The 144179-nt window shown below is 34.4% G+C and overlaps 2 protein-coding genes across 2 annotated transcripts; one reads left to right on the plus strand and one right to left on the minus strand.

Annotated features, from left to right (window-relative positions):
- Nucleotides 1-5130: 5130 nt before the first annotated feature.
- On the minus strand, nucleotides 5131-104477 carry Cdh9 (cadherin 9). Its single transcript, XM_057789768.1, has 12 exons — nucleotides 104063-104477; nucleotides 65319-65582; nucleotides 36028-36322; nucleotides 32437-32556; nucleotides 31433-31600; nucleotides 29492-29679; nucleotides 28129-28382; nucleotides 13271-13407; nucleotides 12689-12810; nucleotides 11387-11504; nucleotides 10822-11073; nucleotides 5131-6743 (listed from the first exon to the last, which is right to left on the minus strand). Exons 2-12 carry the CDS (start codon nucleotides 65541-65543, stop codon nucleotides 6256-6258), a joined length of 2367 nt encoding a protein of 788 aa, XP_057645751.1. The 5' UTR covers nucleotides 65544-65582; nucleotides 104063-104477; the 3' UTR covers nucleotides 5131-6255.
- Nucleotides 61239-61838, plus strand: LOC130887360 (peroxiredoxin-1-like). The gene has a single exon (XM_057789769.1). It carries the CDS (start codon nucleotides 61239-61241, stop codon nucleotides 61836-61838), a length of 600 nt encoding a protein of 199 aa, XP_057645752.1.
- Nucleotides 104478-144179: the final 39702 nt, after the last annotated feature.

Raw genomic sequence — 144179 nt, forward strand, 5'->3', positions numbered from 1 at the left:
ATTTTCTTTCTTTTTTTATTGAAAATAGATTCTTCACAAATACAATGCATCATGACCATAGTTTTCCCTCCTTTCACTCCCCCTAGTTCTCTGCCACCTCTCCTCTCCCCTGGAACTACTCCCCATGGTTCTCTTCAGAAAGAACCAGGCCTCCCAAGGACAACAATCAAACTGACAAAACATGATAAGTAAGACAAAGCAAAGGCCCTCATTAACTTTTAAGAAAACACAGACATTAACATTTAAGAAATTGCATAACCACATGCATTTTTCTGAGGCATTGTGTTACAAATTTCTATGTTTCCCCCAACACAGAGGATTTTTTTCCATTCAAGAGACAATTTACCAGGCTTTATATTCACTTCACTCTGTAAGTATGTTGTTGATCCTCTTGCTTAGCATCATGCCATAGCTAATATAGCTAAAAGAATATTTGTTGAATTATTTAATGCTTTCTATGGAGATGTATTCAGCCCATTTTGTTATTTTACAAGGCATTTTAAATATATTCTGACTGTTTATCCTGATCCATGAGCTGAGTTGCTTCACAATTTCATTCTTAGAAGCTTGGCAAGCTGGGAGTACTGTTAAAGTAACAGGTAGGGCCGGGCGGTGGTGGCGCACGCCTTTAATCCCAGCACTTGGGAGGCAGAGGCAGGCGGATCTCTGTGAGTTCGAGATCAGCCTGGTCTACAAGAGCTAGTTCCAGGACAGGCTCCAAAACCACAGAGAAACCCTGTCTCGAAAAACCAAAAAAAAAAAAAAAAAAAAAAAAAAAAAAAAAAAAAAAAAAAAAAAAAAAAAAAGAAAGAAAGAAAGAAAGAAAAAAAAAAGAAACAGGTTACTTGGGGTGACAGGAAGATAAACTGGTAGAATGATTTGTTTAGACCCTATGTTCAACCTTCTTAAATTAAGTGAGCAGGGTAACTTGTGTGATGGACAGCCAAGTCTCATTCTGAGGAGGTTTTCCTAATGGTCGAATAGACCGTCACTTCTTAAAGATTATCATTGTGCACTGTAGTAAGAGTATATGTGTTGTATATGTGAAGCAAAACCTTCAGGTACATATGCACTGCCCGCGTATCCTTCACTGTATTGTAATTCCAGAAATTTGCCTTGTCTCATTGCAATAAACTAAGCAAATATTTTATTAAGTCTTGAAATTACCCATCCCCTTTGAACTCCTATTGTGTGACAAGATTTTTTTTTCCTAAGGAGAGATACGCTGCACACAGCTACTCATCCCAGATAGGGATCTCACTACAGACCAAAGTATGGATACTACCAAAGTTCAACTTGCTGAAATAACAAGTTTGTGTGCGGGGGGAGGGGGGGAGGCGGATACTTATAGGAATATGGGTGAAGGATTACTTTCAGGGACAGAAATGCATCACTAAAAGCCCCATCCCAGCATGGGTGACAGCTCACAGACCTATAACCCTGCACAGCCTTTAGGAGGCTCTGTAAATTGGAGATTATCCTTTCCATGTGACTTAGTTGGTCCAAATCTATTTCAGGCAGCTCAGCTGGATCCCGTTTCTTCCAGGCAATTGGAACGGTCTCAGGGCCTTTTTTGAAGCTTGGCTTTTCTGAGAGCTACTCTTAGCAGCTTTATTGTATACGGTGGAGTTGAGGAGCTTAGTGAATAAGATCAGTTTCAGGGAGACTCTGAAGCTATTTTAGTTGATTTTATCCCTGTTTAAAGAGATTCCATGAAGGATGGGATGCTTCAGTCTTTGGGAAAATTATTATACAACACTCCATTTGTTGGGAAAAGAATCAGAAATTCTCAACATTCCTTGTTTTGATTCTGGTCGACAAAATCACAGAAACAGAGAAAAAAAGTCTTACAGAACCTGTCTTCAACCCAGTCATTCCTATTAACTTGACAGATTTTTTAAATATATAATTATAAAACATGTAAAGTCATTCCTATTCACTTGACAGATTTTTTAAATATATAATTATAAAACATGTGAAGTCAAATGTTTTACCATTTTAATCTTCATATTCTTTATTCCAATATATTTAGTTGCTTCTATATATCCCTTATCTTTGAAATTAACTATATGTTTTAAAAATAGATTTTAAAGATTTACTTTTTAACTTTGTTATTGCTATTTAATGAAAATGACTAAATTTATGAGCAAAAATGAGAGGATACAGTCTCTATTAAATTCCATCACCATTTTTACCATCCCAGTGACTTAGGTGAGCAACTGACCTTCACAGTAGCTAAGATATATAATATTTGTGCCTTTCGTATGCCTTTAATTTCATATTGCTGTGCATCATACACATTTATACAGTTATCACATGACCAAACTTTTACTATTATGCTCTCTCTGTCTCTATCTCTCTCTCCCTCTCTCTCTCTGTATAAGTGTGTGTGTATAAAACATGTGAGAACACACATTTAATATATACATATACACATATATAATATTTGCATATATATTTGATGTATATGCACACATACATGTGTAATAAATATGAAGGTTCTCATTAGAGTACATAATGTAGAAATCAGTTATATTAACAATAATATAGATAATAATAATTTAGAAAACATGCTTTAAAAAAGTCTCAATTGTGGGAGGGGTTTCCAAAAGAGGAAAGGACAATTTTATTTCCTTACCTGAGATTCAATAGTCTCATGGCAGAAATGGAAGAAAGCCGAACTAACATTTGAGTCTGAGAAGTTCTTTGGAATATTTTGGACTGAGGGGTTGGGAATCTCACAGGCTCTGTACATGTCCCAAAAGTCTAGTCAGCACGACGACTATGCATCATTCAGAGTTGTTTACTGTACCTAGAATGGAGGGTGAGAGTGCTCCTCCCCCAAACACACACACACTGTCTCCATTTCTGACTCTGAGTTTGTCACTGACCTTGACTGTATGGTAGCTGCAAATACAAGTGCCGGTTATACACCTTTATTCCTCAGAGTTACCCCAGCGTAGCTGTTGCGCTCTAATTATTGCCTTATGGACAGCATGATGTGGGTCTAAGAGATGCATGATTTTTGTTAGAAGTCACCCTCAATGACCAGTTAGTCTCTTATAGCTATTTGCATTTGGAGTAAGAATAAATGAAAAGACAATTATGAGTTTCTTATGTTCCTCAAGGGCATGTGAGTGTGGAAGCATCCCCTCATCACTGGTTTCTGCCCTGCTCAGAGAAGTTTCTTTTAAGTAGCTAAGGCGTACCATCAAGGCAATCACATTAACTCTGTTTACACATCTTTTAATCCAATGAGTAAAAATAAAGTGATTTCCCTATTATGTCACGTCATTGAATCATTCTTCTCTAGTCTTCATCTGATCCACTCTGGAAGATTTCTCACAATGGGGAAACATACATTCAATTAAAGTGAAAATTTCAATACTTTTTAAGAGGTCAAATACAATGTTTTCTTTGTATTTCATTAAATATTTAATTAATATTATCTCTTCTTGTTGCAGAGTCATTCTTTAAAACTTTCCAAAAATCGCATCATAATAACCCTTAGGTATTTGTTTATAATATTGCGAGTATTTGATACATAAAAACGCTTAGTCACAAACTACCCAACATTAAATTTATTCTGTATGAAACGTGACATTTGTTACTTAAATTGTGTCTATTTCAAAAAGGTGGGCAGTTTTTGTCCCAGAAAATAATCATCCTGCAATCTCCTGGGAATGGTTATTTTGGTTTGATACTCCATTGAAAGCAGACCAACAGCAAGCAGTCTGCGTGCTTTTCCTACCTGAAGAAATATCCTGATTCACCTCCTTTCTTCTTTTTCGGAAGACAATACCTATCTTCTATTTATAGACAATTCTATTCATTAGTAAATCATCATGCTGCCTATCATCTTTTCTCAAGAGACATACACTTTGGTCTCCTTGATAAAATTATTACTAGACACAAATGTTGCTTTTCATTATACATTTTAAATTATTTATAAATTTATTTTCTTTCATTTAGTATATATTTGTAAATTTGTTTTACGTCCTGGTTGCAGTTTCCCCTCTCTCCTCTCCTTTCAGCTCCTCCACCTATACTGACCTATGTTGCCACCCCTCAATCCTGCCTCCTTCATTTCTGTTTAGGAAAGGGCAGGTCTCCCATGAGTATCAAGAAAACACAGCCTAGCAAGTTGCAGAAAGACTAAGCACCTCTCTTTGTATTAAGTCTGGCCAAGGCAAACCTGTATGAGAAGCAGGATCCCAAAAGCCAGAATAAAAGCTGGAGTCAAACCTTGTTCCTACTGGTAGAAGTAGCACAAAAGGATTAAGCTACAAAGCTACATATATGCAGATTTCCTAGGTCAGTCCCTTTCAGGCCTAGAAAGTTCAGTCCCTGTAAACCACTGTGAGCACAGTTTAGTGGGTTCTTTGAGTTTTCTTGTGGGGTCCATGACCCCTCTGGCCTCTATAATCATGTATCCCTCATTTCAGCACGATTTCCCAAACGCTGTGTAATGTTTAACTGTGGGTCTCTTTGTTCCCATCAGTTGCTCTATGAAGCCTCTCTGATGAAAATTGGGCTAGGCACAAAACCGAGCGCGTCCCACAGGCAGGACAGACGGTAGATCGAGGGTTATGTGGCTCGGTTGGTTTCCCATTCCCTCTACTTAAACTCTTACCTGGTCACTGCAGATGGTTAATTCAGACTACATGTCCCACTGTTTCTAGGAGTCTTAGCTGGGGTCATCTTAGTAGATTCCTGAAATTTTCCCTTGTGACAGGTTTATTAACCTCTCCCCCAAAAGCTCCTAATTTCTTTTTAGTAATCTCTCCCTCCTTCCCTTCCTCCAAATCCTTCCAGATCATTTCTACATTCCTGTTCAGTCAACTTCCAGTTCTTTCTCATTTGCTATAAAAACAAAATTCAAAGCAAAGAAACAAACAAGAACCCTCCAAAGAAATAAGTAGAAAGAAGAGCAGCAAACCCAAGCAAAACAAAATCAAAATAAAGAGTATATAAATTACACAGAATTCTTTTTTATTGACTTACCATCTTGAACATAAAGGAGGTCTACCCTGTAATGTGGTTGATAGACTCAATGACTCTCAATTGATGAGAAAGGATTTTTCCTTTCCAAGCAGATATCAATAGCAAACATCTCCTGAGATACTGGTACTGTCTTTTTGTTCATTCCTCCTTCTCAGTACTTGGATTTTTTTCAGTTTAAAATGGTAGAAATTAATATAAATTTTTAATATGATATTAAAAACTGAGAATATATTTATTGAAGTTCAGGTTAAACTCTCTCGCTCACACACACAAACATACACATTCATAATTACCATTTCTCATTTAAAACAATTATTTGTGAAACAATTGATTTGGGGCTCCTCTTTATCTTTGCAGCATCTTTGACAGACACTGCATTTATTCAAATACAATGCATCATTTGATAAATCTTGCAAAAACTTAGTTTATTGTCCACAACTATATATATATATGTATATAATACTGTATATCCCGAGTCAATGTCATATTGTATGAGTAGACATTAATAGTCCAATAAACATTTGTCCACACTTAAACAATCGAAACAGAAGAAGAAAATTCATAGCAGAGTTCATCCCTAGAGCTATCTCAGATTACATCGGTGTCTTCTACAGTTACTTCTGAACCATTTTTCCCTGAGTAAATCGTGTTTTACACTCAGAGAGATAAAACACTTCTGCTGTGAGATCAACTGCTCCAAGGAAGTAAGTAAAATGAAATTCATCTTTATAAATATCAGTTTATTTCATAAAAATACAAAAATATAAATATACACTTATAAAAATATGAGTGAATTAACACAAAGACATCTTTCAGCTAAATAAATATGGCAGTAAGAGTCACTCCTAGATCATTAGGTATATTTCTTTCAATTAATTTACAAAGCCGTTGCACAATGTATAATTTCATAGTATATGTGACTGACAATCAGTTAAGAAAACATTTATAAATTTCCTATACTAAGACAAGGCACAAAAAGCCTTTGAAGATTTTTTTATTGATTATTAATGTGATATATTTTTCCAAGCTCAATAGGCAAAGAGGGTGAAATGTTATTACTGTTTTAAAATCTATGTCGTTCATACTCATTCACAGAAACTTACTGATTAAAGAAAGCCTTACTAATACAACACTTATGTATTGTTTGGAGTTGATTTTTAAAAATTTCCTCCAAAAAGAGACTAAAACAGGCCACTCAATCTTGTATCAAAGGGTATTTCCACTCGTTAGTGTGTTCAAGCCACGCAGGACTCAGTCGCGGTCACTGTCATCACCCCCATAGAGGTCTGCGAGTTTTTTGAACCGAGGCCCCCAGTCGCTGAGGTAATCATAATCCTGGTTACAATCAGCAGTGAGAGATTCTAAGGAGCTGAGCGAATTGGCTACAGAATCGTTCCCTTCATAGGCGTAAGTGGCCAGGGAGTCGTAAGGAGGTGCACTTGGGTCTGAGTCGTTTTCTTTTAATCTCCGGTGGATGAAATCTTGTACATCAATATTTTCCCACAGGGGTACAGTCCTTCTTATCTGAAAAATAGTTTCAGGCATGACATCTCTTCTAAGTTTGCTGTCTTCTCTTGCTTCCGGGTTCCTCAATGTGCCGATGTCAAAAGCCTGGGTGTCTTCCTCTCCACCACCTTCATCATTATAGGTCACAATATTATCCCTGACGTCATCCTTTGAAATGATCAGAGGCTCCTTTTTTCGTTGCCTCTTCAATGCAGCAAACAGCACGATTAGAGCTGTTGATGAGAGATGAAGTGATTCAATCAGTAAGATTCATGATTAGAGAGTATATACATAATTCTAGTGTATATGAAATTTAGATGAACATATGAAGACATGGGTAACTATTCAATTAGAACAATAAAGGGAAACACTACACCATTCAAAATAAAAACAGTAAAATTAAATTAAAGTAATAATTAAATAAATTAAAGCATTAATTACTTACATTTCAAAGCCTGTTGATTTTGGGTATTAAAGATATTATTTGTGAATGACTGCATTTGTTCAACTAAGAATAACTACATTCTCCTTACCGAATACACATTTATCTCAAAGTTAAGAAAATAGGCTGGGTGGTGATGGCACATGCCTTTAATTCCAGTACTCGGGAGGCAGAAGAAGGCGGAACTCTGTGAGTTCAAGACCAGCCTGGTCTACAAGAGCTAGTTCCAAGATAGGCTACAGAGAAACCCTGTCTCGAAAAAGAAAAAAAAGAAAGAAGAGAAAGGAAGAAAGAAGAAAATAATTATTTAGTCATTCCTATGAGTAAAATTTAGGGTATGTTTGTGAATAGTCTCTCATATAGATTCATATTAATGAACACTTTATATATACATATATTTATTTTACACATATGCACATATATATAATATGTGACTAATGATTTTATTTTATTAAGCAAGCATTTATTCAAATTGCTTTAGTGGAACGGTTTCGAAATTTGTGGAAAATCTGAAATGCAAGTTTTAAGACCTCACTATAATATCCAAATTTCAAGCCAAGTTTAATTTGTACTCATGCATCGAGCAGCTATAATTGGATTTTTCTTATTGAAACCATTCATAATTAATAAACTTACATTCAGATTTTGAAACTAAAATTATAATTTTGTTTTATTAATATATTATTCTATTTTTTAATTTGTGTATGTTCCCATGGATGTAATTAAGCATTTCCTCATATAGTAAAATCACAGCTTTTCTCATAGAAGTTGAATTAAATTTAATGTATATATTTGACAATCTTCTTTTCCTATTACTTATACAATAAGATTCATTCTCTATATATGAACATTTATTTATGTGTGTGGAGTCTGCAAGTTAATATCGAGATTTTCATTTGTCATTCTTTATGATGCGAATTAGGATCTCTCACTGAACTCAGAAATCACTATTTGGTTAGACTGGTTTTCCTTCATGTCTCCCTCCTAACTATTGCTCAAAGGGCAGGAGAGGTTAAAGATGTGCTCACACAACACAACATATTCCCTGTATGTTGGTTTTCATGTTCCGAGATTTGCATGAAAAACATTGTACCAAGAAAGTCATTTCCTTGACTCCTATAAAATGCTTTAAGAAAATTAAAAATATATATAATTTCTAAATTATGAAATTTATATTAAAACTCAATCATCTTATTTATGCAAGAGAAAAATAAAAAACTAAATCAGAATATAATAAAAATATATTGTAAGAAAAAAATTATGAAGAAAAATAATCAAGAAAAATAATCTGGAAATTTTCTCACAAATTTAGTTAAACAGGAAAATGAAAACTACATTTCACTTATTTTAAGAATATTTTAAGTCCAATATTTGCCAAAATTATTTCTGAGCCAGTCTTGATTATGCATGTTTATAATTCCAGCAATTTAAAACCTAAAGCAGTAAGAATATTTGGATCTGTCCTGGGCTGCCTACTGAGATCTTGGCTCAAACGGTAGAAGAAAAAGGAGGTAAGAGCATGCATATTTCACTAAAAATAACAAAACAATTTAGCTCCAAAGTTTCTGTTGCCTTTGTTGTACTCTGATTTAATTTTGCTATGTTGAATTATTTTTCATTGAGTGTTCGGCTTTGAACATGGTGGGAATACACCGTACCATTGTCCTGCATCTCCAGGTCAATTGCTAACCTCAGATAAATTCTAATGAAAAACAGATTGGGGACTTAACCTTCTTCAGGTTCATCTGAGAGCTATTGAAAATGAATAAAACATTACCGTTTTAAAACATATAAAATTATAATCTTTCTTATTAAAGAAAAATATCTTAAATAGTTGAATATTCTCTAATAATGGAGTCATGTACTAGAAATAGTGTTATTTTGTGATTTAAGATTAAATAAATGTACTTTTGTTTTCTAAATGTTGTAAATAGATAATAGATCAGTAAACGTATCTTATCTTCCCTAGACATGAATGAATTTTATCTTACAGGAATGACTCTTTGAGTCATTAATATCTATTTTCCTTCCTGTTCTGATAGATAAAAAATGTCTGCTTCATTTACTGGATAGAAATAAACATTTGATGTACACTAATGTAATCAGGCTATTACATAGAAAATTGCATCAATATTTTCACTAATGTATAACTAGAATGTAGTATTTATTTATATTATGAATATTATATTCCTAAGTACAGGGTTATGTGAGTAGTAAATCAAAAGAAATCATAGACCCTTTTTATAGCGTTATCATTTTGACGGGTATTTTTAAACTTTATACGATTTCATTAATTTTCTAGACATCCTTTTACTACTATGCATTTTATTCATACAGATTTTATTAGTTATTTTTGGTTTGTTTTACATATACTGATGTTAACCCTAGGGCCTTGCAATGCTAAAATGCGTTACCTCTGAGCTATACTCACAACATTCTTCTAAATTAAGATGGTACGGTAATTAAATCTCTAAGATTCATCATAGTGCCAGAGGGTCTCTAAGGCCAAAATTTACAAAATTCTTGCTGTAGGTTTCATTTCCACAATCAAGTTTCAAGCATCCCTAGACTGGACAAAATTTGTATTTTAAGTGCAAAACCACTCTCATTTTTTTTCTAAATAGCAGGACGATGCTAAATGAAATAAATGTTCCATTCACTTTTGTCAAAGCCTTAGTGAAGTTCTACAAAGATGTCTGGCCAGAGGGATTTTATCCACAGAGCTTGGAAAGATTTATGGTGAAAATAAGCCAGTACTCATGAACATTAGCATGTCAGCTTGGCAAAGTCTCCTGCCCTTAGTGCAAAATTTTTGGATGAATATTTTATAGAAATAATTTTTGGAGTGGTTTTCAGTGAAACAACCATTTGATTCAATTAAATATTGTATTGGTGAATGCTTAGATAAAATATATTATTTCAGAAACATGATTTAATTTGAAAAATATTGAGTGGGGCATTTGTGATTACCCTCTCATAGTGACATTATAAAAGCTGAGGTTGTGTGTGTGTGATTGTATATGTATATATATGTATTTACATACATATATATATGTATCTTATAAAATTTCTTTGATAAAAATATCTTAATGTGCTTTCATCAATGCCTGATATATTTCTACATATTTTATATTGTTAGTAAAAACATTTTTAAGGGTGAAAAACTCGTATCAAGATTAGAATAGAGAGTTTTAAGGTAGAAAATTTGCATTAATGCATCAATAAATACATTTTAGAAATTCCATTTGGAGGTGGGGAGACAGCTCAATAAATAACCAGTTTGCTTGACAAGAATGACACTAATAGTCCCGATTCCCACCAGACATGTGCAATGCCAGATATGATGATAAAGTCCTGGAATTCTAATTATAAGAGTTTGAGGAGGGACCCAGAGCATCTCTAACCAGTGATGCAGTGTATCAGTGAGCTTTAGGTCTTGTAATCTATCTTGTGTCAAAAACAAGGTGGAAATCAATAGAAAAAGTCACCCAATGCTGATGTCAAGGCTCCACACATAACTATGTTTAGGTATGACCTGGACAAGAACACAAAGCCATGCAAACACACAAGGAAAGGGATGCACCTGTTTTCTAGCCATTGCCTAGTTGAACAGATGTGATGGGATTAAATTAAGCCCTTAGACCTGTGGTCATATTACCTTCATGCTATAATTGTAACTCTTCTGTTATTATACCTTTGTTTTACAGTTAGACAACTAGTCCTTTCTCTAAAAAACAAACTAGGGGAATATTCTTTTTACATTGAGAATAATTTTGTATAATGTTAAATATGTACAATTTCATATAAAATGTCTGGGGAATGGAGAAGAAGACCTTAGGGAGAGGAGATTTGAGAGATGTGTATCTTACTGAGGAGGATGACGACACAAAGCAAAATTGCAATGAGCGCTCCTGTGCTCAGGCCAGCAGCAAGCATCAGGGCCTCTGCATTACAGGACTGCATGTTTCCTTGGTTATCACATGCACACACACGGATAGTGAGTGTGCCGGTGCTGCTTTGAATAGGGTAATCATTGTCAAAGATTAAAACTGGCAGTAAATAGGTGTTCATCTTGGAGCGGCTGTACCCATCTTTTTGAGTTATGATTCCTGCTGTATTATCTGAAAAGGAAAAAAAAAAGAATATTAGAAAAAAATCATTGTACTCATTTCTTTCTCCCATTCATTTCTCTTTTCCTCTTTTTCTGATTCCTCCCCCACATTTTTCCACTCTGTAGTCTTGAGATGTGTTTTCGCATAGTCAAGGCTAGTCTCAACTACCCTATCTAGAAAATGACTTTGAGATACTTGATGTTCCTGTGATCACTTCCAAGGTGTTGGAATGACAGAAGAGGATGCAACACCTTGCTTCATGTTCAATTTCAATTCTTCCCCTTAATAATTGACACTTTAGAGTTTTATAGATATATTTTACCTTTATTGTCTACAATGGTAAAGTTTGGGTTAAGTGGAAATTCTGGCACTGCCTCAAAGAAGAATTTGTGTCCTCTGGGAGGGTCATCTTTGTCCATGACACTTATTGTCTGAATCAACTGAAATCAAAACATAATCATTAATTTTGTTCTGCAAAAAAAAAAACGGAGCTTAGTTTATCCAAGATCTTTTCAGTTGCTATAATTTGCTAAGGCAACTTTCTTATTTTTATATAATTAAAAATTTGACATATATATCATTTTCAGGAAAACATACCAGAGGTGTTGTTTTTATGGATTTATTGCTTTCATCTTCGATAGCATCTAATCAATAATGGAAATTATCTCTGACGTCAAATTTATTAGGTACTTCAGGGATTGTTTTTACTTCCTGGTGACTTGAACATTGGAAATTGATCAATTCAATTAATAATCTGTTATGTCATTTTTCTAAAGTCCTAATATCTTGTATTTTTTTATTTGCATGATTATGATATTATTCCCTAATTAGAATTTTTTTAAACAAGCCCCTCAAAAAACAAAATTAGGTATTAAAATATAGTAGAATTGAAATTTTGCAATTACAGAAAAGTTAGATTAAGTCATACATTTCTGTTGGGAGCAGTGAGACCCCAGATCCTGAATTTCTTGTAATCCCCTGATCTGAGTGCCTACAGCTGCTCTGAGCACAAGCCCTTCAGGAGTTCCTGATGGCAGGAGAGTGGTTTCTGGTGGGTTTGGCTGGGGCGTGGCTCTCTCGATATAATCTGCCCCTGAACACAAAAAAAGGGGCATCCTTGGGGAATTCAAGGATGACCCGTGTTGCTGTCTCTCTGTCTGTGTGCGTTTGTGTATTTTAACCTCCAGCCCCTTGCCCGAAGCTTGGTAACTGGGTGTCAGCGCACAGAGCGTAGATATGGGGGCGCGGTGCGCGGCACATTTCTAAGGTACTTAATGCAACAAAACATAAACAAGGAAACAATTTACAACTGAATATTAAAATATTAATATTTAATACATATCAATGTTTATTTAAAATGTATACTTAAGACATTAGCATATATAACTCACAATCAGTCTATTTATAACTCTATGTGAAAACATTTGGACATGCTATAAATGCATTTATTTTCTTATAGTCACTTTAAAAAGAGTTTTTGAAAGTCATATTTTAAATATCATTGTGAGTGCTTTCGTAAGTATACATAAAAGAAATATAGTATCAGTATGACAAAATTTCATACAAGCAAAGCATTGACTCCTGTCTTGCCAAAGATATGTTTATAAATAATAGCTTTATTTACCTGCCCAGATTTTGCATTTTCACAAACAAATGTTTCATAGTACATGGCAAATTCCGGAGCATGATCATTTATATCAAGAATTCTGATGAAGACAGGAATTTGGCTACTTTGTTTTGGGTTATCTGCAACAAAAACTTTGTGTAAATTTTCAATGCCATTTATAAAGGAAGCTTTAAAGCCACAATCAGCATCAGTAATCAAGTGACCGATCAATCCCTGTATTCTTTAGCTCATTTGGATGGATGGCAAATATCTTTATTACTTGGCCCAAAAATAAAGCATAATAAAAAAGAAATTATAATTGTGTTTAATAAGGTAAATTTGACAATGTCTATAAGCTCATGTATAATTTTCATGAGGCTAGATGCAATTGAAATCCATTATTACTTGTAAATAAATATAAAATTTATTTTTAATAATTTCTTATCTTTAAATAAAATTTCACATAAAGTACTAACATCATCTGATTAATTATTTCATAGATATTATTGCTATTATAATAATGTCACAAAAGAGTCTATTTTCTGTCTTTTATTTGCTACTATGGTGAAATAGGTTTAGAAGGATATACCTTCAACTTACTTATCTCTGTGGCTGTAATTGTGATGTTGTGCCAAGGGGATGATTCCCTGTCCAGTGGCTTCAGAGTGAAGATAGAGCCATTTTCTGAGTGAATACTGAAAACCCGTTCCATATCAGTATGTCGGTCAACAGAGTATCTGACGGAAAAGAGACTTGTAAATTCAGACCTATCTGAAATTACTTACATCGTTCTCTATTTCATCAATTTATAGGAGGAAATTCTCATATGATATGGCAAAAATGTGAGTTGTAAAATGATGGCATCTTTTCGGCTCTTTCATCCCTATGAAAAAGTTTGAGGCTCTGACTGTTCCATTATGACCACCTTGTTGGGTAGTGTGTTTGGAGTCCTTACTTATACTCCTGGGTAGTTGTGTAAACATTAAGCAAAATATTAATTGCTTTTTGATTGACTTATTTTATCATAATCCAGTATTAAATTTGTTATAGAAAAATGACTATAGTGAGGACAGGAAAATAAACAAGAACAACAAAGAAAGAACTATCTAGCCATCACTGGGTGCATTGCTCACTTTTCTACGTGTCTCCTCAAAGGCACTTAAAAGAACTTTTTGATCTGCGTTGGAAGTGCTGTATATTTTAGTATTGTTACTTTTTGTTTGTTTGGTTGGTTTCACTTTGTAGTTTTGTTCTCTTGTTTGTGTATTTGTTTTCAGACAGGGTTTTAAGCAGCTGGGAATGGCCGCGCATCATGTAGCTCAGACTTTCCCTTAACTAGTCTTCCGGCCTTCCTCTTAAAATTAATGGTATTATTTTTTTAGGCATGTTTGTTGATATAACCCAGGTTGATGTCCAATTTGGAGTTCTCCTACCTTATCCTCAGCAACCTTGGCACTGACGACATAGAAAGGCATCCGAGCAGTAGTTCCTTCCTTTTTTTTTTTTTTTTTTGTCGTACGTAATGCATATGTGTCCATCAATATTGTTATAGGAAGTACACAATTTTATAGAAACAGAAAATTCAGTTTTTAAGGACTATTTGTTTTTATTTCACGCACATGTTAATATGCTGCGTGCCTGCTAGGCAATTGTGGAGGCAAGAAGTGGGGTTTAGATGCTCTGGAACAGGATTAACGAAGATTGAGAACAACCTCGTTGATGCTGGGAACGAAACCCAGGTTCTCTAGAGGAGCACTGTTTTTAATCATTAAAACATTTCTTTAACACTGTAAATTCAATCTTAATCTTGAATTTAATTTTGCCAGTTTAATTCAACGTATGAAAGTACTTGTTAAATTTACTTTGACTATATCTTATAATTATCTCAGTGTTTTTTGATATTGTCTCATTATAGTTTTTGCATCCCTTAGAAAGTTGAACAGTTTCATCTGAGAGGAGAAAAGGTTACAAAAAAGTGGCCTATTTGTTTGTTTACTTTATTCATTTTGTTTTGTTTTAGCGTGATTTTGAGACAGTCTCACGGAGCCTGGGTTTCTTTTGAACTCCTTGCTTAGCTAAGGACAACCTTGAAATTCCTATTCTCCTTACTCTTATCTCCAAGTTCTAGAATTACAAGGGTTCCTCTGGACATAGCAGATGCTCACTTCTCATAAATACACTGATTATCTCAGTCACCAGTATTATGACGTTCCGAAGGATGGGTGATAACATTATCTAAAACTGGTTGTTACTTTTTTTTTTCAAATTTTCTCTGACTTCCTTAATTTTACCAAGTGTTGTTACAATTACTTGAAAGATAAAAACAAGGCAAAAACATTTATATGAAGAATGACATATATATTACAATATATTCATGTTGAGTAAAGTGCAATCCACAACATTGTCTTGCAAATTTGTCTCTTCCTTGCTGGGAAAGTTCGGTAGTTAATCAATATTTGATCATGTTACAAAAGATCTTATAACTTCTTTCACTGCCTGTAATGAAGGTCACAAAAGAAAAAAAAACAGCTCTTTTGTTCCCAATAGCTTTTTCCTAGATATTGATATAAGGATTCTCTGGTGAAAGAAATAATAAATAATAATTTTAATATTATAAAAGTCACTAATTGACTCTCTTGTAGTTTATGGAAGATCTGAGTAGTTCTGATCACATGCCACACTGCTAATTCAGTTAAATTTCAATTGGCAATGCTTTACAGGTTATGAATTCATGGAGACTCACTTTGACAATGTAGAAATATGCTCACACTTTTTATCATCAACAGTGCAAACTTTCTGGTCTATATTTCAACATTGCCTTCAGTGAAAATGGTGTCTCATGATTTATTAAAGTTCAGAGATATTATTCATTTACATACCATCTATATTCTACTTTCAACACAGAATTAGGACATTTTGAGTAACCAATTATTAAAAATAGAAGGAATTAATGCTAATGATCAGGGAAAATATGTTAAACACTTAGCACAGAAATCATTTCTGTGTCCCTGAAATTGGTTTATAAAATCAATAGTGTTTTATTGATTTTCCTTCATTGAATTTTGAACAGTTATCTGAAACATACCACTGGCATAAACTTTCTCTGGGAATCCTTCCATCAGAGAAAGGAACCACTTATATGGGTGACATAAAATCAGGAACATTACACAATAACTCATCTGTTGAATCTGAGCTCAAATATGGTTTTCATTTTGTATAATAAAGCATTAAACACATTTAAATACCTGTGGTTTTCCCCTAAGACATGCTAGATAGAGACTGCAGTCATACATAAGGTGGCTAGTGGTTGTTTTGATGTGTAAAGTTCTTAGTTATATTATCATTAACTAACTCAATGTAGTCAGCTACAGACTTACTTTCTTCTTCCTTTGTGATTCTTTCAAGAAATATGTTTTTCAGAACTGTATAGTGAGAAAATTTTAATTGTTAGAATGGTTGCTTACTATATAATGAAGATACTAATAATTTCAGAAGAATATAATAAAAGTAATTTACAGAAATTAATAGTTTTGATTTCAGACCAGTGTTATTATTTGTAGATAGATAGTGTCTATCCTAATGATTGCTATATAGACCCCAAATAATCTTATAGTGGTGACCCTCATGCTGTAACCATCTGTGTCTTAGAATTAAAGTCTCTACCACCACATCTGGATAGATCTTTTTTTCACAACAGAAAAATAAAGAAGCCACATGGATGCTCTGCACCTCAGTTTGGACGATGTATCCTTTACTAAACTTTAATTCAATCTCTTGCCAATAAATTTGTTTTGCTACTTACATTTAAGTTGAAGGCAACTGAATTTCTTCTAAAAAAAAAATCTTTGAACTTTAAAAATGCTGAACGTAAAATAGGTGTGAATTGAGGCAAGATGTTCTTTCAAAATGCACAAAATTGTGAAATTATGAGTAACCTTTTAATTTGAGAGATTTATAATAACTGATGGGGTGAAGCAGCGGTGGCAACAGCTGTTAACTGTGACAGTAAATTCATATGGCCAGTAGCATTTATATTGAAGCCAACAGGTTTGATAAACAGATTTTCTGGGTGGTAGATGAAAAATAGTGCTTATTTCATCCTCTCTCTGGTGCTTCAACCATACTTCTTTAATCCTTGTTGACTTATTGCTGATTTTTCTTCCCACTTTCAAGGGGTGTCTAAAGATGGTCTTATTGCATTTCATATTGTAATGGATTTTGCTGTATTCTCATCCTATTGCCAGGTACAGCTTTATTTGTTAGCAAGTTTGGTGATGTAATTAATAGAATCATTATTCTTGAGGAATTAAGTGAAACTGCAGCTCATCCCCTATACCCAAACATGAAGTTTGACAAGAACTGGAAACTTACAAGTATACCAGACATCATCCTATATAATGAAGAAAGGGTGAATCTTTTAAACCAAAAACATCTCCTTGAAACTGAATCCTCAGGATGTTACCATATTTAGGAACGATATATCTATATCTATCTATCTATATATATATTCAAAAATTATGAATATTCATGAATAATGTATTACATATGTTGTAGTAAATTTTTTTTCTTATTTTCTGTGTAGCCCAGGTAGTTCTCATACTCATAGAGATCCACCTTCCTATGCCTCCATAAAGTGTATTTTAATACAGAAAAAATTATGAAAGTATTCAGAGATTAGAAATCATAATGAACAATGTAAATGAACTAATAATTAATTAATTGTTTTAGAATATAGCAGAAATCTAGGTTATTTTATTGAAAACATAATTTAATAGAAAGGTAAAAATAACACTGATAACTACTAGGTGGAGAATAATATATTTTTATTTACTATAAAGCTTATTTAATCCAAAGAAATGTTTCTTAACTTCCTAATGCTGCAACTCTTTAATGCAGTTCCTTATGTTGTGTTGACCTCAACTAACAAATCATTTTCATTGCTACTTCATAAATGTAATTTTGCTACTGTTATGTATTGTAATGTAAATATGTGTTTGGATGATCTTAGGCGAGTCCTGTGAAAGAATGGTTCAAATCCAGAGGTTGAGAATCTCTGATCAAAGTAAATCTTTCAACTCAGAAAGTAAGGAATATAATCAAGTTTAACTTTCCCTGGCTTCTCTCGGGTAGATGTAAGGTTTCAATTTACTGTACTTTTCTAATTCTTAATACCCACCAAAATAAATAAAAGAATGCAATTCAAACAACATCTAAACCAACAAACTTTGATTAAAAGTGCAGGTAAGGTTTACATAATTTAATGTTTAAGAATGAAAATATCTTAAGATGCCTAATCATAAATGAATAAATATGCAAATTGTGATATTTTGAAATGGGAATACTACTCAGAAATACTACTCAGAAAACTTTCTTAGGCTTCTACTATATTTCCCCAAGAGAAACAGTGTTTAAGCTCATCATAATTTTGTATATAATAAAAATTTATTTTGTAATGAATTCATTTTTATATAAATGAATGCACAATAGCTATATATTTTCCAAGAAATAGTTGCAATTTATATCCACTAATAAAAGGGAAGTAAATTTTGCTTAGTATTTGGCTATGCTCAGATAAAGTATAAAAGGGGTGTTAAAAACCTATATCTTTGTAGGTCACAAGAAAATAAAGGAGATCACGAAGATGCTTCCTTTCCAAAAAAAAAAAAAAAAAAGTAAAGTAATCCCAAAAGGTTGTTTAACTTCTCATCTGTTGAAGTAGCCTTTTATTGAGCATTTTTATAGACCCAAGGATCGTCACATCTTTCACCCATTTGGAGAGATCTATCCTCATATTTTTTTTACCCAGTTGTCTTTCTCACCAACTTTCCAATCAAGCATTTTCTCAAAGTATCTGACCAGCCAACCTATCCATTGGCTACAGCCCATGAATCATTGAACAATCACACATTTCTGGTTATTTCTTCATTCAAACAAAATATATGAGCATGTCTGCTCCCAGAAGTTCTGCGTACTGTAAAATTTCCCTTTGCCAGTGTCTTTCAGAGTTGTTCCAGGAAAGAACTCTAGCTGTACATGTACAGGCTTAACATGCAGAAGCATCAGTAAACGTCTGTGGTCAACCAATCATAGGCCACATCCCATGAGGCTCTAGGTGCATTCTTGGCAGCAGACGCCATTGTTATGGGAGTAAAAAGCAAAGGCATTCGCACAATTTCCCCATGTAACTTGCCTCTGCCTTTCGGAACTGCTCAGGTATTTAGCATTTCCGTTTGATAATGGATTGCAGCTGAGTACATACTACATCACAGCTTGGTGGATCCAACAATAGCTAGCTCATCAAGGGAAGCTGAGATTGCATCGTAAATTAGTGACCCATTGTCAAATGTGTAATGTCCAGTGAAGCCCAGTATCAGGCCATGAGGTCTCTCTCAAAGGGAAAACAGCCATTTACAGATCAAGGTGGAACCTTATTTCAAAATTCCAATGGTCTCATTTATGATTCACATATAGGAGCCTGCCAAAGGCTCTAAACAACATCCTTATCTGTAAATGACACTTCAAATTCCATCAAGTATGCTGGATAATATGATCTAAGTCATAGAGTAGCCTTCACAGAAGCCTGGACCTGTTGAAGAGCCTTTGCCTGTTCCAAGCTAACTTAAGGATCGTTAGTGGCTTTCTGTGTTATTTGGTACATTGGAAACAGTAACATACCCAAGTGAGGAATGTGTTATCTACAGAATTTGAAAAGGCCTCCTTAACATTGTGCATCTTTCTTGATGGTTGGAAAAGCTAGGTACTATAGCCTATCCACGTTAGAAAAAATATTTACTGTATATTCCACACCACTGAATTCCTAAGAGTTTCACTGTCAAAGCATGACTCATGTGGGCTCATAGATTCTGAAGAGGCAAGCATAGGACCTACATGAAATTATACAAGGTTCTCCAAGCATATGTTATGGCTGATACTATACTGGGGAGCGGCAGGCCGCTTCCCGCCACCCGGCTAGCTTTACACCTGAAATAATTACATGGAAACTGTATTCTTTTAAACACTGCCTGGCCCATCAGTTCCAGCCTCTTATTGGCTAGCTCTTACATATTGATCTAACCCATTTCTAATAATGTGTGTAGCCCACGAGGTGGCTTACCAGGGAAGATCTTAACCTGCGTCTATCTGGAGTGGGAGAATCATGGCGACTCCTTGACTCAGCTTTCTTTCTCCCAGAATTTTGTCTGTCTACTCCACCCACCTAATTTTCTGTCCTATGAAAGGCCAAGCAGTTTCTTTATTAATTAACCAATAAAAGCAACAGATAGAAAGATGACCCTCCTCCATCATGATACCTTGGTGTTTTTGTGAGACTCTCAACAGTGAGATTGGCTGAATCTCTGACTCTTTTGCCTTCTCTATGGACTCTTTCTCTATTGAATTACCTTGTTCAGTCTCAATATGAGAGCTTTTGCCTTGTTTTATCGTATCTTATATTATAGTGTTTACCGTAGTCTCTTGGAAGAGTGGATCTTGGGAAGAAGGAAGGTATGAGGAGGAACTGGTAGAAGTAGGAGCAAGGGAAACAGTCACTGGGTCTTGAGGAAGACAAAATCTTTCTTATCTCTATTGCGGAGAAGGAATCTACTTTCGTGTTGCAGGAGCTCCTTCCTTTCCTTCAGCCAATAGCTGCTGAGACACCATGCCCCAATGTGGTCTCCTGTGAATGAATTTTCAGACTGGAGGCACTTTACAGACACAGGATCCTTTGAATTAAGGGATGGCCAGAATCTCATGGCAAAGGATCTAGATAAAATACCTGCAGTTTTGCTGTTAGCCTTTCTCCAGTCCTTCCTTAGAGAGATCTTTCACAAAGATAATTGTAGACTGGATAAAAGGAAATAGTCAGAATGTATGGTATGGGACAAGAATCTATTTTCTATAACAAAAAAAAAGCATTTGAACTTGGTTGGTTAGTTACTCAGCCTCTGATATATGTGTTACCAACTCCAAAGTGGTTGCTACTCTCTGTCCACTCAGTCAGTCAGCTATACAGTGGATCAGTGTTCTATTTTATTGAAGAGACAGATTATCAAAATTTCTTCAAACTATCTTATGATACACAGGGAGATAGCTAATATATCCTTGAGGAAAAACTCTAAAGGTATATACTGGGCCCTGCCAATTGAAAGCAATTGCTTCTGGTGGTCTTTATGGCCAGGAGCAGAGAGTAAAGCATTTGCTAAATCAATAGTTGTATATCATGTACCAGAAGATGTGTGAATCTGCTTAAGTTATAACACTACTTCTGGTACAGCAGCGACAATTGAAGTCACTACTTGCCTGAGACTTTTATAGTCAACTGTCACTCTTCAAGATTAGTCTGTTTAATTCAGTGGCCAGACAGGAGAGGAAAAAGGAGATATGGTAAGAACAAGCACCTTGCATCTTCCAAATCCCTGACCGAGGTGTGGTTTCTGCTGTTCCTCCAGGGATGTGGTTGTCTTTGATTCACTATTTTTCCTGGCATGGGCAATTCAAAATGCTTCCATTTAGTCTTTTGAAATACAATATTTCTCAGCTCACAGGTCAGGTTCAAATATGGAAATTCTGCAGCTTCTAAATATACCCATCCCAACTATACATTATGGAACTGGCGAAATAATTACAGTATTTGCGTAGATTCCCTTTGGATCAACTGTGAATCAGACGTCACACGAAACGTCCATTAATTACCTTAACTCCAAGAGGCTTTGCAATTATTCTATGTGGCTCTAGGAATCAGCATTACTTCAAAACCAGTATCCAAAAAACCCTCAGCAAATCTGACTATTTCCTTTTATCCAGTCTACAATTATCTTTGTGAAAGGTCTCTCTAAGGAAGGACTGGAGAAAGGCTAACAGCAAAACTGCAGGTATTTTATCTAGATCCTTTGCCATGAGATTCTGGCCATCCCTTAATTCAAAGGATCCTGTGTCTGTAAAGTGCCTCCAGTCTGAAAATTCATTCACAGGAGACCACATTGGGGCATGGTGTCTCAGCAGCTATTGGCTGAAGGAAAGGAAGGAGCTCCTGCAACACGAAAGTAGATTCCTTCTCCGCAATAGAGATAAGAAAGATTTTGTCTTCCTCAAGACCCAATAATAACACTTTGGGGTATATATACAAAGGATGCTCAATTGTGCCACAAGGACATGTGCTCAACTATGCTCATAGCAGCATTGTTTGTCATAGCCAGAACCTGGAAACAACCTAAATGTCCCTTGATTGAAGAATGGATAAGGAAAATGTGGCACATTCACACAATGGAGTAGTACACAACACAAAAAAAAACATCTTGAATTTTGAGGAAAATGGATGGAGCTAGAAAACATCATTTTGAGTGAGGTAACACAGACACAGAAAGACAATTATCACATGTACTCACTCATAGGTGGTTTTTAAACATAAAGCAAAGAAAACCAGCCTACAAGTCACAATCCCAGAGAACCTAGACAACAATGAGGACACTAAGAAAAATTTACATAGATCTAATGTAGATGGGTAGTAGAAAAATACAAGATCTCCTGAGTAAATTGGGCGCATGGGGACCTTGGGGGAGGGTTGAGTGGGATGAGAAAGGCAGGGAGGATGAGCAGAGAAAAATGTAGAGCTCAATAAAAATCAGTTTTAAAAAAGAAAGATTTTTTCCTGGAGCACAGGAGATCATTGGGGGTATCTCTTAGTGATACCATGTCTTGTAATTATAGTCAATGGGTTACTACAGCAACTAATCCAATCAGGATCACAAAGAGCACAGATGCTTCAGCACTGAAGGTATGGGTCACCTGTCAAAATAGATTCAAGACTTCCTGAGGTGTTGAGAAGGAAGGAAATACAGAATGGGTACTAGGGGAAGAGAGAAATACATACAAGCTAAGATTACATGACCAATTACAGAAACAAGGATTACAACTGACATTACTGTCTATGTCACATTTTATTAAGAATGTGTTAATGGAGATTTTTCAGCAATATTTTGTTTTCTATAATGTAGCATCAATTTAAAGAAATGTAAGCGGTTATCACATGATATTGTGACACTAAAAGAGAGTCCTTCAAGAGACATTTCCAACTATTATAAATCTATAATGCATTTGTGGGTGTACATGGAATAGTTACATCATGTTAGAAATAATTGTGACCCTATTAAATATAGAATGTTTTTGAAGTTGTACATGGCATATTTATATAATAATAAATTATGACCTGGTTTTTATTAAGTTTGAAGTAATACAATATGATTTTGTGTCAATTAGACAAGGGGTGGATTGGGATGGCTAAAATAGGTTGTCACCTTGACTATATCTGATATTAACTAACACTGAAAGTAGTTGCATACACCCATGAGGGATTTTTCTTAATTAGATCATTTGAATTGAAAAGTTGCCCCTCTAATTTGGGCCACACTTTCTGGTGGCTGCCTAACTAAACGAGGTGGAAAAAGAAAGCTTTAATTCTTTGTCTGATTTCCCTCCCTCTTCACTGCCAAATCAATTTCCTCAGTAGAATTAGAGCCTCCTTCTTCGGAATTCCCATGTATACAGAAGAACAGCTGAGACATCTAGCCTTGTGGACTGAGCAGCTATTGGATTCTTGGACCTTTCTTTAATTTGAAGTAATCGTTGGCTTAGCTGATCCACAGCCTATAAGTAAACCTCTCAAGTAAATTGACCCTCCATCTATCTATCTATCTATCTATCTATCTATCTATCTATCTATCTGTCTGTCTGTCTGTCTGTCTGTCTGTCTGTCTGTCTGTCTGTCTGTCTGTCTGTCTGTCTATCTGTCTCCCTGCCTGCCTGTCTCTCTATCTATTTATCTATATACTTAACTATGTATGTATTTATTCTGCTAGTTCTCATTCTCTGATGACCCTGAGTAATACAGAAGATAAACACATATACAGTAAATTAATATACATGAATAAAGAATTTCAATAACTAGTTAGAAAGGTACTTATATGTATCTCATATCATCATATTTTCTATATCATCCTACACATATCAGCCCTTATTACCCATCTGCATAAATCATTAACTCACATTCAAGTATATTTACACATTAGGCCTTTTAATCATAGTAAATATTTCTGAATTTTTATTCTGAATCATATACTGTTGGGAGCAGTGAGACCCCAGATCCTGAATTTCTTGTAAGCAACTTGTTTTCCCCTGATCTGAGTGACTACAGCTGCTCTGAACACGACACCTTCAGGAGTTCCTGATGGCAGGAGAGTGGTTTCTGGTGGGTTTGACTGGGCGTGGCTATCTCTATATAAGCTGCCCCTGGACACAATAAAGGGGGCATTCTTGAGGAATTCCAGGATGACCCATGTCTCTGTCTCTCTGTCTGTGTGTGTTTGTGTATTTTAACCTCCAGACACTTGCCCGAAGCTCGCGAACTGGTGAGTAATAGCGCACCGAACGCAGACACAGGGGCGTGGTGCGCGGCAATATACACACACAAAAAAAACCTTTTAAAAGAAGTTTAAAAATACTTTGATGCATAAGCATGTATTATATAGGATACCTTATACAGCATACTGTACAAATATGTGCTAAAGGGACAAAAGGCATTAAGTCAAATATCTGCATAATGGACTAGGGAGGAAACACAGTGGGTAAAGTGTTGATAGGAGAAAGATGGTGACTTGAACTCAGTCACTAGCATCGACATATAGGCATGACACAGTGCCACATACGAAAATTCTGGTACTAAGAGGGTAGGAACAGAGTTGACCCCCTATTACTTGCTGGCCAGCTAGTCTAGACAAATAGGTGAGCTCCTCATTCTCTGAAAGATCACATCGTTTTTTTAAAAGAAATATTTATTTATTTATTATGTATACAATGTACTGTCTGTGTGTATGCCTGAAGGCCAGAAGAGGGCAGCAGACCCCATTACGGATGGTTGTGAGCCACCATGTGGTTGCTGGGAATTGAACTCAGGACCTTTGGAAGAGCAGGTAATGCTCTTAACCTCTGAGCCATCTCTCCAGCCCAAAGATCACATCTTAAATAAAAAAGTGGAGACAAATTGAGATGTCAGACATATATGGTCTTCACATGCACTTATATGCATATATATATATATATATATATATATATATATATACACTTTTAATCGAATGCATGAGCACAATCTCTCTCTTCCCCCTCCAAAAATTGAAACTGGTTATGAGTATTTCTTTAGCTGAATTATCACATCATTTCTGTGATTGTTGAGAGTCTATTAATATTTTATATAGATGATATGTTGGAAATTACACAAATACTTAAAACATATTGAAATTACATGCTTTATTTTTTAAGCAGCTTAGAAAAATAAAAATTCCACATTCAAAATGTCAGAGATTCAGAAATATTCAAAGCCACTTCTATAGGGTTAAAGTCATTGAGAATTTGAACCATAAAAAAGTTTGATAACATTTAATTTTAGACAAAGTATCTATATCTTATGTAATTTTCTACTATTTTTCATATTAAGGAAATCTGAAACACTATTTAAATAACATTTAAACTTTAAATTTAAGTTTTTTTGAAGATTTCTTTCTTAAATTTATGAAAAATAGATCAATTTGCATCTATTCTGTACCTGTAGATTGTAGGAGCCAGAGGGGTCAAGAACCCCACAAAGAAACCTACAGAATCACCTAAAGTGGGCTCATAGGGATCCACAGAGATCGAATTGACAATCAGAAAGCCTGCATGGTACTCACCTAGGTCTTGTGCATGTAAGTATTGGTTATATAGCTTGGTCTTCTTATGAGACGTCTAACAGTAAAAGCAGGGGCTCTCTAGCTAGTTCACTTGTTTTTCAAACCCCTTTCCTTCTACTGGGTTGCATTTTCCAGTCAATATGAGGGGAGGTACGTACTTATTGCAACTTGACATGACAACTTCAGGCCTGCCTTTTCTGAAGGGAAATGGAAGAGGAGTAGATCATGGGAGAGGGGTAATAAGCGGAGCTGCACGTAAAGGAGTGGGGAGGAAAACTGCAGCCAGGATGTGATACATGAGAAATAAAAATAGATTCTTTTCTAGTCCATTATATCCTGACTGTAGCCTGGCATCCATCTTGCCCTCCCAGCTTCTTCACCATAACTCCCTTCAGATCTACTCCATTTGTGTCTCTCACTAGAAAAGAACAGGCTTCTCAGAGTTAACAACTGAACATGAAAAAATAAAACACAATAAAAAAACCATCTTATCAAGGTTGGCCATGGCAAACCAATAATTGATTCTTTTCAAATTATATTACCAGGCACAAGAATCAGGGACTCACTATTATCACACTCAGAGGTCCCCTTAAATTAATCAGCTAAAATCTCTATTTAGGCAAAGAGGCTTGCACATACCAGTATATGTACTGTGCTTGCTGCTCAGCAATAGAATAGAATATGTAGTACATTTATGCAATGGAGTTTTACTTAGCTGTCAAAATGACATCATGAAATTTGCAAGCAAATGACTGCTCTAGAAAAAAATCATATTGAGTGACACAATCCTGACCTAGAAAGATATATGGTATGTCTTCATTTATGAGTGTGTATTAGCTATTAACTAATTGATAACCAATATATAAACCGAGATGTTAGTTATAAAAGGAGGATCAAGTGGGGATTTACTCATCTTTGTGGGAGTGGGAAATAGAATAAATTTCTTGTGTGGACTTGGGGTGAGAATCAGGTGGGGAGGGAGAAGAGAGATGGGATCTGGGGGAGAATGTGGGAGAAATGGCTGGAACTGAAGGACATTTGAGGGATGATATGAAAACTCGGTGTAGTAGAAACTTTCTAAAATAAATGGTGATCCTTCATTTCCTAATATTGGCTGACAGAGTCTTAACTGGCCATCCTTTATCAATAAATGAGGATTCTGGAAATGGGTCTGGATTTCATGCCATTGTTGAAAAAAGGGGTCCTATGGAAATACCCAAACATCCAGGATGGATATTGCTAAGACAGTGGGTTGCTCTCTGCAAAGAGGGGCTCTACTATGAAGAATAATAACCACACAACTCATTGTACATGGAGAAAAAGTAGAGCTGGAGCCTACATGGAGACTTAACCCCTATGTTCTAGTGTCTTTAGTAGAAGAACTTACTCTCCACGCTACCACAAGAGAAATGTCAACAGCAACATAGTCACAACAACTTTTGAAATAAAATCTCTCCTGCCTAAGAAAACATGCTAGGGATAAGGGAACAGAGCTCAAGCGAGTAGCTAAACAATGTCTCGTTTTACTTATCTTTTAGATGGAACCCATACATGACATTGCTAAAGAAAGTAATTAGATCGTGGAAAGCCTGGAAACTTAGAATAAAGCCAAATAATACTGATCTAAAATATAGTATCAATAAAATGACTCCCATTGATATTATGCTGCACTGATAGAGCGGTTCATTATTCAGTCATCATCAGAGAAGGCTCATCAACAGCAAATGGAAACAGATGCAGAGACCCAGAACATTACACACAAACAGAGTGTAAATGAGATGTCTTCATCAAATCCTTCCGTTCAGAGTTTAGGGAGCCCTGTTGAAAAGGAGGCAGAAAGAACGGAGGTGCCTGAAGGACACCAAAAGAAAGAGGCCTTCAGAGTCAACTAAGCAAGATACATCTGAGCTCATAGACCGAAATAAATCTCTTTACATATTTCTTAGTGGATAGTTCATAAGAATTATTTTAATTTCATAACACTCCTCTTTAAGATGTGAAAATACTAGTCAAATTTGGAAAATATTATACTTACTAATTGCTAATACTTTTATCTCTCCTCTTGCTTTACAATTATCTTTTTTAAAGGAGACTTTATGTGGATATGTGAACATAATTAATAAAACTGTCCCTCAAAATTTCCATATGTAGTAGTTTTATTGTCTATTTTAACAGAGTATATTTATAGAAATATCTACAAACAGTTACTATAGGGCTTTTATTCTGGATATTTACTTCTATATTTTATATATATGTATATATATTTATGTGTATATATTCGTATATATGTAGTAGATTGTTAGATATTCAGCTACTATTTTAAACCGTTGTATTTTAAATGATTTTAATAATTTAAATATATACAGTTATTTGATTTAATATAGACAGGCAATGGGCTTATCACAATAACAGTTAAAAGATTAAAATCTGTGGTTTAGTCTGAAATTGACATCCTGTCTATATTTTTAGAAATTGTTTTTTCTGCCATGGTGTAATTATTCACAATGCTCAGACACTCAGCATTGTTACTCTTGGTAAGGTATTTAATATAATGGCATCTACCTTGTAAGACTCAGTTTTTTCCCATGCCTGGAGCAAGCAGAAGAGGGCAAAAGTTAGACTTGATCTTTGGCATGTGTGTATTGCAGTGATTTCCCCATACACAATTATACAGCTCAAGTTTTTATGTAACTCTCAAGGTGGATTGCATGTTTAACAAATACATATTTTTCAGGTACTTACTTTATTATGTTGTTCATAGAGTCTGGGTCATAGGCGGTGACTTGTCCAATGATGCTTCCCTCCTTCACGTCTTCATCCACCTCCATTAAGTAAGAGAGCTTACTGAATACAGGGGGTTCATCTACGTCTTCCACAGATATCTTCACCATAACCGAGTCCTTGAAGGGTCCGAGGTGTAAGAAGCGAGGATCTGGGTGGGTATTACTTGCATCCACTCTTATAGTGTATAACATTTTCTTTTCAAAATCTAAATTCTGAGTTTAAAAGAGTAAGAAATGTTAGGATATATTGGAAGACATAGTAATCATTGAATGAATGAATGTTTAATAACATTTTAAAATACTAAAGTCCACTACGGCTAAGTAAGTAACCCAATTTTATCTTTTTTTTTTTTTTTTTTTTTTTTGATTTTTCGAGACAGGGTTTCTCTGTAGCTTTTGGTTCCTGTCCTGGAACTAGCTCTTGTAGACCAGGCTGGGCTCGAACTCACAGAGATCTGCCTGCCTCTGCCTCCCAAGTGCTGGGATTAAAGGCGTGCGCCACCACTGCCCGGCCCCAATTTTATCTTAATAGTTTTATCCAGTCAAATAGCATATTTATACATACAGCTATCATGGAATGAGTAGTAGAATTGACAACCACTGGATAATTCATTTTAATTTTCGTAGGCATAGCTAAATAAAGTATTATTTAACTAAATCCTGATTAAATATCATCACTACAAAAGTTAAATATCAGAAGATTAACTAAAATTAAGTATAGAATAAGTTTTATATTTATCAATTTGAATATTTGTGGAAATATATAAAGGAAAGAGTGAAAAGTAGAAATGATTAATATTGGCTGTATTAGTCTTTACATGGTTTGATGTAATTCTCAAATATTCCATCAAAACTCAATAAATACATATAAATCAGAACAACTTGCATAGTACTCTCTGATACTTTGACTGCTAATTCTCAGGTAGGAAGGAGTCTTCAAGGTCAATTTTAGCTCTTAGCTCTTCTTCTTGTTCCACTCATTTTAATAGGCCATCACTTACAAAAGATACAAGAAATGCATGAAGTAACAGTGATGGATCTGTTTTACTGCTCATCTCATAGAGAAATACAAAGCAAATGCCCTGTGTTTACTCTGCATCAGATTCTTGTCTAACACAACAGAACCGTTTGATAATGAGTAGTAATACAACTATCAGGGATGTTGTATCTCTGACTTGAAGTAAAATTAGTTTTCCTACTTTCTACAAATGATGGACAAGACATAAAAGATGATGGTAGATCCATGGTTGTTTTCTTGGTACTGAAAAGTAAAAATAAACTGAAAAGCACTTAGTGAAAATAGGAAGACAGCCAAAAGAAACCTGTTTGACAGTTATGATCCCTTCCTGTGTATCCTTGTCAGTGATCACGTCAAACATGTCTGATCCTTCTCCTTCTGAAATGCTGTATTCCAGCTCAGCATTCTCCCCAGTGTCCGGGTCATTGGCTTTGATCCTTCCAAGATGAGTTCCAAGGGGTGCAGACTCCAGAGAATTAAATTGATAAGTACCTGTAAATTGAATCACAGCTGCCTTGACTTTCACCTTCAGATGACACAAATTTTCTGTTTCCATCTAAGTAAAGTGATTCAAATTGAGAGATATTTCTATGTTTTGATTTGGTTTGATTTTGAATCTGTCAAACATTAAAGATTTGTGGAGTGCAACAATAGCGTGTAGAAGCTAAAATTTCTTGGTTTATATGTGAGAAATATAATATCCAGAATGATTAAAACAATGTTCAGTGTTACTTAAACAGTACACGGATACTTGATTTAATAACCTAGAACATCTGACTTAACAGTCATGAAAAATAATTGCTTGTTATTTGATTATGATTCCAAATATTGTCACTCACATTTTGTGCACACAGAATAAAAGAATGAATGTTCAGTCTTTTGAATAGTCCATATTTTCCCAGTAATTTTTGAGCAGCAATGATTTTTATTGTGGTTATTGTGCTTATATATTTAAATTTAATGTCTTTAGGTAGCACATGTTTAATGTTTACAGACACAACTACACATCACATTTGATCTTCTGTTTTGGCAAGTATCTTCTTTACAGACTGTCTATAAATGTGTAAATATGGAAATTGAAAATAATTAAAGAAATATACTTAAATATGGGTGCAAGGCATTTTATAAACTCAAAGGTTACATACTGTAACCTATTTAGTCCTTTCAAAGAAGTAAGTTGGATAAATTATTTCCAGTGGACAGCCAAATGAAATTATCTTGCTGAGCTATGAAAAGGATAATATGGAACTCAGACTCTCTGAATTGAATATTAATACCATTCCACGGATTTTGTGATTAGGATGAGAAGGTTTAATCTCACTGTTGGATTCTATATTCACTTCTCTAAACTTTAATATCAAGTCCAAGAGAGTAAAACAAGGAAAAGTGTGATGATAATGAATTCAGAAATTTATTGTGAAGAATTTGTGCTACTGTGCCACTATGTCTGCTGTCTATGTCAATTCATGACCCAATCCTCACCATTTTATCATACTTATAGTGGACACAGACCTTCTGTTATTATCCCAACAGATGACAAAACTGCATTGTGGTAATTTATCCAATTATACACTATGTTTATATTTAAAAATTGAGAATGAAATGTTACAAATGGAAAGGAATTTACAGCTCTTTAAGTTTCAGTGAATTAAATAACACTAAAGTTTAACAAGTTACATACTAGATGATCTCAATAGTAGTAAGATATTAGCATAACCTAGTTTTCATGACTTTTTAAGTAAACCAAAAGAATATCAAAATGCTGCCAATTTAACCCACATACATTGCTTTAAATATAGATCCTGTTTTTAGAGATGATAAAACATCCAATCTGTGTTTTGAAATTCATTTAATAAAGGCTCATAATGCTTGTTTATAAATTAGCTAAGAGTTGTGAACAGTGTATACTTTGAATGTAAACAGGCAGACTTTTACGCCCACATTTGTACCCAGGCTCCTCAGAAGGGTGGGATAGCAATAGTGACTGTAAGAACATGAGCCTGCAAAGTCAGCTCACTCCTAAAACGCTAACAAATATTAACTTCACAAGAAGTCTTGGTTTTGTTATGTTTTCTTCCATACCAACTTGGGGATACATATCATCACTTTTTATTTTTAGGGAATTTTAACTTTTTTTTTCTTTTTAAGAGGTATGCATTGATTTGCTCCCGCCAAAGGGAAAAGCAATGCGGACATTTAGTTCTGCTGTGATGGGGTGTTTAAGAACATTTCCAGCCTGCCTTACTCTGTGGAAACCGAGGAGGGTTGTTGTTGACGTCCGTGAGGGTGATGTTCACTGTGGTTGTTCCAGAAAGGCCTCCCATCTGGCCGCCCATGTCCTTGGCCTGAATAACCACCTGATATTGCTCTCTGTTTTCTCTGCTCATGTCTGGTAAAGCAGTTTTTATTATGCCTTTTAAAAAAGTGGAAAATTAAAACATAGACTTTTAAAATCAAGTTATACTATTCAATATCTATTTTACCAAAGAGAAAATGGGAGTGTCCACAATTAATTTAATTCACAAAACAGAAAACATTCCATTTTGTGCATTTTCTATTTTAAATAGTCGACTTTGCTTAATTTTTATCATAACAGTCTTTAAGTTTTGAGTATTTCCTTATTCTACAAAGTAATCTCTGTGAAATCTTGTAGTCTCATACATTTAAACCCAATGAATAGTAGATAAAAGAGCTAAACAATCAAATAAAGAGCTAAGCAATCAAATAGATTGTGTTAATATAAGTATATTTTATTTCATTTCCATAAAATAACTGTAAAAGGCAGCTATACAAAACTGTGTGGATAGGTTTCAAAAGCGAAAAGAGTAGCACAACTAATAAAAACGCAGAGACAGATCCTGGTGTTCACCCTGAAGATCAGAGAAGCTAACAGTCAGGCGCTGGTTCTTACCTCCACTTCAGTCCAAAACAGCGATTCTGTCTGCAGGAATCTCAGAGTGAGACTGTGTCTGAGAACTGTCTCATCCCATCTTATATTTATCTCTAGAGCTGGGATTAAAGGTGTGCACCATGACCACCTGGATTCTATGGCAATCTAGTCTAGTTACTGGAATTAAAGGCATGTGTTACCACTGCCTGGTTTATAAGGCTGACTAGTAGGGCTTTTATACTCTCTGATCTTCAGGCAAGCTTTATTTATTAAAATACAAAAACAATGCAGAAAACACCCCCAAAGAAATTGTGTTTCTATCCATAAGATGGAATTGACTAAGACTTGAATGTATTTACCTGACTCCGGGTCCACTGAAAAATATGGCTGCCCTTGCAGTATGCTGTAGACCACTTTAGCACTGTTCCCGTAGTTGGCATCGTCCGCATCAGTGGCAGTCACTTGTATGACAGATGTGCCTGCACCCAACCCCAACCCGAGCAGAGGTAGGTCAATTCTTCTCAATTTTATACTATTTTATAAGCCATTTTCTCACTCACTATTTTCTTCAGTAAAAAGAAATTCTGGATCTATTCTTCACCATACAAGTTTTGAAAATATATGTTGTATTTTTATCACAGAGATTAATAAATTCTAAAGAATTGAAACAAATGCTTAATTGAATATTGTGATGAGGAAAATTCTCACTAAATTCAATGAACATTTAATTTTCTCTTAGCATATGTATTGGTAAATGATAAGGCACAAAGAAAAATTTGAGATGTTTTTAAAGCTCCTGTCTATGTTAATTGTGATTATAAACATATCAAAATATAGAGAAGTCTTGCTATGAAAAAGGAAGCAAACAAACAAGGTGTATTGCAAAATGTAGATGTATCAGGTCAGAAAGCTTGAGAACAAGTATCAGAAATAATCCCGTACATCAGTTAAAAAAAAGAAAGGAAAAGAAAAGAAAAAATGAAGTGAACTATAATTTTTCTTTGTAGAAGATAATTACTAAACAAATATTTACTGTCCATAGTATCAAATATTTACTGGGACTTGTAAATACATAAAATAGTAGGCAATGTATTATTAAACTTGCTCAAAAGTAATCTTATTTCTTGTGTTACCAATTTTATTTCCTACTACAATGAAAATAAGTAAGTCTTTAAATTATAAAACTAAAGACAATCTCCAATCTAATTTTTACACATTTCAAATTTTTTTGTGAAATTATTTGTTTTATTTCCTTTGTTCTTCTTTTGGAAACCATAGGAAATAGACCAAGTGTATTTAGGTTTGGTTACATATGTGGATTATTGAAAGGACACATGCCTGTATAGACTCTTTAACAAGGAATGCTCACCTGTTCTCTTCCATGCTCCTCCACAATAATTAACTTGCAAATCAATGGGACTAATACTCTTTTTTCTAAGCATTTATTTTGGGGGAATCAAAAGGGAGCACGATGATTTCATACAGTGCAGTGTGAACAAAAAGAGTCTTTTAATTAGATGTGGGAATAGTAAAGTCTTTATATGTTAGACTTAAGTTCTGTTTTTTTTTCTCCTTTGAATTCGAATGAGATTGAAAATCCAGTATGCTGTTCAAATATTAAGGCAGTATCCCAAGAAAAATGTCTGTAAACAATCCATAATCTTTCCATAGGATGATTAAAGCAAATTTAGCAGATTGCCAGCAAGTCATTTGTATTAAAAGTTAATCCTCATGGCAAATGGAGGCCATATGCCTTTGGGCCATATATCACAGACACAGTAAGAGAAAAGATGGAAATTAAAACTAGCTAGTCCAAACAAATATTACTAATTGTAAGTGATTTTCCCAACAGGCTACGTAGGGGTACTTGTTGAATCCGTAGACACTGAGCATTTTAAAAATGGCCTAAATTTTTAGCAAAAAATGAAAATTTGCGTTAGTTTCAAAACTAACTACCAAGGAATGCTAGGTTGGATAGGTCTTTTAGACTATAAATTAGACCATATCTAAGATTTATAAAAGATATATTATTTGAAAAAATAATCTATTTTGAATAAATGGAAAAGTACAATTTTTTTACACTAAACCTAAAAATATTTGGTAGAGGAGTATTCTCTTTTTATTTTATTTATTTTTATGTTTATGTGTATGAGAGTTTTGCATGTATATTTTATTTGTCTGATTTCCTGGGAAAGCAGGAAAGAGCATTCAATGTCCTGGGACTGGAGTTACCGACAGTGACAAGCCACTGTATAAGTTCTGAGGATCAAACCTGCTCTCCCCAGACCCAAAACGAGTCCATGCCCTCTATCCATGAGCCATTCTTCCTTTGTTTTAAATGGAAATAAAGACTGAACACATGGTACTAATGTGTTTAGGACTCTGTGTGTGTGTGTGTTTAAAAACAATTAATAGAAAAGAGAACCATGAATTCAAAAAACATCAAAGAGGGTATTTTATGGGACTTTTTAAATAAGAAACTAGAAGCAGAAAGTTACGTAATTATACTATAATCTTAAAAGATAAAAGACTAAAAAAAGAAGTAATGCTACAAGAATTTAAAGTAAACAAAATTATATATAGTTCTGATCAAATTTTCTAGTTATCAAATATTTATCAATCTAATCATATTTATTACATTTTGAATATGAAAGACCTATGAAATTATAAGTAAGATTTAAAATTATTTACAAAATAACATATCAAAAATAACAATTTTTCTAAGAGCTGAAGGATATAACCATAAATCACTTTAATTCAAAATTTATAATTTATTCAGAGATTGTAACTTTAAATACAATTTCATATCCTATGTAAGTTCATAAAAATGCTATTATGTACATTCAAATTAACTTAAAAGCCAGGGAATTATAGATCAATCCAGGAAATTTTAACAGGCTAACATAATAAAACAACATTGAAGAAAATCCATCTACTCATACATTATGTAAGTGCCTTATGATTCAAAAGACTCCTGTCTTTCTGGATAAATCTCTTTAACATTATAAGAATGCAAAGTAGGAGAGATGTTAGAATATCAGTTTCTTCAAATAGGTGAGCTACACAAAATAAAACTTCTTCCCAAACTCTTGATTTCTCTACATACATTAACTATATCATTAAAAAGCACTCAGACTACACTCTCAGTAAAGAGGTAAACTATTTTTGCTAATGGGAGTTTGTTTCATTAAAACATAAATTATTATGATATTATATAAGTGGAGAAAATACTCAAATAATTAATGCTAAATATAAAAACTTTTCTTACATATTTAATCAGTATTACTTCAGCAATATTTCAAGACAATATTCAGCTCTTTTTATAGAATGTAGCTATTATACATTGGTAGAATTAAATGTATTGACACACATAGGAGTAGGAATTAATGAGTGGTGTTGAAAATTGGGGCAACCGTAGAACTGAGGGAATTACTGTCTCCAAATGGCTTATAAAAGGCAAATAGATGAAAATACACACAGACAGCAAACACTGTGACTCTTAACATGTTTATACAGGTTATTTGATCTTCATTCAGTTGTTAAATTCTTCTGAATTCCTAATTAACAGATGGATCTCAAAGTTCTATTTCTCATATTTATAGAATGAGGCTGCTTTGGTGATTCACTGAGACAGTTACGTGGAAGCAGTTTGTCAAATGCAACCGTTCTCTAAGAACTGGTGACACAGAGAATCGTCCCCCTTCAGGCAGCAATGCATTCTGCAGGACAGCTAGTCTAAACAACAGAGCAGGTATTGATTCCTGTGGACTCAAACATCTGCACTCAGTAAATTATAATCAGAGGAGACATTGCTATATTAACAATTGGAACGGAGTTGTTTGACTAAGTTTCAAGATATAGCTCTAATTTTGATAGGACACAATAACCACGTGGCTGTAAATTTCATAGTAAAAATATACAAGAGCAAACATGGGTTAGTAGTTACCTACCTACTCCAGACATCTCAGGAACAGTGGCAGTGTACAAATCTTTTGTGAATTTTGGCTCATTGTCATTGATATCATGGATTTTAATGATAAATTCAGATTCCGGCTCCACTTGCCGCCCAGTCTTCCTGTCTATAGCCTTGGCACGAAGAATGTACAGGGATTTTTCTTCTCTGTCTAACTTCTTTGCAGCATGAATGTCTCCTGTGTTTTCATCTATAACGAACAGATTGCCAGCCCCATCGCCTGTCAAGATGTATTTTAAATTTCCATCTCCTTTATCTTGGTCAGTGTGAAGCTTCAAAGAGTAGAGAAGAAAAATTCCATAAATATATGGGTGGTCATTACAGTGAAAACAATGTGATATGCACTAATTTCTCCCCATATCATATTATGTCAATCGTGATCTGAATAAGTATCTCATATCAAAGGGAAAGTAAACATCTCAGATTTTGTTATTCTTAAAATATTACACAATATAGTCACCATGATTGGATGAACTTTTACTATAAATAGTACTTAAATTCTTTCAAAACATAGTAGTTAAAATATACTTTTGAGAAGAATATTACCAAAATGTGAACCTCTATTTACTACAAGAGAGAAAAATATATTCTTGTCCATTTTGTGCTTCAAATATCAATCTGAGTTATATTTTAAGCAAATAAACTAAAAAATATGCCATGAAGCACTTATAATTTATTCTGCTGATCACTGTATAATTAATTCTTTAGTTTTTAGCTAGTGTTATCCTTTGGTGGCATAAGCCTGTGTATGTCTCTATATTTATGGAATTCAGTCAGAAAAATGAACAACTTTAAATGTTAAATCATTTGCAGTATGACTTTAAAAAGGTGCTTTTCCACTATCACGTTCTCATATGTGAGAAAAGATCTTCATTTTAAATTGTATAAACTTCAAGCAATACAAAACAAGTAGTGATATCTTTTTTGCTAAGTCATATCTTAAAGAAAAAAAAAGATTGGTTCTAACTAATGTTTATTGGGTAAAGATAACTTCTTAGTAAAAGCAATCTCATGGCTGAAGTTGAAAATTACCTGTAAAACAATGCCTATTTGAACCTTGGATGAATCCAAGATACCACAATAATGTGGATAGATTAAAAATAACAATTATGAATATATAGATAATCAACTTCTGAGAATTTAAATTAAGTGGACTGAATAATAACACCCTTTCTGAATTGAATGAAACCTTAGTTTAGGCAACAATTTTGGTTAATATGTTAGATGGAAATAATTTTATCTTTCTATATTGGTATAACATCATGATTTAACAAGTTTTTGGTGTTGAATGATTAAATAAAAATATTTTATGAATTGACCCCTCACAATTTATTTTTCAGCGGTGAAACATAGAGAAGAGAGTGGATGTAAGATTATATGATATTGACCCCAGGGTACAACTTCAGTTTGGCAGAGGCATAAGCAGTGATATGCTATACATAATGAGAACAATAAATCTAAATATGGTTTGTTTAAATTGCAAAGGAGCACATTTCAAATATAATGGGAGTCTGAACTGGCCCCACCCCTCCATGTTATTTTCCCACATAGAGCTCAGAAGCCTTCCTCTACCCTGACTAACATCTTCTGAGTCTAATTCTTTGTATTTTCCATTTAAATTCTTTCTTACTAAAACTATGCATAGATCCATATTTGATCTTTTTCTTCGCTTTTTCTTTAACCCCCATCAAAATAATCACCACATGTGACAACTTATTTCTTCTTTGAAATCTCTTATATCATCCATCTCTGCTCTTTGACTAATACCAGATTTTGTTTCTTCCATCATATTTTGTCTCGTATAGATCAGCAACTCAAGATGATATTGCTTCCACTCTTGTCCCACAGCAAATATTATTTTTCATACTAGAGAAAATTATTTTCCTCCCTTATGAATACAGTCATGTGAGAAATGTCCAAACAGACAGTATTTAAGGTAAATAACATAGCCCAAAAACCAGAGTTAGTCACATAAAAATTTCTGTGTTAAAATGGGTGAGTGCATATTTTTCATTTTTAATTAGTTTAATAATGTAACTTTATTATATTAAATTGCATAGTATTAATTTTAAAAGAAATATTTACTTCTGCTCTCCTACTAAGTGCCTGATGGGTTTACTTTTTCACATATAACATTAATAATCCATCCTTCACTTGTAAGTGTTTCATTATTACTTTTGACTTTCTTAAGCATATGCACAAAGTGGGTTGTTTTCCCTGAACACTTCTACCTACTTTCATATGGAATTTTGCATGCTTCTTTTCCTGTTTAATATTCCTGCATCTCTTCTGGGTTGTCCTCTTCTTAATAGCTGTCCTTTTTATATTTTTCCCTAAGAGCACTTTTGAAATTGAGTAGGTTAGGACTGATGAAGAGGCATAGTAACTATAACACAAGACACTTTCTATCACTGTACGAACCATGTCTAGTAACTTTTTAATGCTCCAAACTATCTAACATGTGTTCAGGAAAGACTGATATATGTTTATGATTACTCAAAATACATTTATTGAAGTACTGATACTCTTTACTTTTAAAAGTGCATTTTTCAAATACATACAGGAATTTCATCTATTAGTACTTATTAGTAAAATTAGATCAATAAATAAAGCTACTTTTAAATTTAAATATCATTTCAGAAATAGTTGCATATATTTAATTACTTAAATGAAAATATTTTGAAAATATTGATGATAAGTACGTCTAATCATATAATCATTACATCCAATGATCTTGTAAAAAACTTTTGTAAACAGAAATATTACAGAAAGGGTGAGAAGGCCAGATAAAGGAAAATATAGGTCAATCATTCTTTAATGTGCTAAAAATTGTATAATTAACTTAAGTTCACTTTGTTTATTTGATTATGTTATTATGTTGATTCAGTACTCTGTCATAATTAGGATTTAGATTTTTAGACTTAGATGTAAATCATCAATCAATTATTTTAATAGGATATATAGTATAAAATGTACATATATTATACATTTATATACAATATATGTATACAATATAATATATAGTATAATATATGATATAAAATAATATAATATATTAATCACCTCTCATAAAATACTGCTAAGAGGTACATACTCCAGTAGCAATCCTTTAAGTTATATTTTTTTCTCCTTTTTCAGCAATCTAAATTTTCACGAATAAATAATAAATTTACTCATTTCTATAATAGAGGAAAAAAGTAATGAGGAAACATGCAATGTAAATAAGATATTTTCCTGCATATTTTCTCAACTATTCTCTCTGTCTCTGTCTCTCTCTCTATTTCTCCCTTTTTGAGACAGGATTTCTCAATGTAGCATATGCTGTCATGATACTTGTTCTGGTCTCAAACTCACAAAGATCTGCCTGCTGTGTCTCTTGAGTGCTGGGATTAATGTCAGAATAAAAGACCCAGAAAGACAATTATCACATTTACTCACTCATAAGTGGTTTATAAATATTAAGCAAAGAAAACCAACCCACAAATCACAATCCCAGAGAACCTAGACAACAATGAGGACCCTAAGAGAGAAATACATAGATCTAATCTACATGGGTAATAGAAAAAGACAAAATCTCCTGAGTAAATTGGGAGCATGGGGACCTTGGGAGAGGGTTGAATGTGAGGGGAAAGGCAGGGAGAGGAGCAGAAAAATAATTTCCTGATGACAATAAATCAACCTTGTCAACCTAGGATAACAAATCTTGAACATAGAGCAGAATTTCTATATGCTACTTTTCAGTGCCTTGCTAAGTTCTTTTCACGTTTATGTTTGTATTATATTTTTTATTCTGTGATGCTTTTATTATTTTGAGTATCTTGTTATAAGATTGGGGAAATGTTCTCTATATTTGAAAGTGATTTTGTAGGATTTATATAACAATTTTGTTATGTATTGTAGAATTTTATAAGAACATGTTAACAATTCACAGCTTTTCTATGTGATTAAGTTACAGCTGGATATTCTATTTTTCAGTTAGAGTTTTTATTTGTGTCGATCTAGCAGCATATCCATTTTATCTAACTTGTTAACAAACAGTTGTTGATAAAAAATATATGCACCACCTCTGCCCAGTGATTTTTTACTTTTATAATGTGTTTTCCCTAAGAAAAGAAACAAACATAAAATCAGTGGAAACATGTTCAACAAAAACAATCAGTTTAAAATCCTCTTGAATAATTTTTTTTATCTATTCTTCCCCATGATGTCCACCTTGCTTAAAACAATTATACAAAGAAAATACACGCAGACATTTCTAAAGTTAAAAAAGAGGCTTTTATAGTAAAAATAGCTATTATTTTAACACTGGAATCTGAGGCAGGAGATTCATGTGTTTAAGATCATTTTAGAGTAACTAGTGAAAACTTTTCAATGAGATCACACAACTTAAATGAAATTTTAAATATTATTTAATAAACATCTTAAATTTTAATATTTCTTAGTTAATTTTATTAATTAACCATGCAAAATACTATACATAATTATTTTTCCCCCGAGACAAGGTTTCTCTGTAGCTTTGGAGCTTGTCTTGGAACTAGCTCTTGTAGACCAGGCTGGCCTCAAACTCACAAAGATCTACCTGCCTCTGCCTCCTGAGTGCTGTAATCAAAGGCGTGTACCACCACCACCTGGCAACATAAAATTTAGAACATGCAGATTAATGAAGCAAACTGTGTTGTACCCAGATAACAAACCTCAGAGAAACCACCAGGAACCAGGGAAGACCAGACTGCAAAAGCAAGGTTTAATCTCAAGCCAGCTCAGAACCCTGTCTCCAATAGTTTATATGAACATATATCATATACATCACTATTGGAAAGGGTGATTAGACATCTGCCTACCAAGAATGAGTCCTTTTGTTAGACGTTTTCCTTACATTCAAACATATAACAAAACTTCTCTTTTGAACGTACAATAAAGCCTTCAACAGAACTCAAACACAGTTATTCTTGATCAAATAGTTCATTACTCAATAACAGAAACAGCTATTGATTCCTGTCCACAAAATGCATTTATCTAATATTTTTCATCATCCTGAAGCATATATTTCATGCCATAACAACTTGCCCACGTCCTACAAGATATTAACCAATAGGCATTATTTTTTGAAGAAGAAAACATTCCAATTTTTTCTTAAATCCATCTACTTTATAAAAATTAATGGTAGATCTATTGTGAAAATATCAATATATAAATGAACTCACATACAGGGAAATGGTTAAAAAATAATTATGTAACATAAATACTGTAATAAATTTTATGAAAATAATTATCTCAATTATAAACTGATTAACCTCTTTTAATCGAAGAGGAGATTCCAAAATAAAATACACATAAAAATGAACAATATTAGAACCATAAACTACAGCTTCATTCCTGTCATAACATATGAGATAGAAATACAGAAAATTATTATCCAAACCATACAAATTAGTTCCTAGTCATATGTCGCCCTTGGCAGATGATCCACAAAACCGTGGAACTAATAAAAACTATTCATAGTACAGAAAACTAAGTCCAAGGAGTGTGTTGAAAAAAGTACATGGGAACTCTCTCTCTTTTCAGTTCTTTTCTCTTGAAAATCTTAAACTGTTCTAAAATTAACGTATACTAATTACAGACAAATTATAAAACATTACAAAAACCATCTGTCTAGAGAAAGTGAAAAATAAGCCACAAGGTGAAATTGTTTTGAAATTTTTAAATAGTTTATACTAACAGTTTTTGAAATCATTCTGTAAGTAATTCAACCAGTCCAAAATCAGGAGCAAATAATAAGGTATTTTACAGTAGAAGCTTGGAGAATCAATACGTAATCAAGGAGTACTCAACTGCTTGATCCTTTAGCAAAATGTATGTGGAAAGATTTCTGGATAAGACTGCACTGTAGAGCAGGGAATTTGGACTGCTCTTCAGTATCGAGAGGGAGGGGGAGTGGACTAGTGGGGATAGGGGGAGGGGAGCGGGGGGAGGGGGCAATATGTGGGAGGAGGGGGAGGGAAATGGGAAACGGGGAGCAGTTGGAAATTTTAAGTAAAAAAGAATAAAAAAAAAGACTACACATATTGTTTCAAATAGATTAAGTTAAAAGGAATAATATAAGCAAATAGAAGTATGAAATATAGTAATTTAAATTATTACTTTTTCACATATTTGAAAAACATTTGGGCAACAAAAGAGGGCCCTAAGAGACATACATGGATCTTATCTTCATGGGATGTAGAAAAAGAAAAGATCTCCTGAGTAAATTGAAAGCATGAGGACCTTGGGAGACGGTTGAAGGGGAGGGGAGTGAAGAAAAATATATAGCTTAATAAAAAAAATTAAAAAAGAAAATCATTTTGGAAAAAATAATAGCAACTTTTATATATGGAGGTTTATCACAGAGCCATAATAGCAAATTATATATGATTAGAGCAGAAAAACAGATATGTTAACCACTAGAATAAAGCAAAGATCCTTGAAAAGTTCCAATATTGTATAGCCACTTTTTTATATTTAAAAATGTAAAAAACCCACACAACACAATTTGGAGATTAAAAAGATTCTTCAACAAGTGGTGCCCTGAAAGATTTCCTCATGCGGAAGAATGATGTTATATCTGTATTTCTCGCACTGTGTAGTAATCAATTAAAAATTAATGAAAGACCTTAATTTAAAACTTGAATATCCGAGATAGCTAGAAGAAAACAGAACACTAATATCTATCATAATACAGGAAATATATTTTATCTTAAATAAATCCTATAGTTATTTAAATATATATTCATATATATATGTATATATATATATTGCCTGTGTTTAAATATATAAATATAGTATTATATAGCAGTTGGGCCAATCAACAATAGAAACGGAGGGAAAAATAAACAGAAAAAAATAATTTTCACAGCCATGAAGGTGGTGAGAAGGCATATATATGTATGTACACATATATTCTTATATTCCATATAAGAATAAAGGAACTTTAATACAACCCACTAAATATCCAAAATTGCAATTCATAATGGGACTTGTAAAGAGAAAGTGTTCTAATTCAAACAAGCCATCAAAGATTAAAAATTGTCAAGTTTTTATTTTTACTTCCAAAAGTGCAGTGAAAAATGAATATTAATAGTCTTGGAATGCATGATAGAGAGGTGAATCCTGGTGAATGTATGAATTTGTTTTTAAATTGTACCAAACATATTTCATATTTAATCAAACACATTTCTGACAAGATTGGGAGAATGGTGTGGGTTGAGTAGGGAGAGCAGAAGGGGAAGACAAGGGGGAAGGGAAGGGAGAAGGAGAACTTGAGGGAATGGAATAGTCGAGATGCAGGAAGGACAGAGATGAGAGCAAAGAAAGAGATATATTTATTAAGGGAGACATTATGGGGCTAGCAAGAAACCTGGCACTAGATAAATTCCCAGGAATCCTCAAGAATGGCCCCAGATAAGACCCTAAGCAATAGAGGAGAGGGTTCCCGAACTGGCCTTGCCCTGTAGCATATCTTAAATGCCACTATATAACCTTCATCAAGCAGCTGGTGGAAACAGAGCTAAAGACTCACATCGGAGCACTGGACCGAGCTTTCAACATCCTGTAGAAGAGTGGGACGAGTGAGACCGTGATCAAAGAGGTCAACACCATGATGGGTACATCAATGGAAACAGTTTACCTGAGCTAATGGGAGCTCATCAACTCCAGCCACAGAGGGAAGGTTAGGGAAGATAATTGTCTGTGTTGGACCCATATGGGCTTCAACAGCCCCACTATCACACTGATGATTATCTCGAATATCACCATAGAATCTTCATCCAGCGAGGGATGGAGATAAAGACAGAGACCCTCATCAGAAGAACAGACTGAGCTCCCAAGGTCCAGTTGAAAAGCAGAAGGAGGGAGAAGACAAGCAAAGAAGTCAGGACCGTGAGGGGTTGGTCCACCAACTGAGGCAGTGTGCCTGTTCTAATGGGAGCTCACCAAATCCAGCTGGACCGGATCTGAATGAGTACGTGATCAAACCGGACTCTCTGATTGTGGCTGACAATGGGGGCTGACTGAGAAGCCATTGATAAGGGCACTGGGACGTGTTTTTACGGCATGTTCTGGCTTTTTGGGACCCTAGTCTATATGGATGCACAGCTTCTTAGGCCTGGATGTAGGGGGAAGGGCCTTGGACTTCCCACAGGGCAGGATTCCCTGTCCTCTCTCAAGCAGGGTGGGAGAGGGAGGAGGGAATGTGGAGGAGTGGGTGGCGATTGGGAGGAGGGAAGGAAGTGTAAATAGTTGAATTGAAAAATTAAAAAAAAAAGAAACTGTGGTATTCATGCAAAAATACTTGTGGCATTCCTGTAAAATAGGTATTTTATAAATATATTTCTTAATTTTTAGTCATTTGTATTTTGAGGAAAATGTATTTCACCTTCATTTCTAATACTTCAAAATGAATTGTCATGTAAAGCACTTTGGCCCTTAATCAAACACTGGTCATATACTAAGAATGAAAAAATATAGAGTAGCCGGGCGGTGGTGGCGCACGCCTTTAATCCCAGCACTTGGGAGGCAGAGGCAGGCGGATCTCTGTGAGTTCGAGACCAGCCTGGTCTACAAGAGCTAGTTCCAGGACAGGCTCCAAAACCACAGAGAAACCCTGTCTCGAAAAAGAAAAAAAAAAAAAAAAAAAAAAAAAAAAAAAAAAAAAAGAAAGAAAGAAAAAAGAAAAAAATATAGAGTTAACCAATGAGTATGTTTACTGGGGTTACACACAGCAGCATCGAAAGATGGTTGCTTAAGAAACACATGTGATTCAAGCACCTACCTTGCAAAAGCTTATACTATCATGAGTGACATTTTATCTCTGGAGCTACACGTACACTGTTTCTGTTAATGTAATCTTGGGTAGGAATTTTGTGACTCCTTTTTTCAGAAGCTTCTCCAACCCTTTAAGTTTCCTTTACCTTTGAGTATTAGGTGCTCTATCCCTTTCTTCGGGAAGGAGCATTTCAATTAAGAAGACTCTAAGAAAGACATACATAGATGTAATATACTTGGGAAGGAGAAAAAGACAGGTTCTACTGAGTAATTTGGAAGCATGAAGACCATTGGAGAGGGTATAAGGGAAGAGGATGGGGGAAGATAAAAATATATAGCTCAATAAAAACAATTTTTAAAAAAGATACAAAGACTTTTATTTATACTTGTGCCAGAGAGAATTCTCAGCACAGCAAGGAATGTCTGAAATCCTTCATTGAATTTCAAACCCCTCTCTTATTCACTTTATTCAGGATTGTTTGAGTAACTAAAGTTAAGCATGATCTTAATACTTCATAAGCTGTCAGATTAATTCATATCTTGTTTATAAAAATGCAATTAGTTTAATTTATTACTATTGGGAATGGTTGTAGATTTTTTTTTCATAAAAATTTTTTGGGAGATTAAAAACTGACACTTAGAGATGGCAACAAATTACTTATTTATTTGATTGTTTGTTTATTTTCTGCCAAATAAGATTCTCCATATCAACACTCCTCAAAGAGGAGTTTATAGCAAAATTTCCCCTCATTCTTTAGCCTCATTAAACAATGAGTTCCTTTGTACTCACAGAGCAGGTTGAGGATGGGAGGAGGGGAGGAAGTGGAAACAGGGATAGAAATGCAAAATTTATAAAAGATAGGTTTTTAAAAATAAGGTAAAAAAGAAATAAGAAAACTAATAATTAAAAAATGTGTGCTGTTTGGCTGAAATGGATATTGTAACTGAAAGTCAAGAGCAAATGTCTCCTGAAGCCTAAGGTGTTTAGTTAATGAGTTTACACATTCCAAGAAATAACAGCTAGGATACAGCCTTTAGTTAATAATTGGGAAAGTTGAGGTTTGTTCTGACTTAAAAAATGTGATTAATGATAATTTGTTGGTTATATGACTTTTATATCATGCATAATTTAGATAATTATTATATATGAACAGGGTACGATATTTACCCATTGCACAGGGGTATTTTGTTATATTTTACACTCAAACATATTTAAAAAGGTTTTGAAATCTGCTAGTCCTGTGTGATGGAGAAGACAATGAATTACAGAATGCCAGGAATTAAGCAGTATATCACAGCTAAGCTTAAACAAATTACAACGGTGGCAGATTTGTCTAAAACTAGCTCCCTTTTAGACGGTCTTCTGAGTCAGCAAACCCAATTCCTCTTAGCAGACTGAAATATGAATTCGAGTGAAATAGAGCAGGAGAAACCAATAAAATATTTAAAGAGGTGGTGGTGTAAGCAGTCCAAGAAACCTCTCAACACAGCTGCTCGGTGACATCCGAATTAGCGATGACAAAAGCCAACACAGACTGTAACTTTGTCGCTAATCTATCTTTGTGCCTTAGCAGGGACCACTGGATTCTTCTATACCAGCAGGTTTCAAAGGCTTTTTATTTATTTTTTATTACAGATTACTAAAAAGGCAATTGCTAAGACTAGTAGAATTTCTAATCACCTTATAGCATTTGATATATACTGACAATATAGATTGTGCCTTGACTAATGAAAGGGAAACCCTTGAATGAGGGAAAGCAATACAGGGAGGGTGACTATAATTTACCACTCTAAAAACCAGTATTCTGGACATCATTATGAGTCTTCTGTCAAACACATATCCATTAGCAGGTTATTTCTTGTTTCAGTTTTCAAAAACTTAAGGTAAACCATTTTATTATTTCTTGCTTTATCATTTTGTGGCACAAACTCATTTTAGCCTGGCCTAGATCCTCAAAGACTTCTTGATCTTTGATGTGAACCCCAGATGGGAAATATGTTAATATTTGGTCATCAAAATAAACATTTGGAGATTTAAGGCTGTGTAATTAAGGAAATGATAATTGAAGTAGATAAGAGATATTTATGTAATCATGAAAGTGACGTTATCACCATGGAAAGAGAGAAATGTTTGCATGTTTGTACATTCTGGTAGAATATCTTTTCTCTCAGTAAGGTAAATTTCGCATAATAAAAAGTAATGTATAATATTCTAATTAGATGCCATAAAAACTAACAAGCAAACAATAAGTAAAAACCAGTTCCTATTGGAAATGAAAATTTAAAATGTCTTTCAGTGTCACTACATAGAGGCTCCAGAAAAAAATCAAAAGCAAAAAGTCTAAAATCTGATAATTTATCAAATGTTTCTAGAAATCCCTATAATGATAGGGAAAATTATTTGCAAATTTATTTGCTAAACGTCTCCAAAAGTGAATCAGGACATCATACTCTCTGAGCTCTACTGGTACTCTTCAGGTTCTAAATCCACTGTTGGTACTACTCACAATTTTCCATCAACATTGTAAAATACAAAATAGATACAATTGGAAAAATACATTAATTTTCAGAAGACGAAGGGACAGTAGAAATTGTGCACTTATGCTATTGATAAATGATGACTGCTTGGTGAGCAAGAGTCAGTGTACTTTGGTGGCATGTTTCCCGAAGGGCTACTCACATTCTAGCATGTGGTCCTGCACGTCTGCAATACTGGAAGTACTAAGCATACTGAGTTAAAAGACAGAGTGCTTGTGTTCCCGCTGCTTTGTCCTGCTGCTTTTTAAAGTATAAGAGACCACTCCCCAGTGGGCTGGTATCTTAAAGGCTATTGGCTGAAGGAGCAGAAGTAGCTACCGCAGCAATTAGGAAAACACTTGCAGAAGTGTCTCTCACTTGGTGTAATAGAAACCACACTAATGTATCTTGGAAATGTATGCCAGTGATCTTTCAGTCCAGAAGCGAGACGGGGAGATTAGACAACCAATGAAAAACATTTATGAACTCTTCTAGGTAAGAACAGATATATCATAACAATCTTAATGCATACGAGGCAAGTATGCTTATATTTCTGGTACTTTAATCAAATATCACATATTTTGGATTGCTTTTACTAAACTTTTACTAAAAAATTTTTAAGAATATTGATTGCTTTGGGCATTTTTTAAAAAGTGACTGCTCTTTTGCTTGAATAGTATGGTTTTCAATGTTGTATTTGTATGCTTGTTTTTCTGTGTTTATGCGGGTTTCCTGTGCTTTTTCTTCCTTTAATTCTGTACTTTTTGATTTTTGTTTTTAATTATTTGTTTTTTTTTATTTAAAGAAAGATTGGGGCAAGTTGAATGTGTGTAGCGAAGGAAAGGATTTCAAGGAGATATGGGATGTGAAATCTTGACTATAATAATAAATTGTGTGGAAAATTTATTTTCAATTAAAAAATGAAGACCTGTTTATCTCAATATTCATTAACACATCTACAACAGAATTCTTGCATTCTCTCATCATTCCTTTATAACACACTTCTCTCATATATGTTGTACTATATTTGTGAATTTATCATGTCAAAAATATTTGTTTCTGCCATATTCTTTATTCTGCTTGTAATGCTGTTAATTCTACTACATTTTTACTTTCTTATGCAGTGATCACATTTGCCCACCTAGATTCGTACAATAAATTATTACTTAGAACTCATGATTCTTTTTGTTTTCTAGAAATACAGTAACAAAACCCCAATCTTCAATATATAAGTGAATTTTTAAAATCACATTCTTAAAATATGGCCATGGCTTTAGACTGTATTAAATAAACACAAAGATGTGCACAAACCAAAAGAATGTCCCACTACTTTGATTGTTTTCATGAACTTCTATTCCTCACGAATGTTGTGTATATTGTGATGTATGTACTTGTGCAGTGTATGAACTTCTATGTATTAGTGTGTGCACATGTTCTGTCAATAGATATCAGAAGTTGACTTCTGATGTCCGATTCTATCATTCTCTCTGTTTACTTTTTACAGCATGGTCTCTCACTGATTCTTATTTACCTATCTCCTCACCCTCTCAAACCCTTCTCTTGCTAACAGGTGGACATTAGCATTCCTGAATCTGTGTCCATTTATCCCTAAAAGTCCATTATTTTCCCCCAATCATTGCCTACTAATTAATTCAACAGAATTTTTAAAAAGAAATAACATTCATTTAAATCTCAATAGTTACACTGTCTGTAAACATGTTCAAATTATATTGATGAAAGATTTTCTGACTGTATATAAATTTTCTTTGTTTCTTTCTATAAATACAAAAATCCCAAATACTGTGTTATATGCTTACTTTTACTTAAGAATAATAAAATGCCATATTGAGTTTTAACTCAATTTAGAATATACTGGGAGTCATCCTTGTTGCTGTTTTCATTTTTGTTTTTCCTGTCTTGAAACTGGACCATCAGTCTTTGGATTTTTTGCACTGCCCTCCTGTGGTGACCGTAATGAGTAAAATCACTCTGTTTGAAAGAAAGATAAATAAAATTTATAATTATAGTAATTCAGATAAAATTTCACTGTGTCATGTAAGTTTTCATAAAATACAATCTGCATAATTTATAGTGGACTGTTATGGTCTCAACATAATAAGCAATTATCTACTGTAAGTGAAAACAAAACATCTCTAAACAAACTTCCTCCATTATTCTGTTTTAAATGGTTGTCTTGCTCTATGTAAAATAATTAAACTTACTCTATGAAATACTTCCAATTACTGTGATGTGTTAATCTTTTAGTTTTATAAATTCACTGAAATTGAAAAATTGTAAGTTGCTCTATTTTTACCGTGTATCGGTCACCTGTTTCTTTTTATAATATATTTTCACAATCTTACCCTTAATATAACACAAATGTTATATATTTTCTTACTTTGTTAATATTACATAAAGTTTCATATATTCTAGTAGGATTAAACAAAAAAAACAGTGATTCTGAAGTCTATTATGGATGATCTAAGGATAACTTCTTCACTTGCTTTCTGAATATTTTATGAGGAATTAGAGAAATTATACTGCATTTAAAAACTCTTGCAATCCAAACTCAAGTCAAAATGGATCAAAGACCTCAACATAAAGCTAACCACACTAAAGATTACAGAAGAGAAAATGGGAAATGCACATTGGCACAGGAAAGCACTTCCTAAATATAACTGCAGCAGCACAGACACTTAGAGAAACAATTAATAAATGGGACCTCTAAAACTGAAAAGCTTCTGTAATGCAAAGGACACGATCAACAAGACAAAATGACATCCTACAGAATGGGAAACGATCTTCACTAACCCCACATTAGAGAGTGGTCTGATCTCCAAAATATGCAATGAACTCAAGAAATTGGTCATCAAAAGAACGAATAATCCAATAAAAATATAGTACACACCTAAACAGAGAACTCTCAACACAGGAATCTAAAGAGGATGAAAGACACTTAAGGAAATATTCAACATCCTTAGTAATCAGATAAATTCAAATCGAAACAACCCTGAGATTCTACCTTATACCTGTAAAAATGACCAAGTTCAAAAACACTAATGACAACTTATGCTGGAGAGGTTGTGGGGTAAAGGGAACACTTCTGCATTGCTGGTGGGAGTGCAAGCCGGTAAAGCCCTTTTGGATGTCAGTGTGGCAATTTCTCAGAAAATTAGTAAACAACCTTCCTTAAGACACAGTAATACCACTTTTGGGTATATATCCAAAGGATGCTCAATCATGCCATAAGGACATGTGCTCAATCATATTCATAGCAGCATGGTTTGTCATAGCCAGAACCTGGAAAGAGTCTAAAGGCCCCTCAACCAAAGAATGGATAGGGAAAATGTGGTATATTTACACAATGGAGTACTACAGAGCAGAAAAAAAAATAATGACATACTGAATGGATGGAGCTAGAAAACATTATTTTAAGTGAGGTAACACAGACACAGAAAGACAGTTATCACATGTACTCACTCATACGTGGTTTCTTAAACATAAAGCAAAGAAAACCAACACAAAACACAATCCCAGAGAATTTAGATAACAACTAGGATCCTAAGAGAGACATGCATAGATCTAATCTAAATGGGAAGTAGAAAAAGACAAGATCTCCTGAGTAATTTGGGAGCATGTGGACCTTGGGGGAGGGTTGAATGGAAGGGAAGATGCAGGGAGGGGAGCAGAGAAAAATGTAGAGCTCAATAAAAATCAATAAAAAAATAAAAACTCTTGCAACACTTGTAAGGATGCCTATTAAGTTTTCATCACACACATGTGGCAAAAGACAACCACCTAAAATCCACAATAACTGGAGTTATGATAATGTAATCCTTTCTTATGACATTTGCAGATATCTCCATAATACACATGCACATACACACACACACACACACACACACAAAGAACATTGAGTTACATCTGAATGTAGGAGAGAGCTGCTTCTTGGTTATTGGCCGCTTAGCCCTGAAATAATCAAACAAAAACTGTATTAATTAAATCACTGCTTGACCCATTAGTTCTAGCTTCTTATTGGGTAACTCTTACATATTAATTTAACCCATTTCTATTAAACTATGAATCGCCATGTGACTGTGACTTACTGGCTAAAGTTTCAGTGTCTGTCTCTGGTGGAGTTGCATGGCTTTTCTCAGACTCCATCTTTCTATCTCCCAGCATTCAGTTTGGTTTTCCTCACCTACCTAAGTTCTGCCCTACTATAGGTCCAAAGAAGTTTCTCTATTTATTAATGGCAATCACAGCATACAGAAGGAAATCCCACACACATCATCCGAACAGAGATTTTGCCCTGGAGTGTGATTGATATATCCAGTGTCACTCTATTGAAGTAAAGCAATTGTCCTTCTTTTGTTAGAAATCAGATACAAATAGTATTTTGGTGAGAAGTGGGGCTTTGTTCCCATTTCCTTTTATCAGTCTAGGTATTCTTTTCAAACTAAACATTGTACAAGGCTTGTGCATTCTCTCACAGTCTCTGTGAATTGAATCTATATGTTTTTTATACCAGTTTTGTAGAGAAGATGCTTTATCTTTGGTGTCACCTGCTATCTCTGGCTTTAACAATCTTTCTTCCTTCTTTTCCACATAGAACCCTGATCCACTTTCCAGGTGCATTCACACAAGTAGACTGATTATGAAAACACCTAAAGCAGCAGAGTTAACTAGCTATCCCTGAGTCCAGTGAATTAGAAGCCACATCTTTCATTTCATTGCTTTAATTAGACTTTGGAACATATACCTAAATTCCACCTAAGTAACATGAAAATAATTATAAAACACGATTTCAAAAATTGACCTTTATACATCTCTATAAATGTATATGATTTATTTTTCTCTCATAACTTACATGCCCGACAGTGACTGAAATGTATGCAAAAGAGTACATTAAGAATGGCTGTTGATACTCACATAGAATTCACACTGAATGCCCACAGAAAATTTCATTTCCTCTAACTTTTGTGAGCCAAGGAAGGGGAAAGAATGCTACAACAAAAGCATTAGCAAAGCTCCTGACATATTCGAGGCCACTCTTATCACAATTCACACATTTCAGCTTCCTTTCATCCTTCTGAGTTCATAAATGCTAACTCTGCTCCTTTCAACCTTGTTCTGGCCTTACGAAAGCTAAAATAGGCACCTCTATTTCCATCCTTGACCAGAAAGTCAGAAAAGAATATGTGTTCTCTCTGATTCAAGCATTACTCACTGTGAACATGGTCAAGATGAAGCATACATTACCAGGGGAGAATGAAAAGAAAGGAAATTAGGAATCACTCATTGCTCTTATTATATCTCCTAGAATACAGACAAAGGTTGCAGCCTTGAACATATTTCAAGAGGCAATTTTTACACTCTAGAGCATGTTATCTATAACAATGTATTTCCACTCCCACTCTTTCCTTCCAACTTTAAAGAAATATATGTTAAATAGAGCTAGTAATATCTGTTGTGTTCTCAGTGCATATAATTCATTAAACATACTATTCACAGTCAGAGCACAATGTTTATAATGAATTACTGATGTGATATTATGGATGCAGGTAAATCAAACCTTATAAAGGAAGTACATTATTTACGATGGAATTTATTTCAGGATATTTACATCTAAAGTTTATTTCTTTAAATTGCATATTGTTGTATTGATATGCACAACTCTTTGGTCTTTTTCTTTTGTGTGGTTTGATTGTGTATGTTTTCACTGTGCTATGAGCACTGTAAAACAAGCAAAACAAAAACAAAAACAGAAAAAAAAACAAAAACAAAAAAACAAAACGAAAAATCTAGAGAGATTATTTTTTTTCTTTTCATGCACTGAATATAAGTACCATTAGATATCATTTGATATAAACAAACAAACACACATACACATGTGCGCATGCACGTCTTATACTCTGAGCAGTGCTAAGACAAACACTAATTCACTATTGTAGTATATGTACAATGTGAGTACATAGAGAAAGCACCAACACGTGCTCATATACTGCAACACTGCATGGAGATACTTTTAATATCAACAATATTTTACCCTTATGAAACAAAATGGAAGACATATACAAACTTCGTATGTGTGGGAATTTAATGGTAAACATGGTGCAGTATAGTGAAAACATCTTTATAGTTTGAGAAGAATGAAAGAGATAGGTAACCAAGCAGTTTCCCATCAAAGGTGTTACAAGGGAACAAAGCTATGATGCCTTCCAAAGAAGAAAGTCATGAAGCAGTAGAGCAGAAAGCCAATCAGAGAAGGTGAGAAGAAAGTCCAGGTCACCTGCAGCTATTAGGAATCAGACATACAGGTCCAGACATAATGTTTACTTAGAGAAACAACATATATCAAGCCACACAGAATTTAGGGATAGTAATAAGGAGGTCAAGATCAACAACACAGGAGAAACAAAAAAATGGAGAGACATCAATAATTAATTTTCTCTGGAATTATATTTTCTTTTATGTTTGAGTGCATTCTTATGTGTGTGTGTTTGTGCGCGCACACACACAGGAGATCGGTCTCTGATATTGATCACTGGCTTCTGTCCATGTTGGTGTTTAGGAGAGTTTTCTAATGACCCAGAAAAAAGTAATTTAGTTAGGACGGTTGACACACCTATCTATGACTATCTAATACTACATGCAAATTCAATTGCAGCTGCCTCTTTAATAATGTTTCTTGGGGATGAAGTTTATATCTTCACGGTTACAAGGAAATCACATTATCAACAATGATGTGTTAGCCATATTCTGTTTAGTATTTTATTGGGTGATGTTCAGTAACCATTTGAGATGACAGCAAAATAATGCTTCTCTGGACTCAGAAGCTAATGCTAAACATTGAAAAAAAAGTATCCCGCTCTTCACTTTATTTGAAGAAGGGGACGACAGTTACTAAATGCAGTTGAAGTGAGACTCTTAATTTTAAGATGTATTCCTAGACAATGGTATCAGATAAATCAGATCTTTGTCTAATTTTAAGGTAATAACTGAACCCTAAATATTAATGGGCTTTTAAAATTTATTGCTAAGGCTTTGAAATGTATTTCTTTTCAGTTTTCAAGAGTTTTAAAAAAATATTGTCAAATGTTCTTGGCCTCGGAACTTCAATTATAGACACAATTGGAATACCTGATCTGAAAAACAGTTTAATCATATAAAAATATTGAAGTACTTGAGTTCAAAGTACCATCATTTTCTTTAGTAATCTGCCTTTTTTTATACTCCCATACTCATTTATATTTTTACACACTATTATTTAAAATATTCTTCATTAGAAGAATAAGCCATATTAATAACTAGTACAGAGTTGGCATTATGAATTTAATCACAGACATTTACTTATAAATGTTGTCCATTAATACTATCCCTTCCAGTTGTAAAGCTTTCAAATTATTTCAACCAGAAGGAACACTACTCCTCATATCTGTTTCTATGAGAGCATGTGTTAACTATTTCTTAGAATGGATTCTTCCCTTTTGTGTTGGTGTTTTGTTTTTGACTTTAATATGTGAATAAATCTGAGGGTTTTAAACAGTGTTTCCAATAAATTTTTGTCTGTTTAAACAAAGCTAAAATACCAGCAATAAGAATGCAGTATCGGAGTTAAAATGCTTCAGGTTTTGTTTCTTTGTAATTTGGAGAGAAGTTTTCATAGCAAACGTTCCTCAAGTGCTAACTATGTAACCATGCCTGAAAGGGACTGAACAAGTTTTATGTTTCTTCATCCTGAATGCTGGAGTTACATGGATGTGCCTCCAAGTGCTGTGATTCCTTTGTTTGCTTTAGTTTTTCTTTTCTTTTCTTTTTTTTTAGTTTGTTTCATTTTTAAGTTTAGTTCAGGCAGTGGTAAAGTCATTATCCTCCTACCTCAACCTCTTCCCCTGGTTTAATCTGAGGCACACTATGTTGTGATGACATTAAGCTGAATATCTTACACAGTACTTTCCAAAACATTTTTCTGTCATTCTCTCTGTCACCTTGATAAGATCATAACTGAATGTGAAGAAAGCTCTATCTTTAATGGAACCAAGTGATGAGTTTCTACTTTGGGAAATAAGCAAGCCTTGATCACATTTTATGTTCCCACTCCTCCTCCTATATTGCAAAGATGCAGGAAATCATCTTACCCTTTAGGAGGATGTCTGCCTCTTCATTTTCGACAGTGATTGGCTTTACTCATATAACTACTGACTATTGAAACCACTTTAATTCTTTTGTGTCACAAGTGATCTCCAGTTTTATTTTTTCCTCGTGTAGGAGGGCGTATTTCACAAAGAGCAGGCATAGATGAAGAGAGTACAGATGGTACATAGACGTTTACTCTATGTAAAAATGAAAAGGATACTGAGAGCATTTCTACTAGTGACTGAAATTACAGTGCAACACTGTGGGAAAGCACATGAGCAGCAAGACACTGTAAGACCTGTGAACACTTGCAAGCACCCTAAATCATCGCTTGTAAAATGAAGCATTTTGCACCCTTTCTCTGATGTTCTCTGCTTGCAAATGTATATGAACGCCTTATTAAATGATATACAAAATTAGCTTTACAACTGGAAAGGATAGTATTAATGGACAACATTATGTAAATAAATGCTTGTGATTAAATTTATAATGCCCACTCTGTATTAGTTATTAAATGTGTTATTTGTATATTTGTATTATTTGTATAATTTAAATAAGTATTAATAAAATATTTGCTTATTTCAAAAAATTGATGCTAGGAAAAAAACCAAATTCCCTGGAACACAGGTAGATATAAAGAAAAATTAAATCCATATATATTTATTTTGTCTATTCCATACCTTATTTCTCATATAATATGAGGAATATCATGTAATAATTAAAATGTTGTCCTTAAACATTTGCTTGTTTTAAACATTAATCCTAAATTATAGAGATTATGATTAGCAAGTAATCTTAAAAGGAAATCTACAGGAGAGATTTCAAACTTATGCTGTATTATTCTTAGTACTCTTTACCAAAGATGTGAAGAATTAAAAATAGCAGATATAAATTCATTTTTAATATATAAAGTAATTTACATGAAATATTCAATAAAATTATACCTAAATGATGATGCTAATTGCATTCTAGCTATGTTGACCACTACTTACAATCTTGATATCAGAAAGGAAAATTTTCTATAAAAATATGAGAATAATTATTATAGGTATTCTCTGAAGCATATTTAAATCACTAATTCCACTCCATAAAACATAATTTTAAGAATTCACAGGGTAATTCAATGCTCATTTGCAGTAAAAATAAATTTTAATAGGAAAAAACTGCATCAGTGATGTTCCACATAATGCAAAACTCTTCTGCTCCAGTGGTAATATGCTATTAACAGGTTATTGGGTTCCAAGTAGAATGAACACAAAACCAATGTGCATATCAAGGTCAGATGGTTCAAAAGAATACTTTTGGGCAATACTTATGAGCAGCTATAGAAATATGGACAGCAACAATAAGCATCAGAGTTAACTTATATTAGCATAGAGTCAATAGTAATATGCAGAGGTAATTAAAAACTCTAATGAGAAAAGAAAACTATCACGTTAAGGTATGTTGAAATATTATTTAAATTGAAAGTGACATAAAAGTGTTTTCAGATAATCAAAACCAAATAAACATCATGAGTGTATGGATAAAATTATATCAAGTGTATGCCAAAGACTTATAGACTTCAAAAATGCATAAATCAATAAAACATATTAATATTTAAAATATAACACCAGGTAAGCTTTAAATTTAAATCATTGTATCAACATTTCAGAAATAAGTAAACTGAAATGCTGAATGCGAAATTATAACAAAGATAAATCATACAAGAATCATTTTCAGACATACGTATGTAAATTAGAATGAGGCAAAGTGACTCATGTAAGATCTTTCTTGATGAACTATGTTTAAAACTAGGCCTGCTCTGGTGGAAATGCCAATAATCGGTTTGTTAAAGAGTATGTGATGTGGAAATAATAATCTTGAGGTAGTATATTTTTCAACTTTGGAGAGAGTACATAGACAGCTACTTAATATGTGCATACATTGGATTCACAACCTTCCATAGAAATTATGTTAACTATTATTTCATTAATGATAAAGATTTTTTAAACACAACAACCAAACATAGATGTAAATCCCAAATAGCTAAAAAAAAAAGGATAAATAAGTAAATGATTCTTACAAATATCTTATTTCCATTAACAATTGGAATCAAATTGTACATCCAGAAAGTACAACCATAGAATTTTGAACTACTATAAGATACATTTTCTGAGATGGCAGAACATTATGCCAACAACAAGTATGGCACAGAAATTATATTCAGGCATATATGAAAAACATCCTGAAATAAATTTTGACAGGATACTACTAGTACTGTATTATTATTATAGGATGAAGTCAATGAAATCAAAGTCCTGTAAGAATAGTTTTTAAAGAAATGAATATATTGTAAACTATAAAGCTGTCTCAACTATGTTCATAGCAGCATTATTTGTAATAGCCAGAACCTGGAAACAACCTAGATGCCCCTCAGCCAAAGAATGGATAAAGAAAGCATGGTACATTTGCAAAATGGAAATGTACATTTAAAAATGTACATTTGTACATTTGCAGTAAAAATAATGACATCTTGAAATTTGTAGGCAAGTGAATAGAAGTAGAAAAAAATCATCCTGAGTTAGGGACCCAGACCCAGTATGACAAACACAGTATATACACACTCAAAAGTGGCTACTATATAGAAAGTGAGGGATAAGCAGACTATAGTCCACGGCCCCAGAGTAGCTAAGTAAGAAAGAGAATCCTCAGAGAGACACACATGGTTCCCCTGAGGAAAGAAATTAGACAAGATCTCCTGAGAAAATTAAAAAGGGAGTGAAAAAGGAGGGTGGAAGGGAAGGAGGGAGGAAAGAAAAGGGGGAAGAGAACATGGGGGAATAGGTTGGCCGAAATGGGGGTGTACAGTAAGGGAGAGCAAGAAAAGAGATATCTTGATTGAAGGCACCATTATGGGGCTAGCAAGAAATCTGACACTAGGGAAATACCCAGGATTTCACAAGGATGTCTCAAACTGAGACCCTAAGCAATAGTGGGGAAGGTGCTTGTACTGGCCTTGCTCTGTAATCATATTGATGACTATGTTAATTGTCATCATAGAAGCCTCATCTAGCAACTGAAGGATGCAGATACAGAGATCCACACCTAGCACTGTGCCAAGCTTCCAGAGTTCAGCTGAAGAGAGGAAAGAGCAATAATTTCATCAAAGGGATCATGACCATAATGGGGATACATGCCCACAGAAACAGCTGTCCTGAGCTAGTGGAAGCTCACTGACTACTGATTGACATCAGGAGAATCTTCATAAACCAAACTAAGCCCTATAAATGTGGGTGACATTGTGTGGCTGGGATAGTCTATGGGACTACTGGAAATAGGACCAGGATTTATCCCTAGTGTTTGAACTCACAGTGATGTATCAGACTTTGTTGACTCCCCATGGGAAGCCTTAACCTCTCTGAGGAGTGGATGGGGGTGGGTGGATGGAAGGTGGGGAGTAGAAGTGGAGGGAGCAGGAACTGGGATTAGTATGTAAAATGAGAAAAGATTATTTTAAAAAATAATTTTTAAAAAGTACTGAGCTAGCATTTTCTCTACTAGGGAAAAGGAAAACATTTCTCATATTTTGCTAACTTGGTCAACTATTATTCATTCACTAATTTATTTATTATTAATTACATCATTCATTCTTAAATATGCATCTGTGTCTCTACTTTTAATAAGAAAAATATTTCTCTGAGTAAAAATTTATTATAATCACATTCTCATAAATGTTAGCTGTGAAGTTAATTTAGCATGCAATACATGTATCTCACTATGTACTTAGCTATTGCGTATCTACTCTGACTTCAGTTACCTCATGAGCTCGACGTAAAGCATGGTGAGAGCTTTTGTAACCTTTTTCTAGCTTTGTTTCCGTGGACACCAACACAGCAAACCTGTGATACTTAATACAGGTCAATACATTTTCCTCTGTGCAGTTTACAAAATATTTGCACAAGAGAAAATCAAATATTTGTGGCTATCTCCGGTAAATACCTTTGTTCCAGAAAACACAAAGTGCCATCGTTCTTAAATAAACAGACATGCATCATTCATTTATAGAACAGCACTAATGCCGGGCGATGGTGGCGCATGCCTTTAATCCCAGCACTCGGGAGGCAGAGGCAGGCGGATCTCTGTGAGTTCGAGACCAGCTTGGTCTACAGAGCTAGTTCCAGGGCAGGCTCCAAAGCCACAGAGAAACCCTGTCTCGAAAAACAAAAACAAAAAAAAAAAAACAAAAAAAAAAAAAACAAAGAAAAAAAAACACCACTAATGTTTCACGGGGCAATGCAGGGCTAATTAAACTCCCAGTTTCTTATGTCTCCTTCACCCTGAAATAGCATTTTGGCAGGTAGCTGTCATAGCCTGGAAGTGAAAATAGCCTTGAGCTTATTGTAGTCACAAATATCATTTAGGATACAGATGACTTCATCTATTCTCTTCTTTTGCCAAGAGTTAACAGAGTTCTGCTAACTCTGTTCAAAGGAATTTTTAGCATTCATTGAATAGAGATGCTATGAAGTACAAAAATTCCTACCAAAACTTAGTAACAAACTTATAAATAGATATCTACCATATCTAACCATTTCCTACATGAATAAAAGATTGCTTTATTTTGTAGAAGTTACAAATTTTCAGAGATGTAGTTGATCGATACACACATAGAATCTAGAAACTGTTGTTGCTTAACACTGAGAATTCTCCCTAGCATAAAAATAATATTTGCTTTACAGAAGCTACTCAGTTTCAGGAGGTCCCATTTATTCAATGTTGCCCTTAATGTCTGTGCTGCTGGGGATAAACGTAGGAAGTGATCTCCTGTACCCATATGTTGTAGAGTACTTCCAACTTTTTCTTCTATCAGGTTCAGTGTGTTCAGACTAATATTGAGGTCTTTAATCCATTTGGACTTGAGTTTTGTGCATGGTGATAGATATGGATCTATTTTCATTCTTCTACACGTTGACAACCAGTTCTGCCAGCACCATTTGTTGAAGATGCTCTCTTTTTTCCATTGAATACTTTTAGCTCCTTTATCAAAAATTAGGTGTTCATAAGTTTGTGGGTTAAAATCAGGGTCTTCTACTCGGTTCCATTGATCGACTTCTCTGTTTTTATGCCAATACCAAGCTGTTTTCAATACTGAGGCTCTGTAATAGAGTTTGAGGTCAGGGATGGTAATGCCTCCAGACGATCCTTTATTATATAAGATTGTTTTGGCTATCCTGGGTTTTTTGTTTCTCCATATAAAGTTGATTATTGTCCTCTCAAGATCTGTGAAGAATTTTGATGGGATTTTAATGGGGATTGCATTGAATCTATAAATTGCCCTTGGTAGAATTGCCATTTTTACTATGTTGATCCTCTGCCCATTGCACTATATATTCTTCGGGGATAATCATTCCTCAGCACATATATGAGCTTCTGTAAATATGCAGAGGATAAATTTCCATAGTTTGAAAATAAGTATAAACAAAATTCTCATCGTTTTTATATCTGCATCTGTATCCCCTCTGTTATCCAAAATATTGCTGTAACCAATCAGAAAGTTCACAGTGAAGGTCAAATATTGTTTATGATCACTGTGACTATAATCATGCTGATATGAATAATAGGGTACACAACTAGGTGTGAAAACTATAAAAATTCAACAACTAACTTTAGAACAAAGATCTGGTCGTCTTCCTTCCTTTGCGTAGCTGTTTCTTTCTCTGAGACCTGTGACTCGGCCCAGCTGATAGCAGGATGTCTTCAAGAAATGCAAAATTTGGGCATCCTGCCCCCAACTTCAAAGAAAGAGTTGTTATGCCAGATGGACAATTCAAAGATATCAGCCTGAGTGATTACAAAGGAAAATATGTCGTATTCTTCTTTTACCCTCTGGATTTTACTTCTGTGTGCCCCACTGAGATCATTGCTTTCAGTGATAGGGCAGAAGAATTTAAGAATCTAAACTGCCAAGTGATTGGAGCTTCTGTGGATTCTCACTTCTGTCATTGGGCATGGGTTAATACACCCAAGAAACAAGGAGGATTGGGACCTATGAACATTCCTTTGGTATCAGATCCCAAGCTCAGTATTGCTCAGGATTATGGAGTCTTAAAGGCTGATGAAAGTATCTCTTTCAGGGGCCTCTTTATTATTGATGATAAAGGTATCCTTCGACAGATCACTGTAAATGATCTTCCTGTTGGCCGCTCCGTGGATGAGACTCTGAGACTAGTTCAGGCCTTCCATTTCACTGACAAACATGGTGAAGTGTGCCCAGCTGGCTGGAAACCTGGCAGTGATACCATGAAGCCTGATGTCCAAAAGAGCAAAGAATATTTCTCTAAGCAGAAGTGAGTACTGGACCATTTTTCTGCCAGGCTCCATTGGACAGCCAGAAGAAAATCTCTTGTACTCTATTCGTGCTTAAAAACAAAACTTGGTGTCATCCAAGACAAGCCTTTCCTACAGTGCTGGGGGTGGGGGTGGTCTTTCTTCCACTGTTGGGAATGGCCTGAGCTGTGTTGTGGGTAGACTATATGATACACCTGCTGCAGAAATCAGCCTGCTCTTATTGTAGTATCTATTAAACTTGAAAATGTGAAAAAAAATAAAAACAAAGATCTTCTCATAGTCTGAATATCAATAACATAGAGGAAGTGAGTTAACAATTTCTTCTGAAATTTTGCTTCCCGGAGGATGAAGGTGCCATACATGAAACAAATAGATAGAAAATATAAACAAAACAAAACAAAAAAAAAGACAAGTTTTCAGAAGTGCTAGAAAGGTACAAGATTTGAAAGACTCTTTCCCAAGAGTTGAGTCAGTCTTCTCTCTCTCTCTCTCTCTCTCTCTCTCTCTCTCTCTCTCTCTCTCTCTCTCTCTCTCTCTCTCTCTCTCTCTCTCTCTCCATTTTTCTCTCATTTTTGACTTCTTCTACAAGTTGTCATTAATATGTCTACTCATACAAGTTTTACTAGTCCTTCCTGGTCGTATTATCAAGTAAGAAAATATTCCAACAGTTTTAGAATTAAACAAATTTAACAACAATATAATTTAAGCTGGAAAAAATGTGAGAATTAGAAATGTCATGTGAGTCATGAGTTTTGCAGTTATTGAAGAACATAGGATTCAATTCCAGAAAGCACATGGTTAATTGTGTGGATATGCATTGTACTAATTATTGTTGCTCTTATTTGGTTCACCATTAAACCATTTCTTCAAAGTCTAGTTGAAATCTTAACTTTATTTTGAGGTTCATATGTATTTCTAACTTTATAATTTTATATTATCTGTAAATTAATATTTTGTTGTTTCCTGTAATATCTATTTAGCAAAACTAAGATAAAACTATGAAAATCTCTTGCTGTTAGAAGTTACTGGCCCCTTTCCCATTTTAGTGTGTGAGGAAGTTGCCCAGTGATTAATTCACCAGGTTTAATTTATCAATGCAGTGGCTCTGGAAAGAAAATGTGCAGATTTAATTGGGGAAATGATAGTACTTTAGTCATAAATCTGTGTCCATTTTGCATTCAAAGTATAAATTTTTATGGAGTTTAAGCATATAACAAAGCTTAAAACTTAGGATATGATTGGTCTTTGCATATGCCAATAGTTGCTTATATAAACATTCAGGAAGCAGCTAAAGTAATAATAAATGAGAACTTGATAAATAAATAATTCTAAAAACTGTTGGAAGGACCACATAATATTAAAACATATGATCAATAATTACTCGTGCGAGATAAGAGTACTAATAAAGTAAAGAACTCTCATATTTTGAGAAGGAAATTAGGTGTTTTATGTTGTTTTAATATTTTTTGTATTTTCATATTGTTTCCAGGAGAAAACTAAAAATTATTGAAAACCAGTTTTTCATCTTCTCTGGACAAAAATATGATTATTATCATTTTCCACATTGCCTTTTAGTCTACTGTTTAAGATAAGTAGACAAAGGAAACAGAGAGTAAATTCAGCTAATGTTTTAAGTTGTTCACTGCAACAATTGGAAAAATGTGTCATTTAGAAATGAATTAATAAACAGTACTTAGGAAACATTTTAATCTTAAGTTAAATCACAAATACAGGGAAAGGGACTTCAACAGTCATAGGATTATAAGTATCTCCCTTTTCTGTGACCATTTTCCTGCAACTGTGAAACTATAAGGCAGAACCATTTCAGTGGCCTGTGACCCACAGTGAATTCTTTATATATTGACCCCCCACAAAAAAAGAATCACAAAGCAATTTCAAGTCCTTAGACGCAAACGTTTGCTTGTTGAACTTGAAATGTCCCGATGATACCTATTAACTAGACTGTGAAAGTGAAGTTAAATGAAGGATATACAGGGGTGCCATATGACTAATCTCAAGAGAAATGGGATGGAAGGAAAGAATCATTAGGTGAACTGCACTGTACAAAAGTATATGACCCAGGTATCCATGAAAGAGATCTCAAGAAAGAGGAAATAATAGGCTTCAGTTAACGGAGACTATATTTGAAAAAGTATTTGGCCCACACAAATTGAAATAGAACAAGATTTTGACAATTTCTCAGGATAAATGTCCTTCTGGTTTGAAAGATATAGATTTATTTTTTCTATCAGTTATATATTTTATCTCCTTTTCTGCCTATTCTAATGTATATTCTGCTTTCAGTGAACCAATTCTCAGACTCTCAGTGTATAGTTATAGGCCAAGAATAAAGAAAAATAAATGTATGGCAAGTGGGTTTTTATCAGAATGTAAAATCATTCATGATGTTACATCAGGGTCTCATCACACCTGAGAATTGTGCTTATGTTGTGAACAATAAGAGGGATCAGGAGAATGCTGTAAGGATAAGAAGAAATTGGATATGAAAATAAACAGTAATAAATGTAAAAAGTTGTCATTATAAAAATTATAGAAGGCCTTGAACTAAAATAATAAAAGGATTAAACAGGGAAAGAAAGAGGAAACAGTCAATGAGACAAACTCAAATCCAGGACCCCAAGAGTGAGTTGTTTTATCATTCTATTTCCCTTCCTGGTGGCTGGTGGGAACCTGTCAAGGAGGCTGAAATGGATGTTACAGTGTACCATCCTAAAGGTAGTATCTTCTCTTTCTTCAGGGTTTTGCTCCATTGTTTACTAGATGGCAGTCACGCAGGAACCCAGCTCGCTGGATTTAAGAAGCAGAATGTTAAGAAGTTATCTCTCATACAAGTCATTCTATTATAAACAGCATGAACTAGTCACTAAGAAACATTGATAAATTTTATTATATATCATTACTACATTTTATTTTTAGTCATATGGAGCATGAAGCATTCATTCACGATTTTTAAATAATAATCTAAGACAGTCATTTGTTTAGCAGATGAAAATCTTTTATATGTAAATATAAAAATATAAACCTATATATATTTATATATACTTATTTTACATCCTGGCTGCAATTTCCTGTCTCTCCTCACCCCAGGAACCCTCCCTACTTGGCTCTTTTATTTTCTTCTCCTTTCCTTTTCTTATTTTCTTTCATGGATGGTCTAGCAACATAGTTCAAGTTGACCTTCAATTTGTGATCCTCATGGCTCATCTTCCCCAGTGTTGCAATGGGAGGTGTGGGTCAACCTACCAGATTTCTCATTCTGATATCTATAACAAATGTTTATTTATATCATGCACGTGAACGGTACATTTCATACAAGTTTCTTTGGAAGAATTTATGGTAATACCATAGGATAATAAAACTCATCAAATATTTTAGGATAATTGTTAGTAATGTAGAGTTGTTGTAAAGGATAATGAGTATCACATTCAAATTTTGTTTTTTTCTAGGAAAAAAAAATCTTACCTTTCCTACATACTGAGTGTCTGTACCTGTGTACTCTTCTAATAAGAAGAACTGATTCCACATCCAGCCACGCTTGGTTCGATGGAGCATTTTCCCATCATCTTTTGTCAAATTCGCCATCTTCCTAAATAAGTGACTGTTAGACTTTGCTTGTAATGGGCTGTTATCAACTGTATGGAGAATGCAAGTCCAGATGATCAGTGGAAGACAATGGTAAGTCCTCATTATCTTCAACTTCGGAAGGATAAAATTTTAAGGTGTGAACTGTAGAATAAAAATGATTTTATTAGGATGTGTATCTTTTATACTGGAATAATTTTATATACTATTTAAAGTTATAAATATATAAATTTAAGTTTTAAAAATATATCAAATAACAGTCTTTAAAATCATAAATATTGAAATATACACACAATTGGTAAGATTACATAAATATGCATAAGTACATTGCAAATATATATTTCAAAAATCTTATTTAACATCTTTCTAAGATGATAATATTAAAGTAAAAAATAAGCACAAAAATTCAAACCACTAATAATTCTCCCAACTAAACTTTTAATACAGCAGCTATATTATTAATTCTTTAAAGTTGTAAGTGTTAATAGTGAAGAAATAAGTACATGTCAATGAACATATACACTGCAAATGACATTATATTTCCTCTTATCTAACATTTTTCAGAATGTGTTCTCCCTCTCCACAGTCTACTATAAAAATGAATTGAATTAAAGCAAGGGAGTATGGAATAAAGTAGTTTTTCAGTAATAGTAAAAACTAGATTCCATAAAGGCAAAATAGGTTGAAAGTCTTAAATTTAATTAGAGAAAAAAAGTAGGCTTTCTTAACTCTGATTTTTCCTACTGTGAGAATTTTATTTTGACATTGACTTTGCTGATCAGTCTTTCAGAGAATTTTGAGATATACTGTTCATTTCTAAACAGTGTTTTAAAGTAGATGTGCATTTGGCTTTTTTGTTGTTGTTTCTTGTTTGTTTGTTGCTATTTTGCAATGTAGACATTTGAGTGAGAAAATCTAGCTTTACTGGCTTTATCAGATGTTAGAGAATAAAGAACACTATGAAACTGTGTAACTTCAAAATATAAAATAACTTTCTTTTTCAGTGCAATCAAATCCATGGGAAATATTCCAACAAACCCTTCAGAACTCAATCTGGCTAACTAGAAAATTGTTGGAGGGCAGAAAAGAGATTGGGTAGGGAGGGTGTCAATGAAATTTGTCATGTCATTTCAGTAAGGGATCATGATGCTTCAAGAATTATAATGAAATAAATATAGATTACTAAAATTCTCTTATAAGAATGTGTATGATTCTTAATAGAAACAGACACACACACACACACTCTTCTGTTTCTATATCCCATTTCTTTAATTTGACTACTGCAGTGACTTCTTATACTCTTATAACTTTGCAAAGGCCCCTATGAAATTTCTGAGAAATATTTGAAGTGAAGTATGAAATATCACTAAGTTTCATGCAAATTCCTGCTAAAGCTGTATTGGGTATGAACCGTGTATGTGTGTGTTTCTTTTGCAATACCAATATACGAGGCTGTGCACTTTATGTTGTATACTGTAAAGTTGGAAGAGATGTTTGGAGATTAGGGTACTTAATTTTACAAATAAGACATTTATTTAGGGATTAGAATTTGACAGTCTGGCCTGGGTGTTTGCACTATTCCCAAATCCCTGTGCTGATAACCTATATCCCCAGCAAATGTTAATTGGGAGATGACTAAGGCAGAGAACAGAGTCACTCATGGAAAAATCAGTTCCTCATAAGAGCATGGTGGGAATTGAGTTCTATTTAACTGTAGCTTCAGGAAAGCACGTGGAAGATAGACAGCTGTCAAACTGCACCAGTAAGAGGTCACTTTGATCTTGCACATATCAGTACCCAACTTAAAAAAAAAATGATTGCTGCCAACTTGTATATTTTGTTGAAGTAGTAGCCAGAATCAAGAAGGAGAAAGAAAAATATTCCATATGTATATATTTGAAGGCTTTATCTAAAATTTGCCCAATTAATAATTTTAACGTATATTCCTTCTCTGATCTGCACAGATCTTACCTGGTTCATTCAAAGACCTATTATTTGCATTTTTGATGTGTCTCTATTATATACTTTTATAAATTTCCAAGTATTTATTTCTAAAGTGTCACATCTCACCTCAGATATCTATGCTTTCTCTCTCACTGTACATTTATGACCTTCTTATGATGAACATAGCATTTATGTTCATTCATTCAGTATTCAGCACAGTGACCACCTTCATTTAGATATAATGCAGTTTCTATGCATGATGTGAGAAATTTGTAGTTCTCTGTGCCTTGCACACAACCTACCAAGCACTTATTATTAGAGTCAAACTATCTGGCTAATGGATTAGTGGTTAGTACTTTTGCAGCTTATTTTCAACCCTGGGTCACCTTTTGAATGCCTATCAATCTAATGTATAAAGATTACCAGAGACAGATGCAAAAATTGAAAGTATAAAGTTTATTGCTTTTGGTCAGAGTCAGAGATTATTTTTGCTTCTTAACATCAGTCATGAAATTTGTGGTGCTCTCACTAAAGTTCACAGAAGTTTGCATTAAATATGATTAAATGTTAACAACACAGCATGTCTGCTATAAATTATAGAATGCTTTTTTATAAACTTTGCCACTCTCTGATTTAATACCTTTATTTTAGTCAACTCTTGTATTTGTATATTTGTTTTACATTTAGGAAACATTACTGTAAACCTCTTGTGGCTAATTTAGCACCTGCACATTCTTTGGCTCTAAGATAAAAGTGCACACTTTAAAAAGGTTTTCTGCTATATTTGGTTTTAAAGTTAGCATCTCGTGTCCCATGGGGTTTATTAAAAATTCTTCACAACCTTTATTTATTCAATAGCAACAAACTGATTACTAAATTTTCTATGCCTAATTAGCTCTATCAGCCTTAAATGCTCTGCATTTTAATCTCACTTTCGTTGATAAATAACTACCATCAAATGTATTACAGATTACAGCATTTTAAAGTTTGGTTAAAATTGATTTTGCAATCAAGCAATTCATTTGAACCTTATTAGTTTTAAAAACTAAACTTCGTTTGATTATTATATCCTTATTCACTTAATTATATATCAATCCTATTTCATTTCTATTTTAGAATTAAGAAAAGCTTGTACTTGGTTGTACTTAAGTTAGAAGCTTACCAGTTAAATGCCTAACTGAAAATGAATATATTTCTGCCTCTAAATACTTATATAATTACAATCAAAATGAATATTTCTAATCTTTATTATTAACCATGCCCATGAGAGTGCAGCTGCATGTGAGTATATGTCCATTTGAGTTCAGTTGCCCTGGAGTCCAGAAGAGGGAATTGGAACCACAGACACCTGAGTTATAAAGCAGTTATGATCACATGATATGGGTGCTAGGAAATAAACTATGATCCTAGGGTAGAGCAATATACATTCTCAACTCCAAAACCATCCTTACAGTCTCTTCAGAGAAATCATTTAATACTATTTGTCATGAAAGTTTCTAACAAGAAATGCACTTATAGCACAAGTGTTCGCAATTAAATTTGCTACTTTATCATTATGAAATTTCTAGTCAGCAAAGAATTTTGGCAAATATTACAATTGTAGTCTTAATTGACTCATAATTTATAGTTTTCTCAGTGCCAAATCTGAGTTCTTGAGAAAGAAAGCAAGACATTACTCATATGTATTACTTTTCTATTGGCATGACAAAATGCTATGGCCAAAAGAACATTATAAAAGGATTTAATTTGCTATTTTCCATTAGAATCCATGGTGTACATTGTCAGGAGAATGGCATTAGAACTGTACATTAGATCATATATCTTGGTCCACAATAACAAGGCTGAGAGAGATAACTGGGAATGACTATGTTTGTTTGTTTGTTTTATTATTGTTGCTTTAAGTCTCATACCACTTCTTATTAGACCAGACCACCGAATCCTTCTTAAAAGTTTCACAAACTGATTCTGAAATATTTAAATATATCTACCTGTGAGGGTCATTCTCATTTAAACCATTTCTGGAGCAATGTAAAAACCTTGTACAATGGAAACTCCCTGGAATCCACACGTTCACCCTAGCAAAAATTCCTAATAATGGGAAATAGGAAGTTTGAACTGGCCATCTTCTCTAACCAAGCAAAACTTGCTTAGAGGGATTGGAACACCATTCCATCCAAAAAACCTTTGACCTACCACTTACTCTCCATGCAAGATTTGCTGGATAAAATTAGTGCAGGGCTTCTTGCATGGACAACCAATGACAGGTCCATCCTGAGACCCATGCCATGCCTGACATTTCCTGGAGGGCCAGGAATAAAGTATGGATATCCCACAGACCTAGAATAGAAACAAAGACGAGCAGGCCTGCCCTCCCCCCAAAATATAAATAAGTCAATGAAATGACTCCTAATAGTATTCTGCTATACTCCTGTACTGGAGCCTAGTGTAATGGATCATGGTCATCAGATATGCTGAACCCAGCCGCTGATGGGAGCAGATCTACAGTCAAGCGTTAGGCAGAGTTTTGGGAATCCATCTGAAGATGGAAACAAAAGATTGTAAGAACCAGCATGGTCGATGGTGCCACCAGAAAATGTCCCACAGAATCAACTAACCATGGCTCATATGGCTTCTTAGAGACTGGAGCGAAAATCAGAAAACCTGTATGGGTCTGACTTAAATTCTTTGAATATATGTTATGGTTGTTTATCTTGGTGTTCCTGTGGGAATTCTTATAGTGGACCCTAGGGTCTGTGACTGATCTTTTGCCTTATTTTGGTTTCCTTTTTCTCCTACTGAATTGCCTTGTCTAGGCTTATTATGAGAGGTGTGCCTATTCTTATCGTTAACTTGCTGTGCCATGGCTGGTTGATATTTCTGAGACTTGCCCTTTTCTGAGGAAAGGAGAAGTGGATATGGCGAAGAAGGGAGGTATGGGTGAAGGGCATGGATGGCAGGAAGGAGAGAAGGAAACTGCAGTTGTGGTGTAATATATAATAGAAGAATAAATAGAAAAGGAAAAAGAAAATATTGGAGACAATACAGATATAAAACATTCTGCAAGTGTTAGCAATTAATAAATTTCATATCAGCATGAAGTTTCACCACACCCCAGTAGAAAGGTTAAAACAAAACTCTAAAAATCTTTGCTAGGATGATGAAGAACAACAGGAATTCTTCATTGCTGTTATACCACCCACAACAAAGACGTCCTTTGCAATATTTAAAAGGAATAAAAGTTTTATTCTCTAGCATAGCAATTATTTCTATTTATCGTACTTTAAAATATTTTGCTAAGAAAATGCATAGTCAATTTTACATGTTGTTTATTCACATTCATAATTTTAAATATTTATTCACTTTTATTCCATGTGTATGATTCCGTGCTTGAGTTTGGGTTTATGCATCACATACATACATAAACACACAGTAGTCTGCATAGGGTATTCAATTCTGTAGAGCTAGAAACACAGGCATTTGTGAATCAATTGACTTGGCTTCTGGAAGTTTAATTTGAGGCTTCTGAAGAGCAATGAACAACCTTAAATACTGAGTCATCTCTCCAGACCCCCAAATGTCTTTTAGAAAATGAACACATACATAATTTTCTGAACACTCAGGAAGCGGATTATAACTTAATGATAAAAATTAAACGGGGCTTTAAGACACTAAAAAGCTCAAAGAAATGTAAATTCAAATTTCTACATAATTGACTCTCTTATGAGAAGTCTCTGTGTGTAATTACTCAGGTTATATAGCATTCGGAACTAGGTAAATTTGTGAAGCTCCAAAATATCAAAACTTTCCAGTGGTTGCTGAGAAGGGAAGATGAGAGAAAGGAGGGGGGAGGCAGAGAGAGGCAAGTCACAGTAGGTTTACTTATGAACACTGTCCTGTATAATAATACAATGGTAGGTCATAAAACTTTCAATTTTCAAAACCTATTACATTTTACAATAGGAGTTTCAGGACTGTACCTTATTATATTCAAATTAAAAGAAAAGAAAATCTTTCAGAGCTGAGGTCTAGTAGACTAATTCCTAGGGGACTTAAAGCGTAACAAAAGAATTGGTCTCTGCTCCAAATGATGAAAGAATTTTAGTGATGAGGGTGGTAAGAAAGAAGATACTCATGCATCTTTCAAATGGGTGCTGCTTCTGACAGCAATGGAAAAACAATTGCACAGACAATCTCTACTGCAGTGAATAAAGACATTCCCCCTGGGGGTGGGTTGACAAAATTCATCATGATGTTTTTATACCCTACAATTAAACAGTGAAGTAAATTGGCTAAATATTATTTTATAAAATTCAGAGGTAAGAAATCCAGTGTTAATGCAATGTCAAACCAGTGCAAACTCGCTTACTATAATACAGATCACAAGACTAGCTATTAGAAAACGTAGAGATGTATGGACACATTCTATGGGCAAAATGCAAATTATTAGATATGTCAAAGAGAAATCCTAAAATAATATCAACAATCACCAATGAACTGACTTGCAACCCAAAACATGCATTGGAATACATATCATGATCCAACAAAATAAAACAGTGTTATTGGAGAAAAATTACCAGTTCTCGGACTAAAGGAAGAAACAGATATGTGATGAGTTTGAAACAGCTTGTACTGCTGTACAGTAAAGCAGTGTTATAAAACACATACACAAGTGAAGCAAAACTCCTATATTAATGTGAGTTAATAAAAGTTATGAATGGATTTCTAATTGCCCACACTAAAATAACTTTTACAACATAATTGGTAATGTTGCATTATAGTCTAATAAATAACATAAGAATCATCAACTTTATAGTTATAAACACGAGTGATTGATTTAATTAATAATTATGTAAAGAAATTTAGGGAAAAATGTATAGCAAGTAATTTATGTTTATATTTTGCCATTATGAGGAAGAACCTGTACTCAAGTTTCTTAACAATGGGACAGAGCGAGTTTCCTTGCACAACAAGTCAAATAATGATTTGGTGAAATCCATAATACTGCACTGGGAAAGGCACAACACCACAGGATATTGAGATCATTATCAACAATGTTATAGCGTGTACCCTTCAAATAATGAAAAGACAATGGAATTCTTTCCTTTGTGATGTTCCTCTACCATCTCACAAGCACAGTACTGCTTTAACTACCATCACATAACTTGGTATGACAGAGTATCCACTAATCAGTGGGTACAGCTCTTCAAAACAGCCACCGTCTCTATTAATAAAGAATGTCCAGGGTACATCCCTTGCCAAGAGGAACTTCATAAGAGAAGAATAATAAGTAAAATATGGTAGCCTGTACAGAATCCTAGGTGAGAAAATTATACAAGACATGATCTATAGAAGTTCTAATAAACCAGGGACTTGATAATAATTTTCAATATCGTTTTAAATACGTGGAATGTGCTGGGGTATTTTTTTCAGCAGTTAGTAATATAGAAAATGGGTGAAATGTTTTAGACAATTATGACTTAAATTTTCATTTTTTGTAAAATTTAAACTATATTATTGATTAGTCTGATCTAGGAAAATAAAATTAAATTTTATAATATTAAATTATGTGTGAATGAAAGTTTTTTATTTTTAGTATTTTTAAAAGAGAGAAATTCTCTATTAGGGTGACATTTTAACAGAATCATGGAAGAAGTCAGAAAGGTACCAAAGTTTAAATGTTTAAATCCCCAGGGAGATGAAGCAAACAGAATTCTGTGGTAGGAAACTGGAGAGAAGTGTGTCTTATGGAAAAAGCCTTTGAAGACAAACAGTTGCAGCTAAGGATAAGTGAATGGGGCTAAGGCAGTGAAGCCAAACCGGTAAAGGATTCTGAAATTTTTGAAGTCAGTAAGTTTTCACCTTCATAATTTTCTTTGTTTCCTTTTCTGTTGTAATTAAATTTCCTAGCAAAAGCAGTTCTGGAAAGTAGGGCTTAGTTTCATCCACAGTTAATATTCTAGCCCACCATGGCAGGGACACAGAATCATCAGGAACCTGAAGCAACTGGCCACATTGTGTCCACAATCAGAAAGCAGTGAATGAATGGGCTCGGCTTGCTTTCTTTTACACAGTCCAGTATCCTAATCCAATTAAGTAGATTTACAAACTGTAGAATGGACTTCTTACATCCATTATCTAAATAGATGTACCAATAGATGTACCCAGAGGCTATTACAACCTACACAAGAACACAGCAGTCCCCTACTCCTATCCCATTCCATATCAATCTCCTGTGTGATTCTACAACCTTTCCTTACTGAGAATTAACACTAACCATCTCAATGGTGAACCAAATCAGGCAGAGGCTTTGTTCCATCAATGTATTGAATAATTCATCATTAAACATGTGGGCATAACTAAAATCATACACTCAATAATAATACAAGTCCAGTTCAAGGGAAGTTGAGAAAACACAGATATTAAATTTCAACTGGAGTTTACAGTATATTATTAGTGAGAAATTATTTCAGATACAATCATCAGCCAGTCTAGTTTTAAAAAATCACTTTCAAGGAAATACTCAATGTTATTAGAGAAGTAACATAATGGGAATAGCTTGACATAAAACCATAAGCAAATTGATTATTTGAGTGATTTAGAATGGCGTCTGTGAGGGTTTTGTTCTTGTTTTGTTTTCAATGTAATTTAACAATGAACATGAATGTCCCTAAAACTTGAAGACAGCAGAAGCACTAGGGAGAAGAATTGGAAGTAGATTAAATCTTTCTAAGTGGAAAGTTGAAGGACCCATGCTAACTCTTTGGAATACATTATTTTACAAAACCATGAGGGATGTGTGGATAGTTATTTTTTTGACAAATGAAGGTGAAATGTTGCTTTATAGGCATTTTTGGACATCTATGGGAAATTAATTCTAGCAGAATCACATATAGCCATACAGAGGCAATCCATGCATCATATCTGAAGACAATGTTAGTATTAGAAGTCATTTACTCAATGATATTTCATCTGCTGGGCAAATGTAAGCAGAACTTGCATTTGTGTGTCAAAGTTTTAATCAGCAGAGAAAAGCTATAAATATATTTTCAGTCTGTGATTTCATGTCAGCTTTCTGTGTCAGAAATGAACATCAGAGTCTGTCAGAGGCAAGTTAATGACTGTGCCATATGAGTCATTCTCCCGTATCTGCTTCTCACTGAGCTCTCACCAGACAGAAGATGGGGGATGACAGCCACGTGACAAGAGTAAGAATCTTCAGAGACTAAAGCGTGAGAAGTTGGAGAAGAGCTGTCCTGAGGGGGGTGATGGTGGAAAAACACTAATTTCAGTAGCTAAGAAAGAAAGAAACCTTTAGAAAAAGAAATAGGTTTTTTTTTTCTTCATATCCAGTAAAGCTCAATCCCAATTAAGGATTCTTTCCCCCTAGAACGGCAACGACTGAGGATTGCGGCTATTGCTTTAGACATAAAAGAGTCAGAGTCATCAGACGAGGTATAACTCATAGTTAGAAAAAAACTAGGGGTCAGAAGACCAGCACAACTACAGGTTTTTACAGTGGGAGATGGAGGACAAAAGAAAAACAAAGCAAAGAGCAACAACAAAAATCCAGAGATTCTAGGAAGACACCCAATACTGGATATGCCAGCAAGCAGATTTACAGTACAATTAGGAAGGCAAAATGTAGTCCAGATACTGGACATGGCAAGTTAAAGTCATCTATACTCTGATTTTTGACAATTGCGACAGCAAGAGATTATTTTATTTACTTTTAATATGTATGTAAGTATGTATGTATGTTTACATCATCGTGTAGCTCTGTCTGGTCTGGAACTCACTAAATATGTGCACCAGACTGGCCTTAAATTTAGACAGAGGCCATTTTCAAAGTTCTCTTACTAACATTGTGGAGTTTCTTTTGTACTCAGACCTGGCTGATAGTCCTAAACACATTTCTCTGAGTCTCGGCCTGCAGAAGACCTCTTGCTAGAGCAGATAAAATCTGATTCAGTGGCCCTTGAAACTTTTTATTTTTAGTTTTTAAAGAAATATTATTCATTTTTTCGCTGAAAGTGGATGTTTTTAAATACATTATAGTCTTATTATGGTTTGTCAATCTTCTTCCTATATCTTCCCACCTCCTCTTCCATCCTTTTCCCATTTCTATCTCTTCTTAGCAGACAAAAACGTACCTAATGAATAATAACAAAATAAAGAAAATACAATACGATAAAATAGAAACAAACAAATTGGCACACAGGAAGTGCCTTACATAATGGGGAACTGCTCTGTGTCATAGAAAACAATAAAATTTACTGGACTTTCAGAAGAGAGAAAGACTGTGGCATTTTCTTAAAATTGTTGGGTTCCAAGACACAACAGTGGAGTGCTTATCGATGACTCTTTCCAGCCTACTCAGTCTGAAATCATCTCCAGTCACATACACACTGTCTAGGCATTCACAGCACCCACCAATTGCAGGATAATCACCACAGAGAACAACACAGAAAACTAAATAACACGAATGTCCTGCTCTTATAGGTAGATTCCCAAAGAATGGAATGAAATGTAGCTTAGAAACAGTTTTCTCAATACTCTGGAAAGCGGTGGGATATGAAGAGAGAGTGAATCTGCTAAGGGGAGACACAAAAAAAGACAGTGTTCACCTGCATACAGGCAGATTGTCACTTAAAGTTCAGAATGATCACACAGGTAATTATGATTCTTTAGACTATGGTGTACTATCCTTCATACTCTCTTGTTCCTTAGATGTCCATTTTCAGAAAGGATTTTACAAATGGCACAGGGTGGGGTTGGGATAGGGTGAAGTTTTCTAAAGCCATTGTTTTTTTCTCATTTCTATTTTCATTATCCCTCCATAGAGCTACTATGTCTGCTCTCATCTTTTCTGCCTTCTAATCATTTCCCTTTTCTACTTCTTCTCTATTGTTTTAATGCTAATTAACTGTCTTTAATAATCTAATTTTATCTCCATTCCTACATTTATCACCTGTAACACCACCTTAGAGCTATTAAAAGTACTTTCATATATCAAGCACTGTTATTGTTCTTTTGTTCTCACAAAAAAATAGTTAAGAATTATGTTAATTGGCTATTATTAATTTTTGTACATATGACTTTTTTGAAATACAGTAAATGGTCAACTGTATAAAACATACATGAGAATGAAATCAAAGTATACACAATTTACAAATCTAGGGAAAAGATAATGGTCATTTTGATGCAGGAATCATGCATAATGACAAAGCAAAAGGGACAAAGAATCTCTGCAAATCTGAATACGGATAAAACAGAGTCCACTCACACCTGTGTGAGCACACACTCACACAAGCACATATACATAAGAAATATTGAAAACTGAAAGAAAGCAAGACTGGATGAATTTAATAATAATGTGTTGCAAGGAGTTGCTTGTTCCACCTGCCCGCCCAGAACTGAAATAATCACACAGAAAATGTATTATTTAAATCACTGCTAGGCCCACTAGATCTAGCTTCTTATTGGCTAACTTTTACATCTTAATTTAACCCATTTCTATTAATCTGTATATCACCACAAGGTCGTGGCCTCCCAGCAAAGTTTCAGCACATCTATTTCTTTTGGCAAAAGCCCCATGGGCATCCCCTGACTCTGCCCTTCTTTCTATCAGCATTCAGTCCAGTATGCCCCGCCTACCTAAGTTCTGCCCCATCAACAGGCCAAGGCAGTTTCTTTATTCATTAATGGTAATCACAGCACACAGAGGGACTCCCAATCAATAGTTGATATCTCAACAGAAACTCTCAAAACCAGTGTGAAGTGAAACTCTGTATTTCAAGCTCTTAAAGACAGAGAGTTCTAACAAAATGTTACAATAATCAGCAAGCTATCCTTTACACCGAAGAAAATTTATGAGATGAACACAAGTTAAAGAATTCAAGAACAGCGCATGCCTTTAATCCCAGCACTTGGGAGGCAGAGGCAGGCAGATCTCTGTGAGTTCGAGGCCAGCCTGGTCTAGAAGAGGTAGTTTCAGGACAGGAACCAAAAGCCACGGAGAAACCCTGTCTTGTAAAATCGAAAAAAAAAAAAAAAACTAATCCAGTATTACAAGATAATGTTAAAGAAATTCCATTTCCTGAAGAAATATACATAACATGTATGATGTTACAGAATACCAGAGAAACATTTTATCTATTTAGGGTTCAGAAAGTACAAAACATGATAAAATTCGAAATACTATAGAATCAACAGGCACCATTCAATAATAATACTGAATGTTAATGGTATTTGTTCTCCAATCAAAGGATACAGAGAAGACTATTGAATTACAAAAGAGGATCAATGTATTTTACCTCCAACAAATACCTCTCACTTCCAAAGACAATCATTTTCATAACTGGAAAAGCTGGAAGAAAAAGATTATCATATATAAATACAGCTAGAAATATAGCAGGCATGTCTATGAGTTTCTGATCAAGTAGATTTCAAACTGTTGGTTAATACTGATAAAGAAAATAAGCCAATCAGCAAAACTCTAACTATATCATCATCATAAGGACAATTTCTAAAAGCCAGTACTATTTGAAACAGAAATACAGATAGACTTCAAAACAGTAGCAATGGGTGATTGCAATATTGCATTCTCACCTACATGTAGATTAATTAGATGCCAACAACGAATCTTTAGATATAAAATTCACTGTGGATCGAGAGGCTAAATACCCTCTACAAAATAGTCTACCTAAGCAATGTAGAGTGCAACATGTCCATGTTTACGAGACCACAACTCACAATGTTCATGTTAAGAATTAGCCTAGGTAAAATCAACAGATGGACAGATAAATAAAATCTGGTGTTGTAGAATATTATTTTAACTGGGCAAAGATGTGTTACATTTGTTTATGCAGTGGAATATTACTTTAACTGTCTGCAGGTGTGTTACATTTGTTTCTAACTGCCTTTATTTAGGATGTAAATATGTTACATTTGTTTATGCTGTATTTGTTAACTATGTAAAGATGTGTTGTATTCACTTTAATTAAGTAAAATTAACCAGCCTAGCAACTTGTTGACAGGAAGTAAAATGGAGGAGTCAGGTAGCTTAGCCTGGAAATAATCTCACAGAAACTCTATTAATTAAATCACTGCCTGGCCCACTATCTCTAACTTCTTAGTGGCTAACTCTTTCATCTTAACTTAACCCATTTTTATTAATCTGTATATCACCACAAGGTTGGGCCTATCAGCAAAGTTTTGGCATATCTGACTTTGGTGGCAGCTCCATAGCATCTTCCTAACTCTGCCCTTCTTTCTCTCAGCATTTAGTTCTGTTTTTCCCGGCCTACCTAAGTTCTGCCCTATCAACAGGCCAACGCAGTTTTTTTTATTCATTAAGGTAATCACAGCACAAAGAGGGGACTCACACATTAAGAGAGCATGGAACAATATATGAGAGGACCTGAAAGTGCAAAAAGAGGAATCATGTCTTCATATTTTAGTCTCAAAAAAAGTTAGTTTATTTTAATGACACATAAAAATGTAGAGTTTGTATTAATTTAAGTACCATTATGTAGTATTCCCAGTACATGTTACATATTGTTATATTCTTTATGTTAAACAATTCTGTGTACACAAACATTCATGGTGAAAAGATGCTATATGCACTTTTATACTTTGTAAAAATTTGCAGAATGTGATTACTACCAATCAATTTATGTGTAATAATGCACAAGATATTATTATTCCTATTTAGATATAACTTGTTTATTTATATGTGTGTGTGTTTGTGTGTGTGTGCGCACACGCACACACATGTTTGGGTATATGACTTGTACACACATTTACATCAGATTTATTTTTAATCGTTATGGCCTATTTTATGAACTAGGGTCTCTATGTACACCCGAAAAGACACTTTTTAAAAAAAAATATTTATTTATTTATTTATTATGTATACAATATTCTGTCTGTGTGTATGCCTGCAGGCCAGAAGAGGGCACCAGACCTCATTACAGATGGTTGTGAGCCACCATGTAGTTGCTGGGAATTGAACTCAGGACCTTTGGATGAGCAGGTGATGCTCTTAACCACTGAGCCATCTCTCCAGCCCCCCTAAAAGACACTTATCCAGACTCCCTGTACACCAAGTCCCAGGGACCCTCATATCTCTACTTCCACAATGCAGGGAAACTACTTGCATGCTACCTTGACTGGATTTTCAGAGAGTTCTAGGAACTCAAACTTATGTTTTGTGGTTGCATTTCAAGCCCTTTATTATGTGAGTTGTTTCCCATATTAAAACTATAATTTGCTAACCAGTGATCAAACTATGCCTAACTTTCCCATGGCTACAGTAAGTTTGAACTTTTGTCAGTCCATTAAATATATTTCTGACCCGAAACAACATTTAACCCATAGATTGAGTGTCCTGAGATGGACTCCCTGTTATTTGTTGTCTATGTTTCTTGAAGTTTTGTAAATAATCTCTATTCAATCACTTATTGGACTTACCTGAAGGCAGAGGATGGAAAGCCCACATCGTTTGAGAGCTTAAATGTTCCCTTTGAAAGCTCATTAACTGCAAATGTTGTTGTTCCAGAATATTTGCCACCTCAAGGAGATTCGCTATTCTGATTTATTTTGAAAGGAAACTCTCTTAAAACCCCAAAGATTCTCCTTTGAGCACCTGTCAATTTTATGTGTCAAGAGGCATCACAGATATGTGATCCGTTAACACACACTTAAGTTTTCTATATTTTTTTCATACTCTCAGTCTTCAGTCATTGATAGTTCTATTATGTGTTCTTTTACAGAGTATCCCACATCTGAGACATTTCCAGGACAATCAATAATGTTGAAGTCATAGAAAAAATATTAATTGAACAGTGGTGGGCTTGGGGTGGGTGTGGGGGTTGTTTTGTTCTACTTTGGGGGTGAGGAAAGAGTTTTTCTTTTTAAAAAATATTGATTCTTTGACGATTTCACATCATCCATCCCAATCTCACTCATCTCCCTGTCCCTTAATATTACAGTGTTTTTAAAAGAGATTTTTATTTTCTCTTCAGTTCATAAGAGCAATAATTATGAAGGAATGCTTAGAACAAAATCCTTTTTTGTTCTTTAATATTATTTACCCAATGTATAGAAAAGTTTAAATCAGGTAATCGATATTGGACTTGCTTAGTAGTTGTAGGAAATTTTATCATAATGAATCTGAGGTTTTTAAAAAAGTGTTTTCTCAACCAGATCTCATGATTTTCAAGGGAAGTCTCGGGAACATAGAGAATTTCTGGCTCTTTAACACTCCACTCAGAAGAGACACATTTGCACTCACCCCAGAGGACAAAGAATACACCATGAGTATTCACAATCCTGTCCTGTAATATTTTCAGATAACATTTTTATGTAGTGCTGGGTTTTTAAGCCAAGTCTTTCTGTGTGAGCTAAGCTACCACTGTCTCAACTTTTTAAGATTGAAGTAAGCAAAAGTATTTTCACAACAGCTCTGGAAACTGATTCAAGAACATGTGAATTGGATTCCCAAAGGTCACAATTGAGGCCAACTTTGACACCTGTGCTTCTGACGTTACTGGAAAGTAAAATATTTATAAACATAATCCTATTGAAGTGAGGTGACTTTCCATTGAAGTGAGACCTACTGCAATGTTACTGGTCTTTTTGAAAGTGGGCCCACACAAAAGGAGGAGTAATTGTGTGAAAGTAGACAGAGAATCTACCATGAGGCAAATAACCAGGAACTAAATATAGCAAGTTCTACATTTTGTAAATAAGGACAGCAAACCCAAAAAATCCTGGAAATCAGACTTTAGTGTTCACTTGTATGAGTGAATAATAGTTTTATTGTTTAAAACCATATAAATCATAAAGCTTTACTAAGGTCATTCCAGGAAGCCAAGAGACTATTAATTAAGTGTCCTTACTTATTGTCCATTGGAATATCCCCTTAGTTTTATCAAGGAAAGAGGAGACATGCTTCAGCTAGGAGACAGTATCGGAGTTCACAATATGCTGACAGAACACATTGGTATTGTTAATATGTAAGAGTAGTGGTGGTTACAAATAACTATGTTATTTGGTAAATCAATATGTTTTTATAAAAATATTAATTTCTCTGTTGCCTAAGTCTCTTATTGTCTCTCATTTATAAAGTAGAATATTCTTAATCTTAAATACATGAGTTAACAGTTAATTCGCTGATAAATTGAGAAAACTGCTCAGTTAAAGAAAGCTATTTTAAAAGTTAATGTGGCTCTTTTCCAGAACAAATTTCACAAACAGTACATAAAATTTTCAGATTCATAGAAGGCATCTTGAGAAGGATAAAACACTTTCTCTAAAATGTATTTTAAGAGAAAAATGGTTTATCAAATCAAAAAGGGATTCAGTATATTGATTTACACATAATAATATTAACAATTGCATTATGATTTTAAAATAAAATATAACGTGACATGTAAAAGTACTATGTGAGGTAATTCATATTGCTAAAATTGTCAGGATTAATTATAAATAGGTTTCAAATATTTTGTCTCATGGTATTAAGTTATATACACATATGTATTATGTAGCTATTAAAATATGATTTGCCTTCTCTTCAGTCTCACACATATGAAAATATCAACAAAATTCCATTTGTGTTCTATAGTTCTACTTTTTAATAAGCCTTAGTAGATCAATAACACATATTTCTTGGCATCAATGTCAATCTTAATATTACTATAGCAACTGCCATGGAAATATTTTCAAATACTTTGCACATTCCACAGCATAATAATTATCTCATATGCCATTTGGCAATTTCATAAAGATGTACATATTATTTAATTGTAATTCTTAATCAACCAATAAATCATGTAGAAAAAATTAGAAAGTAACTTAAAATAGTCTAAATAAATTTGAAAGCAATTATGTAAAAACAAAACAATAATAATAACAAAATATCCAGTATTTCTTAGCAAATCCTTTATTAGAAAACAGGTTAGCCAAATTTCATCTTTTTAATGTCTCAATAGCAACACAAAAATATAAATACAGTGTTTATTTCAGCTGGAAAGATTTTCTAAAAATGAACCAAATCACTGGTGACATAGGGACTGTCCTTATTAAAATCTCAGGGAGAAAAAAGAGGAAATCATTGTCAATAGTAGTAACTAAAGTGTTTATTATGATGATAACTAACACTAATTAAGCATTGATAGCCATTAATCTACTAAGCAACACATGAATGTCACCATTATTCTTTGTTCATATAATTAATTGTAGACTAGAATTCATGATTGTTGTAGCAACTGTGGCACCGAGGTTGAACAGTCTTATCCTAGAGAAATGAAACATAAGTAACTGATATTTAATTTCTCTGTAACTTCAAATGGAAGTGCTATCTTTATTTCTTAAATAGTCAAAAGTATCTTCTACCTTCGTATACATATTTAAAATGCATCCCTTACTGGAAAACAAATAGTTGCAGAATGATGATGCCTAGTACATAAATCACTGTCTGATTAAATAAACATTTTAAAAAATTTTAATATGCTGAAGTATATTTTATACCACTTTTTTTCATAAGCTCATTTTAACTGAATTTTAGTAACCAAGCACTGTACATGTAAATGAACATCTAAGTGTATTCATTTGATTTGTATCGATTTTGTAATGCACAAATCAGTATAAACACAGTTAGCTTCTCAAACATTTATCATTTATTTTACTTCAACCCTATGCAAATCTCTTCCTACCTCCAAGGATTGCACTCTATTACAATTGTGATTCAATATGTGGCTTTCAGCCATAACAAAATACTTAACGTTGGGAATTTACAATGAAAAATGACTGATACAGCTCACAAGCCCAAGATCACATCTATTCCTATTTTTAGATTATAAATTGTCCTCTTAAGGACACCTACCAACTGCTGAATACCCCAACTATTATCATAGAGCCTTTATCCAGTAATTGTTGGAACCAGATGCAGAGATCCACAACCAGGCACCAGGCTGAGCTCTGGGAATCCAATCAACGAAAAGGAGGAGGGAATATAAGAGCAAGGGAGGTCAAGATCATAATGGTGAAATCTACAGAGACAGCTGAACCAAGCTTATGGAAACTCATGAACTCTAGACTGACAGCCGTTGATTCTTCATGGGGCCGAACTACGCCCTCAATCTATGGAGACAATAGTGAAGCATAGACTATCTGAGGGAGGGGGCCCTGGCATTCAGTCCAGGATCTAACCCTAGTACATAAGCTAGTCTATTGTAGTCCGTAATCTAAGGACTATAATTATGGGGAGGGGGGAAGAGGGAATCTTTGTCCTACCCTAATGTAATGTGTCAGACTTTGTTGACTTCGGTTGGGAGCCCTTACTTTTTGGGAGGAGTGGATGATGGGCAGGGCTGAACAGAGGCAGAGGGTGATGGGGGGGGAGGGAAAAACCTTGAATTGAATGTAAAGGGAAATTTAAAAATAAGACAAGAAAATTGAAACCCTTCCATTTCCAATTATAAATACTCATGTACCTAAAAATAATAACACTGAAATGGTATTCATGCTGTAATGAAATAATGCATTGCTAGTTTGGAGAGTGATCATATTATTTGAATAAGCTATTTCCTTTCATGTACATTTGCATGTGAGTATATGTGTTTGTTTACAATAAACTGTCTAAAGTAATATGAAAGGAACATATTCAATGCAGGATAGTAACAGCTGCATTGGGACTGCATATGATATATATGGGTGTACAGGTATAGATTTATAAAATTTTAGATATAGATAATAAAATAAAGAGGTTTATTTTCATAAGAAAGATTACTCAGTAATGCATTTTGCAGAGACTATACCAATTCAAACTAATTTCATAGATTATAAATAGTGTTGTCTCATACAAAAACTTTCTCTTGCTTCACTGTTTTAGCTTTATTCCTTTTTGACTTCAAACACCCCTGAGGATTTTTTAATTAATAAGAATCTGTGAATCTAATATATATTTTGAGTTATTAAAGTAGAAAAATGATGTGTTTTGTAATAGGGATAATGGACCAAAATTCTGAAAGGCTTAGTATGTTGACTTTGTGAATACTCAATGAGGAGCCATGAAACACAGTTATCATGGAGCTTTTCAACAATTAAACATGTTATCTTTCACTTCGTATATACTGAACATAAATGGATTTTATTTAAAGGATATTTTAAAATCTATAATAAGAGCTACTACAAAACCCAAAGATATTTTAAAAGAATTGCCATAATTTGCTGTAAGTTTTCTTTGATTTATAATGAGAGTGATTCCTCTGTTAGAAGGAAACTAAGTAGTGGAAACACAGCAAACCTAATCTAAAACCATGCCTCTCTGAAACCCCTTACCTCTCTTGCTCCATCTGTATCTTTCCATGTGGGAGGCCACCTGACATGAAGAGTGCATATTTACACAAACAACAGTTTATGCTGCTAAAGAAACTTCATTAGGCATTAGAGTCAAATGATGAAATACATGAAGATAAAATAAATGACAGTTTGAAATATTTTCCTCTTAGGAAGTTGTCTATTAGCAAATACAAATTCTAAAATATAAGCTGCAGAATCATGAGCATTAATAAGGATTCCCAGGATTATTTCAGGGTGCTTCTCCATTGGAATATTCTAAGCACATATTCAGCCAAGCACTTGACACAAAAGCATTTGCAAATGAGTCATAACCTTGTACAGCAATCTTTTCAGAGTATGCTTACTAAGCACACACAGTTAATGTGTTAACAGTACTACCCAGAACACTCACTTGCCATTATCCTCTGATCTACTGGTAATAACATCAGTGCAAAAACAATTTCTAGATAATGATTTTGTCATCGTAATCCAATAAGACTTCATCATCAACATCCCCATCACAGCTTAAGAAGGTAGGAGAAATGCCTGAGTACATGAAACACTCTTGAGTGTGTTCTGACATCTAAAGAAAAAATTAGTGATGTAACTTGCACTTTAACACTTCCACAGACTTTAATATGGGCAACAACAATGATTTTGAATTATAGGTTGTTTTTGTGATTATAAGCCTCCTCAGAGATGAATACTATGATGTCGCAAAACAACCACTACTACAACAAATTATCTGTAACAGAACACATATATCACTAAGTAACTCCTATGAATAAAGATTGCTTTCTAAACTGTGAAAGATAGACTGGAGGATTTGGGCGATGAATTCATGGTTATTTTAATGAATTAACAATATTAATTGTTAGGATTTAAGAAAATTAATATCCAAATAAATAGTTTTCTATTACTATAAATGTGATTGAGAGTTTACCCTATGCCTAGTAGGTAAATATCAAATTACTATCTTATGAAAATTTTAAAATTGATCTATTATTCATTCCCAGTATTAGCAGTAATAAGTGAAACAGAAGGAAATTAATTTGTGTTAAGCCTGGAGGGCCACTGAGAAATATGAACAGGCATCCTGTGAAAATATAACAGGTAAAATTAAAACTTTTAGGAATATTTCTAGAAATTTTAAGGTAATAATTGATTAGGTCACTGGGTTCAGGTTCCGTAAGTGTGAGAAAGGAAAACTAACCTGCAAAGTATAGTCTTATACCTGTTATTATAAATGAGACCAGAGATATGAAAATGGATAATTTCAGAGATGAAACAGAAATCTGTGATGTATATACTCATGGGTTCTCTACCCTCACTCTGGGGTCTTCACATTTGTACAAATACTAGGCTCCTTAGTTGTATAAAGTTTTCAATTAATCATACACATTTTCTTCAACATTAAAAACAATGTGACCTCCGGGCGGTGGTGGCGCATGTCTTTAATCCCAGCACTCGGGAGGCAGAGGCAGGCGGATCTCTGGGAGTTCGAGGCCAGCCTGGTCTACAAGAGCTAGTGCCAGGACAGGCTCCAAAGCTACAGAGAAACCCTATCTCGAAAAACTTAAAAAAAAAAATGTGACCTTCAACACATTTTACAACTACAATGAATCCTGCAGCTGAGCATGTATTATTGACAGTCCCATTAAATATTATTAATACAATTTTGAAATTGGTCTAGTGCTTAAGTATGTAAGCCAGAAATATTTGAACTGGGGACTTGTTTTTACTTTTTTCTTTCAATTTTTACTTTATTTTGAGATATTAGTAACCATTACAATTCAATCTAAAATAATTTATATCTTAAAATTATTTACCAAATAAAGGAAAAGCAAAAACTTCACCTATGTGAAAAGGGCAATAAAATTTAGCCTTTCATGCATACACATACACAAACATTTATGTTAATATATGCATGCAAGAGTTTGCATATATGGAGATGAATACATGTTTGCAGATATGTGGACGAGTGTGTGTGCATTGTATGAATATATGTGCATACATGTGGAGACCTCAGGATGTCACAGGATGTGCTCCTGATCACATCCCCCCTATATGATCAGAGTCTCCCCATGAACCTAGAGGGAGACTTACTGGTAGGCTGAGTAGCTAGCTTCTTCCAGGGATTTGTGTCTCTGCTTTCAGTGTACTGAATGACAGGTGGTCCTCCTGTCTACCAGCTGTCAGACTGTGAAAGTGTTCATGCAGCAGGCATTTTCCCCACAGAGTCATCTCCAAGGCCCTGATTCATACTTTTGAGATTTAAAATAATAGGCAAAATTTATTTTTTGATAATGATGCCCACAACTGCAATGATTTTTTCACAACTTATACTTATCACCATTAAATATTAAACATTTAATAGTTTAGTGAGTATAGTTCAATTACAAAAAATTATAAATGTTTAAAACAAAAATGATATTATGATCTTTTGGGAATTGCATGATCTCATTGCTAGTATAGCACTATATTGTGGTAGTTCTACAGGAGAAGAAAATACACTTTTAAAGAATATATACAAGAACATATCTAAGAATTCTTTAGAGTTTTTGCATTTAAATATGCTATCTTCTATGTCATTACAGAAATAAGAAGAATAGTTGGTATTTTGGTATTTTAAAATATGTATTCTACTAATGTATAGTATATGACAACATAAATACGTAACTTTCTTTATTATTGAATTTTTTGGGATAAGTGGTAATTAATTAAGTATATATGAAAGCTCAGATACTTGTACTGAAGCAATAGTGCTCACAAATAATCATACATTTATTTCAAAGAATAAATATTAAAATATCTAAATCACGCATAGACAGCTGTAAAATAAAATGTTTTTTTTATTTTACATAACATTCAGAATGTAAAACTTAAGCCCAGTGTTTATGCTGATTCAAGCTTCACTAAAACATTGTTTGTTAATTGTGATAATAGAAAACATTTTTATACTTTGTGATATATGTATAGAAAGAAAAGTGCAGGAAAGCATCTTCTATCGTCATAATGTCTTCTGAGCCATCCAATAGAGGGCTTTATGCCAAGCAACCTAGCTGTGTAAATCCAGATGCTCAAATGTCTTCACAAGTGAATGAATATTGTATTTAACTTCACATTTAGAGACTCAAATACCCAATTATTATTCTTGAAATATTAATGGATAGTACTTAAATTAAGGTTCTAAAAATTTTTACTCCACTAGCAAGAAATGGCATCTCATGAAATAGTAATAATTACAATCTCATAAAATGTAAACAAATTACAAGTGTTGGAAAGAATGTGAAGGAAAATTATTAAGTCTTATATAAGGAGTAAGAACATAAATTGTAAATTTAATCAATCACATTATTTCTGTACATTTACAAGAAGTAATATCAGTGAGGTCGTTTCTATGCCATGTGTGCTTTTAAAAACACAAAATTTTCCAAACATATAAAACATGGAATAAAAATAATTAATGCACCATGTATGTAAAAAAATGAATTAAAAAGAGATCTTAACATGGGTGCTAAGTTTTTCCCCCATAGACTCAGTCAAGATAAACTTACAGAAAAAAATTCCATTTATAATAAAACTGAATTTTTAGTGCTTTATTACAAAATGGCATCATACAATTGAATTAATTTTATTAGTGAATAGATTAATTTTCCTCTTTAGACCATCAGAAAGATATCTTTAATTCCAGGAGGAAATCTCAAGGACAGGAGATAATTTGCCTGTAAATAATTAATTTTCATGTAAGTAGTCTGTGGAGACAAAATGTTAATTGACTATCAGGTACTTCAATTGTTATGTTTCCTGAAGATATCTTGAAGAAGAAGGATATGGCTACTGTGAGATTTGGAGAAGCTTATCTTCCACATTCTTGTTTTCCTTGCTCCCAAAATGCACGAGATAACACAGGGTCAAGAACAACATCCTGTTTTACCAGGTGAGTCTGTTTCATACACTCAGGACATAAACTTATGCAAAAACAAGCAGTCAAATAAAAATAGGCCAATATTTTAAATAAGAGACGCCATACAAATTTTTACAGTTAAAAACTGAGGGATCATTACTTAATCACTGGAAACTAGAATTGCTTAGTTTTAATGATGCAAATATTAACATTTAACATTAAAATGAGTTTTGACATTTTAGGAAAAATTGAACATTTCTTTTAATAAATTCATTGTATTATTAAATATCCTGATATTCTTATGTAAATTTGATTATATCATAGGAACAAGGAAAATTTTATAGCTCCAGAAACCTATAAAAAGCTCAATCAAATAAGTTTATCATGCACATTTAAGTGGTTATTATCAAAAAACAATTTAAAATAAATGCTGAAAACTGTATCATATTAAAATGAGTGATATTTGATTTTTTTTAACCAAGTTAGAATAGATAAAATTTTGCTGATAGAATACTCAAGAAAGTATGCTACTTCCATTGAGAATAATTTAATAATTTTTTGATCATGTGTTACTGTAACGGAAATCCAAGTCATGTTGGTTTTCTATAAAGCAATGGTGGGAAACGTCGGCTGTCTAGGAGTCAGCAAATCGAAAGAGTGGACCTGGACTTCAGTGAATTGCAATATGGAAACCTTCATCTCTGTAAGACCTTTTCTGGGTTTGGTGTGCACGTCTAGTAAAGACTATCAGGGGTTTTCAGGCATTGTTGGAATCTAATTTTCTTGTTTAACATCTTTTCCCCTAGGAAACAGATGTTACGTAAAGAACTAATTGAATATTTAGGATACATTTTATAAACATTGAAATGGATTTTAAACTATGCAATTCTTGAGAAATATTTATTCTTTGGGTCATTCTACAATGAAGAAATTAAACAATGGTGTGGGGATAGGAAGCGGCTTCTGTTCGGATTTTATTCTCTCAAATTCGACTCTCTTTAATGAGCTACCGTGGAGCTGTAGTGCTCTCTGCTCAATTCAGCAACCTGTTAGTTAACAAACATTCTCACAAACAACAGGAAAGCTCTCAGCTAATCAGGCCCTCCTGTTACAAATGGAAGGGTGTTAGCCATCTTATTATCTCAGGAACGTTTTCAAAGAAAGTCTGTCCAATAGCAGTAGTGATTAAAAGAGAAGGAATTTGTTTAATTGAATTATTCATGATTGATATTTTCCTGCATTGCATGCATACATAGTTATGAATTAAAATAATTCCATATGAATATACAGAGTCATATTGATACGGTATAATTAATCACATGAACTATTCTAAAGAAACTTTTATTCACTCTTGCTGTATTAGAATGAGGATCATTTCAAGCTATTTGTCATGGTTTTAAGATAAGGCAATTAAATTAAATGCCAGGTTTTTCTTGCTCTAATAATCCCTGACTTATTGAATCATTCTTCCTGCTTAAAACCATTCTTCTAATAAAAAAAAAATCTGGTTTTATAGGGCTGACTTCTTTTTTTTTATTTTAAAATTGCACGTATCATTATAAAACTATAATGTGAACCTATTTTCTTGAATCCAGAAAGTTATCTTTATGAGTCTTCAGTTATGCTTCACAATATAATAGGGGATGATGTTTTGTCTTTGAAAACAATTTTGTGCAAAATTTTGTCAAATTTTCAAGTGTGCTGTCATGATTTCCCCCATTCTAAGCATCCGTTATTGATGCTGCAGTATTTACTAGCCTGAATCATTTTAGAACACACACTATCCTAACAAACAAAGTCTAAGCATAAACTCAGTTATTTAGAGAAGGAATCACATTTAATTTTCTTCCTTCATTTGACAGTCTAGACCAGTGGTTCTCAACCTTCCTAACACTGAAACTCTTTAATACAGTTCCTCATGTGAAGGTGATCCCTAACTACAATATTATTTACATTTATACTTCAAACTAACAGAAGATATCAAAGGGGAATGCTGCAGAATAATTTCTTTGTACACTATGAAAATTTGTCACTGTGACTGGTTTAATAAAAAAGCTGACTGGCCAACAGACTATATTAGGCAGGAGAGCCTGACTAGGAGAATACTGGAAGAAAGAAGGGTAGAGTCTTGAGTCACCAGCTAGAAGCAGAGGAAGCAGAAGATGAAATTGGTAATAAAGGCACCACCATGTGGTAGAACATAAATAAGGGAAATGGGTTAACTTAAAATATAAGAACTAGTTAGTATTAAACCTGAGCTATTGGCTGAACATTTATAATCAACATTGGCTTTGCATTGTTATTTGGGAAGAGACTACTGAAAAAGGAAAACTCTGCAAAAGGAAAAGCTAGTGAAAAGTATGAAAAACCAAGTGGAACCGAAAAAGGTAAACAAGAAGAAGAGTATGTGTCAGAGGCTGTGAAAGGAGTGTACATTTTCAGATTCGATTCTGTGAAGTAGAGAATAACCGCAATTACGTATTTCAATTTTCCTTATGGGAACTACAAGAAATATTAAACTGATATTCAAAGTGAAAATTGTGTATTTGAAAGATAATTTTCAGTAAGAGACATTTGAGAGACTTTTAGAAAAAAAATCCATCATTACATTGTGCTTTGAAGAAAGTCACACCTTATGCAGAGTTCAACTTTGAGAGGACTGATCTTTTACCAACTTCTGTATTTTAGAGAAGGGCGAGTTTCCTGTATGTTAGCACTATACATAAGGACCTGGATATAGACACAGATCCAGGCACACATATGAGTCCTTAGGTAATTGTCTCTCTTTCTCTTAGCTAAAACGAGCCTTTGATTAAAGGAAGAAACCTGATTGTACAATTGTTAGTACATTCAGATATTATGCTATCTGTGGAATGACCATTTCTGAATGAAAAAACATTTAGTAAAAAATCTAACATTCTATTCACAAAGGATGATCCTTTCAGGTGAGCCACTTATTTGAGGAAAGGATATTATAAGTATTAATAAATCATGTCTATACAATGGATAATACACAGCCACACAGTCTGATTGAATAAGTATTAGGCACTAATCCTTCTTTATAAATTTAATTCTTAATATAATTTGAATACTTCATTTTAAAAATTATGTCAGTATACAGTATTTTACAAAATTTAGAGATACCCATACTAGCAAATATATTTAAGCCAATTTTATTGAAGGTTATATGTGTATAACTATGATTTCATCTTTTGCTTATAAGACCAGTAAAATATTAATTAAACAAACCCCATTAATAGAAAACTCCTTACTTTCATGTCAAGAATACAACTTATTTTAGTCATAACAAAACTCAATGAACAAAAGAGTAAAATCATAAAAATGACGAAAAATGAGTTAATATTCTGACATTGAAGTTTATGATATGAAACATGGATATTTTCCACCATTAACTTCAATGGCTTTCTAAGCTCACCTGTGTCTCTGGATGCGCTTGTTTAAACAATTAACTTAATACACTGTAGTCTAAAATATTTTGAATTAGTTTCCAAGTTGCAGGATCTTACAAAACAAATACTACTAAAATTGAAAGTAAATGTTTTCATCATTTTAATTGTCATCCTCAGATATGATAAAATGTAAAAATGTTGAGATTAATAATATAAAAATCTCTCTTGAACAAAGTTTCAAGAACCATAGATTTATTCCTAGATATAAGTTATGGCTCTTTATTTTATTTGTGGATGTTCCAAAATAGGTTATCCAGTTCTTATTAAAACTTAATAAAACATTCTTTATCACCATGTTAATAGTGTTGGCTACCTTGTTCCTCCTTAAGATATCCTAAAATATGATTGTAATGTTTGAAATTTCACTCAGGAGTTTCATGGAACATCAAAATATTAAAAAACTATCTAAAATTCATCCTTAAAATATATAGCAAATTTCTCATACCTTTGTTTTGACTCTGATATTCTTTGTGTCCTTACTACCAGAAAATAGTGCTTACCAGTATAAATTCTTGATTATTGTATTTTACAAATGAAATAACATGTGATCAGGATGGAAAATCACCTGCCAATTAAATGGAACAAAAGTTACAAGACCATTATGAGACTATCAGTAAGTTAATATTGTTCTCCAATACTTTGTTACTACTGTAATGCATATTAGGAAACACAAACTAAGGAAATTAGAAGCACTATAAAATGTTTTCTAATTTGTTTATTTTTCTCAGATTATAACATAATCCTATGCCATTCTCTCCACTTGCTACTTCCCCCAAATCTTTCCTTTAACCTTACTGTTTTTCAAATTCATGCTCCTTTCATTCATTATTGTTACACATGCATATGTGTCAAAAATCATAAGGAACCATACTGGTAATTAATGACCTAAAACTACCTATGATAAATGTAATTTGGCAGAAAAATACATGTATGTAGTTTAAACATAAATTTTCCATCTGAGCTAACAACTCTCCCTCCAAAGGCCAAAAACATCTATTAAAACCCCAAATGTCATAAGAAATGCTCTTTTCAGTTCTTGGTCAGAGTTGTCCAGGAGACTACCAAAATATTACATAGTACCCAGGGACCTGCTAGAAAAGATTTGAAAGCCTCCTCTCTGAGGGTTAACTTCAAGTGCCAAGCAAGTAACCAAAATGAAAAACACAAACAAACAAACAAGTAAATAAAACAAACAACAACAAAAAAGTAAAAACTAACAGTCCTATCCAACTAATAAAACTCATGAAACACGGATCTCTGTGAGTTCGAGACCAGCCTGGTCTACAAGAGCTAGTTCCAGGACAGGCTCCAAAACCACAGAGAAACCCTGTCTCGAAAAACCAAAAAAAAAAAAAAAAAAAAAAAAAAAAAAAAAAAAAAAACTCATGAAACACAACAAAGATTAACATGACAAATAAACCTAAAAAGGCAGTATTAGCATCCATATCTTAGCTACAACCAACATTGCTCTAATTGGACATAAGACCTGCTCAACAAGAGGGAAATCCTAATTATTTACACAGGATTAGTGTAGTCATAGATTTTGGAGAACCTATGACCACCATTTTATTATATCAGCATAGCACTTAAATGCATTCAAAATGTTTGTCCTTCTAGCAGCAGATAAGATAGTCCTACCTCTGCATCAAGGAGCCTTCTATTTTCAACAGAAGAAGACCATTATGGAAAACCAAAACCAATCAGAATGCAGAGTTGGGAAGTTCAGTTCCAGTGACTGCATCTACAATAAAACTCCCTCACCCATGACTTGGGAGCACTGCAGAAGAGGGTGCAGAAAGATTCTAAGAGCTGGAGGATCAGAGATTGTTGTGAGGTTGATCTTTTCGGAATGTTAGCAGCTACACCCATCAACAGGATGGATTAAATGCAAGCTCATCAAGGATAACAACAGCAGACATGCTAATGTGAGTGGTGGAATGCTTTGGAGGCCTAAACCCTACACAAAGAGCTACAAGCAGCAGAAGAATGCTGAGTATGAGAAAAATAGCCTTCCTAAGGGAAGAACACACTAATTGGTTATCCAATATTAAGCAGTCAACCTAAGAACATGCAGTCAAGTAACGTTATACAAACTGAGCAGGCTTGGGAAATGGCCTACAGATTTTAAAAACAGTAACGAAGGGTGAAGCAGGAAACTTCTGGAGGAAGGAAGAATAAAGGGAAATGAATGCTATTATATTAAAACCAGCAATTTAAAGAAAAATTTAAAATAAGAATCACTATCCATATGAGCACATGAAAGTCAAGTAATTAATGCATTTATTTTCAATATAAGAAAGTGATCCAAGAATTAATAGGTACATAAAAAATATGTAACAGGTTTTTTTCGTATCATTTGCAACATCTAGCCAATAAGAAATGTCTACCTATAGCCGGGTGGTGGTGGCGCACGCCTTTAATCCCAGCACTCGGGAGGCAGAGGCAGGCGGATCTCTGTGAGTTCGAGGCCAGCCTGGTCTACAAGAGCTAGTTCCAGGACAGGCACCTACAGAGAAACCCTGTCTCGAAAAACCAAAAAAAAAAAAATAGAAATGTCTACCTATAATCATTATTTTTATTATAACTTTTTAATATTTGTGAATTATCATATAGTAGAGTATCAACAAAAGTTAAAATGCAGTTTTTAGCAGATATTTAAATATTTTTGTCTGTATTACAAAATAAGATGACTTACTTCACTTTTAGGGGCAATAAGAGAATGAGAAACGCTTTCATGAAAGCAAGAAAGAAAAAACTGAACGATCTGACAGAATACTTTATCTGAGATATGAACACACCCCTAATACAAGAATGTGTTTGGTGACCTTACCTTAGCCTGTGCACCTAGCAACTCATCAGCAACCTAAGACCCCACCTGCAATGTGTCTCATTCATACTGAACAATGTAGTAAGTTTCTCCTCCCACTGAGGGCCATTAATTTGGATAACAAACACCAACTATGTAAGGACATTAACAATGAATTGTAGATCTTGCCCCTTCCTGCTCAGGTTTTGTATACAAGCAACAGTGGAACCTGTTTAGGACCAAACTAGGCCCTCTGAATGTGTGTGATAGTTGTGTGACTGGAGCGGTCTGTGGGGCCCTGGCAGTGGAACCAGGACTTTTCCCTAGTGCTTGAACTGACTTTTTTTTTTAAGCCCATTCTCTTTGGAGGGATACCTTGCTCAGCCTAGCTATAAAGGGGAGGGTCTTGGTCCTGCTTCCAAGTGATGTGTCAGACTTTGTTGACTCCCCATGGGAAGCCTTACACTTTCTGATGAGTGAATGGAGTGATGCGGGGGATGTTGTGGGGAGTGGAAGGAGGGGAGGGAATGGAAACTGGGGTTGGTATGTAAAATAAGAAAAGATTGGTTTTTTAAAACAGGAATTAATGAAGTGTGATTTTGAGGCAAAGAACAAACAGAAGACCATGTTGAAAATTAATTTCTCCCAGTCCATCTCCCTTAAGAGCATTAAGTTTTTAAGGGTGACTTTAATTCCTTGATTTACTTTTTTTTTATATTTAGCTTTATAATTTTTAGTCCATAGGTTGCTGTTTTTTGTGTTAGACTTTTTGCCTGCACTTGTTCTTGTCACTCAAAGTGGCAACTTGTTCTGCAATCTCCTCTCATATCCTCTGGCTTTGGTAACTCACCTCCCTCCCAAACCCTTTTCCAGTCAGGCAGTAAAAGCAGGGGAGGTGGAGAGAGCAAAGGAGTTTCTAAAATTGGTGATGGACCATATTGACAAAATCACATTAGTTCCCGGCATGTAATGAATTCTCATGTTGGAAATGGCACTTCCTGTTACCAATTGAATCATCTCCCAGAATGAAAGCCAAGTTAAAAAGCATAGATGCTTACCCTTAAATGCACTGTGTCTGTGTCTTTGAAGTAAAAGAAGTCAGGGGTGGGAATAAAGATAATGGAAAGATACCACACAATTGGTATGGAGAGAAAACATCTGTACCCATACACGTGGAGGAAAGAAAGCCCAAGCAATCAGAGGAGGAACTCAAAGAGCATTTCAAAGCACAGTACTCAATTCTGAACTTACTAATGTGTTACTGATATATCTTAATGGTGTGTGTGTGTGTGTTATGAAACAAATGTTAACACCTACAAAATAAGCTGTAATTTTTACATGCTTTCTACACTATTTGTTTTAATTGCTTAAAAATAATTTTTGTAAAATTGATTTTTTTTCTCATAAAGTACGTAAAGATCTTTTTTCTTAAGAATTCTGCCTTAGGTAATCCTAGTATTTAAAAACACTACAAAAACTTTTACATGGACAAAAGAAGTTTTAAGGTAAACAACAAAAAACTAAAATTTAATTACAATGACATCACAAATATTCCACACTTTTTGAAAGCAATCTATTCTATAGATATATGTACATAGAGAGATCACAGATAGATATAGATAGATGATAGACAGATAAATAGAAATATAGATGATAGCAATAGAAAGATAGAGATAGATGATAGATACATAGATCCATATAAATAGGTGAATAGATGAATAGATAAATAGATGACAGATAGAGATAGATGATAGATATAGACAAACAGCTGGTAGATAAATATAAATAGATAGTAGGTAGATACATAAGTAAATGATAGAGGACAGAAAGAGATAGATACATAGGTACAGATGATAGATGTTTAGATAGATAGATAGATGATATATAGATGACAGGTGATAGATAGATAGATAGATAGATAGATAGATAGATAGATAGATACATACATACATACATACATACATACATAGATAGATACATAGATACATAGATAGATACATAGATAGATAGATACATAGATGATAGATACATAGATAGATAGATACATACATACATATGTACATAATACATACATATGCACTTAGATAAATAGTTAAAATTTCAACTTACCAGTATTATTTCTCAAAGTTAGTTTTTTAAGCTGTATTTTAAGGTGCAATATGTTATTCATACACCATTAGGGAGAGCTCTCTCTCTGAAACTATTACCTGAAAATAATTTTAAACCTAGGATAGGGTTCCCACAAATTCTGTTTGACTATTTTATCTTTAAATTCTTTCTAATTTTTGAAAATGAATTTGTAGAGCCAATGAAAGAACATCCAAAACAAATATCTGCGATATATTTCATGATGGAACATCTCAGATTGCTGCCTCACAGTGGGCAGAAGTGCACTTGTCTGCCTCAGTCCCAGTTACATTTGTAACTTTGCATCACTCTTATTTTGCATCCACTATGGAAAGATACATCTTCGTTGTTCTAATCACTTTTTCTCTGTAGCTTTCAATATTTATTCTTAAATATGAACTTATGTAAACTTGAAGTAGCTGTCTGACATGTAAAAAGTTCAAGAGAATAACATCATAATCAAGCTTTTCTTTATTCTTAATGTCCTATAATCATGACTTTTCCAGTCTTATAAATTTCTCATTTGAATAAAATTATATTATATAGCTGCTGTAAGAAATCAGGTTTAACAGATACTGTGAAATCAGAACAGTGAATTTAAGATGTATCGTTTATATTTATATGTCTAATCTTTAGATATAGGATAAATATAGAAATAGGTATTACTGATAAAAAATATTTTACCCTACAAATATATAAATGTATACATGTTACTCTGACACTCAAATGCAATTTTTCTTTAATGGTTGACACTAACAAAACCCATGAATATTTATAAGCAACACTTCATTACAGGGATTCACTATTTGCATCTTCTATAGCTCATTACAAAGCAAAGTGATGCTGATTTGAAAATATAATAACTCTTCATTGTCAAAAATTACAGCAAAGAGCTGACTTCTGAATAAAATAATGCAAGATAGATGAATACGCTTTTATAAATAATTATCTATATAAGTATGTTAGAGAGTTATTTATTTATTTAATTCCTAAAATGGGGGCTTACTATCAAAAATATAAACTCAAATCTGGATATTTTGAACTGTCATTGAACTGTTTTGAACTCTTGTGTAAGAAAAGGCAATAAGTTCAAAGCCTTATTTAAAAAGTCCTCCAGGGTTAGGGATGCATGTTAAAATAACACAAAAGTTTTATTTTAAAATAAAAAGACAGACACATATGAATAGAGAGACATAGATACAGGTGCAGAGGAGGACAAAAAGATTTTAAATTTACCAATTTTGACACAAATGATCAAGATTTGAAAGAGACAAAATTATCGTCTATCCTTTCAAATAGATATTTGTTTTCCAATACATGTTCATCCAATATGCTTTTAAAATTAAATAAGCTGTTACTGTCAAGAAATAATATCACTAAGATAATCATCCTTGGCTGTTTTATTACTACTGGTGTATGGATGCTTACATAAAACAAAGCTTTTTCAATGTTTGTACAACATTTTTACTATAAAACTAATCTGCTCTTAAGAATATTATCAATTCCCTCTACTAATAAAAAAAACTCAAGTGTCTTTTGAGATGACCCTGAATTAAATAAAGATGTCAGATAATTAATTGGAAATCCACAGTGTAATATGAAGGCTTTGTACTGACAAATGTAAAATTATTAAGGTATTTTTGCTAAGTCTCTAATATTATATAAATAGGATTTCTGATTTTATTATAATCCATATTTTATGTAATAGTTTCCCCACCCACCATATGTGTGGGCAAAGAGATTATATTTTGTTCAGTCCTCAAACCTGTGAAGATTAAGTGGAAACAATTATTTCTAGGCACAGCTTTTCAAAGAGCCTAATTCACCCTTTTCACTAAATTACCTAAAACTATGACAACTCACAGTTTAACTTTTTGCGAAAGAAAAAACTCTAATGTTAACTTTCTCATTTTACATGATATATTACCTATAACCACCGGATACAAGGTTAAGTTGCCTTATATGTCATCATACAATAATTATTACAGATTCACTTTTATGTACACATAAAAATAATTATTTTATTTCCTTCAAACTTAGTAAACACATTGAGTTTGTACAAACATGCTCACATAACAGGTAGCAATAAGTGCAAATCTATACTCTTACATTAAAAACAGAGCTGTATATGTAGCTGAGCATTTGAAGACAATGGTTTTACTGTGTAATTTGAACTAGATGGCTTATCTCCCTTTTAAAATATGATTTGATGTCTTAAAGACTGTTATAATAAAACACATGAATGTGAATATTTGGTGACCCACTTCTGGAACTTACATGAAATTCTACCACATCCCGGATGTGGAGGATAGACACAGGCCTGACAATGGGGTCTAGAAAAAAATACCCCTTAAAGAATGACCCTGATAGATAATGCAGTTCTACAAAAGCAGTATATATGGTCATTACTTTGTAAAACTGATGCTTATTTTTTATTTGACAGCAGAAGAGGTGAAACACATGTTTATCACTGTGTGTGTGTGTGTGTGTGTCGGACAGAGGGCAAGTTGTATGAATAGCACTTTTACCTCCAATGTATGGGTGATGAGTACCAAGTTCCAGAAAGAACGTCTACAGGCTGAAGTAGCTCCGCATTTGTCATTAGACCAAGGAGTGAATTACCGGTGTTCATTTGCTCTGAGAACATCATGTAACATGCAATGGATCTCTCTTTGGTTAAAACACCTTCCCAAGAACTTTGTTTTTTGGTTAATATGATTTTCCCGAGGTACTGTCAAAAATGGGAAGAAAGTTTCCAACTGTATTCGAAGTTATAACAATCATATAGAGAACCTATAGAGGCTTCACATTTTAATATAAATTCTGTAGGACATAGTTCTTTCTTTAAGTGTAGCTAAAGACATATGAATCAAATAAGTGAATCAAATAACAGTGCTTAGTTACTTATATTTCCATTACAAGTTATACGTGTTTGAAGTAAAACAGAAAATAAGACAAAATTAAGTCACCCATGCTCTTCATACTTGTAGAACCAGTCCCTAAATTGTATGGGGAAGGATTTTAAACCATATTTATGAAACAGCTCAAGCTCTGTAACTAAAAGTACCAAGAAATTTCTGATTGAGACAAATAGAAGATACGAGAGTACTCATTAACGTATGACTGTTTTGTAAATTTCTGAATTAATAAGATAGAGGTACAAAGTGATATTATTCAAATATTGGGCACTTCTACTATTTCACATTTGCTTCTCTAAATGTGAAATAAAATAAAAATAAACACACCCATAACCACGCCCCCCCCCCGCTAAACAGAAAAACCATGAGACTTCCATTGTTGGTTCTCATCCAATACATAAATTTTCACAAAACAAGTACTTTAATATTCTACACAAGGCCCATACATGTATATGCAGCACAGGGAAATTTAATGGGGAAAAAAAAAGACATGAAGTTGGGAATTGAATAAGTTGGGAGGATATGAGAAGTGTTGGAGGATGGAAATGGAGGCAGAAATGAGTGAAGATACAATCATATTTCTTTATATATATTCTGAAGAATAAACAAGATTATACGAAGAATCCAGATTGTGACATTGACACAGGCGTAGGCGGTTTATGACAGTCCTCCTATACAAAAGCTCCAGAGAATCAATGTAGTCCACCACTTTGCATTTGGAATGTGGCTAGAACACCTGCTCTCTGAGTGCTAAATTTAGGGATAAGCACATTAGCCTGTTAGAGCCGCAATGGAAATGCTTAAGAGTGAAAGGAGACTCCCCTCACTGCCCTTCCTTGCCACGCTTTAATGATGAGCGTAATAAGGGTTCCGGGAAGAGAACTAAAGTAACTGTGAAAGTCAAATCTCTGTCAGGATGTTCAAAACCACAAAAGAGTTACTGCATTCCATTTGTTCTCTGTCTCTGATCTGTCGTCTATTACACATCTGCTTATCATACTTCTAGTAACATCCATCTACATACCATTACCTGATCCAGCAATATCTATCATGAATCTATTTATCTTTAATCAGTCAACTGCTACCTACCATCAATTTATCTACTTACATATCTACATATCTATAGCTATCTAGCTTGCTAACCAAATTTTCATTATTAACATTTTTTACAGATAGCTTACCAGTTTTTGTAGGTAAAACCCCTTTCTATATGTAACCCAATACTCATAACGTTTTGTTTTCTCCTGGATACAACTAAAATATCAGCTCTATATCTAAAGCTCTAAAGTTTTATATAAACTTCTACTGAGGCAGCATTGTTATTTGTAAGAAATTTGGGATGTATTTAAAAGAATAAACACTTTTTCAACAAATTTGCACACGCAGAAAAGAAACATTTTCAATCCTAAGCAATATCTCATGTTCCACAATTTAGAATGACCCTGTTTAGAAACATCAGGAAATTAAGAATTAAAAGCATAAACATAAACTTTGTTGTGTAAACATCCAAAATATTCTAGATCTTTAAAAAAAATCACCATTTTTTCAAGTGCAGATTTAAATCTAAAATATACCTAAATAAGTGTTTGTGTGAACAGAAAAAGGATCAAACCAAGAGATAGTTACACTGAAGCATCTACTTGAAATCCAATAACGATCCGGGAATATTTCCAGAGAGAACAAGTCTCAGTCACCATTGCTGATGACACACTTGTATGTATTCTTCAAGTTAACTTTGATTTCAATTTATTCTTTCTTCTTACAAGCCCTAAACTGCCATTTTACACACATAACTTGTATTATGTAACTTTTAGCATTATCTAAAACATAGTGGCTGACTTCTTTCATGCATCTAGAACCTTTGAAGAAAGTAATGTATGTCCCATAGGCCACCAGAGGGAAAGGCTGATATACAGCAAAAAGCATCAATGTATTCTCTCTTGCATGGTGCTCGAAAGCATGTTGTATTGAATAGGCTGTGTATGTAAAAGAACAGAAGAAAATGCAAAGGTTAACCCACCCCATGCAAGGTGACATTCAGAAGAGGTTCTGATCCATTTTAATTTTATCAAGTCAAGCAAAGCTGCACACTATTTAGAAACATAATTTCTTATTAACTTGAATTAGTATCTGGCTACACACAGCTATCACAATAGGTTTTTATTTTAATTATGCACATAAGCCTAATAATGGTGATCCAGTTACATAAACCAGTTGAAATACTGTTTCGGGTACTTACATGGTGTGATCCAAGAAAACAGCATTTCTACCTCAGAAAACTGTGTAATCTTATAGAACTATTTCCTTATTAGTATTACTAGTTCTGTTTACCTTGAAGTTTTCTTTATTACTTTCAAATTGGTTATACCATCTGCTTTTTCTAAATCATTACTTCATTCATTATTGCTGGCTGGAGTTTGCTTATCACTTATACCTTAAATGTTCTCACTTTTGAAAATGTGTAATCATACGAGACATTGTTTTAGCATTTCAAACATTTTCTATTAAATACATATGGTATTGTATATACATGCAGAAAACTTCAGTTGATCTGGTGATAAATTTGAGGACAGAATGTTAACACAAGCTGCTCAGTTCTGTCCAGGTTCTCTCCTGACATGCGACGGAGCAGCCTGCTATTTGATCTTCCGTATCTTTCATAATATCTGCTGAAACTGGCACTCGCTATTCTCATAGTCCCACCTTTTCCTTCCTCACCTGACACAGCACTGCCTAGGCAATAGATCACTTTGAGAATCCGAGACTATAAATCATCTCTTACCAAATGCAGGAGACTGTTTTAATCATATTAAGAACATGGAAGATAGCTAATTCTTGTGACTTCACAGAAATCATGAAAAGAAGCCAAATGAAGATTCTCTCCTACTTCACAAAAGTTAGCTCTTTTTCTTGATATCATAAAATTCCTATTTTTTTCAGACTACATGATTTGGGTGTATCATGAAAAATATGCTTAGAAACTTCTTGTGTTTATAATACAGCCTAAGAAATGACAAGAAATCTCCAGAAAATAAACAAGTTTTACAAATCTATAATTCATTACATTTTCATCAAAACATTCATCAGACAAATTATTATCAACTTATTTGGTACAGTGTGTGCCTTTCGTTATACTATTTTAATGTATAACAGTCTCTGAGAAGTTCATGCAATCTATAGTGGCTAAATTTTACATCACTCTAGAGACATTATAAACAACATTATAAAAAACAAGCTTATTTTTAATATCATGGTGCTTATAAGAAATTGCTTAATCTGAATTGTGATATTGATTCTGCAATGAAAGGCAGAACAAAAATTATTCTAGTAAGTCAATGCATTTTCTTATGATTTCAAACTCAAAAATGCCAAATGCTGCTCTTGGCAGACTTTCTCATTTTCATTAGGCTTCAACATTATTTTATGTTGTCCAATTATAGCCAACAGGTATGTATACATATAGGATGTTTCTATTAGTGAGAACCATATGCATTTGCAGGAATGTTTGTTATCAGGCAAAAATTATTATATTAATCCTAACGCATGAAACCAATTGACAAGTAAGACATATTTCAGGTCTACTATCACATTTCTTATAACTGTAAAAAGAAATTCACATTAAATTATGAATGCTGGTGCTTTTACATTTTCATAATTCTGACTCAAAGTAGTTAACAAAAGTTATGAGAAAACCAGAGAACCATTTCAGGTTCATAGACGTGAAAGTATTAATGACCACATTAAAACAGAAACAAAAAGCAAACAAAACCAAAGAAAAAGAGAATTCCAAGCCAGTACAGTGAATCAATATAGTTTGAACTTTGCTTTTATTTTTACAGTAATAATCCAGAAGCAAATGTAAGGACTATAAAAAATAGCTTGATGGGGATCAGGAATTTTAAAAAGTAAAATGAGAATAAAGCACTAAATGTTTTCATTTGAACATGTATTTTTTAATTATATAAACCGTATTACCTGCTTCCAAATATTGGCAGAGAGCAGAAGAGCCCAGATAAAATACTTGCGAGGAGAGAAGCAGTATCTATACTACATTCTAAGAAAGGAAAAACTGCTTTGCTTCTGTTTTCCGGCAAATAATTAACGCTTACCTTGTTCAGCAATGGAACTGAGTTAGCCTCGCTCAGCAGGCGATTCAATTCTGCTGTGGCTTCTGTCTCATTCCTCCCCTTTTCATACTGTCTTCCCAGACGAATCTTCATGCGTCTCACTGTGCCTCTCTTTCAGCACCACTTTTAACTCAGACAGGCAGGAATCTGAAACCAAAGGAACTCTCTGATTGGCTTCCATTCCGCGTTTCTGATTAATAAGAAACGTCGCTCATATAAGAAGATATTGCAGCTGATGGCGCTGCAGGGCTCCAGGTTTGAGGATGGGCTGTGGCAGACCCCTCTGAGCAGGGCGATTTGCAAGTGAAAAAATGGGAGGGCTGAGGGAGGATTTGTCAAAGACCCTCATAAGAGAACACAACCCAGGGTTTCTAGTCTCGGTTAATCAGCTCTGTTTAATCTGTTTGCAGTTGGGAAAGAAAGGTCTCAGCATGTCTGTAACCCGTAAATCATCTGCCGAATATGTACATCACGTGGAGCTTACTGCTGTTCAAGAAAGATTCTGCGAGTACTCTTTGCACAATGCCCTGCTCCCTACTTCAAGGCAATGCCAAAATCCGGTCTGAGAAACGAAAGAGAAAGAATGTGGAATTTATTCAACGTTGATAATCATGAAATTTCATCAGCCTCTTGAGCTTATTATATAAAATCTGCTCTCAAAAATGGTAATTTTAAATTGCCTAATAATTGCCTTCTTGGCATGTTCTTTTTCTTTAAAAGGAACAATTTCACATCGTTTGAAATTTCTAGAATACTCATTGTTTTACTTAATTACACAATTGATAGTGTTTGTACTTCCTGGGAAATGTTCAAGAAATAACTGAACCCTAGTCACCTCACAAAACTGCAAGAGCTATCTGTGGGAGTCCTTGAGATATGTTGCAGGGCTCTGAGAGAAGGTAAGCCATCAGAGGAAACCTGTGTCTGAAGGGAAATCCCTTTACTGCTGCTGGAAATGGCACAATGAGAACAATATTGATGAGTAGATAAATCCTTCTACAAAGAAGTTCTGGGAATAGTTGTATGAAGTGCGCAGTGGGAGCGTGTCTCCCTTTCTCACAGCTCGTTAAACCACAGTAAGTAAATAGCTTAAGTGCCAAAAAAATATCAATATCGCATTTGATGCTTCACGGAGAAACAGACAACAGCAACAAAAACTTTCCACAGTTTTCTTCCAATAATGAAGCTCATCTCATCAGTGGAGTGTCGACGATGAAGCTGCCTTTCTATGACTTGTACCACATGAAAATGTATATCTCAAAAACCAACACTAATTCTTGGAAAAAGGGTAACTCTACAAGTCCCCAGTTACTGCAAATGTGTGGTGGATGATAACAAATAAATATGCCGAAGTTATGGAACAAAGTAAGGTTTAGCATCTTTTGTCTGAAATCGAAAGCAGGTAAAAATGATACAGATTTCCAGAGTTCAATGGATCTGTATGTTTATGACAGCTTAACGAATTCTTCATGGACGTCCCCGACCTTCTGGAGAAAAAATAAATAAATAAAAGATTTAAAACTCAGAAATTTCTTCAGAATAATTTCAGCCAATCTTCATGCTACTCTAAATAAAATCAGTTTACAGAGAACAGTTTCCTAATACAGAAATAAACTATTGTGTGTAAGTAAAGAAAAACACATTAAACGAAATATTTCATCATAGTTTACACTAAATATTCACAGGTAAAAGCTTTAAATCCTTTATGTTGTGCACATTTAATTCCCTACTGAAACGTTGCTGTAAGGGAAAAACTGTTCTGTGAGAAATGTACAATCCAGCAGAGTGTTCTATAACCTAATTTGAAGCTATTTTTACTAATCCAAAAAAATATAGAAAGAATGTGTTACCAGGTTAAAAAAAATTGGCAACTGCCTCAGGAGGTTTCTGGCTTTTACTCCTTAGTGGGAATACCCTGGAAAAAGAGTATAACTTAAAATTATCCAAACACTTAGGAAATATGTTTCAAATGTATAACTATTTATGTCTCTTCAAATATTATTAGTAATCTATTTCATATTGAGGAGATTGAGCAAATGCCTACATTTCCCAAACATGGCAAAGAACAAAGAAACGGTTCTTGGCAAGTCTAGTTCAGAAAGCCAATATATTTTAATGAAGTTGCTTATAGGGCCCTGGGCAACCTGTGGGTAACTTCACCACTGAAGGAAAACAAACAACAAAACAAATGAAAAACCGCTTAGAAATGGTTAAACGTCTGTTTACGCGTAAAGAGATGTGAAATCTTAAGCCACTCCACTAACAACTTTAAACTTTTTATAAATCTTGGGATGGGGCAAAGTTCCATCATTATTCTCTTCTGGTAACTAACTGTCCATTAATCCTTAAAAAGGGGTAGTGGTTAGTGAGCCCTTCTCTAGCACCTAAGATTGTTACTTTGGCCCAGGCTTGTGCAATCCTTCTTTTGGTAATCATCGTTGTAAACAGTTCAAGAAAGTAATGGGCACACCTGCAACATAGAAAACATCGCAAAGCATCTTGTATAGTACATACTAAACTTTTCTACTTGCTTTTCTCATTTAGGTTACTGAGAATCAAATAAATCCTGGGTCTTATAATTGTTAAGGATATACTTAGCATCTAAGCTACAAGCACACTTCTAGATTGCCTTTTTTTCATTTTCTTTTCTTTCTTTCTTTCTTTCTTTCTTTCTTTCTTTCTTTCTTTCTTTCTTCCTTCCTTCCTTCCTTCCTTCCTTCCTTCCTTCCTTCCTTCCTTCCTTCCTTCCTTTCTTTCTTTCTTTCTTTCTTTCTTTCTTTCTTTCTTTCTTTTAAAAGACAGGATTTCTATGTAGCTCTAGTTGTCCTGAAACTCTGTAGATGAGGCTTGTCTGCAATCATAGATCTGCCTGGCTATGCATCCCCAAGACTTGTGCCACAAAGCCCTGTCAGACCTACTTTTAATGCTTGAAGAAATTAATGTAAATATGAATCAGGTTTGCACAGAGGTGTTATTATTTTCACCACAATTTGTGTCTGCAGAAATTATATTTCTTCTGGGTATTTACAATTCAAAATTCTTTAGTAGAAATGCAAAATACTTAACTCTGGGTTAAGCTTTCTTTCTTTTTGATTTTATTTATTTATTTATTAACCTTTTACTCTTCAAGACCAGCATTAATTGGATGCTTATTGGGCAATCATTACAAGACTTCTGGCTTCTCTGGAGAAAATTCCACAGATGAAACCGTCATTGGTACAAATAGCACACAACACCCTTTGCATTTTCTCCTTCATATCCTGCCTCTGTTTCCTTTTCCTTCACTTTCACAGGCTTGAAACTACAAGCTAAAGTGAAAATACTCATAAATGAACTTTTGTTAAAGTCAAGTTTGTGACAGCCCAGAAGAAAGTCTACAGTTAATGGTATCAAGATGATAATTGTCTATGTTTTCTTTTGTTAGCTAGTCAATTGTTTTTTTTTTAAGGTCAACTTCATAAATCAATAGAAATTTTATTCTTTTTTCCTTTATTGAAAATAGATTCTTTTCTCACACAGTATATCCTGGTTCTAGTTTCCCCTCCCTCTACTCCCAGTTTCTCTCCACTTGCCCTCCCCTCCAGATCTATTTGCTTTCTGTCTCTCATTTGAAAAGAACAGGCATCTAAGGGACAACAACCAAACATAACAAAATATAAATTAGGGCTTTATCCAATCATCATCAGAGAAGCTTCATTGGAAACAGTAAGGGACAGAGAACATTATTCAGAGAGAGAGTCTAAATTGGAGCACTCCATCAAATTCCTTCCCTCAGAGCTCAGGCAATTTGATGGAATATGGGGCAAAAGAGTCTATGACTCGAAGATACTATGAGGACACGGCCCTCTGCTCAACTAAGCAAGGCACTTGAGTTCAGAGAGACTGAAGTAGCAAGTACAGGGCCTACATAGGTCTGAATAGATCTTCTGTGTACATAGTATAGCTATAAGTTTAGCAGGGAAAACCGACTGTGAGAATGAAGACTAAGAAACATAGTTCAGGTAGCAGGAGGCTCTAGTTTCTATCCTCAGTATTTTAACAATACTTTAGAATATTATCAATATAATGACTATCTGTGTTCAAACTAAATTGAGCCTTACCATCAATTATTAAGTTTTGCTCATAATATATAGCTTCTTGGTTATTTAAAAGTCATTTGTTAAAGAAATAGCAATTCATTATTGTCTCCTCTAACTCAAATTCATTATCCATTTTCCTTGATACAACACTTTCTAATTTGCTTTTGCTGTTTGTTTGTTTGTTTGTTTGTTTTTTCTGGTAGAAAAATTTAGTTGTAAAGAATGAGAAAATTCACTGTTTTGATTTAATCTACTGATTGATTCATGTTGCATTTATTGGTTGCATTTCAAGAGTAAGTTTGTAAATTTAACAATTAAGTTCTTAAAATAGGTAAGGACATTAACTCACAGCCTCCATAGAAACCTCCCATGCCCACTAGGAACACAGGTAGAAAAGTGAGAATTGATGCCCTTCAAATAAGTTAGTATTTACTTTTGTGTTAGTGTGGTGATTTGATTTATTCAATGGCACTGGATAGTATAATATTCTGAAGTAGTACATTACATTTTTTTGAACCTCACATTGCAAATATTTCAGCCAAAGATCCTCTTGGATTTTAGCTTTCCGTGTCTTTCAAAGAAATTTGTCTTATTTGTCCATTACTTTTACTCTTTGAGTTTAAATAAATGTGTTTGTTTTGTTTTAGATAGAGGCACAATACATAGTCCAAACTGATCTCAAGTTCATATCAATCTTCCTGCCTCAATCTCTGAATTTCTGGCATAAGAAACAAGAGCCACACTATTGATTTTCAAAAGTTTTCATATTTTAACTTTATTTTAATTTGTTAAATATATGAAATATATTAAGGCATTGTATCATAGCTATGACAAATATATTTTAAAAGATGCATAGACATACAGCTAGATATTTGTGGGAGGTAAACATATCTGAGTTCTGACTTAAATATTGGCTAATATTATAGGACATACAAATATTAGCTTTATGCATACAGAACACAGTGAAAATCACTGACAGAGAGGACTAGATAGGTTGAGTGTGTTTCTTTAAGACACCAAAAGTGTAATTTGTAGCCTTAGGCTGTAAGTAGAAGTGACCCTGAGGATTTTATTTCAAACTAACTAACAGAACAAACTATTGGATCATGTTGCCTGTCTAGTTCACATATCAAAACAAGCCATTCTGCAAATGACAAGGTCAGTGGTTCTTGGCCTCCTAGTCTTGATGACACATTAAAATGCGGCCTGAGTCTAGTTATTCAGAAGCTTTAAATCTGATTTTTATGGTAAGTCACAGATTGTGGGAAATTGTGTCTTTCAAAGTATTTATAACATATCTGTAACCAGCAAACAAGAAGATTAAAATTAATTTACACAAATAACAACCATAGGTAGGTGATAGGCTTAATCTAATGGGTCACAATTTCAGCTCTTCTTGGGTCAGGAGAGACGGACCATGTGATCTAGGCATTTCATAGTTCCACTCTTTACATGTATTTTTCACAGTTTTCATAATTTTGTGATTATTGTTACTTTTTCTGGCATCATACATTTTACAAACTTTTTTTGATCAAAAATTGCAGTTCACTACTTTTTTTGTTTATTTGATTTTGTTTTGTTTTGTATTTTCATTCTTCAGGGCAAACTAATTGTCTCTATCATCTTTACCTCCCAAGAGCCAACTTTGCTTATTTTGGGCATGCTGAATATTCTATACTTTGTATCTTGTTGTTGAATGGTCCACGGCACCCATTATAATATAAGCAGGACAAAAATTACATACACGTTATACACCAGGGCTCAGACATCAGAGATTTCTAATTTTCAATAAGTCCTGTGGTTTATAAAAATTGTTGCAAGCTGTTTCATTCTAAAAGATTGGCTATTTATAACCATCTAATTATCTGTTAATTAAAAACTAACTGTATCTGTGCAGCGTCAAAGATTAGCAGGAAAGTTAATGTAACAAATATCACCAACACATTTAACAAGGAAATATATTACTGGTCAAAACTTTGTTTCACAGATTCAGGTATGTGTTTATTACATCAAAATGCTAATATGTGCATATTAATTTCAGATCCTAAAAATGCAGAACGGAATTCAAACAGACTTAAGTTGTAATATTTTAAATACAATTCATGTACTCTTTTTAAGTAAGATAATACTAATTTTGGAGACTAGGAAAAAGAATCCAGATTAGAATTAAAGTTCAGGTCCCATCACCCATCTAAAAACTGGGAACATGTTTGGCCCTCCTGTAAAGCCAGTGTAAGCATACTTAATTGCTATTATAGTAATATAGTTTCTTACGTGCATTGAGAATGTCGAGTAATGTATTTTTATTGTATTCACTCCAGAATTATTCTCCCAACTTTTCTCTGATCAACCCCCACATCTCTACCACACTGCAAGTTCTATATAGAACATACTGGCCTATAACTCCCCACATCTCTACTTCACTGCATACACAGAGAAATACATTCATATACATCTGCATCTAACAACAAACACACACACACACACACAGACACACATACGACCCTAACAACTTTTAATACCCAAGCATGATATTAACTACATTATATATAAATTTAACATTGATTAGACCTACAATAAACATAATGCTATAGACAAATTTTCTGGCCCTACAGGTCAAGAATTAGATTTCGAATGGCATTTTGATGTAATAAATATACTTACGATTTGTCCCCTCTCCAGGATTAGGGGCTGCTCACATCAAATTAAAATACCATGTTTATAGTTCATTTAAATTTAGGATTGCATAAAACAGTGTATTGTTTTTTGTTTGTTTGTTTGTTTTTTGTTTTTTGTTTTTTTCCTTTTGCTGTGATAAATATCCTGTCTAAAAGCAAACTGAGGGAGGAGAGGGTTTATTTTAGCTTGAACTTGCCTAAGTCATAATCCATCACTAAGGGAAGTCTGGCATGAATTGAAACAGAAACTATAGAGGAATGCTTCTCACGGGCTTGCTCTTTCTAGCTCATGCTAGCCAGCTATCTTATATAGACAAGATACACCTGACAAATCCCTCTTATATCAGTTAGCAAACAAAGAAATATCCAATGGATCTGATCGTAGGCCATTATTCTATAGGCAATGTGACTCTTGGTTGTATCAATTCAACAATAAAATTAACCAGGACAAATGCCAATGTTAGTTAATACTTTGCATGATATATGAATTCAGTAACATAATATGAATGAAGGTATGTATAATTCAGAAAATCATTAGTCTGCATTGAGGGAACAGGTTCTTAGAAAATTGTTTTCCTAGAAACCAAGAGAAGTAATTCAGATTTCATTTGCTCAGACTCTGAACAGAACAACATGAAAGCATTGTGTCTTGCTTGTATAGAATTAAGATTCAGAAAGAAAGCCTGACAGCAATGTCATCTACCAGCATTAGTTTTGCATTTTATTTCATTCATATTATTTTAGCTTAAACTGTATTAATCATTCAAGACCCTTATATGTTATATAGTTTTACAATGGAATGTAATTCTTGGTGTTTTCGACTTTAAACATGGTTATGTTCAATTTATCTATTGTGTCTATATTTAGAATAACTGAAACTATCAATCTTATTCCAAGAATTACTGTGGAAATTAATCTAAAAGGTTAAATAATAGCTTTAAGTCTTTAAAATCCCCATATATTTATTTAATGTATATTATATGCTTATCATACCCCAAAACCTTACCCTCAAACTTCTCTTAGCACCCCTGGCCCCAATTGTTCCCCAGATTCATGTCCTCTTTTTTTTTTTTTTTTGGTTTTCTATCAAGAACAATCACCTGAGTCCAATTAGTACTACCAGTGTGCATATGGCTGTGTAGTCATTCACTGGAATATGATCAAGTTGCCTGCTGCTGCAATCTGAAAGGAGAGTGACTTGCCCTCCCTCAGACGCCCACAACTGCAATGGCTTTCTCCAAAGCAGTGTGGCCTCAGTCTCTAATCCATGCTGGGATTTTTTTTAACTAGTTTGATTTTGTGCAGGACTTGCTCAGATTAATGTCAGCTGGTGTGAGCTGATGTGTGCAATAACCACACCAGTTCCAGAAGCCAACATTTCACAGATGAACTTTCCACGCCATATTTCTTTTATGCTTTCTGGTCCCTAAAGTACCAAGTTCTCTGAGGTTTGAATGGTGCAGGTATACTGCCAAGACATGCTCACTAGTGAAAAATGGCGTGAGGTTTATGGGGGTTTTAGTTAGATAAGATGCTGTTCATGTTTCCATTACCTGGGCTAGATCTTACGGCTGGAGGGGCAATAGGCATTAGAGGAGAAGCTACTGCATTTTTGCTAAGAAGTAGTACTCTTAGTGTCTACATTCTAAATGTTTACATTGAAATCAGCAGACTTGTGTTGCCTTCTGCTTTGATCAGAGGTGATTCTTGTTTCAGTGAGTAGTGAGTGGTCTCTGCTGAGACTCAGGACTCCTCAAATCACTAAGAAGAATAAATATGAGGTGTCGGCTAGAGATAGGTCATCAAGCCGCCACTATCTAAGAATGATTGTGTTGAATTGCAATAATTAGACCATTTAGTTTTAACCCAATTGCTGATCTAGCTGGTTTTAAAACTTCTTTCTCACGCTTTAGTTTTCTATGCCATTTTCTCTTTTATAAATCATGTAATATATGATTTACATCCATCTATCCTTTTTAACTTCACTTAATAAAATTACTACACATAGAATAACATGTATTACATAATATAGTAAATATATAAATTTTACATAGTATAAATAGATATTAAATATATACATATATTAATATAAATATATGATATAGTAAATTTGTATATATACATTGTTTTGATTTTGACAGTTTTACCTTCAGCTTGTCATCTTTGAGGTTTATTTCTCAACATGCCCAAATAATTTTATTTTATACTATACATATACTAGATATGTGAAGAACATTTTTCTCAATTTAGACTATTTATAAATAGTGCTGATATGTGTCTTGTTTGTTTGCACTTATTTCTTGACTTTGTGGATACTTGGTTTTAAGGTCTTGAGGGAGATCCCAAGTCTTTGTTCTCTTTCTACTGTCTTCCAGAAGCTCAGTGAACAATTAAAATTTTTGCTGTATTTTCATTGTGAGTGTGTGTTATCAGTTAGATCTATCTACATACAACAAAAAATGTTCTATGCCATGCACCCTAGAAAATGTGACTGTCAACTTCATGGCTGAATCTCTGCTCTTAGTTACCGCAAATTTTGCCTTTGAAAAAACACATGCTATTTAACAGGAAATGTAAGTATTTTGTCCTCAGAGACGCTACTTTGCTGATGTTTAGAATTTACAACCTGCATACCCCATTGTTTTGGTTTCCAAATTGTGTTTCATCTATACTGCAAATTGAGGGTTTTTTTTTTTGTATGTTTCTTTAGCAAATGATACAGAGGCAAAAATTAGAACATGAGGAGCTTAGTTTTAAAACCTAAATTTTAAATGTATGGTAAACTACCATTTGCAGTGTGAATAACCAGAATATAATAATCACATTACATGGGTAATGTTAAGTATTTTTTGACCGACAAACCTTTTTGCCAACACAATAATCCAGATCAAACCAGATCAGATTGAATTAGAAGAGGTTCAGGTTTAATGGATGGCAACAATCCTGGATGGCCCCCAGGAAAACACGGATAGGGGAACAGAGAACTGAAACACCACGGAAAACTGGGACACATGTTTATTTTCTGGAGGGCAGTTTAAATAGCCTAGAAGTGGTCTTGACCCTGGAGAGGGGTCACCAACTGCTGGACTTTCTTGGAGGTGGAGTTTGGACTGAGGCAACTCCCAGGGGAGGGGGCTTATGCCAGGAGCTGGGGTGAAGCCTCTAGCCGAACAATTAGGTATGTACATACACACAAACACAAATATATTCATAATCATACACAGACACACACACGCAAAAGCACACACATAACCATACACAACACCCTGCCATGTACACGCAAACACATCTTACATATATGATCCACAAGATGGAGGCCTGAAAGAGAATGTGTGTGCATGGAATTTTGAATCACAAAATCCAGCCACACTGACACACATAAAAAAGGCACAGCTCTCAATCATTCTGAATGCAGTTTCACCAACTAGGGATTAGGCATTCAAATATGAGCCTACAAGGATATTTTCATTCAAATTTGCAAATCTTGATTATTCTACTATTTCAATTCTTTATGGATAGCCTCTGTGATTCATTACGCTAGAGAATTCCCTTGATTCTGCATATGGCTGAGTCTGAGTCATTTGATCTAACTTTCATGTAACTAAATATGTCTCTTTCTGTTTTACCTTATAATTTGTTCACTTTATCCAGAAACTTTCCTAGTCATTTGCATTTCTCCTTGTGTAACATTTCCCCTCTAGATTCATCTCATGGAATAATACATATTCAACTACTAAGATTTAGCTCTCAACCTATTCTCTTTAATCAAGAAAAATAGAAATGTCTACTTCTTCCTCCAATAAATCTTTAAGCAAAATTCAGTTAGTATTTTTAAATTTAACATTGTTTTCAAGATTCTATTCTCTTTACTTTAGTAGGCATATCTTCTCTACTCTTATACAGATTTGTAGGAATGATTTATATATTTATTTGGGAGAAGTGAGTATATGAAAAAAAATCACTGCATTTCTGATAACTATTATGAGACTATTAATGTGTTAAATGAAGAAATTCTGATTATCCTAATAACTTTCAGTGACTGTAAGATTGAAAGCTACAAAATCAAGCAGCACCTGATTTTAAACAGTTCCTGCACTACCTACGCTCTGTTTATGCACAAGAATCCCAATTTACTATTCTTGAATTCACGACATAAATTGGTTTTCTAAAATTCGTACCCTTTCCACTGCCAGGTAGACTGGCAGTGTAATTGTCAGTGTGGTAGCACAAGGTATTGTTTTAAATTGTGAAGACGACACTTTAAGAGAAAAGGAAACTAAGTATTTTAAGTAGATGTGATAACCATAGACCAAGAGAAACTAATTATCAAAATCAGTTGCACAAGAGGACTCAGTTTAACATCTTCGTGCATCTGTCCTTGCTATGCAAGTCCTCTCCTGTCAACTTTACTCTCTCTTAAATTAATTAGTACTTTTAAAGTTATTACTTTTGTACACATATATGAATATTTAAAACTTGCTAAGTTGATTCAGTGCTATATTTAAAAACATGTGTTTATGGCTGACAATTTGGAATTTAATGATGTGTCACGGGGTTTGTGGTGGTTTGAATAGGAATGGACCTCATAGACTCCTGAGTTTGAATGTTTGGGGCACAGGAAGAGACACTATTAGCAAGTGTGGCCTTGTTGGAGTAGGAGTTGCTTTGTTGGAAGAAATGTGTTACTAGGGATTGGGCTTTGAGGTCTAAGAATCTCAAACCACATATAGTGACTCACAGTTTACTTCCTGCTGTCTACCAATCCAGATGTGGAACTCTCAACTTCTTTTCCAGCACTAAGTTTGGGTGTATGCCGCCATGCTTGCAGCTGTGAAAGCATGGATTAGTCTCGAAAACTGTAAGGCAATCCCATAAATGTTCTGCCTTATGAAAAATGCTATGGTCATGATGTCTCTTCACAGCAATAGAAACACAAATTAAGGCAGGCCTCAACCCTAGGAGATAATAATGATCCTATTCTCAGTGGATATTTGACAGGTTGCACTTCATCTAGGGATAAGAATTTGCTAATTTTCCTGATCTGCATTGGCATGTCAACCAGTGTCCTTGTGTTGGTCTTGTTTAAGAAAGGATATTTTTGAGATTTCATGAGTGTAGACTACCTGTTTATTTATAACTCTGTGGTTGCTGGTATCACTGTTTACTCTTTTCTCTTTTGGGGGGCCTGCCACCCACTCCCAAATAAACCACACACATAGAGTCTTATTATTACTTATAGAAAGCCAGCATTAGATCGACTTGTTTCTAGTCCTCTTTTCTTAAATTATATTATCCCATCTATTGTTTGCCTCTTGGATTTATCCTTTCCTTACTTCTCTATAACTTACTTTTGCTCTTTCTTGGTAGAAGGCTGGGTGGCTGAATGGCCAGACCCTGACTCCCTCCGTTCCTTGTCCTATTTTGCTCCCTCTTTATACTCTCTGACTGTCTATTCTTCCTTATGCCTTGCCTTTGGCTGCTCCACTCTTTATTAGACTAATAGGTGTTTTATACATGCAAAGAATCACAGCTTCACAGAGCCACATGAACAAAAGCAACACATCTTACATCACTAAGCAAATGTTTCCCAGCAAAACAAAAGTAAGACAACTAAAAATAATATTCGAAACCATAAGTTACTCTTTTGTAGCAGATGTTTTGAGTATATGGCTCATATAATTGTTCAGCTCACTCTTCCACTTTGTCTGTGTGTGTGTGTGGGGGGGGGGTCTTTGTAAACAGCACAATCAGCAGAATTAATCTGTGTAAGGTTAGAACAAAGTCTAGTGCAACACAACTCAGTAATCAATGTTGGTAGAAGCTTCTGAGCTTCTGGTCGGATATCAGGTAGTTTTAAGTATCCTGACAATTTTTAAAAATCTTTCTGGTGGTGATTAACTCAATCTTGTGTATACCATGAAGCTTTAAAACATAATTACCTTGAAACACTTTGTAAAGTACATATAACATCTTCCATAAAGATGGTTTCTAAAGATTGACTGATACTAATGTTCAAGATAAGGGATTGTGTGGAATGACTGAGATAAACATGAGAATCTATTAGAACTAGTTGTGACATGACCATACAGATAACACTAGGTCACCAGGCTATCAATCACATCCATTCTAGCCTGCTGGGTAGAAATCAGGATGTACATCTCTCTCGTGTTTTGAAGAGGCAACACTGAGTGTTTAATATCCCTGTTTTCCCTAGGACTTCTGGCTGAGCAGAGATACCTCATGATTGCTACACTCCATAATGCTAGCTTTACAGTACAAGGCATAGATTCCCTCCTATATAGTGAGCCTTAGTACAATTACACAGCCGTGGTTTCCCCCCAAGATAAAAGTACCAGTTACTATTACACCCTTGGGTATATTGTTCAATAGTAGTCATTGTCATGTGTTGTTGGCTTTACAGTTGTAATTGTGATATTATATTTTTTAAGAATAGTAGGAAAACTTAAGAGAGTAGTATAATACTATGAAAATATAAATACAATAATGTGGTCTCAGTTTTTTTTAAATTTTTTAATATATAATATATATATATAATACTTTGCATAAAAGTAAATTATGGCTGGCAGGAATAGCTTAATTCATAAAGTAATTAATCCCCAAGCCTGAACCTATGTAAAATGCCAGTCATGGAAGTAGATATCTATAATTTCCACACTAGGGAGACAGAGACAGGATGGTTCTTAGAGATCATTTACCAGCAGGCCAAGCCAAATCAACTTCAAATTCATGCATAGATCTTGTCTCTCTCAGAAAATAGAGGGTAGAGTTATTGAGGAAAATGCCTGACATTTATTTCTCCACTTCAAATGTACATACACACACACACACACACAGCACAGACATACATATAATCACACAAACAAACATGAACAAGTACATACACCACCCTTATTACACATCATTACCTTCACAAACACACAAATGCAATGTAGCAAGAAACTAGTTTAAATATTATCCTCTATGAAGTTTTAAAACCATAAACTTCTTATTGTAACAAATGTCATCAATATGTACAAAGACACAGATAATTTTAATCTAAGTTTCGATGGAAAGTCAAGTATTAATGATATATGCAAAGATACAAGAAATTTGTCTGAATAGCAATTTCTGTCATCTAGAAATAGTCATTTTTCATTATTCTTTAATCTAAAAGCATAAAAGCCACCTGTGTCAATGCACTTAATAATGAAGCATACAGTGAGACAAACATGCAGAATAAGATATCTTCTAATATTCTACCATGGAAATAGTCAAGGCTCCTCATAGATATCCTACACTTGACAATAGAATTAAGTTTCTGTTACAAGCAGGTTCTATCAATCATCCAATCATTAAGTCAAATTGTTTTCTGATTTTCTGGTAACTGAGACGTTTTTGTGGCCATGACCAAATTCCACTGGAGGATTTGACTAGAGGGGCATAGAGGCTGTCTGGCAATGGCTATCCACATTTCACTCAGCAAGCACATAGAAGTTAGTTTCTGCCAAATTGGTTTTTAAAAGTAATTGACACTGTACCAAATTTCTTTGAGCAGATGTGTCATTCACATCTCTTTGCCCTTTTTCTCTTTGTCATATTTCTCTATCCCCTATCTCCATGTTTGCCCCTGGTACTTTTGTGCTTTTTCACTTGAATTGATTCTTAGTAAGGAAAACATTATTTGTAATGAAAACATAACCATGAAATCATTGCCTCTATTGTGGTGACTTCATTTCACATAAAATATTTAAATGCATGTTTTCTATACTCAGGTAAAATAATAACAAGATTATATTACACAATCATCAACAATTGATATGCCTAGAAAATAAAATTGTTCTTATATTGCCAAAACATTGGTCTACATAAAATACAATAGAATCCAATTCTAAGAAAACACAAAGAGAGAACAAAAGTGGATACACGCAAAAATGTTGCATCGACTCTACTTAGTACCCAGTGTCTTCTCTACAGTACAAAAGAATTTTTTGTTCATCTGCCTATCTGTGTGCTCTGCCTCCTAAAAACTGAACAAAGTATTAAACTATTTATATTTTAAATTAAACTCATGTAACATGAGGTCAGATTCTTTGAACAAGTGTGTTTGTAGAAGATGGCATACTTTAAGTCATTACAAAATCGTTATGAACTATATTGCTTTTATTCTCTAGATGGGGATTGAGATGGAGCCCAGGAACTGTAACACTGAGCTATACTTAAAACTCTCTCTCTTTCTCTCTCTCTCTCTCTCTCTCTCTCTCTCTCTCTCTCTTTCTTTCTCTCCCTTTTGAAACCAAACCTTGCAATGGAAAATTTACTTGCCTTTGTCTCTCAAATGCAAGCATTACAGACATATACCACCACCATGCTGGTTTCTTTCTTTCCAACAACGAAGCAATTTGATTTCAATTTCAAGTAGTTTATTTCATAAATTATCTCAAGTGTATGTGTTAGAATTCAGGACTAGAGAGAAAAGTATTTTATACTAGCTTGATATCAGTCATGTTACCTCTGCAAACCCCTGAAAAATATTAACATAAGTTATATTCATAAGCTAAATAAATGTGCATTTACCAAGGACTTGTTCAAAATAAAGTAAGAAACTATCTCAATCATCTATAACATTTGTTCTTCAGTTGTTGGTCAATGTTAATGTTTTCTGCAAATTCCCTGTTAATTTTTTAATTTCATAGCACTTTTTAATAGTGAGTAGATAGCAAATTGGGTTCAAAGAGAACACTCAGGCAGCAATAGAAAGACTGTACATTACAATGGCCAATATTTAATATGAATTGTATAGTCACATTTATTAAAGACTAGAAAACACAGAGATTTAATATTCTACAACCCTATATCATTACTTAGTTTCACACTGACCGAAGTGTTTGCTGAGACGTCTCCTAACACTAATGTCGTACTACACCTGGAATTCCAAAACAATAAAAAAATAAATTACCCAGAGATTCTTTATAGCTTAGGAAAAGCTGAGCTATTATTTACAAAATTATTAGGATACAATAACAATGCAATCTATAAGACTATATGATTTTACTCAAACTGGAGCTAAAGGCAAAGAAGTATCTATGGTATTCTGTAAAAAATAAATAAGCTTTACTAAAAGAAATTTGGCAAAATTCAGTGATTCATTTGATTGTTCTGCTTAGTAGAAAACAAAACTGAGACCATGTACTCCAATGTTCACTTGGGTTTCATCTTTCCATGCGTAGGGAGATTAGACACATGTGAATCCTTTTATATAGACAGAAAATGACTTGTATTTAGTGAAAACACGTTTATTTTCCTAAGCATGTTTCTTTTTCTTTTTTTTCAAGTAGTAAAGAATTATTTCATTTTATTCTAGATTTTGACCATCTTAATGTTAATTTTTATTTATTTTTCAATTTTTTTAATTTATTTAAAATTTCCACCTGGGTGATTGCCCAGGTAGTCAGTTGCCTCTGTCATTTGTTGCACATTTTGGATATTTCTCGTTTGTTAAGTAATATTAATTCCCTTCTCAGATCTTTGACGGAGTTGAAGATTAGATAATTGTAGTTACTCTCTACATTATTTAGACTCCTTGAAATAGAATGTTTAGTATATTTATTATTTGTTCTTATTGTATATAGTTGTATTTGGTTTGGCTCTATTTTATTTAGACAAAAGGGGGAGATGTAGGGGAAGCCCCAACCAATCACCTTGCTTGTAGGGCGGGGTCGCCTGAGGATATTTTCTACTAATAAAAATTGCTGGTGTGCTCCCCCCTTCTGCTTTCCTGTTCTCCGCTGGAATCTCAGGTTCTGTAAGTCTTTCCTAATTAAAGCTGAATATTTTATTATAATTTCTGTCTGCCTTCATTTACGCTGCTACAGCTTAGCATCAGAGAAATTGCAGAGATACTTAAATATGCCTTGGGCTAAAGCATTTCTCTAGAAAGGATAATTTGTTGTTAGTTCAGGTATGATGCAGGAGGGTTTGACAGCTCGAACAGTTTTTTTTTTGTTTTGTTTTTTTTGTTTTTTTGTTTTTTTGTTTTTTGTTTTTCGAGACAGGGTTTCTCTGTGGTTTTTGGAGCCTGTCCTGGAACTAGCTCTTGTAGACCATGCTGGTCTCGAACTCACAGAGATCCACCTGCCTCTGCCTCCCGAGTGCTGGGATTAAAGGCGTGCGCCACCATCGCCCGGCCAGCTCGAACAGTTGAAGTGCCATTCGGGAAAGGAGTATGTGCTGTTTACCAGTGAGAAAGTAAATTCTTTAGGTCCTGGTGCTAGAGAGGGAGGGTATCAGGACCAGGGAAAGGTGGGGAAGCTTAGGTTCTTAGGGCCTAATTGAGAGAGGGTGCATCTGACCTGTTTGAGGTAAATCCTCCAACTCGACTACCTGGAGCTTATAAGAATTCCTTGAGTTTGTCAAACATAAGTTTTAAACACATTAGCATTTTCATTGTTTATAATTTGTACTGAAAGTTGCATTGTATAAACGGCAGTATATTTATGTCAGATGTGACAGATTGTTTTTTTCACAATGAAAAGTATCTTTGAGGTCTATAGTTAGGAAACCACCTAAGGGAATTTAAAATTTTGAGGTTGTGGCTTTTATGATAGTGGTATAGTATGATGGTCAGTAGTCTGACAGAGTTGAATTAATAGCTTATTAGGAATTTATTGATTAATGGTAAGACTAAGAACAGTAGAAAAATGAGAGAGATATTTGATAATTTTCATTTGTACACCTTAAAACACTTTCTGCTTTCTTATACCAAGGAACATTCTTAGATTCTCACATTTTAAGCTCTCCTGTCTTTACTTAAGTGACCCTTAAAGCACCTGTTGCTTTCCCATCTGCTTTGTGAGTTTATTTATTGTCTGAGCTTGGTAATGAGGTAAATTGTGTCCTAACTTAGCATTGGCTCTAGGTGAGTGAGGCCTGTGACCTGAATTTTACAGCCAACTGAGAAGGCAGTTGTCAAACCTACCAGTCACTAAACTGCATCAGAGATTTTGAGAAGAGTTAAATTTTACCTGAGTTATTGATTTAAAACAATTACAGAGACGTACTTGATTGATTGGCTACCTAGAATCTACGCTAGGGTCCTCCATGGTTATTGAGGCCAGGTCTTAGGGCAACGTCTGCCTTATAGCTGGCAAAATAGGCTTTGGAAGATCTTGTGTATTAGGAGTTTGTAAGAGAACCAGTCTACCTTTCCTGGGCAATGAGGCAGTCAAATCCAGGGTCCCGTCATCAACGGTTTGAAGAGGTCTTTGCAGTAGTTGAGGTGAAAGGCAGTTTTTGGTCTGTGGCTCGTGCTGCCATTTCTGACGCAAACTCTGGGTGGAATTTCCACGGTGCCTATCCATCTTCTTTGGAGGGAATGGGGGTGGTGCCAGGAGTTAACCTGTCTTTCTGTTACGAAAAGCCTTTTTTAATAATTTAACATTTACCAGGCAGTGGTGGCGCACGCCTTTAATCCCAAGGCAGAGGCAGGCGGATCTCTGTGAGTTCGAGGCCAGCCTGGTCTACAAGAGCTAGTTCCAGAACAGGCACCAAAAACTACAGAGAAACCCTGTCTCGAAAATCCACAAAAAATAATAATTAAACATTTAAATAACATGTTCTCTAGATCTCTGAGAATTTGATGAATTTCTATTAGGTATATCTGAGTTATGACTGCAGTATAGAATCTGCTTGGGAGAGGTTGTGGACGAATGTTTTACCCAGAGTCCTCCAGCTTGACTGTAACTGGTTTTAATGTAACAGGCCAGATTTATGTTTGCCAAGAACAAAGAAGTAAAGATTTTTTTTTTAACAATGGAAGCTTAACAGTAAAAACTGACAATTTCCTATAAGCAAAACAGCTTATAGGAAATCTCTAGGTTAGATTTATGTTTGAGAATGTTAGCTTTTGTTTACCTGAAATAGATGTTTATAACCTTAAATTTAAAAGTACATACCAATTTAAAGTATTTGAGACTTATTGTGTCCTTAGTCTAGAAGGACTATTTAAAACATTTTTTAAGATCGAAACCTAGTGCCATTGTCCTTGGCTTCTCATCAGCCTTCATTGTCCGCCATGTTCAGAAAGTCCAGTTTCAAGCCATGCTTATTCAGTCCCAGCCAGCTGGCCTTGGTGGGCTCCCAATAGATCAGTTCCACTGTCACAGTGGGTGGGTGCACCCCTCGTGGTCCTGACTTCCTTGCTCATGTTCTCCCTCCTTCTGCTCCTCATTTGGACCTTAAGAGCTCAGTCTGTTGCTCCAAATTGGGTCTCTGTCTCTATCTCGATCCATCGCCAGATGAAGGTTCTAAGGTGATATGCAAGATATTCATCAGTATAGGATAGAGTCATTTCAGGTTCCCTCTCCTCAGTTGCCAAAGGTACCAGCTGGGAGCATCTCCCTGGACACCTGCGAGCCCCTCTAGAGTCAAGTCTCTTGCCAACCCTAAGATGGCTCCCTTAATTAGGATATATATTTCGCTGCTCCCGTATCCACCCTTCCTATATCCCAACCATCCCATTCCCCCAAGCTCCTCCCATCCTCCCCTTCTCATGTTTCTCACCCCATTTCCCCTTAGTCCCATGCCACCTCACCCGTAAGTTCCAGTTTTTGCCCGGCAATCTTGTCTACTTCCCCTATCCAGGAGGATGACTATATACGTTTTTCTTTGGGTTCACTTTCTTATTTAGTTTCTCTAGGATCACAAATTATATGCTCAATGTCCTTTATTTATGGCTAGAAACTAATTATGAGTGAGTACATCCCATGTTCCTCTTTTTGGGTCTGGGATACCTCACTCAGGATAGTGTTTTCTATTTCCATCCATTTGCATGCAAAATTCGAGAAGTCATTGATTTTTACCGCTGAGTAGTACTCTAATGTGTATATATTCCACACTTTCTTCATCCATTCTTCCATTGAAGGGCATCTAGGTTGTTTCAAGGTTCTGGCTATTACAAACAATGCTGCTATGAACATAGTTGAACAGATCCTAATACATGAACTGGCTTTGTGGGAGCTTAGCCTGTTTGGATGCTCACCTTCCTGGACCTAGATAGAAGTGGGAGGACCTTGGTCTTCCTGCACTGCAGGGAATTTGGACTGCTCTTCAGTATCGAGAGGGAGGGGGAATGGAGTGGGGGAGGAGAAGAGGAGTGGGGAGAGGGGGAGGAGAGTGGGGGAGGGGGCAATATGTGGGAGGAGGGAGAGGGAAATGGGAAACGGGGAGGAGGCGGAAATTTTAATTAAAAAAGAATAAAATAAAAAAATAAAATAAAAAATTTCATAAACTTTAAATTATAGCAAATCAAATTTGTTAGAAAATAAACTTTTGAACATTGTACATAGTTCAGAAGTGTATAAACATTAAGTATTAAATCAAAAAAAAATTTTTTAAACAGTAATCACATGTACACATCACACAGTTAATGCTAGCTTACACGCACATAAAGTAAAATAAAAAAATCACATGAATAATGAGAGAAATCAGACAGTAGGAGTCAAAAGGGTAGGTGCACTCTTCAGTGGGCCCTGCCAAGATGTACCATTACACAAACATGCCTCATGCCACTTAGTCAGTGTAACAGTGCCACATAGTTAGTGTAACAAGAAATTAGAGACAGAGGAAAAGATGAGATGAAACAAAACATACAGGCAGCTGGCGACTTGTCAGGTAACTGCTCTTGATGTGGGGACTTGCAGCCGTAGGCACCATGGGGCTAGAGGGGGGACTGCACAAGTCTGTGACTCCTCTCTGATCCACTGGCCATCCAGAACTGAGAGCCACAGAGGCAGCTGCTCACATGGCTACCAATATTACAGACAGTGGTTAAGACACTTGACCTACCCTTAGCCAAGATGGCGTCTGCGCATGTGTTGGCATTTACCCATTTACCCATCCATTGGTAGAAGTTAGAAAGGTCCTGTAAAAGTATGGGATTTTTTTTTCACCGTTTTCCATTAGTGACACAGAAAGACGCTGGCACAAGCCATTAATTTGTTCACCAACAAAATAATGGAGATTGAGAGCACGAAATCCAAAGGCAAGAAGTCAAAAAGGGGGAAGGGCATAACCTGAAAGGCATGAAGCCAAAAACACAAAGCCTAAAGGGGGGAGTCACAGCCCAAAAGGCATGAAATCTATGGTATGAAACAGAAGGGGGGATGTATTCCGAAAAGCATAGAGCTGAAGGCACTAAGTCGAAGTAGGTCCTGGAAGCAATGGCACGGCTCATTGAGGGTGGTGCACGGGTACTAGGCCCGAAAGCCTTGCTTGTGGTGAGTTTGTCAGTGAAAGAGATCAGCCATAACCCTGAAGGCAGTGACTGGGGGGAGAGGAACTCACCACCTGTAGCCAATGTTGTGCAGAGTATCCCAGTAGATAGGGACTTGGAAAGTGGGTTGTTGGTCCTGGTCCAAGATTCCATGTCTAAGGCCACCAGTTCCCAGGTGGAGGGAACATAGAGACAGCCTTGGTGAGTCATCACCAATGTTATTAACACAGCATAAGGTGAGTTCTTCGTGGGTCCCATCGTGGATGAAAGACAAACACGCTATGAAGACAGAGATTGGATGTGGAGTTTATTGAAATAAGGTAATTGAGGATGGCAGGAGAGGAAGAGAGAGAGAAAGGGAGGGAGGGAGGGAGGGAGGGAGGGAGGGAGGGAGGGAGGGAGGGAGAGAAAGAGGGAAGAGAGAGAGAAAGAGAGAGGAGAGAGAGAGAGAAAGAGAGAGAGAGAGAGAGAGAGAGAGAGAGAGAGAGAGAGAGAGAGAGGCAAATGTCTTTGCCTCTTCAGAAGAACAATGAGAAGAGGAGCTGGAATAGGCAGGGCTTGTCTCTTAAAGGCACAAGGTACTGACGGGCATGAAGCAGGGAACAGGGCGTGCCACTCTATGCCAGGTTCGCTAGGGGCAGCACCAAGGTATGCTTCATTGCTTACTGTAGATATTTTGCATCTTTTCCTTGTATGAATTAGAATTATCTATTGATGAGTTACTGTAATGAGATGTGGAGTGGGATGGGGGAAGGAATATTTCTACTCTTGTGAAATCTTAGGCAGAAACAAATATTGAACTCTTTTCATTAACCTCTTAAGAATGATATTTCAGAATATCAAGTTAAGGTTTTTGTGACAACTACCTTGCTATAAATTGCAACTCATTTGAACTTTGTGATTATTTTCTCAACCTGAATATCAAGAACATTTCCATCATTAAATAAACTCTATATTATCTCCGTCAACCAGAGAAGCTAGTAACTTTTGTATTATTCACCAAAATGTTGGCTCTATACCTCCATTCTAGATATACCTAATGTTTGATTCTTATTTCCTGATAATTTTCTTTTCTTTTGATGTTTAGTTTTTTATGAGCATCAGGGTTTTTGCCTGCATGTATGTCTGTATGAGGATGCCAGATTCTATGAAACAAGTGTTACAGTTTGAGCTGCCATGTGGGTCCTGGAAACTGAACCCAGGTCCTTTGGATGAACATCCTATGCTATTAATTGTTGATCCATCTTTCCAGCCATGAGAAATTTCTTTAAATGATGTGGTTCTACTGGTGGCCTCTATGTTTTTATATATATTCAAGTTTTTATAAATATTTACTTATCCTTCAAATGACACTTGATGATTATTTCTTCTCATTCCATCACGAATCATTTAATAAATGAGTTATTAGAATTGTGCATAATAGATTTGGGCTCTGTGAATCTAATTTTCAGATACTAATTGAAAAATCTGTTATTTCAATACTGTGTATCATTATACCAGCAAACTTTACTATTTATTTTTATTCTGTCATATTTGGTGAACACATAATTTATGCTAGAAAATGATTTGAAATCTGAAGACACAAAAATTAAGCAAAATTCCCTTGTTCTTGATGGATTCAAAGTTCAGTGTGGGAAAATATTAAGCATATGGGGGCTTGTGAAGCACTCTGTGCTTTGGAAGAGAATGATAATCAACAGAGAGATAAATATATGTAGAAATGAAAACACTGGAATGTCTTGTTTTCTCCATTGAGACAATGGGGATGTTCTATCGGGAACTCATCAAGGCCAGCTGGCCTGGGTCTGAAAAAGCATGGGATAAAACCAGACTCGCTGAACATAATGGACAATGAGGACTACTGAGAACTCAAGAACAATGGCACTGGGTTTTTGATCCTACTGCACTTACTGGCTTTGTGGGAGCCTAGGCAGTTTGGATGCTCACCTTACTAGACCTGGATGGAGGTGGGTGGTCCTTGGACTTCCCACAGGGCAGGGAACCCTGATTGCTCTTAGGGCTGATGAGGGAGGGGGACTTGATTGGGGGAGGGGGAGGGAAATGGGAGGCAGTAGCGGGGAGGAGGCAGAAATCTTTAATAAAGAAATAAGTTAATTAATTTTAAAAAAAGAAATGGAAACACTGCATTAGCTTGATGTTTATCCAATGATAGGCCAGTGGACATATGCTATTTTAATAGACTGATCTGGATATTCACTGAAGCGTCATTTTCTTAATACCAGTATTAATTAGCATGGACACTAAAATGCTGTCTATGATCTTTTCTTCTGGCTGGTTTTGATGCTCTCATAATTCTCTCTGTATAAATAACTCGAGGTTAGAGACAGAGGTCCAGCGCACATCCGCTTCAGCAGTTCAAACACATTTGCATATATTTGTGAGTCTATATCTACTTTTCTTCATCCTTCTTCACAGACTACATCATCTTTGGGATTCAAAATGCTTTTCAACTTCATTGCCACCTCTGCTTTCATCAATCAAGCAACAAATTAATCATTTAATGAGAAGGGTTGAGTTAGATAATGGCCCTGAGTGAAATCATATCTGCTGTATGCTCATGGTATATGCAATAGAGCTGATTGCTGTCCTCGAGCCTGTAGCATTGCATTTCATCTCTTTCTTCTTGTATTTGTAATTCTTAAGCAGTCTTTTCCATCCATACTTATTCACTCTGTGTCATTGAAGCATACTGGACTCTATTTTCACATGGTTTTTCATTTCTATTGCTTAAAAAATATTTTGATTGACCTATGTTGTTTTAGTAACCAGCTTTAGTATTTATGTTAAACCCATAAAGATATAATTTTGACTGTTTCTCAGTTTTTCTATTATAGTTTTATACACATGCAATAGACATCTTGATTATTATAGCCTCTCCAATAGTTTTCCATAATTCTGTTTTATTGCCATGTCCCTCAAATACTAGGAAATTTTCCATACTTATGAGTATTATTGTTCTTTTTGTTTTTTATTGTTTGAATACCACTGTATTTCAATAGAATAGTATTGTGATCATGGGTATGAAATGATCTAGTAGGCTGGTAGGCCCACAGCTGTGACCATGTATTCTATCAAGGAGCAGTTAGACCACTTAGATCCATGGTCTAATGTTGGTAGATTCAGATTTTGTAGGCCCAATGCTGGCTGCCACTATTATTAAGAGGCCATGACTGCATTATCTATGCAATGCTCAGAAGATAGTGTTTCAAAGTCCTCCTACCTTTTTTTTTGACTAGTATGTTCTTTTTGCCCCCTCTCCCATGCTATTTCCTAAGTCTTCCAAGAAATGGTGTAAATATCCAATTTAAGCTGTCTCAACAACTTGTGTAACCAAGGTTCTCTGCATTCACTGCTTTTCGTTGAAAAGACAGGCTTCTCTGATTAAGTTTAAAGCAGTATCCATTTAATATTTAGAACTCAGATTTTTCATGAGAATTTAGCTAAATATTAGCAGTATAATTTCACTCCTAGAGCCTAAGACTTTCTCAGCCCTGTGTTATTTACAGAGCTTAAACAATTGTGTGAAATCCCGTTTGGCTCAGGCTTCAAATCCAAGCAGTTGTAGCTTGTTACTCCTAAATCAGGAATGTCTCTATTGCACCAGTGGGCATTTCCTAGCTGTTAGGTTAGTATTGGGTACCATAGGTCTCACAGATGGTGTAACCATTGGTGACATTTCTCCCCAGCAGCCTGTATAATACTTCCAGGAAAATTAAAGCTAAGATGCAAGAGTAAAAATTTCCTGATCTGTTTCACCTTGATTTTTTTCTACATCTTCAAACCAAGGTATATGATGCCTTTTGCAACACTGTTTTATCAACTAGTAATGTTGAAGGAGTAAGTATAATGGGAACAACTTGGGCAGCAACCCTAACTAGTAATTCATACAGAAGAAAGACTCAAAACAGAATATAAATGTACAACAGACATTTTGGCATACTCTCAGAAAACAATTGATGGAGAATTGTCTAAAAACAAAGACATTAGAATAGGCATGTGAATAATTGAGAATATGAATATATAATTATGTTCTTTTCATGGAATGAGAGGAATCAAACACTGATGAGGTTAGTTCATAGCCTGACTGGTAAACATCAAGTCTACAAGGCAGGCAACAGTTTTTAAAATTCAAGTTACAAAAACTAGAATATATATATATATATATATATATATATATATAGAGAGAGAGAGAGAGAGAGAGAGAGAGCAAGCACTTTTTTTGACCACAATAAAAGGTTAGCTAACATACTACTTCATAGTTAAGAAGACAATATGCTATGCAGAGTGAGTAATAAAACAAGAAGGAGATGATCTGTAGGAGTTTCTATTAAGCACCAGTATGGGTGCAATTCTCTGGTGCTGGACACTAATTTCTAAAATAAATCAGACTCAAAAAATCTGAAATTCTACTTGAATAGAATATATACTAGAAATAAATGTGGAGTAGCATAATAAAATAATATTCAAATAGATAAAATGAATATACTAAATAGTAGACTACTAGTATATTTTCCTGAAATACTCTCTCTCTCTCTCTCTCTCTCTCTATATATATATATATATATATATATATATATATATATATATATATATTTCAATGCCTTAGCCTATTAGCTAGACTTAACTGTGTATTCAGTAGAAATATTTAGCTGCTGGTTGCAATGTTAGACATAACAAGAGAATTTCCTGGACAATGGTTATATAAATAGTTAGAAAGCACCAATAATGATGTCAATGTAGAGAATATCTTTTTAGAAAATGTTTAGAATTCTTAGGTTCACGTTTCTTTCTTAACAGACTGTTTGTTGACTAAATCATCACAGTGCATTCTAAATGACATTTTAAATAAAAAAGTGAAAAGAAATATGACCCACAGTATTTAATAGCATTAATAATAAATAGAAACAATATTTCTTATTATTACTATTTTCACTCACAGTGCCTTACTTACTATCTTCCCTTTTCTCCTTTCTGACAATTGCTTGCTTATATCTCACAAGTGTTTCTTGACCTAACACTTTCTAAACTTCCTCTTTCCTGTACTTCCTTTCCAAATCTCATTAGCAAAAATCTTTAGCTTTGAGGGGACAAAATGTCAAGTTACATTTTTAATAACTTTTCTTTTACCAGTTCTTTTATTTTTATATTTTAGATAATTTTATACCTAAGTACTAATCTACACCATTTCTACTTTTGCCACACATCCCAACTAGCCCTAAGGTCTGTATCTCAATATCATTACCTCCTGTGGTTAATTATCCTTGTTTTTCCCACACACATACTCATGCACGCACATATGCAGGCACACACACACACACACACACACACACACACAGACACACATATACACACTATCCTGTGAGTTTATTTGGTGTTCTACTATGTGCTTACATTTAGGAATGATCTTAGAGCTTGTGTAACCTACCTTTCTCAATCAAATGATTTTCCCTTTCTTTACAGTAACTGTTCTATACCTGTAGGTCGTGACTCCTGTGAAGGTCTAAGAGACCTTTCAGAGGGATTGCCTAAGGCAATTGGAATACACAGATATTTACATTAATTTTCATAACATAGCAAATTACAGTAATGAAGTAGCAAAAAACTGATTTTATGGTTAGAGTGGCACCAAACCATGAATAGCTCTATTATAAGTTGGTAGAATTAGGAACATTGAGAGCTACTGCTCTCCAGCAATTAATGACCTGGAGACTTTCATGAAGGTGTAGATTCTTATGAGATTTATCCCATTAAACTGGACTTTCAATTGGTGTCATTATGCAGGCCTGATTGAGGCAACAAAAGTGCTGTGCTTTCAGAGGTATATTTTTTTTTTTTTCTTTTATTTATTTTTTTATTCTTTTTTAATTAAAATTTCCACCTGCTCCCCGTTTCCCATTTCCCTCCCCTCCTCCCAAATATTGCCCCCTCCCCCCACTCCCCTCCCCCTATCCCCACTCCTCTTCTCCTCCCCCCACACCATTCCCCCTCCCTCTCGATACTGAAGAGCAGTCCAAATTCTCTGCCCTGCGGGAAGACGAAGGTCTTCTATCTACGTCCAGGAAGGTGAGCTTCTAAACAGGCTAAGCTCCCACAAAGCCAGTTCATGTATTAGGATTGAAACCTAGTGCCATTGTCCTTGGCTTCTCATCAGTCTTCATTGACCGCCATGCTCAGAGAGTCCGGAATCAACCCATGCTTATTCAGTCCCAGACCAGCTGGCCTTGGTGGGCTCCTAATAAATCAGTTCCACTGTCACAGTGGGTGGGTGCATCCCTCGTGGTCCTGATTTTTTTGCTCTTGTTCTCCCTCCTTCTGCTCCTCATTTGGACCTTAAGAGCTCAGACCGTTGCTCCAAATTGAGAATCTGTCTCTACCTCGATCCATCGCCAGATGAAGGTTCTAAGGTGATATGCAAGAAATTCATCAGTATAGGATAGGGTCATTTCAGGTTCCCTCTCCTTAGTTGCCCAAGGTACCAGCTGGGGACATATTCCTGGACACCTGCGAACCCCTCTAGAGTCAAGTCTCTTGCCAGCCCTAAGATGGCTCCCTTAGATAGGATATATACTTCGCTGCTCCCGTATCCATCCTTCCTATATCCCAACCATCCCAATCCCCCGAGCTCCTCCCATCCTCCCCTTCTCATATTTCTCATCCCATTTCCCCTTTGCCCCATGCCACCTCACCCGCAAGTTCCCAGTTTTTGCCCTGCAATCTTGTCTACTTCCCCCTCTCCATGCGGATGACTATATGATTTTCTTTGGGTTCACTTTCTTATTTAACTTCTATAGGATCACACATTATATGCTTAATGTCTTTTATTTATGGCTAGAAACCGATTATGAGTGAGTACATCCCATGTTCCTCTTTTTGGGTCTGGGATACCTCACTCAGGATAGTGTTTTCTATTTCCATCCATTTGCACGCAAAATTCGAGAAGTCATTGTTTTTTACTGCTGAGTAGTACTCTAATATGTATATATTCCACACTTTCTTTATCCATTCCTCCATTGAAGGGCATCTAGGTTGTTTCCAGGTTTTGGCTATTACAAACAATGCTGCTATGAACATAGTTGAACAGATACTTTTGTCATTTGATGTGGCATCTCTTGGGTATATTCCCAATAGTGGTATTACTGGATCTTGGGGTAGGTTGATCCCAAATTTCCTGAGAAATCGCCACACTGATTTCCAAAGTGGTTGCACAAGTTTGCATTCCCACCAGCAATGAATGAGTGTGCCTCGTTCTCCACAACCTCTCCAGCAAAGGCTATCATTGGTGTTCTTGATTTTAGCCATTCTGACAGGTGTAAGATGGTATCTCAAAGTTGTTTTAATTTGCATTTCCCTTTTTTTTAACACTTGTACAAGATAATATTTCACCATGAATATCGTTGTCCTATTGCTTTTACAATGACCCACATACATGTTTGAACACAGCTTACTGAGCCATAGGTATAGGAGTTGCATGATGTACCACTGGAGTACGGTGGCACTTAAGCTCTGTGTTTTTGCCAGTTGTTTGTTTCTTTAATGTAATCGTCTTCTTCTGCTACAAAAAGAAGCTTCTTTGGTAATTGAAGAGGGCTTTCCTTATCTGTGGATATAGTGACTATTAAACCTATATATCTGTAAGAAATTATACAGATAATTGAAGTAATAAGCTTGCCTCCTGGGTCCATGACTTCACCACAGCATATTTGATTAGACTAACAGGACAAGTTCTACTCTAGTGAATAGGTCTTATGTCTAATTACACAGTGTTGCATAACCATAGTTAAGAAGCAACCTCGAGTGATTAAAGACCTCAGTGTGAAACTGAAATTGCTAAAAGAACATATAAGCAGAAGATTAAATGATATTTGTTTAGGAATGGACTTTCTGAACAAGAACCCAGTTAGCCAGGAATTGAGGTCAGCTGTTTACAAATGGAATCTCATAAAACTAAAATGGTTCTCTTCAGTAAAGGAAATAATAAATTGAAAGGAGAAAAAAATCGACAGAGTTGAAGAAAATCTTTGCCAGCTATATGTCAAATGGCAGATTACTTCTCAGAAAATGAAAATAACTCATAAACAAAGATTCTAGAAAAATTATCAAGTTAACAAATTATCTATGGATCTGGCAGAGTGTTCTCAAAAATAAGAAATAAAAATAGTCAAAAATATTCTTAAATATTCAGCATCTTTAGCAATTAGTAAAATGAAAATTAATACTACATAGAGACTTTGTGTTATGCCAGTCATAATGGCAAACAAGTAGAAAGTAACTGATTACTAAAGTCAAGGAGGATTCAGGGAAGGGAATCCCCTTTAACTGCTGGTGTATTAAAAATTGTTTCAGCCACTGTGGAAATAAGGAGTAAGTCTTCTAAGCACTAAAAGTAGTGGTATCATTTTCCACATGTGTACCACTCCTTAGCATAAACCCAAAGGACTTGTCACCTTCCACCACACATACTTGCTCAGTCATGTTCATTGCTGTTCTCTTCATAAGAGCTAAGGAGTAGAAATGGCTTAATTTTTATTTAACTAATGAATGGATAATGAGCATGTTGTACATATGTATAATTTAATTAGATTCAGGTATTAACAATGAAATGAAATTTGCAAGTAAATAGAACTAGAATATGTTATACTGAGTACTGTAACTCAGACACAGAAGATAAACACTGCATGTTCTCCTTTACTTGTGGACTCTAGCCTCAAAGTTTTAGGTATGAGTGTACAACCTAGACTAACATGAATCAGAAAAGTACAAATGTATTATGGAAGAGTGAGGAAAACCTCTACGGAGGGCTGTAGGAGGACATGGGTATTATGAAGATAAATTGAGAAAACTGTCAGTTTTAAACAGAGATAGCAACACTAAGGATATGAAAGCAACATGAAGAAATATATTATTTTATACTTACAAAAATTATTAGAATGGAAACAAATGTTAATATATGCATATACACTGCCCTGGTTAGTTTTCTATTGATGTGATAATACATAGACCAGAATTAACTTAGAAATGAATGATTTGTTTGTCTTATTATTTGCATCCCATGATTTGGGGGAACACAGACAGAAGAATGCTACATACATTATCATCAATGGAATTCTGGTCTCTCTTTAAGTACTCTGATTCGCCTACTACAGAGTGTCAATCCCCTACCTTTTTCCTAAGATACTTTCAATTCTGTGGTTTCTACTGAAATTGAGGCCACATATCCTCCAATGATCTCTCCTGGAATAGTTGCCAAATGGAGAGATAATATTCTACCCAAGAGCCAGAATTTTTTTCTGACAAAATCTTCTGTGCCTGATTTGGGGATCCTATTTTAATTATAAATCCATGGAGTTCAAGAAACACGGAATATTATAGGCTATTGCCACTACTCTTGGTTGTTTTCTAGAGTTTTAAAGTATGATTTTCCCCGAATATACCATATACTTCAGAGATAATAGTTGGAGGAATAGTGCTTGCCGCAAATTTGAATGAAACTGGCTGCAAAGGAAGTGGCACTATTGGGAGATGTGGCTTTGTTGGAGTAGGTATGGCCCTGTTGGAGGAAGTGTGTCACTGTGGAAGCAGGCTTTGAGGTCTCATATATATTCAAGCCATAACCAATGTCTCAGAGTACTTCCTGTTGAGTGCAGGATCTGGATTAAGAACCCTCAGCTCCTTTTCCACCACCCTGTATGCCTGCATGCTCCCCTGCTCTCCACCATGAAGATAATGAACTAAACCTTTTAACTGTAAGCCAACTATGCCAATTAAATATTTTCCTTTGTAAGAGCTATCATGCTATCTCTTCACAGCAATAGAAACTCTACTAACTAAGATGATGCAGAAACTGATTGGTAATGCCTTTTTATCAGGGAGACGAAGACTGCAAAGTGCAGGTTCATTTTTATTATGTTTTGCTTGGGCATTATGTCTGTGTGCATGTATGTGTATGATGTGCACACCTGGTGTGAACAGTCACCAGATCCCCTATAACAAGGGTTATAGATTACTATGAGTTACCATATGGGTATGGAGAATTGAAGCTGGTTCCTCTTCAACCTAGGTTTTAAACTAATAAGGTAGTGTTACCATAGCTATTGGTAACATTGTGACTATATTGAGATTAAACTTTAAGGAGTATTTTTTATTGGGTATGATAATTCTATCTAGCTCTTGACTCATAAAAGTTCTTTAAAGCAGATTATAGGACAGGTTGTGTTAACACATTTTGTCCTCATTTATTTGGAAAAGGGAATACTAAAAACCGAAAGAATTTTGGCTTCTTCTCTGTGACATGATGCATCATACAACAAAAACTATTTAAGAAAGGGAAAGGTTATCTTGGAATATGGTTTCATAGGGATGAGAACCCATCATGCTGTGGTAAAAAGATGGCACCAAACAGCAAGAATAATTGTAAGAACAGGAGGCTGAGCGATTATGTCTTCAACATCAAGCATGAAACGGAGGGCAAACTGAAGTAGAGTGGGGCTTAGTCTCTCAAAATCCCCTCTCATTGATACACTTCTTCCAGCAATGCTGCACTTCCCCATAAAATCTCCAAATAACACCAACAACTAGGAAAAAATGGTTAAATGTTGGGTCCTATGGGTGATATTTCTAATCCGAACTGCCACAGAAGTGGAACTGCAAACCACATATTTTAAGACAAAAATAACACACTAAAGTGGAAATGTACAACATGGTCAAGGAATATAAAACTAGAGTTCATGCAGGAAGACTGATGGTTTGATGGTTGTGATGAGAAACACTATGATTATTTAAAGAGTAACAATATATACTGTACTGTTAAGAAGCATAATTCAGAAGACTATATTAGATAATTTCCTTGTTTAAATCTCCACTTGATATACACTAGGAACATAAGCTATAAATGCAGCATTTAATAGTCTATGGGTCCAAATTTGCTACTATGGAAAGTAATTGGGAAAATATAACATATTGCTGGATAAGACAAATTGGGTCATAATAACTAATGAATTTACTTTAAATGGTTGATCCCGTTTGACATTAATGAAAACCACTAAAGTATTTGCTTGAACATTAATAGCTCATTTTTAAAAAGATCATGTGTCATTTGCATTGCTTTCTCATGTTTTAAAAAATGACAGTATCATAAGGTTTACAATCTATGAGAAAAATAAAGTAGCAATTTTAAGACAACTCTTGAGATTCATTTGAGTTTCCCCATTAAGCATTTACATAAGTATTCACAATACTCTTAAGGCAAATTTTCATCATAAAGTGTAAGTTAAAGATTTTCCCCAGTTTCTAATCAAGGAATATATTATTGGTAACAGTTTTTATAAACAATATATCTGTTATTTGTAGATGATAGTTTACTTGGGTATGTATTTAACAAAGCAATTATATTCTGTGCAAGTAGATTTCTTGAGAAAAAAGTGAATTCTTGATATTATACTACTTTTGATCACCTAGATCAGAACTCTTATTATATCTCAAAAGCACTAAAATCACAATTTCAGAATGCATGCTCATGCACTAAAGAACTTTGTTCCTCAAGTGACTTGTTAAAGGGATGTTAACACTGAGTATTACCAAAGATTTGAATATTCTGATTTGAATGAGGAATATTATAATAAGAATAGACTGTGGTATGAATATTAATAATTCAATTGACTACTAAAATAGGTTATAATTAATGTTAATAAATGTACTTCTAAACCTGATGCAAAAATTTGAAATGCTAAATAAAATAGGAAATAGCCTGAGTTTTTTGGAAAGTGATTCTGAAGTTCAAAGTGTTGTGTTTTGTTTTGTGAGTGAGAATTCATATCTGCATTGAATATGTGTATATTAGTTAAATTATTTTGTAATGCCTATTTTGCAAAGCGTTAGTAGTATTGCAAAAGTAAATTGAAGTTATGTACTGAAAGTAATATCTATTTCTGGTTGATGTCTCTATACTTCTTTTGGTTTGCAAACCACATAGATAGTTGTCTGAGTGTATTATTAAGTTTTATGTCAACTTGACATAAACTAGTGTAAATTTGGAAGAGGAACCTCAGTAGAGAAATTGCCACCACTGGATTGACTTGTGAAAGCCTTTGGGACATTTTTTATATTAATAATTATGACTGAGGGCAAATTCCAGTGTAGGTACTGCAAATGATGGGTTAATGGTCCGGGATGCTAAAATATAGTGAACTGAGAAAATCACAATGTGCAAGCCAGCAAACACGATTTCTCCATGCCTTCTGCTTAAATTCTTGCCTTCAGGTTCCTTCCTTGTGTCCCTGTTCCAAGTTTCCTCAGTGATGGACTGTTACCTGAAAGTGTATGATGAAATGCATCCATTTTTCCCCAAATTGCTTTTGGCGATGGTGTTTTATCACAGAATAGAAACTCTAATATAAGTAATTAGTGCTGTGGAATAATCCTTCTGTACAATATGTGAAAATATGTCACAGTGGTTGATTTAATAAATAAATTGACTGACCAATAACTGAAAAATATAAAATGAGGTGAGAAATCAAAATTGAGAAAAACGGGAGTCAAAAGAGTTGTCAGCCAGATGCAGAATGAGTTGGGCACACAAAATGGGGTAGAAGTAAAAGCCACAATTCTCAGGGCAGCACATAGATTAATAGATATGGTTAAATTTTAATAGCTAGTTAGTAAGAAGCCTGAGATATTGGCTAAGCATTTAAAATTTATATCAAGTCTCTGAGTCAGTTATTTGGAAAGCGGCTGCTGGTTATTTTGGAACAGGCAGTCAGGAAAAGAAATCACAGCCTACAAATTATTATAAAAGAATCTATAATCATATACTTTGTATTAATGTGCATATATGAATTATTATCTTCTTGTAGTCTGAATTATTCTAATAGAGTCCAAACTTCACTGAAAATAGAATAGACATAGTAGTTGCATTAAAAGAACCAATCTGTCTACTGAAGTACCCACCATCATATTCTGTAAGAATATATTTATATTCAATTCTTTGCCACATATGAATTAAATATATATTATGAGTCATAATTTTAGATTTTAGCTTTTAAACTGTGGTTACCAAAACAGACATGACTATGGGATGCATACATACTTGTTTCCATGTAACTTGCTTATGACTGATGAAGTAGGTACTACAAATTATTTCTGGATGAGTCTCTGAGTCTTGTTTAGGAAAATGTTATCATTTGTATTGATGGAATTAAGTTATTTCTCTCTAACACAGCAGATACCCCCAAAATGTAAAGTTCCCATAGAAAAGATGAGAACTATGTCCTATTCTGAAGTTGGAACATTTGCCTCCAGTCCTGCCCTAATCATTCCTGGTCCCCAATGGACTCTTGCCCCCAAATCGGATTCTCCAAGTTCTAGGTATTTAGAATGGGATAGAATTTTACCATTAAATACTAACTTTTATTTTTATATAACAGATTGTAACACTATTTTTATCTGAAATTATTCAAATAATTTCTTATAATAAATACGTGAATGAATATATGCATATATTTAGATATTCTCATATGTCTGATTTTTTATGATTACCTTTTCATTAGTTGCAGAAAAATAGATGAATAGACCTAAGTCTTCTGTTACCTTCAAATAAACCTTCTTGGGGTAGTGAAATTACAGTCCAGGACAGGGATTCAGCAAAAATAAACTTATTATTCATAAATGGTTTGGCATTTTGTTCTTAGAAATTCAGTTTAAAAAGTATAAGCATATGAATACTCTCATATTCAGGTTAAATTCCATTATCATAAACCCATAACAAATCAGATTTAAGTATTTGAGAAAAATACATGGTGTTAATATAAATTGAGAAATCAAAGGAAGGCCAATTAGCAAAAACTATCATAGACAAAGCAAATATTTTTTTAAATTTACAAATGATTATTAATATATTCAAATGTATGAATTCAATTGAGTTTTAAGCATGATGCATATCACAAACTGATTAGGAGACAAACCTCAATATTGTTCAAAAAACTAAATAAACTAATAAATGGAATAAGTATAAACAAAACTACAGTACCAAATGATATCTTTCAAAGAAAGGCATTAGCTTACTCAGCCTCTTTGCCATGTATATGTATACACTGTTATTACATATTTTGCCAATGATTTTCCTCTGCTGAGCAACTAGCCATCTGGTGTTTAATAGTTAATTGCTAGAAATTCATAGTTGACATTAATTTTGATTTGGTCATATATGCATTTAGCAGTTGTGGAATTTTTAAAAAGCAATTTCTTTCCACGGAAGTCATCCACTATTCTCTAATTAAAAGAAAAACCAACTCAACATCAAAGTTAAAAATATATTTTTTCATGATCAGTAGTAAGTGAAAAATCAATGTATTCCTATGAAAATTACTTTATAATCCATAATACTCTTATGCTGTCAATGTTCAAATTTTAACTGTTATGAAACAAATTAAGAAAGTACAATTATTTAATAAATATGTATAACGAAAATTTAGATCAAAGAAAACAGTATAAATTTTTGGAGTTGGAAATTTTCTTTCGGTCACCAACCTGCTCCCATAGAAAGATATAGAGACTTATTATTAGTTATGAATACTTTGCGTTAGTTTAGGCTTATTCCACTACCTCTTTTTAACTTAACTTGCCTGTTTATATTCATCTATGTTTTGTTTTGGGCCTTTTTTTCCATTTATTTCATTCTATATGTCCTACTTTCCTGTTTCCTCCATGTCTGTCTCTCTGGCCCATGTCATTTCTCTGTTGTTTTCTTTTCTTTTTTTCTTCTCTTTTCTCCTGAGCCTAAATTCCTCCTCCTACTTTCTTTCCCTGTCTGGAAGTCCCACCTATAAGTCTTTCCTTGATATCGGCCATTCAGGTTTTTTTAGACCAGTCAGGTACCTTAGGCAGGCGAGGTAAAACAGCAACGCATCTTTTAATCAACAAATGCATAACACCTTGAAAATTTTAAACATATATCCCACAAGTAACTCAGTCATCTGTGCTTATAACCAGAGAATTAATACTTTCTACATGATTTGGAAGATTGTCAACTTTTCAATAATTGCATTTTTGGTTTTGTGCTTCAAAAATTTATGACTCAAATTTTCTAAAATCTATACCATAGCAGTGAGCTTGACATTCTACTCTCTGGGAGGCCTTCACTTTTCTGATGGGAGATGTAGCAAGAAGGGATTCTGGAGAAAGGGATGGTGTTGATGAGACCTAGGAGGAGTGGAGGAAAGAAAAATTGATTGAGATGTAGTGTAGGAGAGAAGATTCTATTGTCAAGAAAAAGGAAATCATGAAATGTCCTAATTCTTTTTCAAAGTTTGTGAAAATTGGCAGATTATCAATGCTGTTAATTCAAATCCAACATTTTTTTTGTTTGTTTTATCACAACCCCTTGCTATTCTCCTGTTTGTACTTTTTACTGAAGTGTAGAGTAAATTCAGTTTTCAACCTTTCAGAATGGCATCCTGTACTTTTCTTTAAAAAATGGTGATTTATGCACCTGAAATGCATTTTACTGTTTCTCTACAGGAAACCTTTAGAGGCTCTTGGATAATGTTTCTATGTAGTAAATGACGACCAGCTGCTCTGTTTATATGTCACCATTCTTGCTTTGAATTCTCAGTATGCTGACATTAAATTTGCTTTCCACTTTAGCTTCTTGGAGGCTGGATTACTCTGCTCATCCCATAAGAGAAGATTCTGAAAACAAAGTGTAGGTTTTCATTGAAAAGGTGAATCAAAACCAATCAAATATGTGCTGACTAACAGGAGTTCTACTCTGAAAAATTACTTTAACACATTTGACTGAAATGGAATTTGTATTTATAAGTTTTCAAGTGGAATTGAACAGTACACTACATATTGGTCTTCTCTTCACAGCATCTTCATTTTGTGCTTACAATACAAGTGAAAGTCACGTCCTTGCTCTATTTTTTACATAAAAGTATAATATGTGATGTTTTAATGTCTAACAGAATAAAACCCTTTATATCTCTCAATCTTTCTGCCTACCTGTATTCTTATTGCTATGATTTCTATTCTAAAGTATGAAAGTGAGTAATATTATGTGACTGACAAAGGAGAGCTATGTGAAAGTCTATTTGTATATAGGAAACAATAGCAAAGCATAAGTGACTATTTTTAAAATCTTTTAGAATCTTAAACCTTGAAGGCATGAAATCCTGATTACTTATGAAAGACAAATAATTAGGAATTACTCAGCAAGCAATATTAGAATTTAATGGCAAGAGAGTACCCAGTTTTCCTCCACATTTATTTGATTATGTGTGTTAATCAGTCCTCATTTATTAAGTTTATATAATCTTGGACCCTAATAGAAGCACGTTAGATTTTAGGTTAAATACATTCCGTAAGCTACCATGGTTCTCCATTCTTCTTAGTAGTACAAAGTTTTTAGGATGATACGCAAACCACTCAATTTATAAGTTGTTAAAATATAATTGCACCAAATCAATTTGAATTCATAATGAAACCAAACATTATTATTATAAGATTTGAATATACATGGTTATATATTAAGTTTAAATAAACAAATATGTGTACTCCATAATCAAGTATTCATTTAAAATACACATATCAAAACAAAATATCAATACTTAAAGTGCCATGTCCTGTGAAGCAAATAAGTGATACTCAATATTGAATAAATAAAGACATAACAATTTATATTTAGAAATAATTTTGTGATCTAGAATTTCAAGCCATATTAACATTATAAGATAAACAATTTCCTATAATATGTTTAATATTTAAGAATCAAAGTTTTTAAAAATAAATGTAGTCATGCAATTTAATTACAGATCAAGGGTTACTTGAATTTCTACATAAATATGAATGGAAAATTAAAAACATATAAAGACACTAGGATACTAATTTATTACTGCATTTGATTTGTTTCTCTTACAGAAAAATAATTATGAATATATCTTTAATATGTACAAAATATGTATAACAAATATGAGTTATCTTGTGTATATCATATGTGAATACGCAAAAATGAATAGTAATATTAATATAGATTAATAATAATGAACATATCAATGTATGTTTATATGTTTTTACCGCCTTTTAATTTGATAAAGAGCTTTTTGAAGAATTGTTTTGTCACTTTTTGCATTATCTGACACTAATTCTCTCATTGTTTATTTTAAATGAAGCTTCATTACAATTAATTGCTGAATAATATTTCATCATGTATGTATGTATATGTCTGGGGTAAGAACTGAGAGAGAGAGAGTGCGGTAATTAATGGCTAATTTGAAGCAACTTTGTAATGCTATTCATACAAATTCCATAAAGTCTTTCTTTTAAACACTTAATACTTAAAAATCTCTGTTCCACAATTTAAATTAATGACACACTAATCATCAGGCAACATCACATCAAATAATCTGATACCCTCCCCTTGTGTGACTAATACTGTGGATGGTGTTTGGAATGAGATTTACCCTATAAGCACATATAAATTAATATTTGGACCCCAACTTGTGGAACTGTTTAAGAAGGATAAAGATAAGTAGTACCTGCTGGACAGGGGCCCCACTTACAAGATGCCCTTGCTTCGTTTCCTGGCTCCAAATGGACGGAAATAGAAAACACTATCCTGACTGAGGTAAGCCAGACCCAAAAAGAGGAACATGGGATGTACTCACTCATATTTGGTTTCTAGCCATAAATAAAGGACATTGAGCCTAGAATTCGTGATCCTAGAGAAGCTAAATAAGAAGGTGAACCCAAAGAAAAACATATAGGCATCCTCCTGGATATTAAACTTCGTTAGGTGATGAAAGAAGACAGAGACAGAGACCCACATTCGAGCACCGGACTGAAATCTCAAGGTCCAAATCAGGAGCAGAAGGAGAGAGAGCACGAGCAAGAAACTCAGGACGCGAGGGGTGCACCCACACACTGAGACAATAGGGTTGTTCTATCGGGAACTCACCAAGGCCAGCTGGCCTGGTTCTGAAAAAGCATGGGATAAAACCGGACTCGCTGAACATAGCGGACAATGAGGGCTACTGAGAACTCAAGAACAATGGCAATGGGTTTTTGATCCTACTGCACATACTGGCTTTGTGGGAGCCTAGGTAGTTTGGATGCTCACCTTACTAGACCGGAATGGAGGTGGGTGGTCCTTGGACTTCCCACAGGGCAGGGAACCCTGATTGCTCTTAGGGCTGATGAGGGAGGGGGACTTGATTGGGGGAGGGGAAGGGAAATGGGAGGTGGGGGTGGGGAGGAGGCAGAAATCTTTAATAAATAAATAAATAAAAATAGTTTTCTGCTGTGACTAGAGCAACAATAAACATGGATGTACAGGTTAAGAAAAAAAAGAAGGATAAAGATGTATGGCCTTACTGGAGAGGTATATCCCTGAGATAATGTAGTCATATATTTGCTCTGTCATCATGGACATATAAAACTCTCAGGCCAATTAAATGCTTTAAGTTGTAAATTCCTTTGTGTTTTATCACTGTAGTATAAGTGGTAGGTCTAGATGTTGGTATAGGGAGAGGGCTACTGTTGGGACAGGTCTGACATTTCTGGTGTGTGTGTGTGTGTGTGTGTGTGTGTGTGTGTGTGTGAAATGTGGGAGACTTTAAACTTTGAACTAGAAAAATGATTGAATATGGTAAGTAGAACTTAATGGGCCACCTTACTAAGAACTTGGCATACAATACTTCTAAAAGCATGGAGGCCCCAGCTCAAGATGTTTAAGATGTGAACAATATTAGCAACTGGTTCACAGACTAATTTTGTGTTATTTTGTCAAAGATTGTTAATACTTTCTGCCCTTGTCTTAAGAATTTTATGAGGCAAAATTGAATACCAATGTAGTCAATTTTTTGTGAGAGGAAATTTTAAAATAATCCAGCAGTGATTCTATATATATAGTAATTATTAATAATCACTCTTAAAGAGGCCTACAATGATAAACTGGAAGAGTGACCCAAAATAATACAAAACATACAGTTTAAAGAGAAAGAACTCAAAATATTAATGTTGGAGTCATTGTTTTTGCTGCAAGAGATGAAAAGATCAAAATGATA

This window comes from Chionomys nivalis, chromosome 15 (genome assembly GCF_950005125.1).
Source record: "Chionomys nivalis chromosome 15, mChiNiv1.1, whole genome shotgun sequence".
In the NCBI taxonomy this organism is placed as follows: Eukaryota; Metazoa; Chordata; class Mammalia; order Rodentia; family Cricetidae; genus Chionomys; species Chionomys nivalis.

Excerpts from the sequence above, each read along its gene's own strand:
- LOC130887360 (XM_057789769.1), top strand. The coding sequence starts at position 61,239 with ATGTCTTCAAGAAATGCAAAATTTGGGCATCCTGCCCCCAACTTCAAA.
- Cdh9 (XM_057789768.1), bottom strand. The coding sequence starts at position 65,543 with ATGAGGACTTACCATTGTCTTCCACTGATCATCTGGACTTGCATTCTC. Across the intron at positions 13,408-28,128 it reads TCTATGAACAACATAATAAA|ATACTCTGTTGACCGACATA; the intron begins GTAAGTACCTGA and ends CTTTTCCGTCAG. Across the intron at positions 11,505-12,688 it reads AAAATGCAAAATCTGGGCAG|TTGATTCAGACAATAAGTGT; the intron begins GTAAATAAAGCT and ends TTTTGATTTCAG.